The sequence below is a fragment of the Bombina bombina genome, chromosome 5, assembly GCF_027579735.1.
Source record: "Bombina bombina isolate aBomBom1 chromosome 5, aBomBom1.pri, whole genome shotgun sequence".
NCBI classification, from domain to species: domain Eukaryota; kingdom Metazoa; phylum Chordata; class Amphibia; order Anura; family Bombinatoridae; genus Bombina; species Bombina bombina.
The window spans coordinates 631,395,764-631,539,942 of NC_069503.1; positions in this window are offsets into that span (position 1 = coordinate 631,395,764).

Consider the following 144,179-nt stretch of genomic DNA (forward strand, 5'->3'; position numbering starts at 1 on the left):
TCTTGCATTCGCCGGCACCAATACGCTCGACTAACATCGCCTAACATCGCGGCCGCGGCCGCGGACCTGAATACGATCTCCATATTTATAAAAAGACGGCAAAAAGCCGTGCACCAAGTACGGGGGGATGAGCAGCGGACTATTGTTAACTAGCAGTCATCGATCTCGCTGCTATTCAGCTTTTTACCAACTTTATTTATACCCTGTCACTTAACACCGCCACTATACTAAAATGTTTAACCCCCTATCCCGCTGCTCCCGGACCCTGCCGCAACTAAATAAAAGTATTAACCCCTATCCCGCTGCTCCCAGACCCCACCGCAACTAAATAAAAGTATTAACCACTATCCCGCCGCTCCCGGACCCCACCGCAACTAAATAAAAGTATTAACCCCTGGCCTCCCACATCACTACCACTAACTAAACCTATTAACCCCTAAACTGCCAGCCCCCCACATCGCCATAAACTAAATTAAGCTATTAACCCCTTAACCTAACAACCCGCTAACTTTACATTAAAATTACAACATCCCTATCTTAAAAATAAATTTAAACTTACCTTTAGAATTAAAATAAACTATATTAAACTATTAATTACCTACCCTAACAATTATCCTACAATTAAATTAAACTATATTAAACTATTAATTAACCTACCCTAACTATTATACTAAAAGTACATTAAACAACAAATTAAATGAACTATATTACATATTTAAAAACCTAACCCTACTCAAATTATTTAAATCTACAATTAAAAAATTCTAAATTACAAAAAATAAACACTGTTACAAAAAAATAAAAAAATCACAGTATCAAAAATAAAAGCAAATTACACCTAATCTAATAGCCCTATCAAAATAAAAAAGCCCCACCAAAATAAAAAAAAAACCTAGCCTACAATAAACTACTAATGGCCCTTAAAAGGGCCCTTTGCACGGCATTTCCCCAAGAAATCAGCTCTTTTACCTGTAAAAAAAAATACAAATACCCCCCTAACAGTAAAACTACCCACACAACGAAACTCCCCAAATAAAAACCCTATCTAAAAAACCTAAGCTCCCCATTGCCCTGAAAAGGGCATTGCCCTTAAAAGGGCATTTCGCTCTTTTACTGTTGGGGGGATGCTTGTATTTTTTTTTTACAGGTAAAAGAGCTGATTTATTTTGGGCAATGCCCTGCAAAAGGCCCTGAGTTTATTGTACGCTAGGGTTTTTTTGTTTTGGGGGGCTTTTTTATTTTGATAGGGCTATTAAATTAGGTGTAATTCTTTTTATTTTTGATGCTATGGTTTTTTATTTTTTTTGTAATTTAGAAATGTTTAATTGTAGATTTAAATAATTTGAGTAGGGTTAGGTTTTTAAATATGTAATATAGTTAATTTAATTGGTAGTTTAATGTATTTTTAGTATAATAGTTAGGGTAGGTTAATTAATAGTTTAATATAGTTTTTTTTAATTGTAGGATAATAGTTAGGGTAGGTAAATTAATAGTTTAAAATAGTTTATTTTAATTCTACAGGGAAGTTTAAATTTATTATAATATAGGGATGTTGTAATTTTAATGTAAAGTTAGTGGATTGTTAGGTTAAAGGGTTAATAGCTTTATTCAGTTTATGGCGATGTGGGGGGTTGGCGGTTTAGGGTTTAATAGGTTTAGTTAGTGGTAGTGATGTGGGAGGTCAGGGGTTTAGGGGTTAATACTTTTATTTAGTTACGGTGGGGTCCGGGAGCTGCGGGATAGGGTTTAATACTTTTATTTAGTTGCGGTGGGGTCCGGGAGCAGCGGGATAGGGGTTAATACTTTTATTTAATTTTGGTGGCGTCCGGGAGCAGTGGGATAGGGGTTAATACATTTTATTTAGTGGCGGCGATGTCGGGGCGGCAGATTAGGGGTGTTTAGACTTGGGATTTATGTTAGGGTGTTAGGTGTAAACATTACTGGTTTTCTACCATAGAAATCAATGGGATATCTGGCAGCAGCGAACATAAGCTTTCGCTGCTTTCAGACTCCTATTGATTCCTATGGCATCCGATTGAAAACCAGGTACGCTGGGCCGGAATAGCCGCGAGCGTACCTGTTAACTATTTGATAACTTTTAAAAAGTGTCAAATAGTGCCGAATGTGTATTCAGAACATCTGTAATGACGTAAGCATCGATCTGTGTCGGATTGAGACCGGCAGATCGTATGTTACTTCACAGATTTCAACTTTTGCCAGTCTGTAGGGTTTGATAACTAGGTCGAATCAAGCTCGCCACAATTATGCTGTGGAATTCCAGCGTGTTTCAGGTTGACGGCTTGATAAATATCCCACTATTGCTTCAGTGCTCTCTCCCTAAGTCATACAATGCTTACAGCAATCTATGATACTGCACTGAATTATGGCTGTTTTTTGAACTTCCCTGCTATTGCCCAGACCCCCACAAAGACCTAAACATGTATATTCTACTAACTAAGATACTATAGCAAATTAAAAAGAAAACACTTAAAATACTTTTTGTACAAAACATTTTAAAACATTGTCAGGCAACAGAAACATTGAGGATAGCTGCTATGTAGAAAAACTTATGGGAATGTTATTGTGTGTTGTTTTTTATTTATTGATTGATTTTTTTTTTTTAATTTTTTGTTTTGTTTAATCCTACCTCCTTTGTATCCTATCGAACTAATTCTAGATATGACCAGACAATTTCTGTTGGCTCTTAATCACCAGTCTTTGTTATAGCAATTAAATTTTTTTAAACATTTACAGAAATTATATACTTTTCATCATAACAAGCCAAACAAGTCCTGTATTAAAAATAAAAAAAAATTGGGAACTGAATGCATAAAACAAGTATATATTAAAAATTCAATTGATCACAGATATATTCATGTGGAACACATTTGATTCTTTTACAAATGGAGAATATGACAGTTTCCACTGCTAACTGATATTACACCCTGTTGTTTATAGAGCAAAATAACCCACATCATCTAACCAAAGCTATAAAACTCTACATTTCTTTGTTATAGAATTAAGCATAAATACATTCCATACTCGTCAGTAGACAAAATTCTTAAAGCGGTCTCACCAACCTTACAGGCTTAACCTGTCTTATCAGCTTCTATTTTCTAAGTATTCCTGGACCATGTATTCAATAGAACTCTCTTTGGGAATCAGCTTTGCAAGATAACATAAAAATTGATACAAAAGTAGAGGCTGATGAGGCAAAGCTGGAGAGGCCTCTCTTAACTTTTCCTAAAGAGTTTTGGTAAAGATAGGTCAGTGTTCTAAAGGGAACACTTTTATTAAGTATTGTTTGTTTTCAATAAACTACAATTAACTCTACAAACATCTCATAAGTAATAGAGGGAGATTGAAATTTGCCTCACTTTTTTCTGATTTAACCTAAACCATACAATTAAAAAAAAAATGTTCTCACTTTATTAAACAACAATTTCTGTATTTAATTCAGACATGGTGAGAATACATGAAGATTTATAAAATTGAACTGGTTTTCTCTGCAGTCCAAGAGTGAAATATCAGTCTATTAAAAGGTTCCGACCTTACAAAAGTAATTTGATTGCTTTTTGGGGTACAACAATTTATATAAAACGCTATTAAAATTGTAGCTACTTTGTTATAATTAGAGAATGATAGACAATTTACATAAACATACCTTATATGTAATTTATGTATCCAAACATTAATATTATAAAAATAAATTGCCAAATGCATTAAGTAAAAAAGAAAATGGTTCTTTTGATTTTATTATGTGTTTGCAATCTCATATTTCTACTTAAACCAAAACAACTTGCCAGCATCCTTTGACCTTTACCTGCTGTAATGTTTGACAAACTTCACTATGACATGTATTTTAAACTTAAAGGGAAATTGTATTGCATTGTTTTCTCTGTTCCAGAAGAAAATTCTCTGTTCCAGAAGAAAATTAGTTCATAGAGTACAGGTTTAACTAGTGTGTTAAAACACTATTGCCTAGATTTAGAGTTCTGCGGCCAAAGGGGTGCGTTAGCTACGCGTCCTTTTTTTCCCACGCACCTTTTAAATACCGCTGGTATTTAGAGTTCACAGAATGGCTGGGTTTTCAGTGCGTTAGGCTCCAAAAAGGGAGCGTAGAGCATAATTTAACGCCACTGCAACTCTAGATAACAGCGGTGCTTACGGACGCGGCCAGCTTCAAAAAGGTGCTTGTGCACGATTCCCCCATAGAAAACAATAGGGCCATTTGAGCTGAAAAAAACCTAACACCTGCAAAAAAGCCGCGTTCAGCTCCTAACGCAGCCCCATTGTTTTCTATGGGGAAACACTTCCTACGTCTGTACCTAACACTCTAACATGTACCCCGAGTCTAAACACCCCTAACCTTACACTTATTAACCCCTAATCTGCCGCCCCCGCTATCGCTGACACCTGCATATTATTATTAACCCCTAATCTGCCGTTCCGTACACCACCGCCACCTACATTATAGCTATGTACCCCTAATCTGCTGCCCCTAACACCGCCGACCCCTATATTATATTTATTAACCCCTAATCTGCCCCCCTCAACGTCGCCTCCACCTGCCTACACTTATTAACCCCTAATCTGCCGAGCGGACCGCACCGCTACTATAATAAAGTTATTAACCCCTAATCCGCCTCACTCCTGCCTCAATAACCCTATAATAAATAGTATTAACCCCTAATCTGCCCTCCCTAACATCACCGACACCTAACTTCAATTATTAACCCCTAATCTGCCGACCGAATCTCGCCGCTACTGTAATAAATGGATTAACCCCTAAAGCTAAGTCTAACCCTAACACTAACACCTCCCTAAATTAAATATAATTTAAATCTAACGAAATAAATTAACTCTTATTAAATAAATTATTCCTATTTAAAGCTAAATACTTACCTGTAAAATAAACCCTAATATAGCTACAATATAAATTATAATTATATTATAGCTATTTTAGGATTTATATTTATTTTACAGGTAACTTTGTATTTATTTTAACCAGGTACAATAGCTATTAAATAGTTAAGAACTATTTAATAGCTAAAATAGTTAAAATAATTACAAAATTACCTGTAAAATAAATCCTAACCTAAGTTACAATTAAACCTAACACTACACTATCAATAAATAAATTAAATAAAATACCTCCACTTACCTACAATTAAACCTAACACTACACTATCAATACATTAATTAAATACAATACCTACAAATAACTACAATTAAATAAACTAACTAAAGTACAAAAAATAAAAAAGAACTAAGTTACAAAAAATAATAAAATATTTACAAACATTAGAAAAATATTACAACAATTTTAAACTAATTACACCTACTCTAAGCCCCCTAATAAAATAACAAAGACCCCCAAAATAAAAAAATGCCCTACCCTATTCTAAATTAAAAAAGTTCAAAGCTCTTTTACCTTACCAGCCCTTAAAATGACCTTTTGTGGGGCATGCCCCAAAGAATTCAGCTCTTTTGCCTGTAAAAAAAACATACAATACCCCCCCCCCAACATTACAACCCCCCACCCACATACCCCTAATCTAACCAAAACCCCCCTTAAATAAACCTAACACTAAGCCCCTGAAGATCGTCCTACCTTATCTTCACCTCGCCGGGTATCACCGATCGGTCCTGGCTCGGTTCCTTTAACGTCATCCAAGATCAGACAATCAGATTGAGCTTGCATTCTATTGGTTGATCGGAACAGCCAATAGAATGCGAGCTCAATCTGATTGGCTGATCGGATCAGCTTATCGGATTGAACTTGATTCTGATTGGCTGATTCAATCAGCCAATCAGAATTTCCCTACCTTAATTCTGATTGGCTGATAGAATCCTATCAGCCAATCGGAATTCGAGGGACGCCATCTTGGATGATGTCCCTTAAAGGAACCATCATTCTTCAGCTGGACGTCGGAGGAAGAAGATTGATCCGCGCTGGAGGTCTTCACGATGGAGCCGTTCCTCATCGGATGAAGATAGAAGATGCCGCTTGGATCAAGATGGTTGCCGGTCTGGATCGCCTCTTCTTCCCGGATAGGATGAAGACTTTGGAGCCTCTTCTAGACCTCTTCAGCTGCAGGATTATGGATCGCCAGCCCCCACTTGGGTTGGATGAAGATTTTGGAGCCAGGACCGATCGGTGATACCCGGCGAGGTGAATATAGGGGCTTAGTGTTAGGTTTATTTAAGGGGGGTTTGGGTTAGATTAGGGGTATGTGGGTGGTGGGTTGTAATGTTGGGGGGGGTATTGTATGTTTTTTTTTTACAGGCAAAAGAGCTGAATTCTTTCGGGCATGCCCCACAAAAGGTCATTTTAAGGGCTGGTAAGGTAAAAGAGCTTTGAACTTTTTTAATTTAAAATAGGGTAGGGCATTTTTTTATTTTGGGGGTCTTTGTTATTTTATTAGGGGGCTTAGAGTAAGTGTAATTAGTTTAAAAATTGTTGTAATATTTTTCTAATGTTTGTAAATATTTTATTATTTTTTGTAACTTAGTTCTTTTTTATTTTTTAGTTAGTTTATTTAATTGTAGTTATTTGTAGGTATTGTATTTAATTAATGTATTGATAGTGTAGTGTTAGGTTTAATTGTATGTAATTGGAGGTATTTTATTTAATTTATTTATTGATAGTGTAGTGTTAGGTTTAATTGTAACTTAGGTTAGGATTTATTTTACAGGTAATTTTGTAATTATTTTAACTATTTTAGCTATTAAATAGTTCTTAACTATTTAATAGCTATTGTACCTGGTTAAAATAAATACAAAGTTACCTGTAAAATAAATATAAATCCTAAAATAGCTATAATATAATTATAATTTATATTGTAGCTATATTAGGGTTTATTTTACAGGTAAGTATTTAGCTTTAAATATTAATAATTTATTTAATAAGAGTTAATTTATTTTGTTAGCTTTAAATTATATTTAACTTAGGGGGGTGTTAGTGTTAGGGTTAGACTTAGCTTTAGGGGTTAATCCATTTATTACAGTAGCGGCGAGATTCGGTCGGCAGATTAGGGGTTAATAATTGAAATTAGGTGTCGGCGATGTTAGGGAGGGCAGATTAGGGGTTAATACTATTTCTTATAGGGTTATTGAGGCGGGAGTGAGGCGGATTAGGGGTTAATAACTTTATTATAGTAGCAGTGCGGTTCGCTCGGCAGATTAGGGGTTAATAAGTGTAGGCAGGTGGAGGCGATGTTGAGGGGGGCAGATTAGGGGTTAATAAATATAATATAGGGGTCGGCGGTGTTAGGGGCAGCAGATTAGGGGTACATAAGGATAACGTAGGTGGCGGCGCTTTGCGGTCGGCAGATTAGGGGTTAATTATTGTAGGTAGCTGGCGGCGACGTTGTGGGGGGCAGGTTAGGGGTTAATAAATATAATATAGGGGTCGGCGGTGTTAGGGGCAGCAGATTAGGGGTACATAAGTATAACGTAGGTGGCGGTCGGCAGATTAGGGGTTAAAAAAATTTAATCGAGTGGCGGCGATGTGGGGGGGGCCTCAGTTTAGGGGTACATAGGTAGTTTATGGGTGTTAGTGTACTTTAGAGCATAGTAGTTAAGAGCTTTATAAACCGGCGTTAGCCCAGAAAGCTCTTAACTACTGACTTTTTTCTGCGGCTGGAGTTTTGTCGTTAGATTTCTAACGCTCACTTCAGACATGACTCTAAATACCGGCGTTAGAAAGATCCCATTGAAAAGATAGGATACGCAATTGACGTAAGGGGATCTGCGGTATGGAAAAGTCGCGGCTGGAAAGTGAGCGTTAGACCCTTTAATGACTGACTCTAAATACCGGCGGTAGCCCAAAACCAGCGTTAGGAGCCTCTAACGCTGGTTTTGACGGCTACCGCCCAACTCTAAATCTAGGCCTATGTACTTAATCTTTTTTAGGATAAAAATCTCAATATGTCTAAATCATAGTCTTGCATATCAATCAAAAGATTTTTTCTGATTTTTTTGTCTCTTTAAATGTAGTTATATGTTTGGTATTCAAAGCTTTTAAGGGACCATGTCAGCAAGTTTATGTTTAACACACGTGAGAATACCAGGCCTAATTATTATTTTATGCAACCTTTTATACAGTTTTTCTGATACTGGGCCAGATTACAAGTGGAAGTGAAAACTTTGCACGCAAGTGAAAAATCAGGCATGCTAACTTCAGGACTTTGGATATCGTGAATGAGCTAATTCCATTTCCCCATATTCTAAAAAAACCTAACAATTATAGTTTGCGCGCTAACCCTACACCGCACTAGAAAAACAGCACTAAACCTTAAGGTAGTTATGAATACTTTACATTTCAATGTTCTTCACATACATAGAATTTTTTTTTTAATATTTATTTCTATTTATATCTGAATATATATGGGGTTTTTTAAACCAGAATATATATATGAGTATAATAGTTTATTTTAATATGTTTTCAATGTATTTTGTGAACACATTCTTTAACCCTTTCAGGTCTAAAGCCCCGTTTATTCTTTTAGCATATATTCTGTATTTGGGCTTGTGCACTACTGTTTACTTTCAACTTGTAATATGTGCACTAGTTAGGGCAGTCACAATATTGCTTATTGTGTCCTTTGCTCACATTAGCATGCCACTTGTATTCTAGCCCAATAGCTTTTATTTGAGCTTTATTTGAGTTTTGAACTGTTGTATTTGACTTACACGTTCATTATCATAGTACAGAAACAATTGCATGACATCATTGCAGTGTATGGCTTCTAAAATCCCAGCTAAAGAGTAACCTAGTCATACTTTTGAAACTTACAACAATCTTTAAAAACTTGAAAAATAGCTTGACCTTGCTACTAGGCTGTAACCACTTAGGGGCCGATTTAACAATGGCCGAATGGCCCCTAATCACCTTGTTTCTGTGCAAGCCTTCAGGCTCGCCGGAAACAGGAGTTAAGAAGCAGCGGTCTTAAGACTACTGCTCCATAACGCGTCCGCTGCCTCTGAGGCTGCGGACATCAATCCACCCGATCGTATACGATCGGGTTAATTGACACCACCTGCTAGCGACCAATCTGCAGGGGGTGGCATTGCACAAGCAGTTAACCAGAACTGCTTGTGCAATGTTAAATGCCAACAGCGTATGCTGTCGGCATTCAGCGATGTCTGGCGGACTTGATCCGCTACAGTGGATCATGTCCGCCTGACATTGATAAATCGGCCCCATAATCTCTGTAAGAAAGAGAATAAACATTTGCAAATATTAACACTACAAAATATATTATCTGGTTCTCACTCACTGACAGAAAACAGAAAATTTAGTCACAACTATTGGCCAGGAAATGGTAAATTGATAAACCCCCCTTATGACACCTCCATTTTATTGGGGTCTAATCTTTGCCTTTCTTGCTGATCTCTAACACTGCTTGTAAACTGAGAATGCTGAAGCTAGATTTGGCCTTTTAAGAATAGAAATAAAAATCCTGCAAATGATTGACTTGGGAGCCCTAACTGTTCACATAAGCTCATGCAAGCTTACAACCACAAGTTTAAGAGCAGTGGCCATTAGGCAATATCCAAAAAATGCAGATTGAACAGAAAACTGCCAGTAATAAAAACTAAATCTTTCATTAGATTTAAAAAACAAAATTTCGCCTGTCAGTAGAGTCTTTTCTCTAGGTTTTATATATATATATATATATCTATATATATAAAATCACAAAAACCGCACTCTCACCTCAAATGATAGCTGCAAGGGTACTGGCAAATAAATATAGTATCCAAGCAAATGCACTTTTCGAGAATCTCATCCCTTTGTCTGATGAAGGGGTGAGATCCTCGAAACGTCACATAATTTTTTAGTGCAAATTTTTTTTCTAGAGAGTGTGTGCCTTTGCTTGTATACTATATATACTGTACATATATATATATATATATATATATATATATATATATATATATATATATACATATATATATATAAACATAAAGATAGAAATATATAGATTTGCATACCTTACCAAAAGTTCTCTAACAATGTACACAGACTACTTCTATGGGAAGGCAAGCAGAGATACATGCCTAGATGTGCTGATTGAAAATACAATAATTTTATGCTTCTCTTACTTTTAGGTAATGGAGGATTTTAGTACAGTTTTATCTCCTCTATAATTTAAATAAATATATACACACATGCACACATCAATGTATTACATCAGCCCTTTCCATTTTATATCTGGAAAAAATATTTGTGGTTAGGGGTGAGATTTGGCAATACCTAGATCGGGATAGTTTGACAAAGGAAAAACCAGGACATTCGAAGTGTTTCAGTAGAGGAAGTAGGGATTGAGCTCGCACATCAATATTATTTAGCCTATTCATTCCTTATGCAGTGATTACTTTATCTTGATAAACAAATTCACATAGCTCTAAAAGTGATTGCTCAAGGTCAATTTAACAAGAATTTAAGTAAAGGGAAATCATAGGCAAATGTTACCTTCTTATGGGAAAATGGTGTATGTAAAAGCTTTATTGTTAATGTATTTTTTTAAAAATGTTTAAAGCATTCCAGTAAGACAGAATGATTATCAAATTCTGTACACTTGATTGATAAGCAAACTATGGATCAGTTAACACCTATTTAACTGCAAAAATGTGTTGGGAAAAATTACTGTATTTGTCATAGAGTGACTTCAATGTCAGTAAGAGTGGGCTCTGTTACTTGTATTAGCATAGACTGAGCTCAGCTCTATTAATACACAGAGGTTACTGTGTCATTTGGTTTCTGTTGAAAGCTCACTTGCCTTAATGGAAGGCCGACCAGTGGTAGAATGACTTTTAAACAAAAATCAAACTGAAAATCCACAATAAAACTAGCAATGCATATAGAATGCATATAGAAGCTGATTATTTTTTACAACACTTCACATTTGTAAATAAAAATCCCCTTCCACGTTAGTAAAGGTCTTATATGCATGATTGTGTCTATAATGTACATATGTACCATAATTGGAAACAATGCTAATCCCAGGATTAACTGAAATAATAAACAAGTTCAAAGCATGCCCCTATTTTATCTAGGAATTAAGGTTTTGTATTTCTTAAGTAACCTTTTCTCTTTTTCATGTGTATTATGTGTCTAATATTATATGGATAATTATGAGAACTATTATATATATTAATTACTTTTTTAGTTACTTTAAGATTACTAATTGTTCCAAATCATAAAAAATGCACAAAAATCAATTCAGTAGTTAAAGCATTTTACAGGTAAAAAAATTATTTTCCTGTATGATATTTCTGTGATGAGAGCAGGATGTGATGTCACTAGTTGGGGGCGGGGCTTAGGCCCGGGAGTCTGTGTCGCAGTGAGTTAGTGAAATCAACCTGACTAGATGTATGTTTCTGTGCTCTGTAATAAAATAGAGTTGTACCATCATTGCTGTGTCCTGCATATGTCCTGCATCTCATGACATGGTGTCAGAAGTTCTGGCCTGCGCTTCTGTTCCTGATCGATTGCAATGTCAAAGTTCACCCCACCTGAGCCTTTTGACTTCTCTCAGCCTGCAGCTTGGCCCACATGGTGTCAGCGGTTTCAGCGCTTTAGGATTGCTTCCAAATTGAACAAGGAGAGTGGTGAAGTACAAGTTAATTCTCTTTTATACTCTATGGGGAAAGATGTGGAGCCAGTGTTCAATGCTTTTACTTTCCAAGAAGGGGAAGAATTTAACTTTGATATAGTTATGGATAAACTCAGTGCCCACTTTGTGCCCAAAAGAAATGTGATTCATGAGAGAGCTTGTTTTCACAAATGTAATCAGCGTGTGGGAGAATCTGTGGAGTCATTTGTGCGCAGCCTGTATGAACTAGCTGAATTCTGTGAGTTTGGTGTTGCTAAAGAAGAGCAAATCAGAGACATAATAGTTATTGGAATTGCAGATGCTGAAGTCTCACTGAAGCTGCAGTTAGAGCCTGATTTAACATTAGATGGGGCTATTAGGATGGCCCGCCAGAGTGAACTGGTGAAAAAGCAGAGTGCTGATCTGAGGTCTGAGAGTATTGTGGATGAAGTGCAACAGTCCAGGAAAACTGCTAGTGAAAGGCACGGTGTGAGCGGTAGATCTAAAATAATGGAAAGGCCTAGAAGTGGATGGGCGCAACATGCCCGATGCACACGGTGCTACCGTGCCCATGATCAGAGTGTTATATGCCCGGCCAGAGATAAAAGATGCAGAAAATGTAACAGAATGGGCCATTTTGAAGTGGTGTGTAAAACTGAATACATTAAGGAGATGCAGGTGGACAGTGACCAGGAGGGTCAGGAAGTGTCTTTTGTGAGGTCCAATGTGGAAGATTGGAAAGTTACTTTTACTGTAATGGGAGCCAAAGTTGATTTTAAGATTGACACAGGAGCAGATATCACTGTAATGTCTTTTGCTGAATTTATGAAACTGCCTCAACAGCCCCAGCTGGCGAAGGTTACTACAAATGTCCATAGTCCTGGTGGCCGCATTGATTGTGTGGGGACATTTCTTGCCAGCTGTGAGTACAAGCAAAGAAAGTTCACCATGTGGGTGCATGTGATTCGAGGTCAGTGTGTTAACAATTTATTGAGCAGAAAATCAGCCTGCGACTTGGGCCTCATGGCAAGAGTGAATGAGATTTCCGAAGATATGTTTGGCGAGTTGGGCCTACTGAATTGCAAACCAGTCCGTATAGCACTTAAAAGTGACGCAGTCCCATACATTATTTCTACTCCCCGTAGAATTCCGTTCCCGCTCATGCCTCAAGTGGAGAAAGAGCTTATGCTTATGGGGGTTATTGAAGAGGTTGTTGAAGCGACTGATTGGTGTGCCCCCATTGTTCCAGTTGCAAAGAAAAATGGAAAGGTGCGCATCTGTGTGGACCTGAAAAGGTTGAATGAGGCAGTGAAGAGAAAGAGATTTGTGCTGCCGACATTAGAAGATATAGCTCCAAAGTTGGCTGGGGCGAAGCTCTTTTCCACATTAGACGCTTCTAGCGGCTTTTGGCAGATCCCCCTGGATCCAAAGTGCCGCAAACTGACTGCAGACTCCTCTTTGGGATATCCTCCGCTCCTGAAATCTTTCAAAGGGAAATGAGTTCTCTCCTGAGTGACCACGTTGGCACAGCGGTCGTCATGGATGACATTCTAGTGTATGGGTCTACAGTGGAGGAGCATGATCAGCATTTAAGTTGTGTGCTACAGGCTATCAAAGAGTCTGGGCTGAAGCTGAATAAAGAAAAATGTCATTTTAGGAAAACTGAATTATGCTACTTTGGGCATATTATCAACGAGATGGCATCAAGCCAGACCCCGAAAAAATTTGTGCTATTGAACAGATGAAAAGTCCTTCTGATGTACATGAGCTGAGACAGATATTGGGCCTTGTAAATTGCTTGGGCAAGTTTCTTCCAGATTTATAAACAGTTTTACACCCTATCACAGAGTTGCTTAAGAAAGACATTGCCTGGGTCTGGGGACCTTCACAAGAAAAAGCTTTTCTGCAGGCCAAGTCCCTGCTGGGGTCTGCCCCAGTGCTGGGGTTCTATGACCCTTCAAAAAAGACTGTGGTTAGTGCCGATGCAAGCAGTTATGGGTTTGGGGCTGCACTCCTGCAGTTAAATGAGAATAAACTACAGCCCATCGCCTACTGTTCCCACACACTGACGGCTGCGGAGTCAAAATACGCTCAAATTGAGAAAGAGTGCCTGGCTGCAGTTTGGGCCTGTGAGCGATTTCAGCGTTATCTAGTGGGTTTGGAGAAATTTAGTCTGGAAACTGGCCACAAACCACTAGTCCCTCTAATCAACTCTTGTGACATTGACAAAACACCCTTGAGATGCCAGAGAATTTTAATGAGACTGCTCAGGTTCAATGTTCAGGCAGTGCATGTGCCGGGGAAACAACTGGTTGTGGCGGATACACTATCCAGGCTCCCGCTGGCTGCTGCTGAAGAATCCTCCACAGAATCTGATGTGAAAGTGTATGTTGATTCAGTTCTGGCCTCTAAGTCAATTTCTTCAAGGAAACTGGAGGAAATAAAGAAAGAGACATATTTGGACACAGATCTGCAAGAGGTTATAAAGTACATAAAAGAAGGCTGGCCCGAGAGCCGGGCATCCTGGATGTCTTTAAGTGCTTACCAGCCAGAGAGATCGCAGCTCACGGAGCTGGAGGGGTTGGTGCTGTTCCAAGACCGCATTGTAATTCCTGTCAGCATGAGGAAGGAGATGTTAAACAGGATTCACGATGGCCACTTAGGCATTACAAAGTGCAGATAAAGGGCAGCTACAGCTGTGTGGTGGCCTGGGATCAGCTCCGACATTGCAAATCACGTGTCTAAATGTGCCTTTTGCCGGGAACGCCGGCCTACTCAGAGAAGGGAGCCCTTGATTTCTACTCCGCTGGCAGAAAATAGCTGCTGATTTGTGTGAACTGCACAGAAAAAAGTTCCTTGTTGTGATCGACTACTATTCCAGGTATTTGGAAATTGCACCCCTTAATGATATCACAAGTCAAGCCGTTATCTTTTGCCTGAAGAGTTTGTTTGCCCGGTGGGGCATTCCAATGGAGCTGGTGAGTGATAATGGTATGCAGTTCGCTTCTACAGAGTACAGTGCTTTCAGCAGGGAATATGACTTAGTACATTCCATGTCAAGTCCACATTATCCGCAGGCCAACGGAATGGCTGAAAGGGCAGTTCAAACAACAAAATTCATTCTAAAGCAATCTGAGCCGTACCTGGCCCTCTTGTCATACAGGGCGACGCCCATTCAAGCTACCGGGTTTAGCCCTGCACAGCTGATGCTAGGACGCCAGATTTGCACCACTTTACCCTCAGTGGGTGTCTTCAAGCCGCCTGGCCCTGTTCCTCGGGACAAAGTCCTTAGGAGGGATGAAGAGGCCAAAAAGGGTTATCGTTTCTTCTACGACAGGAGACATTCTGTCAGGCCCTTACAGGAACTGAATGTGGGGCAAACTGTCAGAATTAAACTGGATGATGAGAAGAAATGGAAGACGCCTGCTACGGTAGTTGGCCGCTCTCCAGAACCAAGGTCTTATACAGTCCTTACTGAGGGAGGGACGGTTACACGCCGTAACCGAAGACATCTTCAGCCTGTACCTGAGAGTCTGGAACTGGATGCCTCAGTACCACCGCCGGTGGGATCCCCTGTTCTAAGAGAGGTGCCTTCCCCTCAGCAAGATCACAGTGGAGATATATCTTTGCCTCCAGCGGACTCTAATTCACCATCTTCTGTATCAGAGGACAGTTCATGCAAAGTTACATGAAGCAGAAGAGTGGTGAGACTTCCGGCCCGATATAGGGACTGACTTTAGCTAGAACAGTGACCGGAAGTATGGGCAGAATAATCTCATGGTCACTGTGGACTAGGGTAGTCTACCCCGATGTCCAAGTCAGGATGTAATTTATGTGTTTATATTTTCTGAACCTATTTGTTTATATATTGTTTGGGAAAAAAAATGTTGTTGTATACTCTGTTTGTATTCCTTGTTATTTGTTATATTCAAATGTATGCTTTGCCTTTGAAAAAGGGGAAGATGTGATGAGAGCAGGATGTGATGTCACTAGTTGGGGGCGGGGCTTAGGCCCGGGAGTCTGTGTCGCAGTGAGTTAGTTAAATCAACCTGACTAGATGTATGTTTCTGTGCTCTGTAATAAAATAGAGTTGTACCATCATTGCTGTGTCCTGTATATGTCCTGCATCTCATGACAATTTCTAATCAGTGCTGCAACAAAAAATGATCTGCCATATCAAATTTATGACGTTTTGAAGGAAAACAAAGAGAAAATGTATCCTTTATTCAAATAATCCATCACTTAGCCATTTAATCTCCATAAACGAAATTGAGCTCAGTGAGGCCTATTTAACAAAGGTCTTGTAGACCTGATCCGACGGTGCGGATCAGGTCCGCAAGACCTTGCTGAATGCGGAGAGCAATATGCTCTCAGTATTCAGCATTACACCAGCAGCTCACAAGAGCTGCTAGTGCAACGCCGCCCCCTGCAGACTCGCGGCCAATGGGCCACCAGCAGGGAGGTGTCAATCAACCTGATCGTACTCGATCGGGTTGAATTGTGGCGATTCCTGTCCGCCTGCCCAGAGCAGGCGGACAGGGTTATGGAACAGCGGTCTTTAGAAAGCTGCTTCATAACTGGTGTTTCTGGCGAGCCTGTAGGCTCGCCAGAAACACGAGCCCTCACGCTCCATCCGGAGCTTAATAAATGGGCCCAAGTGACTTTAATTATGGCACTGTCAAAGGACACCTTTAACACAAGGTCAGTTCATTCAATTTCTGCCCTTTTAGATCTGGCCATGTCAACTGTAAGTGCTATTATTGTGAAGTTAAAGCGTGTAGGTGAAAAAAAATCACAACTTTTAGGAAGACCTTGTAAACTCACAGAGTGGGGCAGATGAGTCTTGATGTGCATAGAGTGTTAAAATCCTGTATCAACTGTTGCATTACTTGCTACAGAGATGCGAACTGCCACTGAAAGCAACATCAACACAAGTACTGTGCATTGGGCTCTTCAATAAATGGGTTTCCATGGCCAAGCAGCTAAACACAAACCTCAAATCAACATGCACGATGCCAAGCGTCTACTGGAGTGTTGTAAAGCAAGCTGTCACTAGACTCTGGAGCTGTGAAAATGTGTTCTGTGGAATCATGAATCACACTTCACTATTTAGCAGTTTGATAGTAGAATCTGAGTGTGGCTGATGTCTGGAAAATGCTGCCTAACAGAATGCATAGTTTACTGTAAAGTTTGGTAGATAAGGGATAATGGTTTGTTTTTTGGGGTTTGGGCTAGGCCTCTTAGTTCCAATAAAGGTTCAAATACATTTTAGACAATTGGGTGCTTCCAACGTTGTGGCAACAGTTTGGGGAAGGCTTTTCCTGTTCCAGCATGACTGTGACCCTGTGCACAAAGCAAGGTCTATGAAGAAATGGTTTGATGAGTTTCCTGTTGAGTAACTCAAGTTTCATGCATAAAACCCTGACCTCAACCCCACTAAACACTGTTGGGATGTATTGGAATGTCAATTGTAAGCCAGAAATTCTTATCCAAATCAATTCCTGACTTAAAAAATGCCCTTTTGGCTTACCGGACACAAAATGTTTTGGAAAGTCTTCCCAGAAGAGGTATGGGTGTAAAAGCATGGGTGCAAAACTGTTTTATGTCCCTTTACATTGAATGACTTATGAAAAAATGAAAGTTGTAAATAGAAACTTTAATTTAAAAACCAACATATGTCTTTTTTAATTATTACCTATCTGGACTTGATGTTAGAATATTTCTAATTTCCTTGTGTATAGATAGATAGATAGATAGATAGAGAGAGAGAGAGAGAGAGAGAGAGAGATAGTTTACATTGGTAATAACATCTTATTATATTCTTCCTGTTAGATAAGGACAATAACTGGTGAAAATATATTGTACTATTAAATGCAAACAGCTAGATTACGAGTCTTGCGTTATGAGTAAAAAAGCACCGTTAAGCCTCATAACGCTAATGATTGAACTTCAATCCTATTGGCTGATCCAATCAGCCAATAGGATTGAGCTTGCGTTCTATTGGCTGTTCCAATCAGCCAATAGAATGCAAACTCAATCCTATTGGCTGATTGGATCAGCCAATAGGATTGAAGTTCAGTCATATTGGCTGATTGCATCAGAATTTTATCAGACAATTGGAATCTAAGAGACGCCATCTTGGATGACATCACTTAAAGGTCCAAAAAAAAAAAGGTAAAGGTACCTTTATTTGTCGAGTAGTCGTCGCTGGAAGAGGATGCTCTGCGCCGGATGTCTTGAAGATGGACCCGCTCTGAGCCAGAAGGATGAAGATAGAAGATGCCGACTGGATGAAGACTTCTGCCCATCTGGAGGGCCACTTCTGCCCGTCTGGAGGACCACTTCTGCTGACTTCGTTGAGGACATCTTGCTGCTTGGATGAAGACTTCTCCCTGTAAGTGGATCTTCGGGGTTAGTGTTAGAGTTTTTTAAGGGTGTATTGGGTGGGTTTTATTTTTAGGTTAGGGCTTTGGGCTTTGGGCCGCAATAGAGCTAAATGCCCTCTTAAGGGCAATGCCCATCCAAATGCCCTTTTCAAGTTAGGGTTTTATTTGGGGGGTTGGTTGTGTGGGTGGTGGGTTTTACTGTTGGGGGGGTTGTTTGTATTTTTTTTTACAGGTAAAAGAGCTGATTTCTTTCGGGCAATGCCCCGCAAAAGGTCCTTTTAAGGGCTATTGGTAGTTTAGTTTAGGCTAGGGTTTTTTTTATTTTGGGTGGGCTTTTTTTATTTTGATAGGGCTATTCGATTAGGTGTAATTAGTTTAAAGATCTTGTAATTTGTTTTTTATTTTCTGTAATTTAGTGTTTGTTTTTTTGTTATTTAGCTAATTGTTTTGAATTTAGTTAATTGTATTTAATTTAGGTAATTTATTTAATTGTAAGGTTAGGTTAGGTGTCAGACAGGTTAGGTTTTATTTTACAGGTCAATTTGTATTTATTTTAGCTAGGTAGTTATTACATAGTTAATAACTATTTAGTTACTATCTACCTAGTTAAAATAAATACAAACTTGCTTGTAAAATAAAAATAAAACCTAAGATAGAGTTTATTTTACAGGTAAGTATTTAGTTTTAAATAGGAATAATTTAGGTAATAATTGTAGGTTTTATTTATGTTTATTTTAATTATATTTAAGTTAGGGGGTGTTAGGGTTAGGGTTAGGGTTAGACGTAGGTTTAGGGGTTAATAACTTTAGTATAGTGGCGGTGACGTTGGGGGCGGCAGATTAGGGGTTAATAAATGTAGGTAGGTGGCGGCGATGTTAGGGGCGGCAGATTAGGGGTTAATAATATTTAACTAGTGTTTGCGATGTGGGAGTACAGCGGTTTAGGGGTTAATATGTTTATTATAGTGGCGGCAACGTTGGGGTTGACAGATTAGGGGTTAATAACATTATGTAGGTGTTGGCGATGTTGTGGGCAGCAGATTTGGGGTTAATAAATATAATGTAGGTGTCAGCGATGTTGGGGGCAGCAGAATAGGGGTTAATAAGTATAATGTAGGTGGCGGCGATGTCCGGAGTGGCAGATTAGGGGTTAATAAGTATAATGTAGGTTTCGGCGATGTCGGGGTGACAGATTAGGGGTTGATAAGTGTAAGATTAGGGGTGTTTAGACTCGGGGTTCATGTTAGGGTGTTAGGTGTAAACATAAAATGTGTTTCCCCATAGGAATCAATGGGGCTGCGTTACTGAGCTTTACGCTGCTTTTTCTCAGCCGGCTCTCCCCATTGATGTCTATGGGGAAATCGTGCACGACAGGTACCACCAGCTCACCGCTGACTTAAGCAGCGCTGGTATTGGAGTGCGGTATGGAGAACAATTTTGCTCTACGCTCACTTCTTGCCTTTTAACGCCGGGTTTTTGTAAACCTGTAATACCAGTGCTGTAGGTAAGTGAGCGGTGACAATAACGTGCAAGTTAGCACCGCACCCCTCATAACGCAAAACTCGTAATCTCGCCGAAAGTATTGTCCGCATCTAACAGCAAGAGCATAACAAGAAATGTTATTACCAATGTAAACTATATATATATATATATATATATATATATATATAAATGCATAAGGTAAAAGAATTATTCTAAAATTCTAATATTCAGAAAACGTTTTTCGAATATTGGTTGCCGTGGTATTTATTAATTTTAAACTAAAAAAATACTGAATATTCAGGGGAACATTTACATTCATTTTCATTAAACTATTGTAAATGTTCCTTTTCTACAGGTAAAAAGGTCAACTGTTGCATTAAATGCTTATCTTTAGCTCAATAGAGAGCCGCGCTAATCCCTACCCTTCTTCACAGATCCCCAGGGGGCACTTATAGGAATCTTAGCTCGGTGGATCCCAAGGCCTGTGTTAAAAATCATTTGCCTTTATTACAAGCCCAGAGATCTGCCATTCTAAGTCTCCTATTAGCTCTGTGAAGAAAGATCAGGATTAGTATTGCACTCACGCACTATACAGGTAAGTATTTTACCCCCCATGGTAATTTAAAGGAAACTAATGAATACTGCCAAATTGTCTTTAAATTTCAGTGTGCATTTGTTCAGATATTCATTTTGCTTGAGTCTAGATAGCCAATATTTTTGTTGTTAACATACAATGTTGATATAAATGGTTTTGGAGCCCATAGTAAAGGATAGCAAAATACCTTGTCACCTTTCTAGATTTAACATGCAGATTGAATTCAAGTTTGAGTTTATCAGTTGTTTTGGTTGTTATATATCATGTGATCAGTTGAATTTGCTTGGATTGACATATCAGAGTAAGACCATAACCTCAAGCATTTACTGTGATGAAACTATTCAAAGATATGTTGCCTAATGAGATGCTAATTTTAGTAGCGTTCAAGAGAAATTAACTTTACTATGGGGTTGTTTACAATCTATTGGCTCCTGAAAATGAATTTTTCATATCAGACAAATTTGGATTTTAATTTTTTTCACTTATCACAATACAATATTGTATTGGGAATTAAAAACCCATGTTTCAACCAAAAAGTTCTCGAAAATGATTTTTTGAGTGATAACTGCTTGTTTTCTAAATAAAAATTGGCGAAAAAGTACTCAAGGACTTATCTAGTGCCTTAGGGTGCCAAATTCAATAAGAGAAAAAGGTCATGAAAAGTAGCTGAAAAGTAATAAAGTAATGTATTGTGATCGCAGAGCAGTTTTTGGGTCCATGGTATAAATAGGACTTTTTCGAAGACCGGAAAACTTATTTGTGAGTGCCAGAAAGAGCGGGAAATTGCGCTATTGTGATCGAGCTGAATCAAAAAGTAGGCTTGTGATCAAGGCCTCTATTCACTAAACACAATTTGCTTTGAATACAGCAAGGTACCACCCTTTGCCTAATTATATATAAGAGGTTTGTTGGCTATTAACATTTGCTGGTAATTACTAATCTCTCCATATTCATTTGTATTACCATTCTGAGGCAGCGGACAGACATCGCCAGAAATCAACCCGATCAAATACGATCAGGTTGATTGACACCCCCTGCTAGCGGCCGATTGGCCGCAAATCTGTAGGGGGCGGCATTGCACCAGCAGTTCACAAGAACTGCTTGTGCAATGATAAATGCAGAGAGCTTATGCTGTCAGCATTTATCGATGTGCAGTGGTCATGATCCGCAATATCGGATCATGTCCGCTCGCACAATGATAATTCGGCCCCTTAGTCTGAACTTCAAATGAGTAGTAGATTTTTTCTTACACATTTCTAAAATGTCTATTTCCACTCCTGTATCATGTGACAGCTATCAGCCAGTCACAAATGCATATACGTATATGAACATTTTCTGCTTTCATTTGCTTAGAAATGCACAGTGCACTTGATTTGTGTTTTTTGACCATATGTTACTTGATAGAATTGCAAGCCATACTAATTATAAGAATCATATGTCCCACATATCACATGAGATATTTAATGCTTTATAGTCTAAAAAGATATTGTGGATGACTGTAAAGCTCAACTGTATTGACTGAATTAATATACAAAGACAGTTTTGGAGAGAATAATAAACATACTTTGTAACTTATTTATTAAATATAGAAGTATGTTCCTGTGTGATCTGTTGGACAATTCAACAGTTTCTCAGAGAGCAATATTATAGTTTTCAAGTACGCAACACAGGTTCTAAGTACAAATGACCTGCAGTTATTTTTTTTTAAAGAAGAATATACTACAGTGTCCTCTGTTAAAGGGCCATAATACCCAAATGTTTAAACACTTGAAAGTGATGCAGCATAGCTGTAAAAAGCTGATTAGAAAATATCACCTGAACATCTCTATGTAAAAAAGAAAGATATTTTATCTCAAAAGTTCCTCATTAGCCACCTCCCATTGTAAAGGATTTCTAAGCAGCATTTTAGTGTGTTTGTCCTGGGACATCTGAAGGGACTAGCATCGTGCACTCTCATATTATTTCACCAATCAGGTAAAGGAAGCTTACTATGAAATCTCATGAGAGTTAAGTCAAATCTCATGAGATCACAGTAAGAGTTCATGACCTCAGCACTGCTGATGCTGATTGGCTGCTGTTCATTTCTTCATTTTTTTTAATTTTTTTACCTGCAGCTGGGAGCAGCTGAGTATAACTTTTTACACAGAACTTACTCTGCTGAGCTGAGGAGATTGTGAGGTAAAATATCTTCCTTTTTTACATAGAGATGTTCAGGTGATATTTTCCTGTCAGCTTTTTACAGTTATACTGCATCAGTTTCAAGTGATTTAGCATATGAGTATTATGTCCCTTTAAATATATTTCCTAATATACAACACAAACAGGAAACAGGTCCCACAAAAAAAGACTGCAAGCACAGTGCTGTAGATATACTGTGCTATAAATAAAAGAGTTAGACATAATGTCATTTTGCTGATTTAATTTAATCTTATCATTTTACATAACCAGTTGTATCTTTCATATCCCAAGTTAAAGGGACATTCCGGTCAAAATTTAAATGCACACAGATTAATTACATCTTCAAATAGAAATATATTTGCAATATACATGTATTGAAAAAAATGCTACTAGTAAACGTTATCACTGTTTTAGTGTTAACTTTTTTCTCTGCATGTGCTTATGAAGTACAGCTAGATATTCTCAATGCAACAGCATTTAAAATACTGCAGCTGCTCAGATCCCCAGTGGGGCTTGTGTCATGTCAGCAATTAACAAATTGAGTCATTACCAGATGGTACAAGCACCTTAGGTTTTTTAAGCAAGCATTGTGTTTAAAACGCTGGTGCATGTGGCATACTTAAATACACTTTTTAAACAGCTATAGCTTTTATTAGAAGCATTTTTTGCTAATTTATGTTTATTACAAAAATACTTCTATTCAAAACTGAAATGCATCCATGTGGATTTCAATTTTGCTGTAATGTCCCTTAAATTTTGGTGTATTTTATTATCTTTCCTTGAAAGAAAATACTGGAAAAAAACATTGCAACTCATAACACACACATATACAGAAATATGTATATATGAAAGCAAAATGTAATGACATTCTTTTCTAGTATAACATAAATGATATATAAAAAATGGTAATGTTTAACTAAGTATCTTATAAGGTGCTTATAACAGTCCTTTAACATATGCTTAGCCTAGGTTTAGTCAAATTTCACACACATTTTTTTTCTAATTAAGGGACACAGGTCTAATACATGCACTTTTTAGGTGGGCATGCAGAAATATATAAACTGTGGAGCTGGAAGTGATTCATGAAAATAAAAATTAATATTACAATTTTTTTTATATATTTATAGCATATATCAGAAAGTAATAAACTAAAGTATTTAACCCCTTCACTACCGGGACTTTCAAAGAAGAACTTGCCCAAAATACCATGGAATATTTAACATTTTTGCTATCATTCCATTTAAACAAAAATAGATCTATGGTTTTTTTTATTTACGTGTCAAAACTATATATTTTTTTAAGTAGACAACCCAAGGTATTGAACTAGGAACAACTTGGTATTTTTCATGCCACCATTTCACTGCCAAATGTGATCATATATATAAAAAAAAAAAACTTTTTCCCAAACTTCGGGTTTCTCACTAAAATTATTTACATACTGATGGGGAAATCATGGCACAAATGATTATAAAAGCTTCTCTAGAATACCCTTTGTTCAGAAATAGCAGACAAATATGGCTTTGCCTTTGATTTTGGTAATTAGAAAGCTGCTAATTGCAGCTGCGCACCACACTTCTATTCTTCCTGGCAGTGAAGGGGTTAATCAGGTTGCTTATAAGGTTATTTTTTGCTTTAATGTAGAGATTATCCTCCCACCTGACACGTCCCACTCAGATCCCTACCTGATCTCTCCCAAACAGCTCTCCTCCCTCCCTCACCCACACTGATCACCACCATCTTAGATACTGCCAGACAGTCTGCCAGTTTGAAGATTTAAGGCATCATTTTTTTTTATAAAATATTTTTTTATACTTTTTAATATTTAATATTTTAATATTTTCTGCAGTGTAGGATCCCCCCTTACCCTCCAACCTCCCTGATCCCTCCCAAACCGCTCTCTAAACCTCCCCCCTCTAACTAATGTCCGCCATCTTAGGTACTGGCAGCTGTCTGTCAGTACCTATAAAAAAAACTTTTTTTACATTTTTTTATTTAATTCCCCCCACACACACACACACATTTTCTGTAGTGTAGTGATACCCCCTCCCGCGATCATTAGTTAGGGATCCCCCACGCCTTTTTTTTCTTTAGTGTAGCTCCCCATCCCTACCTCTCCCTTTATTTAATTTTTTCTGCAGTGTAGGGCCTTCCCACTTGCTCCTCCATCCCCCCTCCGATGGTGGACCGTGTACCCGCCCTCCGTCTGTAACACTCTGGCTTCTGCCCTCATATGGAACTGGTGCACCGATTGTGCTCTGGTTCCATATGCGGACAGATGCCTGGAGCTCAGAAACACCAGCTCTTGGCTGTAACTGTAACAGCTGAGAATGCTGGAGCTACGTGAAGCTCACGTTGTGTGGTACGATGGCCAAAGTTTCACACAATGTATATATACGTCTTTTTGGCTGAAGGGGTTAATACTGTCAGTTTCAAAGGTCTGGCAAATGAAGAGCAGTCCAGTAATAAGAATGCCTTTTGAAAAGCCTAATGAAATGCATACTCCTGATCTCCTTTGCTGTGGCCAATTAGGGACGTATGAACGCTCTGAGCTAACCCATCACTGTGTAGAAAGTTACAGGCTTAGTTAAATGTCACCATACTTAAGTTTTACGGAGTATCCCTCAGGAGGGAGAAAGAGAACAAGCACTATTTACAGGGGAATTTACAAAAAAATAAATAATTAATGTTTTACTTTTTTTTATTGGTTTAATTGCCCTTTAAAGCAATGCTACCATTTCTCTTGAAAGACCATTTTACTTTTCTAGTTTAGATAACTTATATTCTAACTAAACATTGAGTCTGTCATAATCTTGAGGTAATGGGAAAAAAAATATACCGTAAAATGTAAACTTTTATTTTAAGGGCTAGATTACAAGTGGAGCAGTAGTTTGCTCTCCTACTCGCGTGTTAACTCTGCTTGACTTCGGCTTTTTGCATGCGCCAGGTAGCATGCGTATGTGTCTCACGTGCAAAGAGACACATTAAAACGCTTATCGCTTCCTCGCAACAGCGCGCCGCAAGTAACCAAATCCCTAAATATTATTATTTCTTAGGTGTAAATATAGTTTTACTTTTCTTTTTGAACAGGATGACATTGTAAATGTGTTAAAAAAAGAGCTATAGATTTCATCATGATTTCTCTTTGTGAGTCAGATGGTGCCTGATTTTTTTTCTTCTCATAAGCTGTCAAATTAAATCATGCATGAAGACATAACTCATCTGTGAGGTAAAGTTAACATTTAAAAAGTAATCAAGGGCAGAAAGAAAAATCGTTATATATATTGTAAATAAAATATTTGCGCCATAAATTGGTTTGTATTTGATTGGTTGTTAAAAAAAGAAAAGAAAACTAGAAAAAAAAAAGTTTACAAATTTAAAACAATAAAACAATTGTATGGCATTTTTTAAGAGCACAATTTATGAACTAGATCTAAGTGAAGCTTTGAAATAACCGTTTTGGACCAATAAGAATGAAAATATTCATAAACAATCGATATTCAAATTTTCAGTTATTCTGGACAACAAGATACTCTATACCCAGGTGCCAGGGAGCCAATGATGGGTTAAAATTAGGGCCTGACTCCCATGAATGCCCCTACTCTCCTGCCTGCCACCATCAACCACAACAAAGGCTCCATGTTTTATGCAGCGAATGTTACTATTGAGCACTTGCAGGTGAGGATCACTCGCTCTTTCAGCAAAAGGGTACCAAGAGAATGAAGCAAATTTGATGATAGAAGTACATTGAAAAATTGTTTAACATTGTATGCTCTATCTGAATCATGTAAGAAAAATGTTCCCTTAACCCCTTCACCCAAACCGACTTAGATCTACATCATGTGGTGAAAGGCACAGTGTACCATCTAAACTTGATCTCTGTCAGAACTTTAGGTATACCATGCAGTCTCAGTTGTCAGTCATCTGCCTTTATATAATAACAGAGCACTGGGCTTGTTACGTTACCATATGAAGCCAGATTGCCTGATTGTCTGTGTCACTGTCTGAAATGATCATCCATTAGTGCAGGTGGGAGATGTGAGAAAGAATGCAGGAGGTGGGTGGCAGCCCAGCTCAGGAAGGGGGAGGGAGTTTTAAAGGGAGAGGGAGTGATCGGTCACTACACTACAGAAAAAATATAGGGGGAAGGTGGGCTACCACACTACATAAATATAGTGATCCCTTAGAGGGAGAGGTGGGGAGTGTGAGGAGCGCCTGCACTACCAAACAAAAAGATATATTAAATATAAAAAATAAAAAAAAGAGAATGATTTGTTACTGGCAGCTGCCATTAACAAACATGTTAGGGAGCAGTGGGAGGGGGGTTAAATAGCTATTTGGAGGGTCAGGGAAGTAGGAGGGTGAGGAAGGATCCCATAACTACAGAAATTAAAAAAATAATAATATAAATAAAATCCCTAAACTGCATACTATAAGACTGTTTGCCAGTACCTAAGATGGTGGTGACCAGTGGGGGAGAAGATAGCTATTTGGGAGGTATCAGGGGTGGGGGTAATCCCTACACTACAGCAAATATTAACCTTACAAGCTAACTGATTAAACCCTTCATTGCCTGGAATTTCATAAGTTTGGTGCACAGCAGCAATTAGTGGCCTTCTAATTGCCAAAAGTCATGCATGTCTGCTGTTTCTGAACAAAAGGGTCCCCAGAGAAGCTTTTTACAATTATATGTCTTATGACTGCAATAGTTATGTGTAAATAATTTCAGTGAGAACCCCAAAGTTTGGGAAAAAGTTAATGGCATCAAATAAAACAAAATGTGCCCAGAATAAGACCTTGGGTTGTCTACGTTACAAATATATATAGTTTTCATAAGTAACTGAAATAAAAACTGAAGCCCTATTTCTATTTAAATGGAGTGATAGCAAAAATGCCAACAATTCTCTGGCACTTTGGGCAGACGAATGGGTTTATGCAACCTAGGGGCCTATTTATTATGCCACTAAAATAGTGGGAGTCCCATCTACTAACATCTATAGTTCTCCAATACATGAAATCTCACACATGATAAGAGAACCCATTGCTATGAAATAATTTACAGCTGCAACAACTAGAAACATGGTTAATATTAATGTCTGTTTAGCTAAAATAAAAACACAGTAGTTGTGCTGGATATAGCAAGAGGTGGTTTTGGAAACCTCACAGACAGAATGAGGGCCTTACTGTGGGAATTCCTTGGCATCCTGGGATTGTGATCAGGAATTTTCACCTAGACCTCAGCCAAGCATGCAGAATTCTTAAAGACTCTATTGCCATTATATATAAGGTAGCTGTATGACCAATTCTAGAATGTGCTACCCATCCTTTAGGTGCAAAGTAAACATGTACTAATGCTGTTTCTAGATCTTAAAATTTGAGGATGCTAAACAATCCTGAAAAACTAAACAACATGAGTGGAGAGTTTTATAGAAAAATAGAATCCATCAGTAATACATCTCTATAAAAAAATGCAATCTTTAAAATAATTTAATGTTGCCTTTTGCTAGCTCAGTTTACAAGGGTTTGTAAACCAAGGGCAGTTCAGAGATACACTTCTTATATAGCATGGTGGCATTCATGTTTTTGGCCTCCTCCACAGTGACAAATAAGGAAAAGATGTTAGAATCCTTGTTCTGAGCTACCATTAGTATATAGAATGTTGCAGGGCCAGTTGCATGTCTCCAAGTATTATGGAGACTCTCTGGGGTGGTAGAATGAGCATTTTTTTTTTATCATCAGTTAAAAATATGGGGAAACAATATTAATAATTTGTATATATGATAAATGGAATCTTAAAACAGATATACCCAGCTTAAATTCAATTTCTAGCCCATCTATCTATCTATCTATCTATCTATCTATCTATCTATCATTTATCTATCTATCATCTATCTATCATCTATCTATCATCTATCTATCATCTATCTATCTATCTATCTATCTATCTAACTATCCATCCAAAATGCAGTTATAGATTAATCATTAATGTAAAACTAGAAAAAAATAAGTATATGAGTGAAGAAAGAACAGAGCAACCCACATGCTTAACACAACAGGTAAATATTTCTAAGAAGGTCATCCTTTTCTCATTAATAAATGTAAGATATCTTCTCTAATCGTTTAAAGTTAAAAAAAAGAATAATCCACATTGACTGTTGTTCATGACACATCAATCCTATGCATCATACTGAGATTGTTTAATGCCAGCAATTAAATTCAGAACTCGGGAAAGCTGCATTCTGAGTCATCGATCAAGGTAAAGCAATAACAATGCTATCAAACATCAGATGATAAGAACTGAATGTGCTTATTTTTTATTTTAGGTATTCATGATGAAGCCAAATTGATTTGACATACAAAGAAAATATGTTTCTTCTTTATTATTATTATTTTTTTATATAGTTTTAGTTAGGTAAGAACATATATATATATATATATATATATATATATATATATATATATATATATATACTTAATTATAAGGGTCAAGCACTGACGTAACCAATGCCCCCATCCTCAGTCTGTCATATATACTGTATATATATTTAAATCTATATATAAATCTATATATCTCTACATCTCTCTCTCTCTCTCTCTCTCTCTCTCTCTATATATATATATATATATATATATATATATATATATACGTCTATCTATTAATAAATTAATAATAATAATTAAAAGAAAGATTATTATAGTTCTCTACATTCTTCAAACTTGAAACTTATCATCCTTATCTAAACAAGATCTACTACTTACATTATAGGCTCTTTATGACAAAGAGCCCAGTTATCTTTATATCTCAATAAATCTTCCATATTTATCTCCTGCATCGTGCTGCAAAATCTTTTGGTACAAATAATAATAGTAATAATAAGCAATATTTTCTGTCTTTCCATCTATATCTGTCTATTCATCTAAATTAAAAAATAAAATGCATTTTTTCAGAGCAATATTAAGAGTTATATGTTTGGTTGCACAGATTTATTTTCAGTTATATATTTATATATGTACACAGAAATATAAATTAGTGTGATACATCTGGGTTATATGGTTCAGGCCAAATTATATATGTGTTTTTAAAAATAATAATAAAAATAAATTATCCTGGCTACCACCATCCATGTGGCCCTCTCTCCCAGATATCATAGAATGGCCAAAGGCATAGTTTATCACTAGAAGGTATTATTTGATTTGCTTAACAAAAACAATGGTTCTCACATGCCATCTTGTTTTTTAATGCTCATTGGTTGGTATCTATTTTCTGTTACTGCTCATTGGTTGAAAGGTTCTGCCTGCTAACCGTTACTAAGCATCAGTGGGAAGTCCCTTTAAGCCAATAAACATTTTATATGGATTGATTTATATCTCCATTCCTCTGACATATACTGTATTTCTTGACTGCAAACTTCTAACTGCATGAAAGTTTCAATAACCTGTTTCTGTAATGCTAGCACTAACATATATGATTGAAACTTACCAGGATTCATATATAAAACAGCTATTTGTTAAGTGTTGTGAATCTTTGTTCTACTAATATTGTTGTGTGAGATGATATGGCATATGGTTTTAACTTGCTGAATCACAGGTTTTATATTTGCAGCTATGGATTGCTAAATACTTTTTGGATTTATTTTCTTTCAGCATATGAGGGGAGTGTTAATTAATTAATTACAGAGATAAAGGATTTATAATTGTGTTACCTTTGCAATTCCAGATTAGGTTATAATGTATTAATATTTGTAAATAGAAGAAATATATAACCAACCTATCTCAACAGTATTACATATTTTAGTAAATGCATCTTTTTGGAATTACAATTTGAGTAGTGTATTTTTCTGTACTCTTGTGCACCTTTATTTTTGGGGACACAAATTATTTTATTTGAATAGTACTATGTACATTTCTGGAAGCCAGCACCAAGATATATTATATTGTATGAATGTAACCTTTACAGAACACTTTTTTTTCTGAGTATCATAGCTTTATCTTATGTTTGTTTTTGGTTAGTTTTTTTCATTTTTGTTTTACACAATTTGCCTCTCATGTTGTTTTCTTTATTCCTTTCAAAAATACACAATATGGCTAAAAGTATGTGGACACCACTACAATTGAGTCACGGGGGCCGATTTAACAAATGTCAGCTATAGAGGATCATGCCCAGCCAACATAGATAAATGCGGACAGCTTACGCTGTCAGCATTTATCATTGAACAAGCATTTCTTGTGAAATACCGCCCTGGACATTCGCAGCCGCTAGCAGGGGTGTCAGACCACTGCTTCTTAACTTACATTTCCGGCAGCCAAAAGGCTCGCACAGAATAAGTGGCATTGACTGCTTCACAAATTGGCCCCTAGGTGTTTTAATCACACTCACTGCTAACATATGCATAAAGCACATAGACATTTAATCTCCATAGACAAACACTGGCAGCACAATAGGTTGTACTGAAGAGTCTAGTGACTTTAAATGGGGCACTTTCATAGTCACCTTTGCCACAAGTTAATTCATGAAATTTCTGCTCTACTAGATCTGCCCTAGTCATCTATAAGTGCTATTATTGTGAAGTGAAAGCATCTTAGTACAGAAATACAGAACTAAAATTAAAAGAGTGACAGAAGTGTAACTCAGATATCCATAGGGGGCGCTCTAAATCTCAATAATACCTTGTCAGGGTTAAACAAATATGCCAACAAACACAATGTAAGTGGTAAAGAAGCACAAAAAAAAGTTAGCCAAGTGGGTAACCAAATACAGACCAAATAATAAAGTCCCAAATTAATTTATTATAGTGTTGGCGATGTGGGGAGCTGGCGGTTTAGGGGTTAATAGGTTTATTTAGGTGTCGGCGATGTCGGGAGCCTTAAAAGGGCATTCAGCTCTTTTCCAAGTGCCCATCCCTATTCTAAAAAACAAAAAAAATATAAATGCTAATATTTTTGTGCTCATCTTGTGATCTAGCCCTTTATGGGGAATTAAACATACATGTTGCCCATATGCTATATAATTTGACAGTGATGTAAAAAAGGAAGATATTTTAAATCAAAACTTCCACATCACACTTCAGAAAAACGTCAAACATTCATAGGACTAACAAGGGAATGTGCAGGGTAAAACAAAAACAAGCATACACACAGCCAATCAGCACCATCAGTGGGAGTACACATGGGATTTTGCCATATTCTATCTAGATTTCAATATGATCTTGAGAGAGCTCACAGTAATCTTCCTTGAACAAAAAATGGAATAAAGTAACAGTGTCTGCACATGCCAGATGTATGCTCCCATGCAAGTCTCAGGACAAGCATCCTGATTGGCTGCTTAAAGTCCCTTTACAATGAAATGTGTTTATTGAGGAAAATTTGAGGTAAAATATGTTCCTTTTTACCTAGAGATGTTCAGGTGATATTTTCTAGTCAGTTTTTTATAGCTATGCTGCATCATGTTCAGGTGACTCGGCGATCTGCTAATATGTACCTATACATTTTGACTTTTACATTCATTTGAAGAAAGTGGGCACAACTTTGTTATTTTTATTTGCAAGTATGATTGTTAAATTTATATCAATAACCAATAAACAATGTAGTTCAGATTTTTCACTATCATTATTGGATAATATTTATTTTGTTATTATATTACAGTTTGTCATGAACATACTCATGGGAAATTCCATTCATCGTTTGTATTGTTAGATAAACAAATAAACTTAAAATAAAATATTGGCATCAATATACACATGTGAGTCTTAAAAGGGAACAAAACTGTTCCAGTATTTTAATAATTAAGAAGGAAATAGTTATTTTTGTATTGACCTTTCCAGTACCTTAGACAATAAGGCAAATGCACAATGTAAGAGAACAAAGTCAGAATTTAAACATCTTACTCAAGGCAAGACACAAATATAACAGACAGTTTAAAGAGAATAGCTAATAAATTCTACTTTGTCAATGTGGATTCCACTGAGATTTAGCTTTATATGCATCAGAAAAGGAAAAATTAAAAACATTTAAAGCATTTTCAGAAAACTGAGATTTTTTTATCTGTGATATATATTTTAAATGTATTAAATAGCAAGCACCAACCAATATTGTACACATTTCTTATGCTGTTCAGTAAAATAAATAAGCAGGTTATTCTAGATTGAACAAAAGTAAATCGTTCACGCATTTATTATGGTAAAATGTGGATACAAGAATTGATTGAATAGGAGTTAAATGCATTTTCACATATGGTTTAAATAGGCATGTGCATTCGTAGTATTCAGCAGCTAATGAATGGGGATTCGCACAGATCTTACGGCTAGATTTAGAGTTTTGCGTTAGCTGTCAAAAGCAGCGTTAAGGGGTCCTAACGCTGCTTTTGGCCGCCCGCTGGTATTTAGAGTCAGCCAGGAAAGGGTCTAACGCTCACTTCCCTACCGCTATTCCAGGCTACCGCAGATCCCCTTACGCCAATTGCGTATCCTATCTTTTCAATGGGATCTGCCTAACGCCGGTATCTGGAGTCTTGGAAGAAGTGAGCGGTAGACCCTCTACCGACAAGACTCCAGCCGCAAAAAAAAGTCAGTAGTTAAGAGCTTTATGGGCTAATGCCGGAATATAAAGCTCATAACTACTGTGCTCTAAAGTACACTAACACCCATAAACTACCTATGTATCCCTAAACCGAGGCCCCCCACATTGCCACCACTCTAATAATTTTTTTTAACCCCTAATCTGCCGACCGGACATCGCTGCCACCTACGTTATACTTATGAACCCCTAATCTGCTGCCCCTAACATCGCCGACCCCAATATTATATTTATTAACCCCTAATCTGCCGACCAGACCTCGCCGCCACTATAATAAATGTATTAACCCCTAAACTGCCACACTCCCGCCTCGCAAACACTATAATAAATAGTATTAACCCCTAATCTGCCCTCCCTAACATCGCCGCCACCTACCTACAATTATTAACCCCTAATCTCCAGCCGGCACCGTCGCCGCTACTATAATAAAGTTATTAACCCCTAAACATAACTCTAATCCTAACCCTAACACCCCCTAACATAAATATAATTTATATTAAACGAAATAATATTCCTAAAATTAACTAAATTATTCCTATTTAAAACTAAATACTTACCTATCAAATAAACCCTAATATAGCTACAATATAATTATTGTATTTATTTTAACTAGGTACAAAAGCTATTAAATAGTTAATAACTATTTAATAGCTACCTAGTTAAAATAAATAAAAAATTACATGTAAAATAAATCCTAACCTAAGTTACAATTAAACCTAACACTACACTATCATTATATTTATTAAATAAATTACATACAATTACCTACAATTAAATACAATTAAATAAACTATTCTATAATACAAAAAAACAAACACTAAATTACAAAAAATAAAAAAGAATTACAAGCAGTTTAAACTAATTACACCTAATCTAAGCCCCCTAATAAAATAAAAAATCCTAAAAAATCTCCTACCCTATTCTAAAATACAAAAGTAATCAGCTCTTTTACCAGCCCTTAAAAAGGCTTTTTGCGGGGCCTTGCCCCAAAGTAATCAGCTCTTTTGCCTGAAAATAAAAATACAATACCCCCCCAACATTACAACCCACCACCCACATACCCCTACTCTAATCCACCCAAACCCCCCTTAAAAAACCTATCACTAACCCCCTGAAGATCTCCCTACCTTGAGTCGTCTTCACCCAGCCAAGCCGAATTCTTCATCCAAGCGGAGCAAGAAGATGTCCTCCATCCGGCAGAAGTCTTGATCCAAGCGGCAAAGAAGAGGTCCTCCATCCGGGCGAAGCCTTGATCCAAGCGGCAAAGAAGAGGTCTTCCATCCGGGCGATGTCTTCATCCAAGCGGCATCTTCTATCTTCTTTCTTCTGGATCCATCTTCATTCCACTGACGCGGAACATCATTCTTCCCCGACAGACTAACGACGAATGAAGGTTCCTTTAAGGGACGTCATCCAAGATGGCGTCCCTTCAATTCCGATTGGCTGATAGAATTCTATCAGCCAATCGGAATTAAGGTAGAAAAAATCTGATTGGCTGATGCAATCAGCCAGTCAGATTGAAGTTCAATCCGATTGGCTGATCCAATCAGCCAATCGTATTGAACTCACATTCTATTGGCTGTTCCGATCATCCAATAGAATGCAAGTTCAATACGATTGGCTGATTGGAGATCTTCAGCGGGTTAGTGATAGGTTTTTTTAAGGGGGGTTTGGGTGGGTTAGAGTAGGGGTATGTGGGTGGTGGGTTGTAATGTTGGGGGGGGTATTGTATTTTTATTTTCAGGCAAAAGAGCTGATTACTTTGGGGAAAAGCCCCGCAAAAAGCCCTTTTAAGGGCTGGTAAAAGAGCTGATTACTTTTGTATTTTAGAATAGGGTAGGGGATTTTTTATTTTGGGGGTCTTTTTTATTTTATTAGGGGGCTTAGATTAGGTGTAATTAGTTTAAACTGCTTGTAATTCTTTTTTATTTTTTGTAATTTAGTGTTTGGTTTTTGTTTTTGTTTTATAGAATAGTTTATTTAATTGTAGGTAATTGTAGGTAATTTATTTAATTAATGTAATGATAGTGTAGTGTTAGGTTTAATTGTAACTTAGGTTAGGATTTATTTTACAGGTAATTTTGTAATTATTTTAACTAGGTAGCTATTAAATAGTTATTAACTATTTAATAGCTTTTGTAACTAGTTAAAATAAATACAAAGTTGCCTGTAAAATAAAAATAAATCCTAAAATAGCTACAATGTAATTATTAATTATATTGTAGCTATATTAGGGTTTATTTGATAGGTAAGTATTTAGTTTTAAATAGGAATAATTTAGTTCATTTTAGGAATATTATTTCATTTAATATAAATTATATTTATGTTGGGGGGTGTTAGGGTTAGGGTTAGAGTTAGAGTTATGTTTAGGGATTAATAACTTTATTATAGTAGCGGCGACGGTGCGGGCGGGAGATTAGGGGTTAATAATTGTAGGTAGGTGGCGGCGATGTTAGGGAGGGCAGATTAGGGGTTAATACTATTTATTATAGTGTTTGCGAGGCGGGAGTGTGGGGGTTTAGGGGTTAATACATTTATTATAGTGGCGGCGAGGTCCGGTTGGCAGATTAGGGGTTAATAAATGTAGGTAAGGTGGCGGCGACATTGGGGGGGGGGGCAGATTAGGGGGTAATAAATATAATATAGGTGTCGGCGATGTTAGGGGCAGCAGATTAGGGGTTCATAGCTATAATGTAGATTGCGGCGGTGTCCGGAGCTGAAGATTAGGGGTTAATAATAATATGCAGGGGTCAGCAAAAGCGGGGGCGGCAGATTAGAGGTTAATAAGTGTAAGGTGGGGTGTTTAGACTCGGGGTTCATGTTAGGGTGTTAGGTGCAGACTTAGAGAGTGTTTCCCCATAGGAAACAATGGGGCTGCGTTAGGAGCTGAATGCTGCTTTTTTGCAGGTGTTAGGTTTTTTTTCAGCCAGCTCAGCCCCATTGTTTCCTTTGGGGATATCGTGCACGAGCACGTTTTCCCAGCTAACCGCTACCGTAGGCAACACTGGTATTGAGAGTTGAAGTGGAGCGAAGTTAGGCTCAACGCAGCCTTTTTTGAGCCTAACGCAGCCCCTCAGAAAACTCTAAATACCAGTGTTGTTGGAAGGGTGCATTGGGAAAAAAGTAGCGTTAGCTACGCGGGTCTTTACCGACAAAACTCTAAATCTAGCCGTTAGTGTGTTGCACTTTCAGAAGAAGAATTCCGGCTCCAAAAATAGCCGAATGCCGCTGTTGGCCACCATCTTCCCTATTCATTGGCTGCTGAATACTCTGAATGCACATGCCTAGTTTTAAATGAAAGAGTAAAGTGTGCTTAACTGTGCAATTGGAACATATCCTTTAAAGGGATAAATGAGTACAAAAGATAATGTGTTAGAGCATTTTATTATTGTACAATTACTGTTTTTATAACTATCGGGTTAATTATAATATATCATTTCATACTTAATAATCGGTATGTTAGAAACATTTGAAGATACTTTTTCATTTTCTACGCAAGCAGCCATTTTCATTGTTTATCGCCAGAACTTTTTTCATTATTATTTCAGTGAACAAATACAGTATAATTAAAGAGACATGAAACCCACAATGTTTCCTTCATGATTCATATAGAGCATACAATTATAAAACAACTTTCCAATGTACTTCTTTTATCTAATTTGCTTCATTCTCTTGGTATCTTTTGTTGAAGGAGCAGCAATGCACTACTGGGAGCTAGAAGAAAACATCTGGGGGTGAACCAATAGCAAGAGACATATGTGTAGCCACTGGATGATAGGAGAAGGAGACACCGGCATGCTTCCCCAACATGGGGCAGGTTGGAAAGGTCCCAGAGGAGAGGCAGTAGCCTGGAAAGAGGGAGGTCTAGGCCCAGAGTGCGCTCGGCTGAACGGATGGGAGCGGATAGGATGGATAGGAGGTCGGTTGAAAGGAGGAGGACAGACACAGACAGACGAGGGAGCGGAATGGCCGGCAGCTCTGGACCAGCAACGGCGCCTACCAGCACAGGTGAGGTGTCTGGAATAACTCCAGTTGCATCTGTAGGCACAAGTAATGTGAGGAATGCTTCTGAAGGGGTGGCAACATTATTGAAGGGTTTGAAGGATTTGGTAGCGCAGGTAGAGAATGAATGTGGTGAAGGAGGTACGGTCTCGGGGGTTTGGGGGCAGCAGGTGGGGGCTCAGGGTGCACTAGGGGGGGGCGAGTGTCGCTGGGGGTTCCATTAAAGTGGCTGAAGTGGCCATGACCAGGCCTTGTTTGTGCACTATTGGGCCGCTGGGGATTTATCTGTCCCAAGAGGTGAAGGAAAAGATTTGGAAACGGGAATTCTTGGAGATATTTTCGATGCTCCCGCTTGAGCAATTTGTGGAGATCAAAGAGAACCCGAAGGTGGAGCAAGGGAAGAAGGAGGAGGAGGAGTGCAAGAAGAGATACAGAAAGCTGCCAAAGACATTTGGGAATTGGTCACAGGCTTTTTGCATCTTAGCCAGTGTGACGGCGGAGAAGTTCCCGGAACAGGGTTCAGCGTTATTTTGATATTTTGATAAAATATCAGCGGCATATCGGACGTACAGAGGGATGGCGTGGTGGAGGTACGATGAGCAATTCTGGCAGAGGATAGCTGTGCGACCAGACATGAAGTAGGACAATCGGGACATGGGGATCTGGTTGGAGATGATGACGCCGCTTGGGGGGGGCTGTCCTTTCGAGGGTCAGGGGGGACGGGGTCAGAGGAGCCGGAACCACGGCGGCAGTGGCACTCAGAAAGGGCCTGTGTTTCCAGTTCAACGATGGCCAGTGCAGATTTGGGGGGTCCTGTAAGTATAAGCACGAATGCTCGGGTTGTGGGGGGACCCACGGTTTCTCAAAGTGTTTCAAGAAGGGGAGGTTATCGGTTAAGCCTTGGGATGTGGGTTCACAGGGCCAGGACGCAGTTGAAGTGTGTAGAGATGGTCCCTTGTTGTTGTTGACGAGATTTAGCTCTGGGTTCTGGATACCATTTAAAGAAAAGGGGGGATTTAGGGCTCATGGGAATTTGAAATCGGCTAGGATGTTTCCTGAAGTGGTGAGAGGGAAATTGGGGAAGGAAATAGCTTTGGGGAGGATGGCGGGCCCATTCAAGGAGATCCCGTTGGATAACTTGAGGGTTTCCCCCCTGGGGGTGGTGCCTAAGAAGGCCGCTGGCCAGTTTCAGATGATCCACCACTTATCGTATCCCAAAGGGGAGTCGGTGAATGATGGGATTGATCCGGAGGTGGCAGCGGTTCGCTATGCATCATTTGATAGAGCGGTGGAGCTTGTGCGGTTGGCGGAGGTAGGGGCACGGATGGCCAAGGTGGATGTGGAGGCTGCTGGGTTGCTTTTTCGAAGGGGCATATTTTGTAGACCTCTGCCTTCCAATGGGCTGCTCAATATCATGCGCATATTTTGAAAAATTCAGCTGTTTTGTGGAGTGGGTGGTCAGACAAAAATCGGGATTGGACTCTATGGTCCACTACCTAGATGATTTTTTTATTTGTTAGCCCGGAGGGAATGAGGGATTGCGAACAGTTGATGGCAGTGTTTATGGAGGTAGCGGAGCAGTTTGGAATTCCGGTGGCGGCCGATAAGACGGAGGGGCCTTCCACGTGCCTGAGCTTCTTGGGGATCCAAATTGACTCAGTGCGGATGGAATATAGCCTACCAGCAGACAAAGTAAGGGACTTGGTGGAGGCGATTGATGTGGCATTGGGGAAGCGGAAGCTTCGATTGAAGGAGTTGCAATTGCTGATCGGCAAGTTTAATTTTGCATGTAGGATCATCCCGGTGGGGAGGATATTTACAAGGAAGCTGTCCCTGGCAACAGCGGGGGTGCGGGAGCCATCACACAGGATCCGATTGGGGGCCGAACTCAAGGAGGATTTGGTGATTTGGAAACAGTTTTTCAATGGGAAGGCACTGGTTCAGGAGGCCATGGCGGCAGAGGAGGAGCTGCACCTGTATACGGATGCAGCGGGGGCGTTCGGTTTTGGGGCTTACTTGCAAGGGAAATGGTGTGTGGGGCAATGGCCAGAGGAGTGGGTGAGGGTAGGGTTGACTAAGAATTTGGTGTATCTGGAATTGTTTCCTCTGGTGGTAGCTCTGGAAGTGTGGCCGCAACTGCTGGCGGATAAGAGTGTTACGTTCCATTCAGATAATATGGGCGTTGTGTTAGCCGTTAATCGTTTGTCTGCTTCCTCCCTGCCTGTGGTCCATTTGTTACGCTTGTTTGTTTTGAAATGCTTGAAATGCAATGTCTTCTTTCGTGCTGTGTATGTGCCAGGAAAACAGAATAATGTGGATGGCGCTCTTTCCCATTTGCAGTAGCGATTTCGGTGGTTGGAGACGGGGATGCAGTTTCCGGTGTCATTATGGGAGAGAGCATTCGTAACAGGTTGACTATAGTGAGGGGAGCAGTAGCTCCAGGCACATGGAAGGTATTTATGCAGGTATGGGCTATGTGTTTCAAATTTTTGCAGAACTGGGAGAGAGTTCAATCATATGAGGATAGGGTGACGGCCTAAATGGACTGGATGTTGGTGTGGCAACAAAAGGGGATTTCAAAATCAATGATGAGGAGAAGGCTGGCAGCAATGTCATTCCTGTGGCAACTAATGGGGATGGAGGATGGGACAAAAAAGTTTATGGTGAGGATGGCGGCGAGAGGGTTGTGTAAGGGTAGGAAAGCACAGGATGGCAGGAGGCCCATGGTATTAACGGTGCTGACTAGGATAGTGGGCAATTTACGGGAAACGTGTTCTTCGGATTTTGAGGTGAGACTGTTCAAGTTAGCGTTTGTGTTAGCGTTTTTCGGGGCCTTTAGAGTATCGGAGTTGGTGGGGAGGAATAAGAAGGATACAGGGGGGGATTCAGTTGGCAGATGCGGCTGTAGGGGATGGGGCCTTGACAATTTGGTTGAGAAAATCTAAAACAAACCAAGCAGGAAAAGGGTGCCAGATAATGCTGAAGGCTATGGGAGGGGCATGTTGTCTGGTTGGGGGGTTTCAGGAGTATATGGGGGGGTGAGGCCTCAAAAAGGGGGTCCGTTGCTGATCCATAAAGACAGGTCGTCTCTATCACAGTTTCAATTTCAGGGGTTTTTAAAAGATGTGTCAGCTTAGGGGGTTGGGAGCCAGGGGAGTTTGGTACACATTCTTTCAGAATAGGGGCGGCTACGGAGGCTTACGCCTTGGGAATAGAGGTGGCAGGGATAAAGAGAATTGGGGGGTGGGTTTCTAATAGTTATATGTCATATGTTAAATCATCGTTGATCCGCTGTTAATGCTGCTGTGTTGTGTGTTGTTGTTGTTTATACAGGTCCAGTTCAGTGTTGGTTGATGGGCCATTCGTATATATACTGGGCAAGAAAAGCAGCAGTGGTTAAGGACAATAGGGGACAGCTTGGGTGGTCACCAGAAGAAGTCAACATTTACTGGCTAGGTTTCAGAGGCATGAGGTGGGATCAGTTGTTGGTGAAGGTAGTGGAGTACGCTCGCTTGTTCCAGCCTCCTGAGGTATTGTTGATCCATGCTGGGGGAAATGATTTAGGGTTCACGTCCCAAAAGGACTTGGTGGATGGGATGAAGAGGGATGTGAGGAGGTTGTTGGAGCTTTTCCTGGGGTTGGTGTTATTGTGGTCTGAGATCGAGCCGAGATGGGAATGGAGAGCGGCATGGGATGTGGCTAGGCTGGAGGCATCTCGAAGGAAAATCAATAGGATGATGAGTAGTTTCGTTAAGAGGGTGGGCGGGCTGTCTTTACGGCATGTTGAATTCGAAGGGGACTCGGGTAAGTGTTTTTTCCTTCGAGATGGGGTGCACCTAAATGAAGTAGGTTTACATTTGTTTAATTTCAATTTAAAGGAAGGGGTTACAATGGCCTTGGAGTTGGTTGGCGGGGCACGGTGGTAGCCTTTGCCTGTGGTGGAGTGCTTGCCTTGGAATAGCAGTTAGGGGTACCTCCTGGAGAGGCAGGAGAGAGCTTGGTGGGTAAGGTGTTTAAAAGTGGAATATGGGACTGCTATGGGCAAGCCTTGTGTGGTTTAATTTATAATATGTTTATAAATAAAAGCTGCAGCCTTTGTAACCCATGATTGTGTTGTGTATTTATTTAAGTAGGTACCGAGTGGAAGGGTCATGGAGCCCTGGAGAAGAGCCTACTACGTAGGGGCAGGTGACCCTAACGTAGGTCTCGCACAGAGGATTGGGCAGTAGCAGGAGAGGAGGGGCAGGGGGATCCCTTACAAAAAGAAGAGGCGGGATAAAAAAGAGCGCCAAATCATTTAGCAAGGTCCGTGGGGGAAGAAGTTCCCTCCCTCCCTGTAGTTGAGGAACTTTGTTGCAGCAGTGGGCAGAGTGCTTGCCTTGGAATAGCAGTTAGGGGTACCTCCAGGAGAGGCAGACGAGAGCTTGGTGGGTAAGGTGTTTAAAAGTGGAATATGGGACTGCTATGGGCAAGCCTTGTGTGGTTTAATTTAAAATATGTTTATAAATAAAAGCTGCGGCCTTTGTACCAGATGATTGTGTTGTGTATTTATTTAAGCAGGCACCGAGTGGAAGGGTCACCAATAAACAATGTAGTTCAGATTTTTCACTATCATTATTGGATAATATTATTTTGTTATTATATTACAGTTTGTCATGAACATACTCATGGGAAATTCCATTCATCGTTTGTATTGTTAGATAAACAAATAAACTTAAAATAAAATATTGGCATCAATATACACATGTGAGTCTTAATAGGGAACAAAACTGTTCCAGTATTTTAATAATTAAGAAGGAAATAGTTATTTTGTATTGACCTTTCCAGTACCTTAGACAATAAGGCAAATGCACAATGCAAGAGAACAAAGTCAGAATTTAAACATCTTACTCAAGGCAAGACACAAATATAACAGACACTATAAAGAGAATAGCTAATAAATTCTACTTTGTCAATGTGGATTCCAGTGAGATTCAGCTTTATATGCATCAGAAAAGGAAAAATAAAAAACATTTAAAGCATTTTCAGAAATCTGAGATTTTTTTTATCTGTGATATATATTTTAAATGTATTAAATAGCAAGCACCAACCAATATTGTACACATTTCTTATGCTGTGCAGTAAAATAAATAAGCAGGTTATTCTAGATTGAACAAAAGTAAATCGTTCACGCATTTATTATGGTAAAATGTGGATACAAGAATTGATTGAATATGAGTTAAATGCATTTTCACATATGGTTTAAATAGGCATGTGCATTCGTAGTATTCAGCAGCTAACGAATGGGAATTCGCACAGATCTTAGTGTGTTGCACTTTCACAAGAAGAATTCCGGCTCCAAAAATAGCCGAATGCCGCTGATGGCCACCATCTTCCCTATTCATTGGCTGCTGAATACTCTGAATGCACATGCCTAGTTTTAAATGAAAGAGTAAAGTGAGCTTAACTGTGCAATTGGAACATATCCTTTAAGGGGATAAATGAGTACAAAAGAAAATGTGTTAGAGCATTTTATTATTGTACAATTACTGTTTTTATAAATATCGGGTTAATTATAATCTATCATTTCATACTTAATAATCGGTATGTTAGAAACATTTGAAGAGACTTTTTCATTTTCTACGCAAGCAGCCATTTTCATTGTTTATCGCCAGCACTTTTTTCATTATTATTTTAGTGAACAAATACAGTATAATTAAAGAGACATGAAACCCACAATGTTTCCTTCATGATTCATATAGAGCATACAATTATAAAACAACTTTCCAATGTACTTCTTTTATCTAATTTGCTTCATTCTCTTGGTATCTTTTGTTGAAGGAGCTGCAATGCACTACTGGGAGCTAGAAGAAAACATCTGGGGGTGAACCAATAGCAAGAGACGTATGTGTAGCCACCAATCACCAGCTACTCTCAGAAGTATATTGCTGCTCTTGGGCCTACCTAGGTATACTTTTAAACATAAAATATCTAGAGGAGAAAGAAAATTTGATAATAACAGTGAATTGTAAAGTTGTTCCCAATTGCAGGCTTTATCTAAACCAAGAAAGTTTACATTTGACTTTTCTGTCCCTTTAACATTTTCCTTTCCTGTTTGGCTGATAACAATCCAAATTATTGCTACTTGGGTGTCAATCAACCAAATCGTATTTGAGTGGATTGATTTCTGTCCGTGGCCTCAGAGCAGGCGGACAAGTTATGGAGCAGCGGTCATTAGAACGCTGCTTCATAACTTCTGTTTAAAGTTCCATATGGAGCTTGATAAATCGGCCCAATAGTGTTGGTTTGATGAAAACCATGTCCCATACTCTGCCCTGGTTACCAGTAAAATGATTATTACATTTCAAGATTACCTTGCTGTTCTATGACTCACTGCATGATCAGGGACTGGTCTAATAGAAGGACCAGTTCTTGCTTCTCTTGGTTCTTTATACTTCTACATATAATATCTCAGAAGTGCTATCTCTTCTTCTCTGAAACCAAATATGTCACAAGTCTACTAAACATATAGAGCCTGTTGGTTCCATTTATCATTTGCCGGGAGCAAGTGGTTCACTATCAGGAACCTTGTCCGTCCGGCTTTGCAGCAAGCGGGCAGCATCCGTTGCTTGTACAATGCCACCACTGGGCAATCACATGCAAGCAGGGGCTGTCAATCATCCCAATCAGATGGGGATGATTTAAGTCTGTGACATGATTTTAAAATTGCAGTTACTTAAATGGATAGTAAACCCCAAAAAAATATTTTATGATTCAGGTAGAACATACAATTTTTTTTTTTTTTTTTTCAAAAGCTTTATTGAGTGAACATTTATAGATTGACATCATTTACAATGAGTGCAACAAATAATATGTTTATCAGCAAGATATTAACAGCATATCAAAGAAGGTGAGTTGAGATAAACAAATGAAATATAACCACAATATTACATTTGCCATGTTCAACGTTTATACATTTAGTTTAGTGAGTTGCCACTCATAGGCAAAGATATTTTGAGGCTAACACCATCAGGCCCAAAAAACACCACATGTATAGCCCATTAAGGCTGTTACTGCAAAGCTAAATACAGATGGGCCCGACCACGTCGATCCTGCATGATCTTTGAGTATTTTGAATAAGACATGTAAAGGGGTGGGGAAAAAGGGAGGGGAAGGACGAGAGGGGGGGGGCAGAGAGGGATCAGATTTATAAAAGGGGGAGAGGGGGGGGCACATGATTGGAGGGGGGAAAAGGGGAGGGGAAGACAAACAAACAAAAAAAAAAAAAAAAAAAAAAAAAAAAAAGGGAAGGGGGGGATGTTTATCAGTTATTGAGAGTTTAACCATAGTTTGTTCAAGGAGATCCAAGCATCCCACATGTTCTGTCGTCGTGATTCATACCAAACACCCTGTTATGTCGTGTTCTATAGAGTCTTACCCTCCCAGATAAGAACCATGTACTCATGAATTTCTAGTTTCCCTGTTCTCATATAGTGAAATCTCTCCAGTTTTAATAAGTCCCAGACCCCGGCCTTCCATTCATCAAGGCTGGGCGTGTGTAGTGACTTCCAATATTTTGGTATAAGTCCCTTTGCGCAATTTAACATCAGGAGAAGTAGGTGCCGTTTTGCTTCCATAGCAATTTTAGGTAGCTCATAGTATATCAGATATTTGGGATCTGGAGGTATAATAATTTCAAGCAGTTTGCTACATACCCGAAATATCTCGCTCCAGAAGGGCTGTATGCAGGGACAGTGCCACCAAATGTGCAACATAGAACCCTCTTCTCCGCAATCTCTCCAACACCCTCCGCCCGTGTGCGGGTAAATTTTTTTCAGCCTCTGTGGTGTGAGGTACCATCTACTCAGGAACTTAAAATGTAGTTCCTGAAGTCTCATCGAGACCGATGCTCGTTTCGCTTTCCGAAAGATAGCCCTCCACGCCCCCGAGTCAGGTTCGAGACCTAGTTCCTGTTGCCAGGCGGCCACGTAGGAAGGGAGTATGTCATCTCCACCCTCCAATAGCAGTTTATATAGAGTCGAGATAAGATGTTTCGGCAAGCTCGGAGAGGTACAGAGGGCTTCAAAAGGTGTTTTCTGTCTAATTAGCGGTTCTCTATCCCGCAGGGCACGAAAGTAGTGATTAAATTGCGCTGTTCTGAACCACGAAGAAAACAGGTCGCCATCCCAATCAGCCAATTCCGCCTGTGGCTTAATTTTATTCCCTGTTATGGTGTTCGAAATCGCGGTTTCAGCTAGTGCGTAGGGACATCCCAGAGAGTAATTTTTGTTCGCCAATCCATTATCTGGATTTTCCCGAACAGGTGTCACCGGCGATAGGGGGGTGGAGATATATGGTCTTGACTTAATCAATTTGTCCCAATTACGCAGTACATCGTCTATCAGAGGATACTGTGAAATCCAATTGGGGGTTGCGTTGGGTTGATCCAAGCGAGGGAGCCCACGTTTCCCCTCTGAAGGATCTCTCTGTCTAAGCCTATCCAAGCCTTGTTGGATGAGCCATGACACCATTCCACTAAATGTTGCAGTTGGATGGCTTTAAGGTATTCACTCAGTTTAGGGACGCCCGCTCCTCCTCGGTCTCTAGGGAGGTACATTGTTCTTTTATTGATCCTTGGTCTCAGACCATTCCACACATAAGTCTCCAGTGCTGATTGAATTTGGTGAATTATGTGCTCTGCTGACGAGAGGGGGATCGCCTGCATAATATATAGAACCCTGGGTAAGATGTTCATTTTTGCTACTTGGATTCTCCCCATCCACGAGATGGTTTTGTTTTTCCAAGATGCCAAATCTCGGGTTACTTCCTCTCTTATATGTTTGTAGTTTGTGTTCACTATGTCTCTGATCATGGGAGCCAGAATGACACCCAAGTATTTTAAATGTTTTGTAGCAATTTTTAGAGGGTAACGGTCGTTGCGAGATGCAAAAGTATCTCCAGGTATTGAAATGTTCAACATCTCAGACTTGGAGAGATTGAGCGAAAAGTCTGACACCTTTCCGAATTTCTCGAACTCGGCTAGTGATTCCCGTAGAGATGTGTCATTGTCGGCTAAGGTCAGGAGCACATCGTCGGCATACATAGCCAGTTTGTGTTCCACGCCCCCTGTTCGGTATCCACATATCTCAGAGTTCTTGCGTATTCTGCAGGCCAGGACCTCCATAACCAGGGCAAATAATAGAGGCGAGAGGGGACATCCCTGTCGCGTTCCATTTGAAATCTGAAACGCTTCTGAGAACAATCCATTCACCCGTACTTTGGCGTTCGGGTTGGAATATAGGGAGAATATATAATTTACAAAACGCTTTCCAAAACCCATTTTAACTAGAGTATGCTGCATGAAGGTCCAATTGACCCGATCAAAGGCCTTTTCCGCGTCCGTCGAAACCAACAACAACGGAGCGGAATTGGCCTGTGCATGTGCGATCAGTTGGATCACTCTGAGAGTGTTATCCCGCGCTTCTCTAGCAGGGACAAACCCTGCTTGGTCCGTGGAGACCAGTTGGGGCAGAAATTTTTGGAGGCGGCTAGCTATAACTTTAGCCAAAATCTTAACGTCAGAGTTAAGCAGTGATATTGGTCTGTAACTGCTGGGCAGATTTTCTGGTTTGCCCGGTTTAGGGATAACTGAGATGTAAGCCTCAAGCATCGTACTCGGTAGAGTGGGTGCTTCGGAAAGTTGGTTGAACACCCGCAGCAGGTGAGGCATCAGTATACCGGAAATTTTTTGTAATAGCGCATGCCAAACCCATCGGGGCCGGGGCTTTTGCCCGCTGGGAGGCATTTGATAGCTGCCAGGACCTCTTCCATTGCTATAGGCGCTTCTAATTGGCTTGCCTGTTCAGCCGACAGAGATGGTAAATCTGCATTTTCAATATAGGCAAGGGTCTCCCGTTCCATAAGTTGTCCATCTCGAGGTTCTCCCTGTGGATCCCCTGCTGTATGTATGTTGTATAAAGTTTTATAGAAGTTGCCAAAGATATTTGCTATGGCTTGACCTTCTCTATGCGTTATCCCCTGTTTGTCTGTAGATTCATAGACAAACGAGCGCAATCTTTTCCGTGTCAATGCTCGGGCCAAGAACCTCCCTGCTTTGTTGCTATGTTCAAAGAACATTTGACGCAGTATGAGCGCTTTTTTATGCTGCTCTTCCTGCAGATGGTGTAGCAGTGCTGATCTGGCTGCTGTTAGCTCTGTTTGCAGTGCTCGGTCATCGGGCTTTTCTTTATGTGCTAGTTCTTTTTGTGATACTTGTGCTAACAATGCACTATAGGCTTCTCTTTTGGATTTGCGTTTAGCTGCACTGTATCCGATCAGCCGACCCCTGATCACACTTTTGTGAGCTTCCCAGATAAGAGAGCTGTCCATAGTGTCGTCTGCATTCAGGAGGAAGTATTCCTCTATGTTTTTATGCAGATCCAGAGCTAAAATTTTGTCGTCTAGGAGGTACTCATCAAGTCTCCAGACGTAAGGAGTAATTGGAGTGTCTGGCCAGTTAATAGTGCATTTGACCGGAGCATGGTCCGACCACGTGATTGTATTGATACTACTACTCGTTGTCACTCCTAGACCCGCAGAGTCGGTAAAGAGGTAATCGATCCTGGTGTACTTCCTGTGGGGATGTGAATAAAAAGTATAGTTTTTATCCAATGGGTGGAAAGTACGCCAGACGTCGTGGACTCCCAAGTCTCTCAAAGACCGGATCAGATGTTTTGCTACTTTTTGGGGAGCGCTGGAGAGGCCGTCAGATGCGTCTAGGCTGGGATTCAGCGAGACATTAAAGTTGCCTCCCATATAAAGGACACCTTTTTATATTTCCAAAATACGCTGCATTACTTTCTTAAAAAAAACGTCTTGAGCCTTATTTGGAAAGTATAGATTGGCCAGGGTCATGGGTCTACCATACAGTCTACCTGTCGTAATTATATATCTTCCATTAGGGTCTTTCAGCGTTTGCTCCGCCTGGAAGGGGACACCGCTGTGAAACAAAATGCCGACTCCATTCTTTTTGGAGGGTCCAGAGGCAAAGTCAGCTACTGGGTAATGTCTGCTAAACCACTTTGGTTCCCTATATTTAGAGTAGTGGGTTTCTTGGATAAAAATGATGTCACCACCCATTCTATGTAAATCTCTTGTGATAATTGAACGTTTCCCTGGGTTGTTTAGGCCCTTAACATTTACTGTGAGTAGGTCCAGGTTGCGGGCTCTATTATGTGGTTGTGGGAGCGCCATTGTGGTGAGTGTGGGGGGAGGGAGAGAGAGGAAAACAAAACAAAACAAAAAAAAAAAAAAAAAAAAAAAAAAAAAAAGGGGAGGAGGGTAAGGTGGAGAACAAGGGAGATGAGGGAGAGGGGTAGGGGAAGGGACAGGGAGATAGGGTTTGAAATGTAGAAAAGGGAGAGTTAGTAAGGCGAGGGAAGGAGGTGAGGGCAAGTTCAGGAAGATATGAGAGGTCTAAAGAGGAGAGGTATATTAGTCAAAGAGATAGGGGAAAAGAGAGCAGATATGGAGGATTCCAACAGGGACCAGGCAGTCAAAAGTTGGATTCTCACACGAAACACAAGAGAGTCTGAGGCTATAGGGTTAGAGGGGAGGGAATAGGTATCTATATATCAAACAGGTAAAACAATAAGAGGTATTAGCCTCTATACTCTTGTAACTATAGATTAACAGAAATATGGACCTTGTAGGTAAAGTAACTCAAAAACATAACACGTAACATTGTCGGAACCTAGATATGGATGAAGGACTAGTTTTTGACCGTCCCTCCCAAGAACAAGTTTTCTGACCGTCCATCAACACAGCCCCCACATGATATTACACATATTATATACAGTACCCGAACAGCAAAACCCACCCAATATGTATTAACGTATAATTTGCTAAATTCTTCCCCAGTTCATCCCCGGTTATCGCCTCAGCTGGGCAAATAAGTTTCTAACTAGAGTATTTTTTTTTTTATTTTTTTTGTTTAGTATATTATATATTGTTGCACCATAGGTCTCCAGTGCGGCTCATGGGAGGCTTTGGTGTCTCTAATCAAATGCTACGTATTCCAAATGATTATTCCCCCGCCCCGTAGCTCATGCATTCTATTTGCTTACATTCTATCTTATTTTATTATGTGAGCTATCTGCTAGATCTAGGGGGAGAGAGAAAGATCCAGTCGGAAGACCCATGGATCACACCTATGGACAAAAATTATTTCAATGTGTGATAAATTGTGAACATATGCATCAATATAGCAGTAACTATCAAACACAAATAAACAGTTAGAACAGAACTATCGAGGGACACGCTCATATGCAATACATCAAGTCCAAGTATCTGTCCGTGTCTCTCAGTGCTTAAACAGACCAACTGAGGTACCAGATGTATCAAATGTTAGGCTCTAAGGTGAAAAACTAAAAGGGAAAAGTTATAACTAAGCATATTTCACAGATTGGTATAAGCAGTCTTTTAACTTATCTGTTCCTGAAGAGTGTGGGACTGTTCAATCCGGGTAGGGCGTTCTGTGTTGAGTAGCGGCCTACCAGTGCACCAGATATAGGTCACTGATATAGGATATCAAGCTTCATATAGTTTAATCTCGACCCCGAACCACACCTTCCCTGTTAACATCAGGATCTGGCCGGGCAGGGGCAACCGGCACATTAGGTGTTCTGATCTGTAATCCAAAAGTTTGGTTTAGAGTGTGCAGGTCTTCTGGAGATTTGTAGATTGCTGTTGAGCCGTTCTTCGATGCGATGATACAAGTGGGGAATCCCCATCTGTATTGGACTTGCTGTTCTTTGAGGCAGGAGGTAATGTAGCGCAGTTCTCTTCGTTTCTGGAGAGTTGCAGGACATAAATCCGAGTAGACTTGTATTTCTGCACCTTCGTACGTAAGAGGGTGCTTGTTTCTGGAAAGCCGAAGGATATCTTCTTTATCCTTATAGGAGAGTAATTTGATGATTATGTCCCTTGGTGGGGCTCTGGCCGGTGGTCTGGGCCTGAGAGCCCTGTGTGCTCTTTCCACTTGTAAGTCTGCAGTAGCAGGGGCACCCTTAAGAAATTTGAAAAAGTCTTGTACATATTGGCCTATTTCAGGTGGATTTACCGTTTCAGGCACTCCACGTAATCTCAGATTATTGCGCCTGCTCCTGTTTTCCAGGTCTTCAATCCTTTCGGTTAAAGTCTGGACAGTTGCGTCTTGGGATTGTATGCAGCTGGCTTGGTGTTGGAGGTCTGAGCGCATTGTTTCCTGTACCTCTTCCATCTGTGAAACTCTATGATCAACTGCTGTAATGTCTTTCTTCAATTCCCCAAACATAAGCTTGACATCCATCATGGCTTCATGGATGTCATGTTTGGATGACAGGTGTTTAATGTCATCTCTGGTGAGGTATGAGGGTTGTTGGAGTTCCAGAGTAGATGTCTGTACTGCTGCAGAGTGTTTACCACTTTCCTGTGCCTCTTTGTGAGTACTAGGGATAGTGTCCGCTGCAATTAAATAATTCTCCATATTAGATGCCTGTGAGCCCTTGGGCGGTTTAACTATGCGCCTATTGGCCATTTTCCAGGGTGCAGGACTACCCAGCGGTGCGGGGAGGGTTACCCCAGTGTATTAAATGATTGACTGTATGCCTAAAGGTGCTGTAGAGGCAGGTAAGGTAGGATTATACAGTCTGGTAGTTATGCCTCTTATGAGATCTGCTTACAATTCTCCTTATGCTTCTGCCAGTTATAGTGACTAAAATGGCTCAGTGTATTCAATTAGGCTGCTATAAACAATGTCTGCTTATTACTGCTAATTGGGGAGATTTTAGGCTCTTTTCATATAAGCAATTCCACAGGGTCTCACTATGCTGTTGCAACTTGTCAGCAGGTCTTTTATTGCTTACATGTTACCCCTACCCTGTTAGGGCTTATCAGACATGTCACCCCGATCCTCTATGTGGTGTACCTGTATGTTGCTTCGTTGGTTGAGAGAGGTATCCCAGATAGGTCAGCTCATTCAGCCTCAGACAGACCGGTACTGAGTTATAGTGTGGCGCGGGAACTCCTCATCAGATACGGCTCTTGATTTTACCGCCACTGCTGGTTCCCTTCCAGCTCCGGACCTACCAGTCTGTGTCTTTTGCCGGGCGTCTCCCTCTCGCCTCTATGCGGTTATCTCTGGCTCCCGTCCTGCTCCTGTGTGCAGGAGGAAGCTGTAGGCCAAACACACCTCGATGTCCCCAATGCAGCGTGTTATCTCGCTCCTCTGCTCAAGTCTGTCACGCCGTGGGGAAACTGGGTCAAAGTCAGCCTGGTTTAGCTTTCGGCAAATAGCTGCGCTGGTTCAAGTGTTAAGTAAGCAGTTTCTTGTCAAGCGTGACCTCCGCTGTTGCTGCTTCCTTTTCAGCCTAGGCCCCAATGTGCTCCGCTTGTTGAAAGGTTTCTGTCACTGTTATATCCTCCAGGGTCACTGCAGAAAATGTCCGGTTCGGCCTTGGGTGTTAATTATTATTTTTGGGCAGGTTCCAACTTGCTGTGAGCTACTTATACCTATAACAAGAGTTTTAAGGCTTCAGAGCTAAATCAGTGTGCGGCCATTTACAAGCGTGGCCAAGCTCCGCCCCCCCAGGTAGAACATACAATTTTAAACAACTTTCCAATTTACTTATATTATCATATTTGCTTCATTCTCTTGTTATCCATTCCTGAAGGAACACCATTGCACTACTGGCAGCAAGCTGAACACATCTAGTCAGCAAATCACAAGAGACAAAGGTGAGCATGCACCAATTAGCAGCAGCTCCCACTGGTGTATGATATGTGCGTATTCTTTTTCAACAAGAGATACTAAGAGATTGAAGTGCATTTGAAAATAGAAGTGAATTTAAAAATGCCTTAAAATTACATGCTTTATCTGAATCATGCAAGTTTAATTTTGACTTTCCTATCCCTTTAACTAGCATTTCAGGCTCGCTTATGACAAGCCTGAATGGCCAGCGCATTCTAATCCCTGGGGAACTAAAAAAGACTGGAATTATTTAAAATAATGAAGACCACTTTTCATATTAGTAATACGGGCAGACACTAAAATGCATTTTATTAAAATATAGTCTCTAATCTTTTCATGAGTTTTGTTGCCAATCACTATGAGTCCATTAAGAGAAAAAAATAATATATGTTGCTATTACTCTGATTTCTATCATTATGTTATTAAATCAATTCACCATAATCAAATCCTAATCCTCATTCCTCGAAACCCAAAGTTACATTAAATATCCCTATTCACCTTATTTAATTCCTTACTGCTTTTGACAAGCTATAAAAATGTTGTTTTTTTCTACAGCATTAATTCAATGCTAACAGTTCCATTATTTAAAGGGACAAAAAAGTGCAAAAAGAAAATTCTCTTATCAGGTAGAGCATTTCATTATTGTACTGCTGCCTGCATGTAACTGTGTGTTCCTACTGCAAAAAACAACTCCAGAGCAGCAATGCCCTACATGGCATCTAGCTGAAAATATCTGGTGAGTCAATGACAAGAGGCATATTTGTGTAACCACCAATCACCAGCTAAGTTCCAGTAATGCATTGCAGCTCCTTACACTACCTAGGCATGCTTTTCAACAAAGGATAACAAGCAAACAAAGTCAATTTTAAAATAGAAGTCTCTTAAAATTGAGTGCTCTAGCTAAATCATGAAAGTTTAATTTTCTTTTTATGCCCCTTTAACTGATGTAGCCATGATTTAGCACATTATACTACACTAGTCCTAAAGCCTGTGTACATGGGCCAATTTTTGCAGTACAGCGGTTCCACCCCTTGCTCTCTCTTTATCCCCCATCTCTTCTGCTCTCTCTCTCCCCCCTCTCTGTTGCTCTCTTTCCCCCCTATCTTTTCCTCCCTCTTTTGCGCTCTCTCTCACCCTCTCTTTGCGCTCTCCCCCCTCTCTTTTGCTCTCTCTCTTTCTCCCCCTCTCTTTTGCTCTCTCTCTTCCTCTTTTGCTCTCTCTATCCCCCCTCTTTTGCTCTCTCTCCCTCTCCCTCTCTTTTGTTCTCACTATCCCCCCTCTTTTGCTCTCACTATCCCTCCTCTTTTGCTCTCTCTCCCCCTCTCTTTTGCTGTCTCTCTCCCCCTTTCTTTTGCTCTCTCTCTCCCTCTCTCTTTTCCCCCTCTTTTGCTTTCTCTATCCCCCCTCTTTTGCTCTCTCTCTCTCTCCCCCTCTCTTTTCCTCTCTCTCTCCCCCTCCCTTTTGCTCTCTCTTTCCCCCCCTCTCTTTTGCTCTCTCTATCCCCCCTCTCTTTTGCTCTCTCTCTCTCCCCTTTCTTTAACTCTCTTTCCCTCCTCTCTTTTGCGGTCTCTCTCTCCCCTTTATTTTGTTCTCTTTCCCCCCTCTCTTTTGCTGTTTCTCTCCTCCTCTCTTTTGCTCTTTCTCTCCCCCTCTCTTGTGCGCTCTCTCCCACCTCTCTTATGCTCTCTCCCCTCTCTTATGCTCTCTCTCTCTTCCCTCTTTTGCGCTCTCCCCCCTCTCTTTTGCTCTCTCTCTCCACTTTCTCCCCCCCTCTATTTTGCTGTCTCTCTCCCTCTCTTTTGCTCTCTCTATCTCCCCTCTTTTGATCTCTCTCTTTCCCTTTCTTTTGCTCTCCCTCCCCCTCTCTTTTGCTGTCTCTCCCTCTCTTTTACTGTCTCTATCGCCCCTCTTTTAATCTCTCTCCCCTTTCTTTTGCTCTACCTCTCCCTCTCTTTTGTTGTCTCTCCCTCTCTTTTGCTCTCTCTATCTTCCCTCTTTTGATCTCTCTCTTTCCCTTTCTTTTGCTCTCCCTCCCCCTCTCTTTTGCCGTCTCTCCCTCTCTTTTACTGTCTCTATCGCCCCTCTTTTAATCTCTCTCCCCTTTCTTTTGCTCTACCTCTCCCTCTCTTTTGTTGTCTCTCCCTCTCTTTTGCTCTCTCTATCTTCCCTCTTTTGATCTCTCTCTTTCCCTTTCTTTTGCTCTCCCTCCCCCTCTCTTTTGCCGTCTCTCCCTCTCTTTTACTGTCTCTATTGCCCCTCTTTTGATCTCTCTCTCCCCTTTCTTTTGCTCTACCTCCCCCTCTCTTTTGCTCTCTCTATCTCCCCTCTTTTGATCTCTCTCTCCCTTTTCTTTTGCTCTCCCTCCCCCTCTCTTTTGCTGTCTCTCTCCCTCTCTTTTGCTCTCTCTATCTCCCCTATTGATCTCTCTCTCCCCTTTCTTTTGCTCTCCCTACCCCCTCTCTTTTGCTGTCTCTCTCCCTCTCGTTTGCTCTTTCTATCCCTCCTCTTTTGAGCTCTTTCGAGCTCTCCGCGCAGCCTCGCACGGCCCGCCCACACAACACATGGCCCTGCCATGCCCCGCCCACGCCCCACCCGGCCCCGTCCATGTCACGCACAGTCCCATTCGTGCCCCGCCCAGCGATGCCCACATCACGCCCGGCAGCCCATCAAGCTACTCACTGTGAGTTTGCAGTGTAGAAGGCCAGGCGTGTTTGTCCTCATGTGCAGTCTCTACTGCGCATGACAGCTTCGGACAAACACACTTGGCCTTTTATAGTATAGGATTATGTTGTACAATTGTGCTCATCTCTTTAGTTCTCTTGTATCATATAATGATGAAGAATAAATTCCTTACTTCTAATACACTTTGTGTAACTCAGCAACCAGGAGAGGCCCTGACAGGTGGTATCTCTGTATTTGCCCTGCAACGTTTAGCTTTTGACATGGCAGCATCATGGCTTACTCATAGCATGTTTAAGCATTGACTTAAAGGAACAATAAAGTCAAAATTAAATCTTGGTTCAGATAGAGCATGCAATGTTAACTTTCAGTTTACTTCTATTATCTAATTTTTTGCTTAGTAACCTTTGTTTAAAAGCATACCTAAGTAGGCTCAGGAGCAAAAATGCACTTCAGGGAGCTAGCTGCTAATTGGTTGCCCCACCAAATGTGTTTTATTTGGCTAACCCAATGTGTTCAGCTAGCTCCCAACAGTGCATTGCTGCGTCTTCAACAAAGGATACCAAGATAATTCATTCATTTGAATAATGAAGTAAGTTGGGATGTTGTTTAACATGATATGCTCTTTCTGAATTATGAAAGAACAGTTTTGGGTTGTATGTCCCTTTAAGTTCAATCAAACATGTCATAAAACTAATATATTGTGTGTGGGGGGGGGGGGGACATCAAAACTTGAAAACTATGGAGGTCAGAAGGATTTGAACCTGTCCCTTTTCACAACAGTAGATAAATAAATAAAATCAATGAAACTGCACCTATATTGTAACTGCTCACTACAAAGAATTAGTTCCACTTTAAATGGCACCAGAATTACAAAAATGCCTTCAAAACCTTACAGAACAAACAAAAGAAAGAAAAAAAAACAAAGAAAAAAATTTCCTCTAACCACATTAACCTAATATATGCACAACAAAACTTAAACTATTAAAATATCAATAAATAAATAAAATACTCATCTGCTTTGAAATACTGAGAAATGACCACAAGATGAGATGTTTCACAGGGGCAGTAGAGTCTTTATGAATTCTATGCTTGCTGAGGTGTAGGTGACAAATTCTAGCCACACCTCTAGAATGTTCATTGCCAGCCTGTCATCAAGGCTGGAATGGACTACTAGAATACCAGGAGATTTCCCAGAGGGGAAGCACTAGCTAGGGCTGGCCAGCTACAATTTAAAGGGACATGAAAACCAATTTTTTTCTTTCATGATTTAGAAAGAGCATACAATTATAAACAACTTTCTAATTTACTTCTATTATCTAATTTGCTTCATTCTCTTGATATTCGTTGCTGAAAAGCATATCTAGATATGCTTAGTAGCTGCTTATTGGTAGCTGCACATAGCTGCCTCCTGTGATTGGTTCACAGTGTGCATTGCTATTTCTTCATTAAAGTATATCTAAAGAATGAAGCAAATTAGGTAATAGAAGTAAATTGGAATGTTGTTTAAAATTGTGTTCTCTACCTTAATCATAAAAAAAAATGTTTGGGTATAGTGTCCCTTTAAGGAGGTGGTGCTGCTGGTGAGAAAATGCAGCTCTCTTTTTTCCTCTGAGCTATACGTATTAAGGACTAGGGATGGGCAAATGTTTCGCAACATTCGAAAAATGAAACAAATTTTAACACATTCGTTTGTTCGCATCGAATTTTGAATGTTTACATAACATTCTAACATTCGATTTTCGAATGTTCGGTTTCAAATTTTACGATTACATTCGAAAATATTTGTTTCGAAAAATTTGAATTTATATTTCTAATAGTATTTCTAAAGCTTTCTTTAAATGTAATATTCGAATTATGCAATATTCTATATAGAAACATTCAAAATGATATATTTGTATCTATTATGTATCAATTTACTAGATTCCCTCCCTACCACATGAACTATTGAACTTCTGAATAGTATTTGTTAAATTAGAATGTAAAATTCGAAATTTCAAATGTGGACATTCGATATAATTATGAACATTCGAATTCGAAAGTGACATTCGTAAACTGTAAATAGCATTTGATTATAGAATTTTTAAGAATATTCGTTCTTATCAACATTTGGAATTATAATTTGAATTTCGGTAATAACATTCGTTCTAACATTTGAATTTGGAAATTTACACATTCGCCCATCCCTATTAAGGACACAAAGTATTTCTTTGTAAGTTTTGTTTCCTAGACCATGTGCCATTTAGTAGCCCTCCTTTGAATGGTCTCTAGTGTCTAGTCAAGTCACACTGTGAGACAGATCACACTATGTATAATCATTTTCCCATGTGAAAAGCAGATGATGAAATTGGGTTGTAGGGTGCCTATATAACAGCAACCTGGCAGTATTTTTATTACAAACTAATATAATTTAATTCTGAAAAAAATATTGGAGGAAGGAATATCCCAGTCATATGGGCATATGCATTCTACAGCTAGTCTTCAGTTTTTCCAGGGATGCATTTAATCCCATCGGTTTTAGTTCTATTCATAATAAAACAGATTTGAATATTTTATAATTACAAAAATTTACATAAACCATTTTGCAATTGTGTTTAAAGGGACATAAACCCCCAAACATTTCTGTGATAATTCAGATAGAGTTTACATTTTTAACAACTTTCCAGTCTATTTCTATTATCAATTTAGCTTTGTTCGTTTGGTATCCTTTGTTGAACAGCAAATAGAGAAGTTGTGCATGTTATTAGAACAATGTATGTCAGTAGTCATAACTATGTTATACATTTGCAAGACAGTAGGTGGCAGCAGTATTTCCTGTTATGTACAGCTCCAAAAATGTGCACTCTACCTATCTAGATTTCTCTTCAACAAAGAATACCATGAAATCAAAGTAATTTTGATAATACAAGTATTTTTATTTTATTTTTTTAATATTGTAGGCTCTGTCTAAATTGCAAAAGAAAAAATGTTGGTTTCATATCCATTTAAGAAGTGTTGTCATTGTTTTATACGTGGAATATCATGTATCGAGCACCTAACGCAACTATAGATGTTAAAGGGACAGATACACTCATTTTCATATAACTGCATGTAATAGACACTACTATAAAGAATAAGATGCACAGATACTGATATAAAAATCCAGTATAAAACTGTTTAAAAAGTTACTTAGAAGCTCTCAGTTTAGCTCTGTTGAAAAGGTAGCTGGAAAGCCCACTGCAAGTGGGAAATAAGACACTCCCCCTTTTTTGCTTATGAAAAGACTCTTTACACAGCTGGAGAAGGTAGCTGACGGTATTCTCATAAAACTTTGGGGCTTGGTTAGGAGTCTGAAAATCAGAGCAATGTTATTTAAAAATAAACAAAACTATACATTAAAAAAAACAACTTTATGGGCTATATAAATAGATCATCTACAAAACATTTATGCAAAGAAAAAAATGAGTGTATAATGTCCCTTTAATGGCAGAAAACACTGGACAATAAAGGTAAAGTCAAGCTCAACAAATTTCAAACGACCCCTCATTCCCTCAGCAACCTCACAAGCATCTATGAACCTAGGCCAGTCAGTAAGTCAATCTGTAGTGGGTTCATTGGTGGGGTAAGAAAAGCTTATTTTATTATTTTAAAGTTTATTCAGGAAAAATGTTTACACTGATGAAAAGAACATGAAACCCTACGTTTCTGTCATTATTCAGAAGCAGTGAATAATTTTAATAAAGTTTTTAATTTACTTCTTCATCAAATTTACCATGTTTGCATGGTATTGTTTTTAAAGAATGCCTAATAAGGTATCGTGCACACGTCTGGAGAACTATAAGGAAGCAGTTTGGCAAGAGTGCTTTTAAGATCTAGGTAAAAGCAGTGCAAAACTGCTGCCATATAGTTTCCAAGACACATTTATAATCCTCTGCATTCGTACCTGCTTTTCAACAATGGATTCCATGAGAACAAAGTAAATTTAATAACAGAAGTAAATTCTGAATCATGAAAGAACAATTTGGGGTTTCATGGCCTTTAAGCAATTGCTATAATTTTGCAGAAGGATTCATTCCAATCTGTTTAAGGACATGGGGGGAAAAAATCTGTGTTAAATTATAGTGTGTAAAGTAAATTAAAAAATAAAAGTATAGTGCAAAGTATATTTCTTATGCATACAAATGGAACATTTTGAGTTATTATTTTCTTTAAAACCTTAAATAATAACATGTTCAGCTGTTGTGGAAATGAATGTCATTTATTTATTTAATGCTTCTATAAATCCACATCATTTCAGTTTTTCAAAAAAGATTAACAAATACAATTATTATGAAGTGATACAATCATATTCTATTTACTTTTACAACAGCATACATTGTACAATCTCATTAATCAAATTTTAATAAGCTAGTGTGTGTGCTGTTTATATAGCGCAAAGCTATGGAAGATAATGTAGCGAAATACCAGAATTATTGCTTTAAATCACAATAAAATAAATAGCAGGCAAATTGTACATTTACTAAATTTACTGGTTTACCATTTATTATAAAGGGGACAAGTCTTGATAAATTAGTCTTAAAGGAACATTAAACACTAAATACATGCTAGATAGAATGATGCATTCAAAGAAAAGATTAGTCCATGACTAACATGTAGATGTATTTTTTAAAGTTTCATTAGTTGTTTAAAAAGTGACAAAATAAGTGTAAAGTTTTAATGTCTATAAAACACTGGGAGCTGCCATGTTGTAACTTGTGTTACCTTCTCTGCTGTGGCCAATTAGGGTCAGTTATAAATAGGTCTCTAGAGTGTGCAGCCAATGGTTGGGCTGGATTTAACAGTGTTCTGCACTTCCATTTCTAACAGGAAATGAAAAGCTCACAATTTCAGAATGGAATTACAGGCAACAAGGACAAAATAAATAATTAAAGTATATTGCAGAGTTGTTTTATTATATACAGTTTATCCTTTTATATTACCATCTTAAAGTGTTTAATGTCCCTTTAAGAAAGTCAGAAAGGATTAACAAAAGGCTTTTTTTTATTTTCACAAAAGCTAAATTGGAACATGTGGTAGTGTGATATGACAAAAAGCAACAAGGTGCTAGGTCTGTAAAGTAAAACGTGTTTCAGCACAGTTTTAATTATAGCATATGCACTTCACTCATTAATGTTGCTACGTATAATGAATAACATAGGCAGCTGAGTGTTAATTTGCATTGTATCACACATTTTCTTCTATCTCACATTTGCGTATTTTCTTATTTGCACTCACTTCTGTTTTAAGGCTTTGCAGTAGAAATACATATCAGTGACAGTAAAAATAGATATTTAGATAGATAGATATAGATAGATAGATTATAGATAGATAGAAGTATATGTGTAAATTATATTTATATATATATGTGTATATATACATATATATATATATATATATATATATATATATATATATATATATATATATATATATATATTTGTATATATACTGTATGTATGTATGTCTATGTTAAAGCCCTTTGTATGTCTTTTTTTTCTAATACCTAATACCTCATATCTTTGAGCCCTTATAACTTTTGATAGCAGTTTTTTTAAATAATGTTTATTCAATATTGTTATTACGAGTGTAGCTGTACTTTTAAATTTATTTTTGATGTGTTTTCAGCAACTTTTTAGTTGAGCGTAACAGGTAACCAGAGCTCTGAAATCGCGCTATCCTGACCTGCATTAAATTAAATTGTGCTTAAGCGAACGAGTTTACTTTCAACCTGTAATACGTGAGATACTTTCGGCGTGTGCAAAGAGCTGCATTCAACTGCTTTCTGCTTGCTCTCAACACTTAGGGCGCCATGTACTAAGGCGTCAATTTTTTCGCACAGACCGTATCGAAATAACCCGCCGGCATTCGCACCATGCGGATGGCACTTCGTTACATGAATGTACTAAAAACCAAGCCGTAATATTTTGCGTCTATTGTGTGTCGAAGACAATCGGATCATTGATAACTTTGAAGCTTCGTTCGGCGCGAAAGAGCAAAGTTAAGAAGCAGTCTGCGACCTGATTGGTTTAGTTCTTTACCCACGTGACGATCTAGGTGTCATAATCGTCAGACAAGCGGCAACGTCTGGCTGCTGACATGTATAAGAATGTGCATTTTCCCAGAAATCTTAGAATATTGTTTATTTACTTTTCGGTATTCACTTTGACAAGATGGCTTGCTCCGGAGATTCTGCTACTTCTAAGAAGACTTGCAACCCTAACTTCTTGCATCAACAGAATGTTGTACTTGTTGATCTAGTACTCAAATATAATGACAATATTTATGGTAGTCGAGTCAAGCAAACCCCAGGCGCTCGTAAGATTATTTGGGAGAAAATTAGTGAAGCAGTGAGTGCTCAAGGACCCACTAAAAAAGATATCGAGTCCTGCAAAAAAAGGTTCAACGATATCAAGCGTCAAACAAAATCCAAAATTGCCAAAGAAAAGCAATATGCTCGAGGTACTGGAGGCGGACAACCTTATGTCGCAGATTTGACAGACTTTGAAAGAAAAGTTTTACAGAGGCTTGGCACGGAGGTCATTGAGGGCATAACCGATGACTGTGATAGCGATATTCGTGGTAATTATAATTTATAAATTAATATTTATATTGTTTACTTGTCTGCTCCAAAATTGTTTCTCCTACGTTCATGTTTTACAAAATTGGATTCTGTTAACGGAATCTTGATTGTACAATTTCTGGTTTACCGTTCCTTTAAAATAGATTTATGAATTACATTACTTCTCTCTGTATCTATTTTTTTAAAGTTCCAGTGAACGAAAAATAAAGCATTCATGATGGAGCATGAAAAACATTTTCAATTATCTAATATACTCCAATTTTTTTTCCTATTGCTTAATGTATTTTAAAAAATAAGGCCTACATGGCACAGTAAAATGAAACCCAAATGTTTGATTTTGAAAGGGCATGCAATTTTAACACACCTTTTTTTGTTGCTTTTTTTTCATTATCTAAATTGCTTTATTTTGTATATATTCTTTGTTGAATAACATATATTGATATTGAAATACTCGGTAGCTGCTATTTCTTCAACAAAGGAGAACTAACGAATGAAGCAAATTAGATAATAGTAGTAAATAGTAATTTCTTTTTTAATGTATTCTCTATTGGAATCATTTGAGAAAGATGTTTTTAGAGACCTTTTAATTTGTGTATATTAAAGCAAGATACAAATCATAGGAAGAAAATGTTATAATGGGAGTACATTTAACTTTTAATTAGCATTTCATAAATTGAACATAAACTTTTAATTTTATTGATTGTATTAATTTCAATTTGTATTTACTAACTCCTAGGTGGTTCAGTTAGAGCGTCAACCTCTGCATCTGTCCATACCCCATCTACCTCTTCATCAGAGAGACCACGTCCTTCAACTTCTCAGCCTCTGAACGTAAGACAACAACAACATGGGCAATATTTACGGTCAACTACAAATACCAGCCACAGCCTATCGTCTGCAGATACTATTCTAGATGTAAGGAGCAGTACACCAGATACAGCTGTTGGAAGAAGCTCTGGTATGTATCTTTAAACCACTTATATATACACCTTCTAAATGTTTGTTTATAAATGAGATATTAATGTTTATTTTTAATTTTTACAGCAGATGTTGGACGTCTCTTCAGAGCCATGGTGACCGAATCAGCACCACTTTTCGATGGTAAGTTACTTTTTTAAAGTAAATATAGGATGACAAGACAAATAATTTTGTTAGAAACAAAATTTAACTTTTTAAACTTTGATAGTTATTCAAACTGTAATACTGTGAGATGGATGTATTTTATATGCAAACAGTTGTAGTAAGGAAGGCATTTAATCTTATTGTAAGATTCCAACATGACAGTATAACATGACACTATACATTTCTCTTGTATAGTCACCTCTCTAACCATTAATGTTGGAATAAATTTCGATCTGCATCTTTTTTTTTTTAAATTAATGCTAAATTGTTTGGTTTTTTTTAGATATCGCTGAGGAGGATGATTCATCAAGAGAGGTGATTCTGAATCTTGTTCCAGTTCCAGCACCAGAGGGTAGATCGCCAGAAAGTGGAAGCCTGACTCCTGACCTAACACAGATGGCACAAGATCAGGATTTGGACATACATGAGCCTGTTATAAACCCCCGTAGTGATGAGGAAAATACAAATTCACCACCTGATCATGGAGTTCAAGCACAGGGAATTGAACCATTGGAACAACCACAAGCTATTGTCCAAGAGCAGGCACCTTTGGAAGATGCAGGTCTTAACGAAATGTTAAATCTTGCCAGAGGATATAGAGCAGACAGTAGACAGGTCCAGGAAATTTTGTCTGGACATTTAGAAAGATTTGACACTTATAACCAGCAACGGTTGGAACTGGACCGTGAAATCTTTAACTGGCAAAGAGAAATGGACATGGAAAGGAACCTACATATAAACAGGGCCTTGACAATAGCTGAAAACAACATGCGAATAGCTCAAAATACTATGCAAACTTTGTTAGAATTAATTAGAGATAGACATCAGAGCCAAGAGTCGCCAGATCCAAAAAGACCACGGTTTAATAAGTGCATTGTTATGGACAATTTTAAAGTTATTATTATTGTTTTTTGTTGATGAAGAATATATTGTTATTTGTACATAGTTTTATTAAAGTTTATCCTGTTTTTATTTAATTTTATTTTTTATTTTTTAAATTTAGTTAAAATCATTTAAAGGTTTAAAATGTATTGTACACACAGACAAATCTAAGTGAAACAATTATAATTTTTATTACATCCAAAATATTAACAAAATTGAATCACAATGGCATTATAAAAAAAAGTGCTCACAGCCAATACAGTATTTTTTTGGGTTTTGAATAAACTTTTTAACATACCAAAATATGACAATTTTAGTGGCCTCAAATAAAAAAATAAAAAAAATAAAAATTTTTTTTTTATTTAAAATGCAATCATTGATTATCTGTTTTCCACTACATAAGTATTGTAGAGATTCTGAACCTGTGTATTTAAATTCTTTATAGTATCCATTATTTGCTTAATATCTTCACAGACAGAGGATTGAACTTGTGATACAACTGGTACACTGGAATCTAGAGAAGGGACAAAAATTAGAAAATAAATTAAGGATTATGAGAACATGTTTAAAATAAAAACAGATTATTAATAAGCAGGTAACAAAATTGTATGTTCCAGTCGTTATCAATATCAGAAATATTGGTTGAGTTTTTCTCACTACTTGCATCTGAAATATATATTTAAAAATCGAGGTATATATTTTGGTATTGATTTGACTATAAGCTATAATATAGTAAATAAAAAAATTAATAAACAATTACCTAGTTGAATTGAGGGTGAAATGAATGACATCCTTTCAGGAGCATTATTTGCTTCATTGTCACTATCTATAAAAGATTAATAAGGAATTCTATATAAAAAATTGTAAGTAGAAAAATGGTAATGGTACAAAATATAAGAAAAATACCTTCTGTAGAAGATATTTGTATTATTCTTGTGAACCTTGTTTTCTTCTTCTTTTTCATCACTCTTTTATTGGTTTCTGTAAATTACACAACAAGCTAATCATGATTAAATTTAACAGTTGTATAACTATAGATATGTAAACCATGGTTCTATTGTACCTTGAGGTGTATGAACGACAGTTAGGCGCCTGACACCTCCTTTCTGTGGGGACAATTGTCTGTCAAGCAAAGACAGTGGCAAGGGTGGGGATCTAGCATCACTTCTAGGTGTCAAATTTAGAATAGGCCTTACATAACATGGAGGAGGAGCACCACAAATATTTTCTTTCTTCTTATCTGAAATAGAAAATTTGTACATATGTTTGTTTAAAGTTTCTTAGTTTTAAAATGTGTTATATAATAAAGTTTTCAATTTTCGTGTGTTATAATGTTTATAGTGTTTCAATTTGTTTTAAATTAGAATGGACATGAAAGTGATATGGTACACCTATTTATTCTTTCAGTTCTCATATTGATGATAAACTTTGCATAGAATTTATAATGTAAAAGAATAACTAAATTATATACCAGTAAGAAACAGTATGGACATGAAAGTGATCACTATGGTACACTGAAACCTAATTATAATTTCAGTTCTCATATTGATGATGAACTTTGCATAGATTTTATAATGTAAAAGAATAACTAAATTATATACCAGTAAGAAACAGTATGGACATGAAAGTGATCACTATGGTACACTGAAACCTAATTATAATTTCAGTTCTCATATTGATGATGAACTTTGCATAGAATTTATAATTTAAAAGAATAACAATTTTATAAACTTACATTTCCTTAAAAGGCTCCTAATAGATTGGTAATATAGTGGTTCTCGACGTTTAACATCACTGTATCGTCTCAAACATTGACGCCTAGTCCTTTTAATTTTTGATACGCGATACATTCTGCATATCATTTCATAAATAGTTTTGTCCCTTTCATCTTGATTGACCCCCCGGACACCCCCTAAGCGTTTGGGAAAATATCTATCCATTACATACACTAGAATTATCATTTCCCCAGATGTGAAAGGTGCAATTCTCTTCATCCTCCCTAGTCCCATAGCAACTTTCTAGATGGGTGTGTCAAATCCCAAAATGTTCTCAATATCGCTTTATTTACTGTCTCTATGCAACATTATTGTATATTTGCTAAATTGTTAGAATTCTTTGCATACAATTATAAAAAAGTTGTATTATTTATTGATATTCTCAAATAATGATAAATGTAAATGAAGTTTGATGTATATATTTTATTGTGTAATATAGTTATCAATAGTGTAGTGTAGGTTTTTTTGTTATGTAGGACAGTCATATAATTATATATCTTTATGATTATTTGGTTTATATAGTTATTGTGCAATATGTTGGTTTTAAGTAAAAATTAAAGTTTTATTAAAAAACAATATCCAATGTCAACGTTTATTATAATTTGTTAACTTATAAAAATAAAAACAAATAAAAAAATCACACAAGTATATGATGAAAAAAAAGATTTTATTCAGAAAGTGAAAATTTAGTTTTTTATTCAAAAGACCAAAATATAGAAGTCCTGTGATTACAATCTTTTGATGAAATCAATCCTTAAAATAGTTCTCTGCGACATAATTTTTGGCATTAATGGCCTGTCTTGTTGGTGCATCATTACAGATGACCTCAGGGAAGTTCTCAAATGATATTTCTTCTTCATCATCAATTTCAATTCCTCTTCTTATTGCAATGTTATGGAGAATGCAGCATACAAGAATCATTTTTGCAACCTTCTCGGAAGCATACTGCATGACACCACCTGAGTGGTCAAGACAACGAAAGAGCATTTTTAACAATCCAAATGCTCTCTCGATGATTCCTCGGGTAGATCTGTGTGCCTCGTTGAATTTCACCTCACATCTTCTTCGAGGATTGTTATAGGGTGTGAATAACCATTCTCTACTGAAATAACCAGAGTCCCCTATGAAAAAAATTAAAAGGTATTAACATTTCAAAGATGATAAAGACGATAATTTCAATGAGAATTAACTATGTTTTTTAGTTAAATCTATCATCACAATGCATGACATAAACTACGTTTGACAATTATAATAATACTGTAACATAACATCACATAATATAATTACCTAACAGCCATCCTTCAGGCATCTCTCCCTCCTCAAACTTCCGATATAACCCAGACTGACGCAAGATATACGAATCATGGCAGGATCCAGGGAAGTTGGAACAGACACTGATTATTTTCATGTTATGGTCACACACCATCTGAACATTGAGAGAATGGACTGTTTTCTGTTCCGGAAAACTTCCTCACGTTCTCGGGATGGTTTGACTGCAACATGGGTGCAATCGATGGCTCCAAGTACATTGGGCATTCCGGCCATTCTATAAAAATTAGACTTCACAGATTGCCACTCTTCTGGAGTCGCTGGAAGGCACACGTACCTTGGAAAGACGACCATCAAAGCATCAATAACTTTGGTTAGGTGCCTCGAAAAAGCAGACTGGCTGATGCCAATTATAACGCTAGACACAGCTTGGAATGAACCGGTGGCAAAAAAGTGTAAGGCTGCCAACAGTTTTAATAGTCCGGGTATGGCTTGTGAACGCGCTGTCATAGGTTCCAGGTATTCTGCTATTTCATAGTAAAGTTCCATAATAGCTTCTCTGTCCAAACGGAATCTCTGGATAATCTCTTGATCAGAAATGCTTTCCAAACCCATACGTGGAAGGAAAACTCTAGCGACTCTGATTCTTCTACCTCTCCTTCTTTGCAAGTTGTCAACCGGTGCCTGTATAGCCCTTCTACCTCGCAATTGAATTAATCGGAAAAGAAACATGTGTAAAAGTGTCTCCATCTTCATTCAGTGATCCAAAAACCAATAATGCTACAATAGTAGTCTAGTCCTTTCACTTAAGTACTTCTACCTGGCGTCAGGTTGAGACGCCCTATAGTTTTCTATTGTATTCGCTACCTAAATGGTCGTGAAGCAAATCACGCAAAGTTACAGTGAAAGTTGGAGCGGACGGATTAGTTGTAACATTCATAATTTCCGATTACAGCGAATTTACGTGCGATCGAACATGTAGTAAGTGAAAAAGGCTTCGGAACGATCAGTTGCATAAAATTACGATCGCTGATGAAAATAGTGTTTTTTCGACCAGATCGCAGATTGGTACATACGAGAAGCAGCTCGTGAGCGAAGCTTAGTACATGGCGCCCTTAGTGTGCCACTCATAATTTAGCCCATAATTGACCAATAGACTTATGGGTGCACAGTAAATTTGTGTTGGCTATTGCTTGAGAGCTAAGCTGCAGGTCAGACTCTGGTGCACAAGTAGTGAAGTTTTTCAATAAGTTTTGTGCTATGCTATTAATAATAATAATAATAATAATAATATTAGTACTGCATTTTACAGCAGTATTTTAGATTGTGCTTGAGTAAACACTTAACTCACTACTTGTAATACAAGTGTAATACGCAAGCTAATATCTCTATCCATTAAAAAAATAGGGTGTGCAAAAAAAGTTTTCAGCCAAGTTAAGATGCTTTGGTTAAAATATTTAACCATACATGCATTAATAATGCCCGATTGTGCATTATCCTTTCCACAAGGTCACTCAAAAGATAACTACACTCCACTTGTAATCTAGTCCTTTGCTTTTATGTCTCAACCTTTGGGATTTAAAATGGGATTGCGCCTTTGTGAATGCAAAGAAAAAATCCATTCATCACAATGCAGTCTACAGATTTAGTGGCTACATTATTAAAATCCTGGTAACCAAGGTGTGATCCCTTTTGAAACCACAGTCACGAAGATGCATTTCCTTTTGAAAGCCCTAGCACTATGACTCATGATTCAAATTCCAACATTTTTGCAGCTACATTATTGCAATGGAGAAGTTTCACTATTTACAGTGTGAGAACTGTTAAAATCCTGTTTTATAAGATGAGATAAGTAGTGGCCACTTCCTTCTAATAGAAACTCACAGTGTACTTCTTGATTTCAAATATATATCTCGCTAAACCAGAAAACAGTGCTTTCTCAATCAACAATCTGAAATATTGTCAAAAAAAATAATACTTTTAAAATATTAAAAGTTTCAATATAGTCATTGAGGAAACATGCCCAGTATACCCATCATGCCTATATACAAAAATGCCATTCATCATATTATTTTTATCTTGTTATCAGGATGTATTTGGATTACAATATACTTCCCTTACACACTATACAATGGGATTAATTCAAAATAACTATAACATAACCTTAAGAATTGTGAAGGATCATTGTATTTGTCAGTTTTGGTTGGAGTCCCAATTTCAATCCATATTACAAGTACTTTTAACAACAAAAACATGTTTTCAGGAACTTTTCTATTGAAAACTTATCTGTGGCTGTGGACTTTTACCAGCCAAAATCATTTTGGATTGTGATCACTTGAAAAACACATTGGAAGCTGCTATTGGGCAAACTGGTATCAACCCCAAAATATATAAATCTACAGTATCTGATAGAGAGTAAAAATGTGAGTGAAGAGGGAGTGTATGCAATTTAGAGGATATGGATTTTCTAGAAGTAAAAATGGGGTGGAGGTAAAGGAAGCATTTGTCAGGGGAGCATAAGACAGTAATGACCAAAAAGATGGATGGAGAGTAGGATCTCCATCTAAGACAGGGAGAACACAAAAACCATAGTCTAAAAAAGAAAAATGTGAACAAAAGCAAAAAAGTTTATAAAAGTTTGTAAAGAACAATGAAAGACATATTGAAGGAGATTTGAAGGAGATGCTGTCATGCTGCTTTAGTTTTTGGTCATTTGGTATTTAAAAATCCCACCCTATTAATCTTTTTCAGTTGGTACTAACATCAAAAATTTACAGGAAAGTCTTTTTTAATTTAATACGTGAATGGTAATTATTTTTGGGAAATTTGATGGAAAGCAAATCTAGTTTGTGATGATGACGACTGTGTCTCTAGCTAATAATTATTCAATAAATCTGTTTAAGTATTTGTAATTATCTAAAAATCTATATATAGTGCCCACTCTCTATTAATTGTAAAATTCAAAGGACTCCAATGTAAGCAGCTGCCTTTTCCTGTCCAATAAGGTCCTAACATTTACAGCTCAATTACGTCAAGAATATTTCTATATACTTCAAACAAATATATTTCACATTACTGGGAACAGTATCTGTATATGACACATAGGGACATATTTATCAATGTGCGAGCAGACATGATACGAAGTAGCGTATCATGTCCGCTGCACATTGATAAATACCAACAGCATACACTGTCAGCATTTATCATTGCACCAGCAGTTCTAGCAGGGGGTGTCAATCAACCCGATCGTATTACATTCATAAGCAAATCATTAGAGCAATAATTTCTTATCTTTTTTTTTTTTACCAGTTCCCTTTCTCCAAAGGGTCTCACCAGCAGCTGCCAATCACATGGTGGGCTGCCCACAAGTCAAGTCAGCAGCCAGTATAATTGTGTGTCAGTGTATGCACATGTAGCAAAAATTACTTTCTTACATCAAGAGGCTAGCACTTTTTGGGAAAAAAAAAACAATAAGATATGCAACATTAAGGGCTCCATATACTAACAGGCGGGCGGACAGCTTCTCAACTTGCGAAGCTGTCTGACCACCTTTGCTACATACGGGCAGCGGGTCTGTTGATCTGTTGGCCCGTATGTATCATTACACACTCATCGCAGTGTGTAATGCCATTGCCCGCCCCTTCATTTGCATTACCAAACACCTCAGAGGTGGCATAAGGTGTAAGAAGCATTGGTCTAATGCATATGCAAACCTGCCCTTCAAGGGCTACGGAGCAGCTCTCGCTGCTTCGTACATGGAGCCCAAAGGTTCATTAAAGGATCATCAGGCAGTCAGGGAACTCATTTCACGAGCATGTCTCTTTAACTATGAAAACCCAGAGGAATTTCAGTATAAAAATCTGCTTTAAGTTTTGTTACTGTTTTTTTAACCAATTGATCAAAACAAAAACAATATATATAGATATTTATTAGCTGTTTGAGAGAACAACTTTGAGTTCAGAATTAACAAATCCGAATTGCATCTCACAAAAACAATGACATTCAAAAGTGAAACATTTTTTATCACAATTGTTGCTGTATGCGTCCTGATTTAGTAAATGTATTAAAAAATAAAAAATGAGCATGTCTTCTTTTGATACAAGTGGCACACATTTTACAAATTACATCAGTTGTGCTTTTGCATCCGTAGTTTTTACTTGACAAATGATCAATTCTGTATCCACTAAGTACTAGTCCATCAATTATAATTAGCTCCAGCAAGAAAGGCACCATGCGTTTATTGTAAAATAAATTGTAAAAGCACAAAACTACATATAAAACCAATGTACATATTGTCTAGACGGAAGAGCAAGTCAATTAAATCAAGTTGTATTCAATAACATACTGTTATTTTTGTAGTGTAGCAAAAACCTCAATTAAATCTACCAACATTTTTCTAAAATATTTAATAATGATGTATTTAGGGTAAAATGTTAACCAAAGCTCGTTTAGATCAATTATACATAAGCAAGCTAATTAACAAAGCGCAAGTGAATTAAATGGAATAAGGGTAGAAAAAATCCCACTATAATACATATATGATCAGATTAATGATAAGTGTAGAATGAACCTATTACTAAACTAGTCATCAATGGATATTAAAAATAAATAAATAAATAGAACTCCATCCATGTTTACCTACAGCAGACAAAGATAAATAATAATGACATAATTAATTAAGAGCATAGAAATATGGCTACCTATTGTATATAAAAAAGATTAATCTAGTTGAAAAGTTAAGACTGTAATGATTAACAATTTGTTTTGAATTAGCATTTTATTAAGCACTTGTGTAATCCATTTTTGTTTAACACCTACAAGCACAGTAGATACTCTATAATATAAAGAAAAATATCTTATGAACTACCTCCACATTCAGCCGCTGAAATAAATGAGATAACTGTGAAATTTAATTTTTAACTACAATGATTTAAAATCGTAAAAGGGACAGTCTACACCAAACAATGTATTGTTCAAAAAGATAGATAACGCCTTTACTACCCATTCCCCAGCTTTGCACAACCAACATTGTTATATTAAAGGACCACTAAACCCAAAATATTTATTTCATGATTCAGATAGAGAATAGAAATTTAAACAACATTACAATTTACTTCCATTATTTATTTTTCTTCATTTTCAAAATATCCTTAGTTGAAGAAAAAGCAATGCACATGGTGAGCCAATCACACAAGGCTTCTATGTGCAGCAACCAATCAGCAGCTAGTGAGCATATCTAGATATGCTTTTCATCAAAGAATATCAAGAGAATAAAACAAATTAGATAATATAAGTAAATTAGAAAGATGTTTAAAATTGTATTCTCTTTCTAAATCATAAAATAAAAAATGTGGGTGGCATGTCCCTTTAATATACTTTATAACATTTAAACCTCTACATTTCTGCCTGTTTCTAAGCCACTACAGACAGCCTCTTATCACATGCTTTTTTATTAGCTTTTCACAACAAGACCGTGCATGTGTGCAATATAGATAACATTGTGCTCACTCCTGTGGAGTTGTGTAGGGCACAACACTAATTGGCTAAAATGCAAGTCAATAGATAATACATAAATAGAGGTTAGATAAGGGGTCTGTCTGCAAAGGCTTAGATACAAGGTAATCACAGAGGTAAAAAGTATATTAATATAACCATGTTGGTTTTGCAAAACTGGGGATTGGGTAATATTTATTATTATTATTATTATTATTATTATAACAAATAGCACAGAATCTGCCATTCCAAAAAGTTATTGAAAGGTAATATAATATCTAAAAAAATATTCAAATGTATAACTTCATATTTCTAAATTTTATTGAATCTTGTTTATAAAGAGTGATTTCTTTGTAGGCCAAATGAAAGGTAATGTCCGCTATATCCAACTTGCATTTCTTCAGAAGAACTGCTAAAGAGGTTTGGTACATTAAAAAAATATTATACATACTGATTTTGTTTTTCATTAATTGGTATTCATTTTTAATCATTGATTCCAAATTAAGGAACATCTGTTATGATTTGCCTACCCACACTGAAATCTAAATATTATATATTTAAATATCAAAAAGTGAAAATACATAAAGAGGTCTATTCAGAAACAGTCTACTGTCCAGTCCACTAAAAAAAAAAGTAAACAGAGGTTGGTCAAACTCTGCAACTTATCCTAATGAAGTAAACTTGTGAAAAATTAAACCATCTTTAACCAATTTTTAAAGCTGTCTTACTTGACTAACTTGTAAATCAAAGTAACTAAACTGGAGTAATTTCCTTGTTCTTAATTAACCTTGAACCAACTCCAATAAAGTCCAGTTTTGGTTAAAAACTACTACAAACAGTACAGGGTTGATTTAAAACATTTTTTTGTGCAAAGCCAATCGTCATAAGCCACCCTACTTTAATAGTATTATTATTATCATTTATTTGTAGAGCACCAACAGATTCTGCAGCGCTATAAACATAGACGGTATACAAGGTAGCATTTATAGGAATCAAATTTGTAGAGGGCCCTGTTGAGAGTCGCACTGTTGTAGTCAGCTCTTATGAAGGTGACCTGCAAACAGTTGGGCTCTTAGGGTTACATGATAAGGGGATTCATGGTGGATAGCAATGGAGGAGAGGAACTGGTATTAGGAAAGGTTACTGTAGGTTGTATGCATCCCTGAACAGTAGAGCCTTTAGGGAGCCCTTGAAGCTTTCAAAACTAGAGGAAAGTCTTATGGAGCGAGGCAGAGAGTTCCACAAGATGAGAGCCAGTCTGGAGAAGTCCTGTAAATGGGAATATGAGGAGATAATAGGAGAAGAGGAGAGTAGGAGGTCCTGAGCAGAGCAAAGGGGATGGGAGGGAGAGTATCTGGAGACAAGGTCTGAGATATAGGGGGGCAGTGCAGTTGAGAACTTTTTATGTCAGAGTCAGAATGTTGTGTTTAATCCTGGAGGCAAGAGGAAGCCAGTGAAGGGATTGGCAGAGAGGTGCAGCAGATGAAAAGTAACGTGTAAGGAAGATGAGCCTGGCAGAGGCATTGATTATGGATTGTAAAGGAGCTAGGTGGCAGCTAGGGAGACCAGAGAGGACGGAGTTGCAGTAGTCAAGGTGTGAAAGGATGAGAGAGTGGATTAAAATCTTAGTTGTGTCTTGTATAAAGAAATGTCTAAATTTAGAGATGTTTTTAAGGTGGAAGCGGCAGGATTTAGCCAAGGCCTGAATGTGAGGAGTGAAAGAAAGATCTGAGTCAAGTGTGACCCCAAGACATTGGACATATGGGGAAGGGGTAATGATGGAGTTGTTGACAGTTATAGAGAGATGGGGGTGGAGATTTTAGAAGAAGGAGCTGATTTTTGGAGAGATTTAGCTTAAAGGGACACTGAACCCAATTTTTTTTTCGGGATTCAGATAGAGCATGCATTTTTAAGCAATGTTTTAATGTACTCCTATTATCAATTTTCGTTGTTCTCTTGCTATCTTTATTTGAAAAAGAAGGAATCTAAGCTTTTTTTTTATTCAGAATACCGGACAGCACTTGTTTATTGGTGGGTGAATTTATCCACCAATCAGCAAGAACAACCCAGGTTGTTCACAAAAAATAGTCCTGCATCTAAACTTACATTCTTGCTTTTCAAATAAAGATACCAAGAGAATGAAGAAAATGTGATAATAGGAGTAAATTAGAAAGTTGCTTAAAATTGCATGCTCTATCTGAATCACGAAAGAAAAAAATTGGATTCAGTGTCCCTTTAAGGTAGTGAGAGGACATCCAGGAAGAGATGTGAGCAAGACAGTTAGTGATACGGGTTAGCAAGGAAGGGGATAGGTCTGGAGCAGAGATGTAGATTTGGGTGTCGTCGGCATGATATTAAAACCTGTGGAACCTTTTTAGGGAACCTAATGATGAAGTGTAGATTGAGAAGAAAAGGGGACAGAGGACAGAGCCTTGCTATACCCCAACAGAAAGAGGTAACGGGGCAGAGGAAGCCCCAGAGAAGGCTACACTAAAGGTACAGTTAGAAAGGTAGGAAGAGAACCACAAGAGGACTGTGTCACAAATGCCAAAGGATTGGAGGATTTGGAGCAAAAGAGGGTGTTTAACAGTATCAAAGGCTGCAGACAGATCAAGGAGGATAAGTAGAGAGAAGTGGCCTTTGGATTTTGCTGTAATTAGGTCATTGGTAACCTTAATGATTGCTGACTCTGTGGAGTGGTGGGGGCAAAATCCAGATTGCAGTGGGTCAAGGAGGGAGTGCAATGTAAGTAACTGGGATTGGCATGCATGTACTAGCTGTTCATGAAGCTTTGAGGCAAGAGGGAGAAGGGAAATAGGGCGGTAGTTGGATGGGGAGGTTGGATAGAGAGAAGGTTTTTTGAGGATAAGTGTGACCAGTGCATATTTTATATGAATATTGCAATCAGCAAGTGCAACCCAGGTGCTGAACCAAAAATGGGCCGGTTCCTAAGCTTACATTCTTCCTTTTCAAATAAAGATGGCAAGAGAAAGAAGAAAAATTGATAATAAGAGTAAATTAGAAACTTGCTTAATATTGCATGCTCTATCTGAATAATGGATTAAAAAAAATTGGGTTTAGTATCCATTTAAGACATGCAAAACAGTGAATATTTGGCAAACATAATTACTGAATAGCCTTTTCTAAACTAGCAGCACTTCCTTCCTGAATGGCTCCTATAAATATGGGTGGCAACCGAAAACAGTGGCAGCAAACAAGGCGATAAGGCATTCAAAACACTTTCAAACTCACTATGTTAATTTATTTAAAAACTGCAGATAAAAATGTATAATTGCAAGATGTTAACTGACCCTTTAATTACTAATGCTATGAGTTTGATTTCTCTTTTTAATAAGTTATATAAAAATATAAATTTACTGGTTATTTTTACAAACTTTAGAAGAAATATACACAAAAGATATGTCCTTTGACTATATTAGCAACCTGGAATTAATAAAAAAAAATCCTATTGCTATATTTCTGTGCCATTCTTTTTAAACAGGATGTTTTCTTCCAGCTAAATTGAAAGTTTAATGCTGTTTCTATTCTGATAATATGCACAGGGAAGCATTTCTTCAATCTATTTGTTATAGAGTACTTATTTCAGATAGCATGTAATGCACAAAATTCCAAACAGCAATGAAAGTCTTTTTTAATCAAATGCTGTGTTATAAAATGACAAAACAGTTTATATCTGCTTTCACCATCTGTTTACCTACATACAAAATGGTTACATTGCTTCTGACATTGGGTTGCACTGTGTAACTTATTTCTATGTCCTGCCTATTATTATCATTTCTAATCCTTGAAATTATATTTACTTGAAGTAACTTTTGCTGAAATTAAACACAGTTTGTGGAATAGCTTTGACATATAGTCAGTGTGTTGTGTGTGACAGTAACTTATTAGTTGCATAAAAATGTTCAGTTTACAGACAATAAAGTTGTTTAAAAAAAAACAAAACACCAAACACCTCAAGTTTAATAATCCTTTATGGCAAAAACACCTTCTGGTAACACAACAAATCACAATAATGCAAAGGAAATCTAGCTCAAACATAAAATATGTTTTGGAAATATATTTACTTGTTGATATTGCCTTCTTTTCTTGTCACTGTTGCAGAAATTACCCTCACATTCGCTAGGGATGGGCGAATGTGTTAAAAGAACAATTTATAAAGTCTAACAAATAAAACTGTGAACATTTGTTTTGGACAAACAAATGGCGATAAGGACAAAAATACCTTAAAATTTGTTAAACTGTAATGTCCGATATTTTAATGTTACTTTTGTTTTTTAATGTTCATAGTTCGCTCTCCACATTCGTTCGATGTCCTGTGGTAGGACATTTAGGAAAATTATACATTAAGATATAAATATATTGATTACATTTTTTATTTTTCAAATATTGCATTTTTAAATATTACATTTAAAGAGAGCATTCGAAAAATACCATTACAAATATTTTGATTTGAATGTTTCTAATTCGAATATTGCATAATTTGAATATTATATTTAAAGATAGCATTAGAAACACCATTACATTAAACAAATGTGAGAGTGTTGTACAAACATTTGAAATTCAAAACAAACAAATGTTTGCAGCCCATTCAGAGATGATACTGGAATATATGGGAGAGCCCATTTAGGAGGGAAAGTGCCAGAGGCAGCCAGGCCTTCAGCTCTTTCTATTACAATCCATTGTGAAACTTTTTCAAGCAGATGTTTGCAATGGTTTCTTGAATTTTTTTTAAAAAGTTGACTTCCTAAAAACTTATTGTGGCCTCTTTCACACACAATATTGGCTTTTTATTCATTTATTTATTTATTTAAGTTTCTGTTCGTTGTTCAGTTCATATGTTAATAACAATATTTTTTAATAAGAAGTTAAAAATATTGCTCACATATAATATAGACATCAAATTTATAATTGCCACTAAATATTAGGACATATAAATAAAAATGTTAATTATAAAAATGCTCACACATATTTAATGAATGTAATTAGTTAAATAATAAAAAAAATTCAAACACATTCAACAGACATCAACAATAATAAATTAAAATATATAATTTTACAGTCAGGTGCAGTTTGTTTCTGCAATGCTTGTAAAAACCCTAGCAGAAATCAACTTGGAAAACCCACAAACGTGTCTGTTTAGATACATTTTCCTATTTAATGTAATGGATTGGTATGGCTTAAAATTATCCCCTAACCTCCTATATGTAGTTTTTGGATGACAAATCAAATAGACTAGAATGGAAAACACACTTTTTTTGTTTTTTCAAATGATCAGTTATTGACAGATAAAGTTGTTCTCTCTGTGGTTATGTAATAGCTCCATATCTCAAGACAGCAGCAGTCTGTGTCATTGCTGCTCATAGTTTTATCCACCTAAGGAAGTCTGCATTTCTTCATAAGCAATTTATCAATGTTATTCTTTTTTTAGTGTAGTGTATTTTGATTACATTCAGCCACTGCAGCCGCTTGCTCCAGGCTGCTTCCGAGGTCTGTAAACCGGAAGTGCAACCAAAGTTAACTTTAATTAACCTCCTTAAGTCTTGAGGAATTTCCTATGGCAGACCAGGCCACAAACATCATCAGACATCATGGAAAGCTTACCCAGGGTGCAGATTAAGTTAAAAAACACACTTTAATTGAAAATATATTTTAAAAAATCTACAGACATCTAGAGAATTCTATTAGAATTCTCACGCATTTTGTGACCCCTAGTGGCGCTTAGTCATAGACGTGATATTTTGAATAACGTCTCTAAGATAAAACCATGTAGTAATAATTGCTGAAGGAAACTTAACCCCATGATAAGAATGTGATCCAAATCTCCTTGGCTCAAGCTAGATGATCTAGAATGCCATGATTCCTATAAGGAAAGAATAACGTGGCACCATGTGTGCTTGCAATAAAAACTTTTAGAACAAATACAATCTTATTACTACTCATATGTTTGCAGTCAATATAAAATCACAATAGGGTAGTTGTACATTATGTTTCATGCATAGGGTTGCTACCTTTACTAGAAAAAAATATTGGGTATGCTCATTAGCATTACTTTGCATAAATAATTATACAGCATATATTAGGAACTAAAACTGCTAGAACTGATTTTAAATGATCATTGGTTAATAATTCAATTCAAATACACTTAGAAGAAGTTTGACCACAAAAGCATCTTTAATTCTTTCAACTTTGACCTGAACTTTAAAAATACCAGCCATGTTGATAAAAAAAATAGTGGCTGGATGACAACACTATTCATGCAGATTTTTTGTGGGATTTCCAGATTAAAAATCATTTTAGTCAATTAGAATACTTCAATAATACTTTGCAATTAAACAATGTAAAAATGCGTAGTAAAAAAATCTAAAATTACTTCTCGAGAAGCATCTTGCAGTTGTTTTATTCAACCATTTTAGGCAATTTTACTAGCTTAAAAAATAATGAATTATATAATTAAAGTCACATCATTTTTAAATTATGAAACATGTACACAACTAAATATACAAGGATTAGAATGTTTATGATTGCAATGACATATATTATATTGTAGATTATAAAATTATGCAAAACAAGATAAATAGTTAATTACATAATTAATTAATCATTCTTATTACTGATATTATTACAGATATTTTAATCGTTGTAGGCATGGAAACCCAGCAAAAACAAAATAAACCCTTACAAATCATGAAAAAAGCATTATTTTTATAGTCCTTGTGTGTTTACTTTGTTATATGAAAAAAAAAGAGTGACAGAAAATTTTAAAGGGCCTCATATGAAATGAATGTCGTATAAGAAGGAAGCCAAAAACCATCCATGTTAAACATAAAATTTAAACAGCAAACTCTTATTGTGCTAGGGGTCAAGAGCCAGATTTAGGTAAGGGTGCAGGCTCTGTCTTCTGTTCTGCACTCCAGAGTGCACTATTTTTTTGCTTGGACCACCCCAAAGCACACATTATTTGTTCTGTTTTTTTTTTTTCTGGGGCCACAAAATTATAGCACGCAAAAACTAGTGCAGAGCGACGCACATGAGCCTTTTTGCTGACAGTTTTCCATCCCATAGTAAGATGACGCTCTATTATATAGTGCAAAAGAAGATGCAATAAGAGTTATCAGATAAGAAGCAAGTGTAGTCAGAGAATCATTGGAAATTGATCCACTATGTAAAAAATTGCAATGGGAGATTATGTAATTAGAGAGGTCGGGAGTATGAAATTGAAAGGTGTACTTTAAGTGTAAATACTGGGAAAGATAGAAGAGTGAGTATGAAAAAAATCTGTCTGTCTATATATTTGTCTGTCTGTCTATCAATCCAACTCTATCCAAATACTAGGTTATTCTATAGAACTCCTTCTTTAAAGTGTTGGTAAACTATGATAAAGTGAAACATGTGATCGGATAGAAAATAGACTTTCATTCATGAAACCACTGAAATCTGTAATTATTGTGAAATATTTAATCATTATATAGTTCAATATCACCTCCGTTCCTCCGCCCGTACAATCGGCACCATTAATTTTCAGTCATGTGTTTTTATCTTATAATCAAAATCCCAGTCAGCCGGAAACTGTGAAATACCCTAACATGCCCCTCGTTAGCTAAGCGCATGCGCTACATATACAAGGAATACAATACATTGTATACTATGTATTGTATAAAGAATGTAATAGACATGTGCGATTCATTTCGGATCGATTCGGAAATTCGTCCGAATTCGTAAAATTCGGGATTCGGATCGATTCGGATTTCCGAATTAAAATAGTGCAGAATTTACCGAATAAATCTGAATTAGTTCGGATTTATTCGGATTTATTCGATAGATTCGGATGGCCATGGATTACACTGGTATTGTACAGTATATTAGGTTATATCACTCTGCTATGGGTTACACCTAATATACAGTACATAATACTAGTCTAATACACAGCACATCCCACCGGATTCCGAATTTCCGAACCGAACCAAATCGAACTGAATCGAACCGAATTTATTAAAATCCGAATGAATCCGAAACAAATCCGAAACGAATTGATTCGAACCGAAATTCGAAAAAATCGGAATCGATCAGAACCGAATTTTTTTCGCCATGCACATATCAAGAATGTAATGCATGTGCAAAGCTAAGGTTGAAGACCAAGATGCCCATAGAATGATGTAGAGAGCGTGTGAGACCGCTCTCTATGTCTGATGATCATAAACAGATGCAGAAGTAATGCGGGGGACGGAGCAAAGAGCGATAACAGTAAGTAAGTTCTATTTAAAATTCTACTCAAACTTTTAAGCTTAAAAAAAGAACTAGCGATTTAGGTGGTAATGACTAAAGCTATAAGAATGTAATATTATATTGCACTAAATTTACCATCACTTTAAATTTACAATTATATTTGTAGAGTTCATATAGATATAAAAATTCATGTTTGAACATTTGGAATTTTATTTATCTGCCTTGCGTCTTATTGACTTTGGAAGTTTCATCCATAGACACAGAGGGTTTTCTGCCACAATAAAAATATGTAAACAGCATGTGACATGCACTGCTGCTGACTTTATGTATAACAAATATCTAATGTGATAATGTCCCCTTTATGATAAACAACAATTAATCCTAATGAAAATATCAATTTTCTCCACTTTTCAACCTAAACACCATACATGCCAGGGTTATTGATTAAAGTTATACGGGGGGGGGGGGGTCAGTTGAAAGAAATGATTGTGCATTGCATTTACAAATAGGAAATAAATTGCAAGATTTTCATGTCTGCATTAGCTAAAAGCTTCATGTTCCTTGTTTTAATATTTAATCAAACCATCTGCCAGCAATCTTATCTCCACTTTGTGTGTTCTATTAATGGAACCAACAGTTTCACAAAGTCTTGTAGGTACGATCAGCTTTCTCTTTCAACATATTTAAGAAAAACAGTCTTAGGCATAATTTGCAATTTAAGATTTTATTAGCTTTAATGCTTAATCTTGCTAGTTTTTTTCACAAATACAATGTTAAGATAAATCTGTTATTTTCCAAGTATTACCTATTCTGTATTTATTTTTAACATGCATGTTATAGATGTATTATTACGCATAATGCTGATATGAAAAGAAATATTCTGTGTAACATAAAGTTGTATTTTCCTTTGTTTTTTAACCTAATTGGTGTGTGTGGGGGTGTCATCCACTGAAGACTTATGAGAGCTGTAGTAAAAGATAAAAAACAATTGTGCAGTTCAAATTAATTGATCTTTCTAGGTGGACTTAAATATAGCTTACATCCTATCTAGGGTGGCCATATTGCCGCTTTAAAACGGGACACATATGAAAGAAACATATGTCAGGGTTGTTTAATACATATGTATTTTTCATATGTGCCCCTTTTTAAAGCGGCAATATGGTCACTCTAATTTCCTATCCTTAAAGGCACAGCAACTCAAAATGTACTTTATTTACTTCATCCTCTTGGTATCCTTTATTGAAAATCATTCAGAGGTAGACCCAGGAGCAGCAATGTACTACTGGGAGCTAGTTGCTGATTGGTGGTCGCACATATATGCCTCATGTCATCGACTTACCCAATGTCCTCAGCTAACTCCCAGTAGTGCATTTCTGCTCCTTGAACAAAGGATATAATGAGAATAACGCAAATTTTATAATAAAAGTAAATTTAAACTTATTTATTTTTTAAATTGAATGCTCTATCTGAATCGTAAAAGGAAAATGTAGGTTTCATGTCCTTTTAAAGAGACCTAGCAAATAAAACGTATACTTATGTTGGAGGTCAAAGATCTTATTCAAATATGACAAACAGGGAAATTCAGTTCTGAAACCATTAATAGTGTGTTTGAATGAAAACTATTTTTTTCTATTTTATTCATAGGCCCCAATTTATCAAGCCGTCAACTGCAAATACGCTGGAATTCCGCAGCGCATTTGTGGTGAGCCTGACTCCCCTTAGTTATCAAACCCTACAGACCGGCAAAAGTAGAATTTTTTGACATAACATACGATCCGCTGGTCTCAGTCCGACACAGATTGATGCTTGCGTCACTACAGATGTTCCGAATGCAAATTTGGCACTATCTGACTCCATTAGATAGTTATCAAATTTCTACCAGGTACACTCGCCGCTATTCTGGCCCAGCGTACCTGGTTTTCAATCCGCCACCCTTGAGGCGGCAGATGCCATAGGAATCAATGGGAGTCTGAAAGCAGCAAAAGCTCATGTTTGCTGTTGCCCGATATCCCATTGATTCCTATGGGAGAATAAAAGTTATGTTTACACCTAACACCCTAACATGTACCCCGAGTCTAAACACCCCTAATCTGCCACCCCCTATACCGCCACCACCTACATTATACTTATTAACCCCTAATCTGCCGCCCCGCCACCACTGCCACCTACATTATACTTATTAACCCCTATTCTGAAATCCCCAACGTCGCCGCCACTATATTAAATGTATTAACCCCTAAACCTAAGTCTAACCCTAACCCTAACACCCCCTAACTTAAATAAAATTAAAATAAATCTAAATAAAATTCCTATCATTACCTAAATTATTCCTATTTACAACTAAATACTTACCTATAAAATAAACCCTAAGATAGCTACAATATAACTAATAGTTACATTGTATCCAGCTTAGGGTTTATTTTTATTTTACAGGCAGGTTTGTATTTATTTTAACTAGGTAGAATAGTTACTAAATAGTTATTAACTATTTACTAACTACCTAGCTAAAATAAATACAAATTGACCTGTAAAATAAAACCTAACCTAAGTTACACTAACACCTAAACTAACCCTACAATGAAATAAATTAAATACAATTAGCTAAAGTACAAAAAAACCCCCCACTAAATTACAGAAAATAATAAACAAATTACAAGATATTTAAACTAATTACACCTAATCTAATAGCCCTATTAAAATAAAAAAGCCCCCCCAAAATAAAAAAAACCCTAGCCTAAACTAAACTACCAATAGCCCTTAAAAGGGCCTTTTGCTGGGCATTAACCCAAAGAAATCAGCTCTTTTACCTGTAAAAAAAACAAAAAAAAACCCAACAGTAAAACCCACCACCCACACAACCAACTCCCCAACCAACCCCCCAAATAAAATCCTAACTAAAAAAAACCTAAGCTCCCCATTGCCTTGAAAAGGGCATTTGGATGGGCATTGCCCTTAAAAGGGCAGTTAGCTCTTTTTGCGGCCCAAAACCCTAACCTAAAAATAAAACCCACCCAATACACCCTTAAAAAAAACCTAACACTACCCCCCTTAAGATCAACTTACTGTTCTGAAGACCTGACATCCATCCTTAAGGAAGCAGCAGAAGTCTTCATCCAACCTCTGCTCTCATAAAACTACTCTGCAAGACCAGGGCCTGGCATCAAAGGATTTAGAGATCTTAAAGGGACACTGAACCCAATTTTTTTCTTTTGTGATTTAGATAGAGCATGAAATTTTAAGCAACTTTCAAATTTACTCTTATCAAATTTTCTTCGTTCTCTTGCTATCTTTATTTGAAATGCAAGAATGTAAGTTTAGATGCCGGCCCATTTTTGGTGACCAACCTGGGTTGTCCTTGCTGATTGGTGGATAAATTCATCCACCAATAAAATAAGTGATGTCCAGACTCCTGAACCAAAAAAAGCATAGATGCCTTCTTTTTCAAATAACGATAGCAAGAGAACGAAGAAAATTTGATAATAGGAGTAAATTAGAAAGTTGCTTAAAATTGCATGCTTTATCTGAATCACGGAAGAAAAAAAAATGGGTTCAGTGTCCCTTTAAGATCACTGCTTACTAACTGGCAGTTGCATGTCTCTATGAGCAAGTCTGTTGCATAAGGCTCTGAAGTAGCATCCATAGCTTTTTATATGAAGCCTGAAATCTCTTTGTAATTTAGTACTAAACCAATTCCTTATTTGCTAAGATATTCCACAGTTATAAGCTTTGAAGAAAAAAAAAAAACATTTAACATGGGATACTCATTTGAATTTAGGCTATCTGTGCATGGTTAGCATATTAGCAAGGGAGTCTCATTTCATTATAAAAACAGTAAAAAAGCAGGATTTAGTCTACAAGGCAGATTTATCATTTAAGCTTATGTAAAATATTGATGATAATTATAATAATTTAAGAAGTGTTTTTTTATTATAGACTGTTTTTTCCATCTTCTTTTGTTATTTTTTTAATCCTATTATACATATATTTGCCTTTCAATCGTTTTTTTTGTTATTTTCAGAGGCGTTAAAGTCAATATTCACAACAGATTTAGTGAAAAAATGTAGCCGTTTAACACAGTTTTCTTCTGACATATCAGAGCTGGAAATTCCCAAAAGGGATTGTGGAATGTATCACGATATTTTAAGTACATTTATTTACAGTGTTATATATATATATATATATAGACACACACATATATATATATATATATATATATATATATACAGGTAGTCCTCAGTTTACGCTGGGGTTAGGTTCCAGAAGGAATGGTTGTAAATTGAAACCGTTGTAAATTAAAAACCCAGTTTATAATGTAAGTCGATGGGAAGTGAGGGAGATAGGTTCCAGGCCTCTCTCAAAATTGTCATAAGTAACACCTAATACATTATTTTTAAAGCTTTGAAATGAAGACTTTAAACAGCATTAGACACAGAATATTTAATTAAACTAAGTTAAATGAATAAAAACATTTGCTAAAACTACATTATAAACCTAATAAAAAAACACAGAAGAAAGACTTTACTTGCATTTTTTTGCAAACAGTTCTTACTATGCATTTCAATCTGGGCAGATTTATAGACAGGAAGATCTTGTTCCTTTGAAAGCTGCTCGATAGCTCAGGTCTAGCTCAGGTCTAGCTAGCTACAATGATTAATTTCAGCCTGCTTGTGTGCTTGGCTTGCATATCGTTGCTGCAACACAAGAAGACAGCTCCACCTACTGGCTATTTTAATTAATGCACTGCTTATCAATGCTTTTCAATAACAGTCACATGACTGAAAAAAAGGTTGTTATTCTGAAACGGTGCAAATTGAACCGTTGTAAACCGAGGGCCACATGTATAATACTCAGAGAGTATCCCACACTCACTATTACCATGCAGCCTCCGGGGTGCACTTTAAATATATAATATAGAAAATAAAGCAAGAAAGGCACTCTCCGGCCTCGATGATTGAAAGCTCTCTGGGCTGGCGAGATTATTAAAGAATGCTCGCCAGTCCTTCTATTTCCCTTGTGGAATGATCTAAAGCCATTTTTTACCCTGAAAACAGGGTGTCTCGCTAAGGGGCGTATACTGCATTTTCATATGAAATGTGCACAACAAAATTCGTATTTTAAACATTATACAAAACAAATATTTGAATCATTCACACAAAAATAAGCAGGGAAAAATTGTATTGTTAAGGTGCATCAAAAATCGTAACCAAATTCTTCACCAAAAATCGTATGTTAACAAAAACGTAAAATTAGTATCTAATTTACACAGGAATAAATCAAATTAAATATTCACAGCGTAAATCGTAATTGTAGTACACTGAATGTGCAAAAATCACACAGAAATTTGAATTTATAAATACAAAATGCAAAGTGTAATTGTTGTTTTTTCCTAAAATGGGCTGAACATGGGCGTTCCATGGGCGTATATGACAATGTCTCACTAATCCCAGCGTAATTCTATAAAGATTTTCGCACTGCAGATATCACAGTTTTTTCTCGCCAACTAAAAGGTGGCGAGCTTTTGTCAAAACAATACGAACACTTATAACCCCAATAGAAAAACAAATGCATACTAAAATATAGTCGAATGTAAGATGCTATAAGCAGAAAGCAGCGTAATGTGAGTTATATTGGCTGCAGGATTTTAATTTTAAAGTGCTCCCCCTGCTCTCTGCTAACTTCGCACTAAGGAGCGAAGTTTCCCTATCCAGCGAGCTCCATTACTTTTAATAGGAGCCATCTCGCAACTCGCAGGGACTGCCCTTTTTTTACGATCATTGCATTGGGGCAGCCCTGCGAGTGTCAGCGAGAAAAAGAAGGTTTGAGCTGGCGAACAATATATCATCGAGGCCTCCGTGTTCATCACCAAAACTTTTTGGTGATGAACACGGAGAGTGCCTTTCTTGCTTTATTTTATATATATATATATATATATATATATATATATATATATATATATATATCATATGTACTTTATATATATATTTTGATATTGGTTTTATATGTTTTAAGATGATTTAGAACTTTTATCTAGTGAAGTGTTCGGAGCTTTTACATGTAATAGGAATATTTTATCTATTCTTTCACATATCTATTTATTCATGTTTTTATAAATATATCTATTTTCCATGGGCTAGGATTGGATGTTCCAAACCATGATGTATATACTAGAAATAGTGGAGAGCTTAACTATGATTTGAAATTGGTGTCTATAAAATTACCCGATCAGAATGTTATCCTGTAAGGGTTTGGAAAATATATATGTGTCCTGGATTAGTAATCTCATAATACTGACATTTAATTTACTTCCACTAGAGAATTCCCAATAGACGATATGAATATATGGCCAATAAACAGAATAAAACCCAGAAGTGACGTTATGCGTGTCACTACACCGGAAGTGTCTGTGCGCTCCACCATATTCTGACTATGATAGAAAGGGGTAGTTCTCCTGGCATAACATTTAACGTAGTAACCGGATGTGATGCTATACAAGCCACAATTCCGGATATAGGAAGAACCCGGAAGTGACGTCATAAGTGCTACTTACCGGAAGTGCCCATGCTTACAATTATGGAAAGGAGTTAGATAACAGACATAGCTAGGAGCAAAAAAAACGGAAGTGATGTTTAGCGTTCCGGATATGGGAGATGCGCTCCAATACACAGGAAAGGAAGTTTATGATGAATTAGGATGATTTGTAACACCATACGGAGTTCCATATATAAGGTAGGAATTCAGTGCATTTGTTAACCTCTGATGAAGAAGGGAACTAAGCAGAATTAACCCTTTGAAACGTGTAAGGTACTATATAGGGTTAGGATCACCCTCTGTGTACACCGGTACTTTGAGAATGAACTTTTGCTGAGACCAGTAAACTTGCCTGCAGATTTTGCCAAATAATATTGTCAGACCTATTAGATACTGTATATATGCTTCTGTCATACCTCATCTGTTGAGGTTTTTAAATGTGAGTTTTTACTTGTCTACTTGTATATATATGTGTTATTATTAAACAGTATTACACTATATATCTCTCTTTGGCTTTCTTGCATGGTATGGTGATTGAGATCGAAAGTTTCCATCTACCAGAACACCAAGAGGGGCAAACCATTCTAAGAGCAAAGGAAGTTCTACCTGCCGGTGGCTACATACACAAGAGGGCATCATCCTCTCCAGCGTTATTGAATCATCCTTACCTCATAAGATGGGGGGAATTTAAAGTGAAGGTCAATTTATTTATTTACAAACATATAATCTTTAAACAAATAAGACAATTATTCTAGTCGCTTATTTTATATATTGTAAAAACTATTCTTTCAGATATAAATATTAATTATAATATACCGCCGTTTGCGCTACACGCTCCGCCCCATCCAAACTTCCTTGTTCTTATCGGGTGACGTAGCTTTCTCTGTAAGTATAGGACTATGCACCCGTAATAGACTCCAACTGCGCATGCGTATCCGCAGCTCAATGGCGCATGCGTTCAATAACTTGCCGTGACTCTGTATCCAAACACTAGCAGTCACTGATAGGCAAGTAGCGATGCTGTCAATTCAATATTACTATCAACTTGGAGGACAGAGAACGCATGCGCGTTACATGCACAAGCATGCCCAAGGTGATCCGCTGTATGTGTAAACGCATGGGCATAAGTTGTCGATGACGATAGAGAAAAGGGGCTGGACGCCATGGGGGTAAAATAAAGAGTGAAGAGAAAAAATGTCAATCATTGAAGGCACTATGGCGGGCGGATTGAAGAGCTGAAACGGAGCGGGTCAAAGAAGTGAAATATCTCACTTATTATTGATTTTGCATATATTTTGATGAATGAACATCATAATTATTTTTTGCGAAGTATTGAAATTGGGTATAGAGAGCGCATGACTTGACCTTCACTTTAATGTAAGTGCATACCCTAAGGGGGACATATACAAATTTGAAGAAGATTGGGAAAAAAAGACTTTCATTTGCACTTGTCCTGGTCTATTGGGGACTATTCTGGTAGTGAGAAAGATGAGGCGCTGGAGAATTGACCCTGCTAGACTAATGTATTCCCCTCTAAGAAAACAGTGGTTGATATGTAGTGAATGTAGTCCAGCACTAGATTAGCACGGGTAGAGTATTTAGTTAAATTCTATAATTTGAATATATTGTATTTTGTGATTGGATAAATGTTTAGTGTATGTACTGCAATGTTGTTATTATATATTTATTGTAGGTAATCCTAAGTATTTATCAACATTCAGTTAATAAAAAGATGTAAACAGGTATATACAACTGATATATATAAACTTGTTGTCTAATGTGAGCTTCTTATCTATATATAAAAACTAATAAAACATTTGTATAATTAGACAGAAATTTAATAACTTGTTAAAAGCATACATAAAATAAAAAGGGACGTCTCCCTTATAACATCGATTTCATCAGAGAAAACAATTGAATAACTGTAGTATATATTTCCGCTATTTGATAATCAGGTACCTGTTATATAGTGTAACAAATGATAATGTCCAGAAATTGGATTAAAAAAACTTTAAGATCCAAACAAGATGACCTCCCCGCTATTGTGGCGGGTGTGTGTTACCGGTCCGTTAGTGAGAGACTGGTATTTAAAAATATGTCATGTGACTTTTCCTACATCACACTTGTGATCGTAACTGTTTCAATATAGTTGTAATGTAACCAGTGATCCTTGATATTCTGTCAAGTGCTTATTATGTTGCAATTTTTTTAAACTTTAACCTGTATGTGCATCCCCCTATTCCGTGTGTAATTAGGGAGTCTTAGGGGAGATTGCAATTTACGCTGGTCTCTTAGCACACCTGATTTCTCTTTTAGTGTGGTCTTTGCGGTCACATTCAGTGACTTGGATGTTAAACTTTGCGGTCACGTGCAGTGACTATAATGCAATCCTCGCAGTGGACTTGGCGGTCACTTGTAGTGGTGGGAATTGAACTTGTGACCTTTAGGGTAAGAGAGGGAGATCTTAACCATTAGGCTATGTGTATCTCACTTTCTGTGTTAGCCTAGTGGACTTGGCGGTCACTTGTAGTGACTGTAATGAGGTCTTTGCGGTCACAGAGGTGACTAGTGGTGGGGTCTTTGGTCTATTGGGGACTATTGCCTGATCTTTGTGATAATCTTGTAATCTTATTGTGAACACCCTATGGTATTTTATTTTGTGGCAACCTGTGCTGTTGTTTACTAACCATTTTTTATCATATATGTGCATGGATATCAGCCTAATTAAGTTAGTATAATTATCTCTGTTTCACATAGCACCATCTCTTTTTTTTCTTGTGTTTATATATATATATATATATATATATATATATATATATATATTTGAAAAGTTACTCAATTCTGATATTTGATGAGCCATTAATTTACTTTCATAATGTAGAGCCATTTAATCTTATTGTATTGTTACAGTAGGTTTTGAGCTATTTAAACATGAAAATTAGGCTGGCTAAGCAGCAATATGAAGTTTTTTAGGCAATGCCACAGTCTAAACTACAGAGAGAGGGTAGGTGAGAAAGATACTTCCCTACTAAATACAAGCACAGTTTTCTTAAAAGACCAATTAAATGGAGTAATTAATTAACAAAAGCGTAGGGCAAATAAAAATGTTGTACTTTTAAATTGGAAAATACATACATGTTATAATTAGAGAAACTAAAACGATCACTAGTGTAGATCATTGTTTGCAATGTATGGAAGCTCTCTCTTGCAATGTATGGAAGACAAAGAGTTAATAAATATGCAAATGTTTTCAGCACCTGCAAATTTGTTTTAACATTTGCATTTTATTTTCTCTCTCAATATCTTAAATGAAAAGTCAGCCCTTTTCATTTCTGACGCATGTTTGGTAAAATACCCGAAGCGCACATTGGCTATAAAATAAAGAATTGTAATATCAGTTCTTTTGTTAGTAAAACATAATAGAATATTATTGCACTCTTTTCAGAATATGAAAGAGATTATAATATACAGTCGTCTCCTTTCCACTTCTGGCATCTGAATTGTGCATATTCTCTTATCTTCTGTACTCAGTGTTCATAAGCTGTTTGGTTAACGTTAAAAACAGATGTGATAGAAAATTCACAGCCAACCAAAATAAAGCAGAATCAAGTGAGTGCTAACAGAATGTCTTCATGTGAGGACAATATGTGACGAGCCATGAGAGAAGTGCCAGACGATTCTTACATAAGGATCCCTGTAGTAGAATGATTAGTGCCTTATCCTGATGCTAAATACTAACTATCATTCCTCCCCCACAACTCTGCTGCCCTCTCTTACAGACCTGTGTCTACAGAATACAAAATAAGGGATTTATCAACCACGTCCTTTAAACAGAGAATCATAACAAGGAGTATGACTGTCGCTTTCCTTATCTGTGGTACCCTCAATTTGCACATTTTTTAACTCCATTCTTTATGTATTTTTAATTAAAAAATATATATAACTTTTTATCTGCAATTTTACAGACAGTGATTAAGGGAAGCTTACTTATAATATGTAAGACATTTCATTGCTTACGAACACCAGTATAGTAGTTTGTTCTTGCCCAAGCTTCAAGAAGTGGATGAAAAAAAGTCAATATGTTAGGGTAAATGGAACTTTAATTTTACAGGAAGACCTCACAAATTATAATAGCTATGTATACCCCCCCCCCCCAAAAAAAAATGATTGTGTTCTACAGGTAGATTTCTAAAAGCTAGCCAGGTTTTGTACTTGAAGGGACATTCTAATGTAAAAATTAAAATCTCTAATTTGCTAGAGCATTTAACTTTTGCATTACTAACCCTAGTTAACCCCTCAAAAAGAATTAAACACATAGGTAAACTCATGCTCAGAGGCTGCCATCATTTCAGCTCCTGAAATGAGGTGTGATTGGTTGTCTACATGCATCTGTCACTCTTGATTGGCTGGTTTGCTTTTTGTTATTTTCAAATGAAAACATTTCAATTTGCAATCTCTAAGTCCAAAATCTAACCTGAGTGGGGGGGGGGGGGGGGCACTGATACTGGATCTGTTTTTAAACTGAATCTCTCACCATGTAAAAATTTTAGCATCGGAATCAGACAGGGTAAAAAAAATTATGCAATCTGGATACAGCATTTATTATTTTTACCCCATTTATGGATGACAAACTCTTGTCCTCTGCTTTGTTTTTTGTGTGCAGAGGGCAGCAAAATAAAAAGTCATGGGGGGGGGTGTCCGACCAGCGACTAAGATGGCTGCCTTTTGAATACAGTGGAACATTGGAGCTGATAAATCTGCTATTTATCCCTGTTTGTTTTCATTCAAGAGATAGGAGAAAAGAAATACATGTAGAACGGATTTATGTGTCTTACACATATCAACGAGGACAGGCAGCAGAGGCCTTGCAACGGCCTGGACCTTTTTCTACCCCTCACTTTATTCTGATTTGTCAGTATATCCAGCCATCTGCGCTGTAGAATTTCTAAAAATCTAAAGCACCTTATGAGAAAATAAGTATCCTCTTTGTTGGGGTATGTGGACTGAGACTTACTTTGCCCTATATCAAATATCATCGCAAGTGCAACAATGTCTTTCGTAAATAGCTCACGCTGCTCATATGCTGTGAAACCTGGGGAGCTTCTAGATGAATGGGAGCGGCAGTCCTTGCAGATCGTAGAAGACCACTTCAGTTCCTTAGGACATCAGCTGAAGGAACTTCTTTTGAATATACCCCCACAAGGCTGCAATATCAGCCCCTCCATATCTATGGTGGACGCACAAATCTCACGGGGATCCGTGATGACCATGGAGAGCTGTGATGCTATGGAGCACCGGATCACACAAGTGTGTCCAGCGGTTGGAGATTGTGTGGAGACATATTTTTTAGCTCGCATAGAGCCTGAGGTCTGGCATGGTGGCTCAGTAGAAGATGTAGTACCTGCAGAGGTTCCGACAGCTAACCCGGACAGTAAGAAAAGCAAACAGGAGTCTGAGCATTTCAAAGAGCAGTCTCCTTCACGCAGCTTGGAAGCAGCTATACAGAAGCTGCCAACCCCTAACATAAAGAAACCAGAAGCCATGGAACTTACTACTGCGACCCCTGCTTCTGTGAAGCCAACACTGACCACCTCAGGGAACACTGCAGAGAGAACTTCAGGGATTACTCCTACCGACACAAAAAACTATGCTCCGCAACAAGAACCTCTATTACGGAATAACCCCCTAGATCCGTTGAGCGTTTCAAAGAGAAAGCTCCTCCACGCAGCTTGGAAGCTTGACCCATATTCTTAATACAAAACCCAGGCCTCTTATGGCCCACAGACCTTGAACTTGTTAAAAAATATGCTGCAGACAACTTCACGGTTTCAGAGAAATCCGGAGTGGGTTAATCTATACCTATCCTTCTGCAGCCAACCTGGGCAAGACAGTAGTTATCTTTATTTACTGCTGATTGAAGGACTTATATAATTGCATACTGGAGATAGGATAGTTTATCCCTATATTCAGAGACTGGTTCACATTATTGGGAGTATTATAGCTAGGTGTAAGGCAATTGTCAGCTAACTACCAGACACGGAGCATATACATATTTGAAAGAGGAACAGGCTTTTCGATATTCGGAGATCACATTTTCATGAGTGCCATAACTAAGTGAACTCACTCTTCTCCCCTAAAGGTGCTTTTGGTCCAAGCCCTAGGTACAGTCTGGGGATTTCAGCTATAAAAAGACTTCCCTGATCAGCTACAGCCAAAAGCTTTGTTTTAAAATACTCAGGTTATTACTGTCTTATCTCATTTGTGGTTTAAATGTAAACATGCACTTTCTAACATATGCATGCATGTAAGGACTACCATGAAATTACATATTACTAGTAGATTTATAGTTATGCCAGCTGCCTGCAGCCTGGGCAGCTTTGATTATATTTTCTTATATGTGACACACCACACGAGAAGTAGTTGCAGAGAGAAATCCAACACTGTAGTTGGTGTTTAACCATTAAAATAGACTATATTCTAGCTGGAGATTCATTAGTTACCCCTAATTGTTTTTTATAGTACTGACATATTGGGGTTAATTGTAGTAGACGCCTGTAATAATTTACATACTAGAATTGTTTACTATTGAGTTATTCCCCTATACCCTTAGCATAAGACTTATCTAGTTGGCTGTTTATCTGAAGTGTCTCTTTAACATAGTCTGTTCAAGAAATGATATCCTCATATTTACCTCTATGAATGATAGCTTTAGGCTTGAGATCTTTAGAGTTAACTTGTTTTATTCGTTACTCCCTTCATACTACTAAGGGTTGCCTTCCTGTCCTTAACCACTAATGCCGCTTTACAAAAGCTTAACCCAGGTCTTCTGCTTCTCAACAACTTGTTTTTGTTCTGTAATATGTTTGAGCTTCCAATAGTATACTGATATCAGGTTTGGGCCTCTACAAGTGAGTACGTTAATTTTTTTGTTGTGCAATCCACTTATTCCTTTATAGCATATATTGAGAGCCCCACAGTTTGCCAAGTTCAGTTTACTGTTTCTTTCCTGTTTGGATTTCTAGTGCTCCTGTATAAACTTATATGTGCATTTATAGTTACAAGGGCCCAAAAGGGATCCTATATGTTGTTAATTTGAAAATAGGAGGTTTGCTTTTTTCTCCATATGATCCACATAGCTAGCATTACACTATTAGAATAATCTCTGGCTTATAGAATCCTGTTACTTGTAGTTATTGAATTGTATTTTACCATTTATGCCTTATAATATTGCTATCTGTAATGCTTTGTATAAGAATGTTATTGTATACTACTATAATTTGCCCTTACGGGTTGAGGGCCTTTGTAAGTGGTTACTTTGTACTGTATTCTTTTCCTCAATAAAAAAAAAACTTAAAAAAAAAAAAGTCATAGTGGTATAGTGAAGAACCAAAATGAATAAAAATATATTGTTTCACGGTATTTGATTGGGAAGGGCTCAAAAGTGTTTATATGTATGTATGTGAGCACATAGATAATTTACACATATAAACACATAAATACACATATAAACACATACACTATATAGACATGTAAACATTCACACATAAACATTTTAGACATGTATATATAGTATATACAGTATATATATATATATATATATATATATATATATACATACACACACATTGGAGCTCTTCCCAGTCAAACAATTATACCACAGACCAAATTACTGTTAAACCTTTTTAATATGATATATTTTTTATTAAAATGTCAGAGACTCACCAGAGTCGAATTCCTTAGTCTCAGTCTTCTACGTGGAAGAAGGCTAAGATTTAGCTTCTAACAGCTCTCTAGGCCTGCACAGCAGCACGCTGCCTAGATTTAAAGGGGCCAAGCCCCACTTGGAGCCGATAGGAGTGTGAGTTCCTATAAAAAGGTCACTCAGCCCATCACCCTGGGCTGAGTTATTGTAAGTTTACCTTGTTCCTGAAGCGTGCTTACCTACCTTGTACTTGCATATGTTCTCCTGGTTCCTGAAAGTCAAGTATACTTACCTTATACCTGTTTGTGCTTACCTTGTTCCAGAGATTAAGCATACTTATCTTGTACTTTCATATGCTCTCCTGGTTCCTGAAAGCCAAGCATATTCACCTGATACTTGTGTATACTCACCTTGGTATATAGACCAAGCAAACTTACCTTGTTCCTTAAACTGTACCTACCTGGTATCCTATGACAGTCTCACTAACAGTACCCGCTAGGTATCCTGTGCCTGCTTTGTATCCTTTGTCTGCTATTCCATTGACAGCTTTCCTTAAACTAGCTGTGCCAGCTGCACCTACCTGGTATCCCGTGACAGTCTCATCAACAGCACCCGCTGGGTATCCTGTGCCTGTTGAGTATCCTGTGCCTTCTATATATCAATTATATATTTCCTCCAACCAGCTGTATCTACTGCACATACCTGGTATTCAGTGTCAGTGTCACCCTCGACTACTCAATTTAAGCATCAGCGTCCATTGGACATTTTGTTATTGCAACCTGCTTAAGTATTCTGAAGTTTGTATTGGATTTTAGTGTTCTGCATTGAGCCTATGTTCAAACTTGCTGTTTCTGTAATCTTCAATTTAAACCACCAACTGTTCTTTTGCTTATCATTTAGTAAAGCTTTAAAAATACTTTTATTGTTCAGTGTATCTGTTCCTGCATTCTGGGTTCCACACAACCTTAACCTCCTCACATAAAAACTGTATGTATGTGTATAATACTTTATTTTAATGGATTTGTAAAGTGTTTTCTGAAAAATGTTTTTAACCTTTACTGTTTACATCAAGGGGCCGATTTAACAAATGTCTGTCCGACATGATCCGCTCATCGGATCATGTCCGACAGACTTTGCTGAATGCCAACAGCATACGCTGTCGGCATTTATCATTGCACAACCAGTTCTGGTGAACTGCTTTTGCAATGTTGTCCCCTGCAGATTTGCAGTCAATCGGCCGCTAGCAGGGGGTGTCAATCAACCGATCGCATCTGATCGGGTTGATTGCTGTCCGCCGCTCAGAGCAGGTGGACGAGTTAAGGAGCATCGGTCTCAAGACCTGAAGGCTCATATGGAAACAAGGAGAACAGGGGCCATTCGGGTCTTGTTAACTCAGCCCCCTAGTCTGAAGTCACTAAATATTCTAGTGCAGTTTCAGTTTGCACTTAAGCGCAAACTTTAACTTTTCAACGTGTTCTACCAGTGTATTTGCAATATACATTGAAAGTATAGGCTGCACTCAAACAAAGTTGGCCTTGCTAGCCATTCTCTGATTAACATGCTTTACCATGGACTTGTAATATCAACTTTTTGCGATAATGGTAGCATGGTCAAGCAATATTGGTCATCGAGTGCTCGCTATCATTAGCGCGACACTTGTAATATGACCCTAAGTGTGTGCATGCTTTTAAAAATGGAATTCACAATTACACATTGTACAAAAGTGAATAAGAAATATTCACCTTTAGAATGTCTGTTTAGGTTCTCAAACTAACAGTAATGCCATGTGAAGAAAATGTTATCAGCATATCTTTGTAAGGCATGCCCAAAATGAAGTATAAACTAATAAGAAAACATCTCTTCATAATGACCTTAGAAAACATTCACAAACCCAGGTAATCAGCTTAGGTTAATGAATTCAAGTAGTTGGATTATATGTATCATCCCCTTCCAGTAAGTGCTCTTTGAAGATACTGAAACATAATCATGATTTCACCAATTGTCTGCATATTTTGGTAAATCGAGGGCACATTTTGCTAAATTGTGTGCATGATTAAAAAAAATATTTACAAAGCGGCCACTCCATGTTTCTCTTATTGACTACTTTACACTGTCAATAATATTTACCCACCTTGGGTGCCAACAATAACATGTTACAATCCTCTCCAAAGCACTGCTGACCATGTTTAATACATTTTCACAGAACCAATAGTGGGCAGTGGACCTAAATACCAAACAAAACCTGCTTGGAGACCCTAAAAAAAAATTAGATGCTCTAAGACCCTGTCAAGCAATGCAGAGTGAGAATGAAACATAAGCATATTCAAACTGGCATGTCTATAGTTAATATCATAAAGAGAATATTGTTTAGAATTCACTAGCGGCTAAAAACCTTGTTATCCATTAGCTTAGGGAATCTTGTTAAAAGAATCAACCTATGAATTTTTAAAATGTTTATCAGTAAATTATTATTTATGCTGGCATCTTGCATTTTGTAAATAATCGTATGTCTTTCTGCTTGTCTTTATATGTAGCTGACTAATACCACAGTGAATAATAATAGACCGTTTTGTCCCTCTATCTATTTTTGCTAGAGCTCTGTATATATCTTTCTCTGAGTCACGCACACAGTCTTGTTATTTCTAACATATATTTTTAGAACATGATTGCAGATTATTGAAAAATTTAATGAAATGCCTTTTGATATCAGTTCTTTTGTTCGAAAGACTGATGTAGAGAAATTATCTAATCTTTGGGACAAAACCGAATGAGGTGAGGAAATTGGAAAGGGAGTATTTGTCCCTCTTTTGGCATTCCGTAGCAGCTCTGTTGGATATAATTGTTTGAATCTCTAGTGAATATTTGTAGAGAATTCAGGAAATTAAAAGGTGACAATATCTGCAAAGAGATGCATGTGACAAATATATTGTTGATTTGTTCTGTGTATAATCCATAACCCTGTTAGATATAAAGATGTTTTTTTTCCACATAAGCACATGTAAAGAGCAGCAAATTTTGTATTAAAACATTAAAGAAAAATAGAAGAGGTGTATTTACTTGGACATAACTTATAGAAAAGCCAACAGTCTGTTAATCACTAATATGTACATCTGCAGAGAATTTGGGGCAGCTCAGCATGACATTCGAGCACAGATGAATGATAATCACATGCTTTCCACAAACTTCACATTTATTTAATTTAGCATAGCATTTAAAGTCATTAAAGGGACACTGAACCCAAATATTTTTCTTTTGTGATTCAGATAGAGCATGAAATTTTAAGCAACTTTCTAATTTACTCCTATTATCAAAATTTCTTCATTCTCTTGGTATCTTTATTTGAAATGCAAGAATGTAAATTTAGATGCTGGCCCATTTTTGGTGAACAACCTGGGTTGTTCTTGCTGATTGGTGGATAAATTCATCCACCAATAAAAAAGTGCTGTCCAGAGTTCTGAACTAGGGATGGCCGAATGTTTCTAAAAATTCGAAATTTAAAATGAATTTTGATACATTCGTTCATTCGAATCGAATTTTGAATGTTTATATAACATTCTAACATTCTATTTTTGAATTTTTGTTTTCGAATTTTTCAATAAAATTCAAAAATATTTGTTCGAATAATAGAATGTTTAGCTATGTATTCATTAAATTTCGTAATATTCGAATTTGAAATAGTATTTCTAGTCTAATACTGTGTTTTATAAATGTAATATTCGAATTCAAATGTGACATTCGATTCAAATGTGATATTCGATTCGAATGTGACATTCGAAATACTGTTTCTAGTCTACAATTGTGTTTTATAAATGTAATATTCGAATTTGAATGTGACATTCGAATGAAACATTTGAATTCGAATGTGACATTTGAAAACTGTAAATAACATTCGAAAATCGAATTTTTAAGAATATTCGTTCTTATCAACATTCTATTATGTAAATCGAATTTCTACAATAACATTCATTCCAATATTCGAATTCGGATATAAACAAATTCCCTATTCTGAACCAAAAAAAACCACTTAGATGCCTCCTTTATCAAATAAAGATAGCAAGAGAACAATTGATAATAGAAGCAAATTAGAAAATTGCATGCTCTATCTGAATCACAAAAGAAAAAAATGAGGTTCAGTGTCCCTTTAATCCATTATTTTATTTAAATTATAGTGCATATATTTCAATAGCACAATTCTTAATTAAATGAATATTAATCCCAAAAACTAAATCCCCATAAAATGTTTATCTCTGGGATAATTTATTTATTGTGCATGATTTTCCAGTAATTTATTTGTGAAAATTTCTCAGCCTTATTTGTTGTCTTTTTCATAAGGTTAAAAAAATAATAATCAAAAGTTAAAGAAACAACGCCAGTGGAAGGATTGAGAACTCCACATCCCCCATATAGATTAGTAATATCAAATTGAAAAGCACGCACCTAAAGATGCATAAAAACACTGTAACAAAAAAAAAAAAACTTGCATTAATGGTCTATTAGTACCCAAAATGTATAGCATTTACTAAAATTACATCCATTACACAAAGGTGAGTACTTGACTCACATCACAATCAACACTATTTGGTGGACATGTGCATTCTAATTTTTCGGAACAAATATTTGGGAAAATTTGTTTCCCCGAATATTCGTTGGCTGCACTATTTAGTATTTATTTTGTTTTAAACAAAACAAATACTGAATATTCATAAAATATTAACATTTGTTTTCTTTCAAAAAAAGCTACAAGTGAAAAAGTTGTAACTGGCTCACCCAATGTGTTAATTTAGCTTCCAGTAGTACATTGCTGCTCCTTAAACAAAGGATACCAAGAGAATGAAGCAATTTTAGAATAGAAATACATTGCATAGTTGTTTCAAATTGAATGCTGTGTCTGAACCAAGAAAAAAACAAAACGCCAACATAAATTATGGAAAGTAACCATTCACACATTTAATTAACACACACATACATTCCTGTTACGGAAGACAGATCTTAAAGGGATAGAAACACCCAAAATGTTATTTCATGATTTGAATAGAACATACATTTTTAAACAACTTTTCAATTTGCTTCTATTATCAAATTTGATTAATTCTCTCGTTATCCTTTGCTGAAGGAACAGCAGTGCACTACAGGCAGCTAGCTGAACACATCCAGTTAGCCAATCACAAGAGACAAATGTGTGCAGGTACCAATCAGCAGATAGCTCCCACTAGTGTAGGATATGAGCATATCCTTTTTTCAACAAGGGATACCAAGAGGATGAAGTATATTTGGAAATGGAAGGGAAATTTAAAGTGTATTCAAATTACATGCTCTATCTGAATAATGCAAGTTGAATTTTGACTTTCCTATCCCTTTAACAACAGGCATATAACTTTAATATGTCTTTTATTTCTTAGTTCATTGAAGATATCTATCATTATTTTACTTTTTATAGGTATTTTAATTATTCATTCATTCTATAAAATTCAATGAATTTATACACAGTTGTATGTTTATTGTCATCTGTTTCGTTGTTGGTGAATGACTTGCAAAACATTTGAATTGGTATAAAAGATGTGTGCTCATTAGCATGCTGACATCTGCCAGCCCTGCATGACAGTGACTAAGGAAGGAATACTTAAGAGAAATATATATTCTGCCTTAGGTGATATTCAGAACAGCTTCTGTCACCAGCGTATTAAATCTATGCTATCAAAGATAGTAATAATGTTTGCCAAGCATTTTGTTTAGATGTCCAAAGAAATCATCTTTATAGGCATTGATATCAAAGATACATATGTATGAAGTTCTCAAAGTAGATTTTCTTTAGTTAAGTATTCCTATTGTTGTTTTTTCTCATAGACAAAACAAAGATTAATCTTTGATGAAAAACTCTAAATGAGTACAGAGATATATGCTGTGAAATTTGTATTCAAAATAAGACCCCTTATCTATTATTGATTCTTCCTACTGTGTCCAAAAATAATTGCAAACCCAAGTTAGATATATGTTTCTAATTTGAAAACACGTATGCCATATTTGGTTTAACACCACTCTTAATTACACAGATCTATGGTACACAGCGAGACTCCTCCACTTCTTTTAATTTAGACATCTACTTGTAACATCTAGTAGTAAATCTCCACTGATGAAGATCTGGGAGCAGAATCTGTTCAAGATATTGTGCTGCCTGAGTCAAAAGAATAAAAGTATGTTCTCCAGCTCTCCATCCATACACAAACACGACCAGTGAGCAGTCTTAAAGATTAAAGTTCACTAGATAACATTTGCACATGTTAGCATGCTTATACCTAATTAATACACCTCACATAAGACTAATTTCTCTAAAAAAACATTATTAGCTCTCCCTCTCTGCTACCCCTGTGAAATATCATCTGGGTCCTGTGGTTCCTCCGGGTCCAATTATAGAAATAGTACTGCATGGGAGACAGAATTTTTGCAGAGAACCTATATGTGCATTTGCCTAGGTTTGTACAACATTATAAACACAATAAAGCATAGTATCAAAGGGGCAATAACGTCATAATTAAACTTTGATGATTCTGATAGAATATGCAATTTGTAACAAATTTCCAATTTGCTTCCATTAGCTCATTTGCTCCATTTTCTTGGTATCCTTTTGTTAAAACTCATAGTAGGAAAAGGAGCAGTAAAGCACTACAGGGAGCTTGCTGCTGATTGGTGGTTTCACATATAGTATGCCTCTTATCACTGACTTACAAGATGTGCTCAGGTTGATAATAGAAGTAGATTTAAAAAAAATATGAAATTGTATGCTCTATGAATCATGAAAGAAAAAAAATGGGTTTCATGTCCCTTTAACAGGCTGATATTGGCACTTGTGTTGGCCAAATCATCTACCTAGATAAAGCATTGCCTAGTTGAGAATGTTTATACGTAAGTATGATACATCATTTTTTCCCACTAAGTAGTTTTTCTAAAAATTGTTCATTGGCCCTTTGAGTAAAAAATAATGGTAGTGTGGTCCCTTATGCATGTGCACAATTGAACACTTATGTGCCCTGTGTACCTAGCCACCAACAGTAACTAACAATTACCATAAATAAAAAGAGAAAAGCATTCAACCTGGGAACAACAATAGCTCTTCAATGTTAAAGGCACATGTTGAGCAAAAAGAGGCTGCTTCTTGGGTAGTAACTAGCCGTAGAACAAGCTATTATGCTATTGTTCGTTCCCAGGTTGAGCGCTTCTTTCTTTATTTATGCAAATTATGACACTTGGGGAAATCTCCCTAAGCGTGATGCGGGAATCCAAACGTGGACCCGTTGCTCAGTGTGGCTAGAGGGATATGGCTGCACCTCACTGACGAGGCCCACAATAGGCCGAAACGTACGTGTGGGGTTTTGCCATTTCTCTCGTTCAGAGAGGGATTGCCTGGTATTTTGGGGCTGGACTGCACTGTTAAGTCAGTATCAGACTAATATGCTACAGGAAAGTTTTTCTCTGTGAAAGGCACATGTTGAGCAAAAAGAGGCTGCTTCTTGGGTGGTAATTACCCATAGAACAAGCTATTATACTGTTGTTCCCAGGTTGAGCGCTTCTTTCTATTTATTTGAGTAATTAACACTCAGCTAGATTACAAGTCTGTGCGTTCGTCTTTTAACGCTGAAAATATGGTAATTTCAGCATTAAAACAGCACTGCAGCCATTACAAGTCTTGTCGGTATAGCTGTACCGCAAGCCTTTTAGCCTGTAACGCAACGTCAGTCCCGCACTCGTAAAAATTATGTTTTTCATGGGATTCCCATAGTGCTGCCATTTCGAGTTTTGCGGTGAGGCTAAAAAAAACTGTGTTACAGCCTAAAACGTCAAGATCCGTAACACCATCTAAAAGCAGTAGATATGAGTTTTACCCTACAAATCTGTAACATAAAACTCATAACTAAATTGCTACAAAGTACACTAACACCCATAAACTACCTATTAACCCCTAAACCGAGGCCCTCCCCTAATCTGCTGCTCCCGACATTGCCGCCACTAAAAATAAATATTAACCCCTATTCTGCCGCTCCCCCACATCGCCCCCACTATACTAAAGTTATTAAGCCCTACACCGCCGCCACTATAATAAACCTATTAACCCCTAAACCGAATCAGCCAATAGAATGAGAGCTGCTTAAATCCTATTGGCTGATTCAAATTTTTCAGCCAATAGGAATGCAAGGGACGCCAGCTTGAATCGCGTAACTTGCATTGAAGATTCAGTGTACCGCGGTGACAGTATGAAGAAGATGCTCCGCCCCGGATATCTTGAGGATGGACCCGCTCCACGCTGCCGGGGTCAAGATAGAAGATGCTGACTGAATGAATATTTAAGAAGCCATCTGGATGAAGACTTCTTGCCGCCTGGATGAAGATCATTCAAGCGGGACTTCAAAAACTGTAAGTGGATCGTCAGCTTTTTTTAAGGGTTTTTTGGGTGGGTTTTATTTTAGAATAGGGTTTGGGCTTGTAAAAGGGCTAAATGCCCTTTTCAGGGCAATGGGTATCTTAGTTTTTTTTAGATAGTTTTTTTTATTTTGTGGGTTTGGGGGGTGGGGGTTTGTAATGTTAGTGGGGGTTTGTAAATTATTTTCAGAAAAAGAGCTGTTTAACTTAGGGCAATGCCCTACAAAAGGCCCTTTTAAGGGCCATTGGTAGTTTATTCTAGATTAGGTTTTTTATTTTGGAGTGTTTTTTTTTTTTTTAAATGGGTATTAAAATAGGAATATTTTTATTATTTTTGATCATTTGTTTGTTATTTTGTGTAATGTATTTTTTTTTTTCATTTTGGGGTGGGTTTTTATTTTTAGATTAGGGCTTGGGCATCAAAAGAGCTAAATGCCCTTTTAAGGGCAATGCCCATACAAATGCCCTTTTCAGGGCAATGGGTAGATTAGGTTTAACTTTCTTTTTATTTTGTAGGTTTGGGTTTTTTTGTAGCAAAAGAGCTGTTAACTTTAGGGCAATGCCCTACAAAAGGACCTTTTAAGGGCCCTTGGTAGTTTTTTCTAGATTAGGCTTTTTTATTTTGGGGTGTTTGGTTTTTTTTTTTAAAAAAAAAAGGGCATTAAAATAGGAATCATTTTATTTATTTTTTGATAATTTTTTTTAATTTTTTAATGGTAGGTTGTTTTTTTGTGATTTTACAGTTTTTTTTATTTTTTGTAATTTTAAGTTTTAGTGTAAAGTAGCTTAGGATTTATTTCACAGGTAAGTTTGTATTTATTTTAACTAGGTAGACTATATAGTAAATAGTTATTAACTATTTACTAACTACCTAGTTAAAATAAATACAAACTTACCTGTGAAATAAAAATAAAACCTAAGCCAGCTACAATATAACTATTAGTTATATTGTAGCTAACTTAGGTTTTATTTCACAGGTAAGTATGTATTTAGTTTTAAATAGGTATTATTTAGTTAATATTTGTAAGTTTAATTTAGCTCTATTGTAATTATGTTAAAGTTAGGGGGTGTTAGGGTTAGGTTTAGGGGTAGGTGTAGGGGTTAATAGTTTAACTTAGATTTTTGTGATGTGGGGGGCTGGCGGTTTAGGGGTTAATAGATTTATTTAGTGGTAGTGATATGGAAGGCCAGAGGTTTAGGGGTTAATAGCTTTATTTAGGTGGCAGCGATATCGGGGGCAGCAGATTAGGGGTTAATAACATGATGTAGGTGGCGGCGATGTCGGTGGGGGGCAGATTAGGGGTGTTTAGACATGGGGTTTATGTCAGGGTTTTAGGTTTAAACGTTAATTTTTTTCCCCCCCATAGACATCAATGGGGCTGCGTTACGGAGCTTTTCTTTCCGCTCTCCCCATTGATGTCTATGGCGGAAGCGTGCGCGAGCAAGTCAAAACAGTGCTTGTTTTTTGTGCGGTATGGAGCTTAAAAGCACCATATCGCACGCACAAGCTGGGTTTTGAAAAATTTGTAATGGCTACACTATAGGGGGTCAAATAACGCAACTTTTCTTGCGTTTGTTAATTTCCCTATAGCGTGCATAACTTGTAATCTAGCTGAATTGTAGTTGCAAAAAAGGACTGATTCATGATTTTTTTTTGTATACTGTTTAATATTGCATTTATAAACCATTTGATTTTGTGTTTTAATGATTAGAACCTCAGTTACCTCACTAATGTATGTCTACCTTTCATTGTTACTATATTCAGGGATTTCATTATGGTACAACAAATTATGGCTTTATATATTTTATATATAGAACTCTTCAGCCAATATATCTTTCATATGTGGTTTGTACTATTATGCTTAGGCAATATATTGAGTTTGAAAATGTGAAATTATGACATTCTATAAAATTACAGAAGTCACAGATATTGCACAAAAAAATTTGAATGGTTAATTATTGATTGTCTAAGTTGTTCTTTTGTTTTTGTTCAATATGTTCATGAGTAACACACAAAAAAGATACATTTTTGTAAAAATGAGTATCTACAATTTTTAATAACAAGTCAAATATAACCTGACTATGGTTGATCTGCTGATGTTCTGCTTCCTATGAATAAATAATAATAATAATAATAATAATAATAATAGATACATGGAAAGAATGGTCTGGTATAACCTTGTTCCAAACTTTCCATAAATTGTTGGTTACAGTGGCAACACAAACCCTGCCAATAAATTTCACATTCACAAGTTTAAGACCATTATAAAATATGTCAGTAGAACTTCTTTTTCTGCTTAAAAAAATGTAACTAACATAATTGTATTTATTTAATTAAATAATGTACTTGCTTAAAGTCTCATTAACCTGCTGGGTACAACTACAATACCATGGTTACCACTTACCATGCTATTGCTTTTTCTTCTTTGCCTGCAGCTCTGAATACAGCAGTTCTATTTTAACACCTTACAAGAACTGCACATTATCAAATTAGGTATACCATCTTGAAGCTTAGATATCTCACCCTATGACAGACGCATTCATAGACCAGTGACAGTGTTTTCTTTTTAATAAACTCTATCAAGCAGTTCAGTCAGGGCTGGTGCTAGGATATTTTGCTACACAGACAAAGACACATGTTGTGCCCCCCCTCCTCCAATAAAGTTATATACCCTGCCATTACTGCTTCTGAACAAAATGTTTGAGTGATGTGTTAAGCAGATATAGGTATCTCTTTTGTCTATAATTACTGAGAAAATAGATTTCTGCTATAACATAACATTATTGAATGCTATTCTGATTTACTATAATTATAATAGCTATAATGGCTAATTTCTATATGACATATCGTACCAATGTGGTGGCTCAGAACAACATAGCAAATCAGTGGTGGTGGTTCTGCATAATGAATCAAACAGTGGTAACAATATATAAAACACAAGAACCTGGAGGCAGGATGATCTCTTTTCTTTTTTACCATTATACGCAGATTGATACTAGCATATCTAACAAAAAATGTATCAAGCTTTGGGTGGACATGTTTTCAAGCAGATAACCTATACACCTGCAATCGCCACATTGCAAAATCCAAGACTACAGAGTAGCTATGTTGTTCAATCATGTCCTCTGCTTTTGGGAAACCAGTTGCCTAAGAGCAGGGCTGTCAATCACCCTGAACAGCCAGTTTGAATGATTTATCTCTGTTACCTAAGATAAGAATCTGAGACTGCTCATTAAATTTGTGGTTGCAGATTCACTCTTGCTGCAAGTTCTCAGAAGCTATAAATGCATCTTCATCAAGTTTCCTATAAGCATACAATAGATCACATTAACTTACAGTGGAGTAATGACAAGTTTTGACCAGGGTACCAGCCCAATTGTTTTGGAAAAGTTTCACTGTATAGTTATGATAATGAAGATTTATACACTGTATTATTAATGCAGAGTACCTATACACTAAAACATATATGCTTCACTGTATAATGATGTATTAATTGTAATGATGTAATAAAAAACAGAACAGAATGCCCTGTATAAGGATGATGGGTGCCTTTACACTTAAAGTGAATGTAAATTTTGATGCTAAAGTGCCAGTTTTTATAAATTCGAATAAAAACAGGGGCACTTTAATTCATCAAAATTTACATTTCACTCGTTTTGAAAAAAAACTTACCTTTTAAAGTTGACAGCAGCTCCAGCTTCCTCCGGTCATCGCAAGCCATTTCTAATGTCAGAAATGATGGATAGGTCATCCTCCAATCACGGCTTCTCCCCCGGGGGAATCAGTGTCTGATTCAATGCCGTGATTGGAGGAAGTCGGATTCATCATTTTAGACCCAGGAAAAGGCTTTGCGACTGGTGGAGGAAGCTGGAGCTGCTGTCAAGATTAAAAGGTAAGTTTTTTTTTCACAGCATCAGTGAAATTTAAATTTTGATGAATTAAAGTGTTTTTAATCGAATTTTTAAAAACCGGGCACTTTAGCATCAAAATGTACATTCACTTTAAAGGGACATGCAACCCACATTTTTTCTTTCATGAATTAGAAATTGCATGCAATTTTAAACAACTTTCTAATTTACTTCTATGATCTATTTTTCTCCATTCTCTTGAGCTCCTTTGCTGAATAGCATATCTAAATATGCTTAGTAGTTGCTGATTGGTGACTGCACATAGATGCCTCATGTGATTGGCTCACCCATGTGCATTGTTATTTCTTCAGCAAAGGATATCTAAAGAATGAAGCAAATTAGATAATAGAAGTAAATTGGAATGTTGTTTAAAATTGTATTTTCTACCTGAATCATGAAAGAAACATTTTTGGTTTAGTGTCCCTTTAAGGCACTTTGTACTGCATAATGATGCCAAACATTTATACGCTAAACAATAAACACACTGCACGGTATAATTATGCCAAATATCTATAAACTGAAACAGGACATTTGTACTGAATGACTTATGGCCTTCTATATATGTTAATTTATAGGTATGCATAAAGAGTAGACAGACATGTGGAAGTGCGCAATTATGATTTTAGAAAGATGAGTATGTGAAAATAGTGCCCTGCGATTTTGGAGTATGTCAATTGTTGGAGAAATGTCCAAGCTCCAATGAGTGCCTAGTAATTCCCATTAAGCTATAGGTGGCGAGTCCCACTATTGTCACCAGCTCCACTAACTTTAATGAAGGCTGATAATGTTTTGAAGCGAGCCCAGGGGCATTGCAGTGAGATATTTCAGCCAGATGCTGTTCTGGCTGACCTGCACTCTCTGCCTCCTTATGTTTCAGGGTAGTCCCTTCCCATCCTAGCCATTATGATACCACATTTGGCCCATGTTAGGCAACAGAAGAATAAATACATATTAAAAAGAAAATTATTTCACGCACCAAATTTGAGCTCCCATTATAGAGGCACCATTCGGTGGTCTGCCTCTTTTGTAGCACTGGCCCTGAGTACAGTTGGTGTGCATAATACAGAGGGAGAGCTGTATATTTTTGTAACAGCTGAATTACATTATATAAATTATATGATTCCTGAGGTTTCTTTTAATGTTTGTTATGTAACTCTTAAATTTTGAAGAAAAAATAGCAACAATGTAAACCTTCTTTTTATTTTATGAGCTAAAGCAAACAGCAAGGTACAGCTGTCAAAAAGACAGAATTTAATATCCATGATCCATGAATGCACTGTTTTTGTCACAAGGTGAACAAGTACGTGCCTTCCAAGATGGAAGCATTCAGTCCAGAATAAAGATGCAGAAATTCTATCAAATAGTAACTGAAGAAAATGCCAGGCATACAGTAGGTGGAAAAAACAATAGCCTGGTGAGTATAAGTAGTTTAAGGTCACTTTTATAACTAATCTAACCAAAAATGTATATTAAAAAAAATTATATGTATTTTATTACATAATTTGTCAAGTATTTTATATTTATTGAAAACTAATTTTATAGAAATTTAAAATTGGATTGGGATATATCTGAAATTTGTCATTAAAGATCAAAGATTTCATTTTTTATTTTTACTTGACTTGCATATATTGTTAAAAAATGGGTTAGCATTGGCATACTAAAGACACAATTTGAACTCCACCAAAATTGTAATACCACCATAAAGCTAATATGCATCACAAAACTATAGGTAGTCAGAAATTCTTGTAGGTTGAAGGCTTTGGCAATTTTCTAAGTATCAGGATTGTATTGCATCAATGCCATCATCTATACTGTTAGGTGGTTTGGCAATTATTGATGTTAATGGTTGAATATCAGTTGAAATCTTTCTGCATTTATTTTATATAGAAATGTTGAAGTCTTTGCATAGGTTGTCCTTGCATGTCATTCACTGTACATTTTGAAATCTGGAATTACAATCTGAGATATGCAAATATATGTGCTCTTATTATCTTGTTTATTGTTATTAATAAGCACACATGGTTTAATCCATACATGTTTATTATCAGTGAACTATATAGGTTGTAAAATTTGACATAAAGTGCTCCATTTATAAAACTAAAAATCTTACATCTTTTTGAAAATCAAATAGGTCATATAAAGTACACACCTTTTTGAAAAATAAACCAATTGAATTTAACATTTCTGATCAAGCTACCTCCACCAACTTGAGGTTAATAATTCAAAATGTCAGCCCAGATGTCTTGGTATGAAAACAGCATTAAAATGTTTGAATATTTCTACTAGACATGTGGTTAGAAAAAAATAATAATTTAGGATGTAATTTTTTTTTTAATTTAATTTCATCCAATATACATTCAGGGGGCCATTCAGAATTCATTTGTTAAAAAAAAAACAAAAAAAAAAACAACTGTGCACTATTACCTATAGGGGACACCTTCAGGGCAGAAGAGGAGCTGCTGGACATCATCAGCTCAAAGGTAAAGTTAAAGTACTATCTAGTACTACTGCTACAAGCCACTGATACAGGAATTGGTCAGGTGACAAGGATATTCCTAAATCCTTATTGAATTATATACTGTACATTTGAATTTTGGAATTTTTTTCCACCTGCAGAAAAGCCTTTATCTGGTTCAGTAAACAAATGAATCAACTATATTTTTATTTATTTTTTTGTTGCATGTATTCATTTGATTATTCATAAAAGGGCCACTCATTTAACCATTTTAGATCAATGCAACAAATAAGGAAAATAATCAGTTTTTTGTGCATTCTTATGAATATGAACACGTCTCTGTTACATGCATGCTCTATTTATTTATGATTGAAAAACAATAAAAAAGTTACATATTGCAGTATAACTTTGTGCTTGCTGACTACTTCATTATACTGGATGACTCCTACAGTGTACTGATTGACGTCTTCGATAAATCTAAATATATAAATTTCCAAAACACATAGAGAAATTATTTCCTTAAACCATCATGTACTTCAGAAAGAGTAGTGAATATTGGATAAACAAAATGGGATATTTAAAACTAATCCTTATGTGTCAAATTATCGGAATTTCAGTTTATTTTAAAAATGTTTAGACAGTAACAAATCAAATGATTATCAAATCTAATTGTAAAGAGCAACTTAGATATTTTGTTTTATTATAGGTAAGAAGTATTTGTATGCAATGCACCAAATAAAATGATATAAATTGTTTTAATTAGTATGTCTGACAGATGTTCATTTGTGTACACAATATGCCAGATGAAGAAATTTAGTAATTATTTTTATTTGGTATTAATGTTCAATGAACTTCACATAAATTAAAATTAGAAAGACATGATAAACTATTTACAAATATAATGAGATATCTTATGTTAATTGCTTCTCTAACATTGCTTCTATCATACTATGACCTAGATTTGGAGTTTGGCGTTAGCCGTGAAAACCAGCGTTAGAGGCTCCTAACGCTGGTTTTAGGCTACCGCCGGTATTTGGAGTCACTCAAAATAGGGTCTAACGCTCACTTTTCATCCGCGACTTTTCCATACCGCAGATCCCCTTACGTCAATTGCGTATCCTATCTTTTCAATGGGATCTTTCTAACTCCGGTATTTAAAGTCGTTTCTGAAGTGAGCGTTAGATATCTAACGACAAAACTCCAGCCGCAGGAAAAAAGTCAGTAGTTAAGAGCTTTCTGGGCTAACGCCGGTTCATAAAGCTCTTAACTACTGTGCTCTAAAGTACACTAACACCCATAAACTACCTATGTACCCCTAAATCGAGGTCCCCCCACATCGCCGACACTCAAATAATTTTTTTAACCCCTAATCTGCCGACCGCCACCTACGTTATACTTATGTACCCCTAATCTGCTGCCCCTAACACCGCCGACCCCTGCATTATATTTATTAACCCCTAATATGCCCCCCACAACGTCGCCGCCAGCTACCTACAATAATTAACCCCTAATCTGCCGACCGCAAAGCGCCGCCACCTACATTATAGCTATGTACCCCTAATCTGCTGCCCCTAACACCGCCGACCCCTATATTATATTTATTAACCCCTAATCTGCCCCCCTCAACGTCGCCTCCACCTGCCTACACTTATTAACCCCTAATCTGCCGAGCGGACCGCACCGCTACTATAATAAAGTTATTAACCCCTAATCCGCCTTACTAACCCTATAATAAATAGTATTAACCCCTAATCTGCCCTTCCTAACATCGCCGACACCTAGCTTCAATTATTAACCCCTAATCTGCCGACCGGAGCTCACCGCTATTTTAATAAATGTATTAACCCCTAAAGCTAAGTCTAACCCTAACACTAACACCCCCCTAAATTAAATATAATTTAAATCTAACGAAATTAATTAATTCTTATTAAATAAATTATTCCTATTTAAAGCTAAATACTTACCTGTAAAATAAAACCTAATATAGCTACAATATAAATTATAATTATATTGTAGCTATTTTAGGATTAATATTTATTTTACAGGCAACTTTGTAATTATTTTAACCAGGTACAATAGCTATTAAATAGTTAAGAACTATTTAATAGTTACCTAGTTAAAATAATAACAAAATTACCTGTAAAATAAATCCTAACCTAAGTTACAATTAAACCTAACACTACACTATCATTAAATTAATTAAATAAAATACCTACAATTAACCTAACACTACACTATCAATAAATTAATTAAATACAATTCCTACAAATAAATACAATTAAATAAACTAGCTAAAGTACAAAAAATAAAAAAGAACTAAGTTACAAAAAATAAAAAAATATTTACAAACATAAGAAAAATATTACAACAATTTTAAACTAATTACACCTACTCTAAGCCCCCTAATAAAATAACAAAGACCCCCAAAATAACAAAATGCCCTACCCTATTCTAAATTACTACATTTCAAAGCTCTTTTACCTTACCAGCCCTGAACAGGGCCCTTTGCGGGGCATGCCCCAAGAAATTCAGCTCTTTTGCCTGTAAAAAAAAACCATACAATACCCCCCCCAACATTACAACCCACCACCCACATACCCCTAATCTAACCCAAACCCCCCTTAAATAAACCTAACACTAAGCCCCTGAAGATCTTCCTACCTTGTCTTCACCCTACCAGGTTCACCGATCCGTCCTGAAGAGCTCCTCCGATGTCCTAATCCAAGCCCAAGCGGGGGGCTGAAGAGGTCCATGATCCGGCTGAAGTCTTCATCCAAGCGGGAGCTGAAGAGGTCCATGATCCGGCTGAAGTCTTCATCCAAGCGGGAGCTGAAGAGGTCCATGATCCGGATGAAGTCTTCTATCAACGGCATCTTCAATCTTCTTTCTTCCGGATCCATCTTGCAGACCCCCGACGCGGAACATCCTCTTCTCCCGATGCCTACTAGCCGAATGACGGTTCCTTTAAGGGACGTCATCCAAGATGGCGTCCCTCGAATTCCGATTGGCTGATAGGATTCTATCAGCCAATCGGAATTAAGGTAGGAATATTCTGATTGGCTGATGGAATCAGCCAATCAGAATCAAGATCAATCCGATTGGCTGATCCAATCAGCCAATCAGATTGAGCTTGCATTCTATTGGCTGATCGGAACAGGTAGGTAGTTTATTTAATTAATTTATTGATAGTGTAGTGTTAGGTTTAATTGTAACTTAGGTTAGTATTTATTTTACAGGTAAATTTGTAATTATTTTAACTATTTTAGCTATTAAATAGTTCTTAACTATTTAATAGCTATTGTACCTGGTTAAAATAAATACAAAGTTACCTGTAAAATAAATATTAATCCTAAAATAGCTATAATATAATTATAATTTATATTGTAGCTATATTAGGATTTATTTTACAGGTAAGTATTTATCTTTAAATAGGAATAATTTATTTAATAAGAGTTAATTAATTTCGTTAGATGTAAATTATATTTAACTTAGGGGGGTGTTAGTGTTAGGGTTAGACTTAGCTTTAGGGGTTAATACATTTATTAGAATAGCGGTGAGCTCCGGTCGGCAGATTAGGGGTTAATAATTGAAGTTAGGTGTCGGCGATGTTAGGGAGGGCAGATTAGGGGTTAATACTATTTATTATAGGGTTAGTGAGGCGGATTAGGGGTTAATAACTTTATTATAGTAGTGCTCAGGTCCGGTCGGCAGATTAGGGGTTAATAAGTGTAGGCAGGTGGAGGCGACGTTGTGGGGGGCAGATTAGGGGTTAATAAATATAATATAGGGGTCGGCGATGTTAGGGCAGCAGATTAGGGGTACATAGGGATAATGTAAGTAGCAGCGGTTTACGGAGCGGCAGATTAGGGGTTGAAAATAATATACAGGGGTCAGCGATAGCGGGGGGCGGCAGATTAGGGGTTAATAAGTGTAAGGTTAGGGGTGTTTAGACTCGGGGTACATGTTAGAGTGTTAGGTGCAGACGTAGGAAGTGTTTCCCCATAGCAAACAATGGGACTGCGTTAGGAGCTGAACGCGGCTTTTTTGCAGGTGTTAGGTTTTTTTTCAGCTCAAACAGCCCCATTGTTTCCTATGGGAGAATGTAAGTAGCGGCGGTTTACGGAGCGGCAGATTAGGGGTTAATAATAATATGCAGGTGTCAGCGATAGCGGGGGCGGCAGATTAGGGGTTAATAAGTGTAAGGTTAGGGGTGTTTAGACTCGGGGTACATGTTAGAGTGTTAGGTGCAGACGTAGGAAGTGTTTCCGCATAGCAAACAATGGGGCTGCGTTAAGAGCTGAACCCGGCTTTTTTGCAGGTGTTAGGTTTTTTTTCAGCTCAAACAGCCCCATTGTTGGGGGAATCGTGCACAAGCACATTTTTGAGGCTGGCCGCTTGCGTAAGCAACTCTGGTATTGAGAGTTGAAGCTGCGTTAAAAATGCTCTACGCTCCTTTTTTGGAGCCTAACGCAGCCTTTATGTGGACTCTCAATACCAGAGTTATTTTTATGGTGCGGCCAGAAAAAAGCCGGCGTTAGTTTTTCGGGTCGTTACCGACAAAACTCCAAATCTAGCCGTATGTTTCTTCAGGTAAAGCACATTAAAAGCTAAAACAATAATAATAGTGTTATTAAGTCTGTACATTGGACAGAACATAGGTAATATGGATTAAGTTGCAAGCATTTAGAGACTCAACATGATCTTTATCAAGTGCTGCCAAATAACCATTAAGGCATTGAAATGTGATGCAAAGTGTGGATCATTATTTATATTTATGGAAGAATATTTCCTCTGATGACAGAGATGGACCCTACTAAAGTGAGTGAATCATTTACTCTACATTTAAAGGGGCATTCTAATGGCAAAAAAATCATTAGACTATTACTAGCTCTAAGTCCCCAATTCTAAAAAGATCCCTGGGCTGGTGAAATTCTATAAGAATGCTCGCCAGCCCTTCTATTGTTCCCTGTTGTATGCAGAGCAAGTGAAGATGCCAACCCACCAGTAACTATAAACATTGCAAAGCACATGGAAAGTATCTATGGGAGCGGTTGTCTTGCCGAGTGATGTGTTTGCATAAGGAAAACAAAGGTGAGGATTGGCTTTTATAGACTTGCCGGTCGGTAGAGAGTAAGCAATCAAAGCAAACAGACAGTTGATACATTCTGTGTTCGTTTGATACATTGTACATTTTAAATGCTAAGTGGATATAAAGAGGATATCACCCCAAGTTGTTACAGATGAAAAATGAAACTTAACATGTACACAGTTAAATGAAGCACCCATAAACTGTATTAAAAGCTTTACATGTCAGAAGCCAGAGCGTGTTGTTTAACACTTGAGTGCCTGGCTGGATGAACCAACGCTTCAGTTTTTCTGAAATTACAAATGGGAGTCATTATATATTGAATACCAGTGCGTGTTTTACACACTTAAGTGCCTGGGAACTGTTCTGAATTTCAACTCATTGTTCATGTGTTGGGGCCCCACATAGGTTCACTTACTTTCTTTTGGCAGCAATGTGTACCATTTGATACATGTATAGAGTATGTGTTTAATCTGATGGAATCAGTAGTTTTTAGTAGCATACTGCAGTATCCTTCTAAAATGTTAGGTATTTTTCAGCAACAGTAGCTAGTGTTCGCCACTCAGGCTTTTTATATTGTGTGTGTATGTTGTGGTTGGAATTTGGGTGTAGTATAGACGGCCCAGATTCACAATAGATCTTTATGTATAACTTTTCAGTAATAAAGCATTTAATCCCTGTGCAGCCTTGGTCCTTCTTTGGTTAAATATAAATGTATTCAATTCTTTACTTTATAATACTGTTCATATTATTCGTTTGGGACTGCTAGCACTTTGGATTTCTAGCAACTGATCAATTGTGCAGCACTGCATTTTTATTATTGTGTATATATATATATATATATATATATATATATATATATATATATATATATATATATATATATAATATATATATACACACATACACACACCTTTAAGTAAGCACTTCCCAGTGACCATACCGCTTTTTAACCCTTTTTAAAAATCAATATTAAACTGATTTTTTTTTTTTAAATATTTATATATGAGTGTAATACATTATTTTAATATGCTTTAAATGTGTTTCATGTAACTTATTTTAACCCTAATACTTTACTTTAGGTCTCAATTTGCGAAAATTCTTCTAGCACTATTTATTCTTGCGCAAGCTATAAATTTTAACTTTTTTAATATCATCAATATTTAGTGTGGATGTGAGCTCCATTGAATGTAAAGGGTAAGCTAAAGGGATGTTATGTGCGCTAAGCCTTCTCTGGTAAATCTGTTTGCGCACTAATTTTATCGTAGTCCAACGATATTAATATTGCACCCCGCACTAGCATTTCGTGCTCCACTTGTAGGGCCTGATTATCTAAAGTTCTTTAGGTGGTTGAGATTCCATTACAATATTTGCCAGTCCTATTTTCCTGGTGGAATTCTGTAAAGCCACTTTTTACTCTGAAAACAGGGTGTCTCGCTAAGGGGCATATACTGCATTTTCATATGGGAATGCAAACATTATAAAAGTGCAGAATGAAAATCCTAATTTAAAAATATTACAAAACAAATAATTCACCTTTCACACAAAAATACTCAGGAAAAAATGGTATTGTTAAGGTGCATGAAAAATCATAACAAAATTGTTCACCAAAAATCGTATTTTATTATAACCGTAAAAATTGTATTTAAATTACACAGGAATAAATCATATTAAATATGCACAGCATAAATCTTAATTTAAAGGGATACTAAAATTCTTTCATGATTCAGATAGAGCATGCAATTTTAAGCAGCTTTCTAATTTACTTCTATTTTAATTTTTTCTTCGTTCTCTTGCTATCTTTATTTGAAAAAGCAGGAATAAAAGCTTTGGAGCTGGCCCTTTTTAGGTTGAGAACCTGGGTTGCGCTTGCTGATTGGATGGCTAAATGCAGGCACCAATCAGCAAGCACAAATTAAAAGGTGTCAAGCTTTTATCAAGCTACTCAAAAAATGAATTACAGTACACTGAAAATAACAAAATTTGAGTTGTAATAGGTGTAACATAAAAGTTCTCCCTGTGTACTTTGTCTTCCATTGCAAACTTTTACATAGCAGAGAGGTCTCATTATTTCTATGGGAGACAGCTCGCCACTTGCAGGGATGGCCCCTTTTTGTATAGAATTCCTCAAGGGCTGTTCCTGTTAGTGTCAGTGTTGCAAACCCCATCTAGACCTTCACATTTTTTAGAATTGGCCCCATATTCTGGCCCTAAATGTGCATATGGCACTTCTACATATCTGCTTCTAAATTTAAGTTTGTCGTTTTATCCTTTCTGCAGAAGTGAAACAGTGAAGATTATTTTTTGACACATTGACATTGTCTTCTTCAGATGTAAATCCAAATTGGCTCCTTCAAATAAGTAAAGTAGTGGGTGGAGCTTAACGATTGAAAAATATAAATGATATTAAACAAGGTGTTTCCTGTACTAATAATGTTCAGACACTGCTGGTATGTTAATCTATTGAAAAACTGTACACAATGTTGTAATTATGATGGGAGTGGAAGTGATGCATCTGTCCAGTCTCAGAAAGCTACAGGTGCATATTTTGAAAATATTATTGTACCCGTTTTGTAGATTTTTAATTTACGTTTAGCTGTTTTTCAATACATCAGTGCAAGAGTGATACAGCCATTGAGAGGTTGCATAACTTAGGCTGCAACTGAGCATTGCAGCATTTGCCTAGTTTCTCATTACTATGGGAGTGGCAGACTGGAACATTAATAATAATAAACACATGTATTGTTTTTTACATAATAGCTTTTAAATACTGGTCTGAATGGTATGCATTCAATTGTTGGCTCAGAACTCAATAAAGCAAGAGACAAAAAAAATATGTGACATTAGTAATAAAAATCTGACCAATCAGCCCACACACACACATTACAAACCAAAACTATATAAAAATATAACATTTAGACCCCTTCGGATTTAATAGTATAAATGCAAAACTATGAAGAATAGCCTCCTTTACCAGTCACTTGTTTAGGTAATATAACTAGCTTTGGGCTAGATTGCAAGTGGAACGCTAAATATCGCTTTAATAAAAGCGATATTTGCGTTCCACTTTGTAATACTGTCTAATACCAGCGTACGCTAATGTGCGCTGGTATTACAAGTTGTCAGAAATGTAAACGCAACCTTACGTTCGCATTGCTGGGAAGCATTGCGCTCACGAGAGCGCGCTTCCATTGGCTCCTATGGGAGCCTTGTTCTGATGCTGTCAGAGACGACATCAGAACTTCAGAGCAGTGAAGGTGGTAATGCAGCAATGGCAGCATGTTTTACTATATATGTATATGATTATATAGATATATATTTGTGTTAATATGTCTACACATGTAATTGTTGATTAATAATTGTGTGCCCACAAACGGGCAATTTTGTTCTCCACTTGTAATCTAGCCCTATATGGCTAATAATCATAGTTCCTTGTCCTGGGTAGCAATGCAATTTGTGTACCCCAAGTCATACCCACTTTAATACAACACATGATTAAGATTTCATATGTAATTTATATGCAATTAAAAGCATTTAGTGTTGTATTTTTATATACATCATGGACCTTAAAACTACATTTATCTCATACAGCAGGCAGTTTAAAGTTCCATCTTTGAAATGTTTCATTTTGGCCAGCCCATGAGGACCTTAGCCTCAGATTCCACACTTTTCATATGACTTTGTACTGTATTAAATGTGATAGATATTTTACATTGTACTGTGATACAGTTCCTTTTTTTCTTTAGCCATCTAAAACACTTTTGAGGTTCCTAAAAGCCACATTTGTTTATCAGTGCTTTTAAACTTTGATAATTGTTTTTCCAGATAATGTGATTTCCACACATATTCCATTCTTACTTGTTCAACCTATATATTTTTTTAAGTTTAAATACAACAAGCAAAACATTTATCATTTTTATGTATAATTTACTCAAGATTATGTCCATTTACTTTGCCACAAAAGAGTTAAAAAATCTTGCAAATATAATACTCCCTTTTCACAAATTTTCAGAAATAGGAAATTAATGAATTGCAAAGTGCATGGCCTTGAAACTTGGTTATAGTTATCAATATTTGATGAGCAGTAAAGGAGAAGTTAAAGTTATCTTTATCTTTGTTGTCTCTAAAAGAAGGTACTTTTATGTATTTATATTCTTTTGTTTTTTTAATGTGAAAAATGGATTTTCTAGTACTTTTTTTTAAGACAAGTAAGATGTGCCATTGACCACTTTGGTAGTTGTCCTTATTCCCCAGATAATCCTTCCCTTCGGAGTTCTACACAATTATGTATTTCCATCTCATTTAAAATATGCTAAGAGGTTTAACATATCTTTGAGCGAAAACATATTAAAACTATTTAAATGGTGGCTATTCATGTGTGTGCATTAAATATCACTATATAGACAATATTAGAATTTTAACTATTGTGAGAATATCAAATTGTGAGATATTAGTGTCACCAACATGGTAAAATATCCTTGTTCTACAACATAAACATGGTTTTGTTTCTTTGTTTTACAAAATGTGATACCCCTACACTGAGTAAACAGTTTTTCTTATCAGGCATGTGGAGGTGTGCCTTAGTCAACCAATACCCCTGCAAGAGTTTTCCATTGTAGCCAGTGAGCAGTTTCATAAAAATTTAAAGCATTTCCTTCAGATTTTAATTTAAAACTAGGAACTTTAAATTTTAATGTCATCACATCTAACAGGAAGCTGTTAAAAAGAATTTACAACAGTTTTTATATTTCTCAAAAATAATATTTTTTTAATGTGTTTAAATATGTTCCTATTATATGCACGTTTGGTTGATGTTTACCTTGCTTATGCAAAAAAAAGTTATCATTCAATTATTTTTTTTCATAATAATAAAAATTGTTACAAGGTCTCTTTAAGCCATGGTTAAACAAATGCATAATAAACTATTGTACTGTTGCATAGTCCTTTGATATTTGTTTAATTATTTTGAATGTATGTAGATATTGAAAACACGTTGTCAGATTTAATGAGTTTAATTTAAATTTATTTCCATTGTTCACAGATAAATTGTCATATACTCCCAAACTATTTAGATTTTTTTTAAATTCATATTGCAGTAGTAGTCACCTAATTACTACAAAATTTTCTTTGACTGTAATAAAAATGTTCCCAGTTAATTGACCCTCCTGGTTTAAGTAATTATGTGGTAATGTTTCATAATTTTAGTTAGCAAAACTGTTTAACAGAAAAGAAAAAGTAAAATTTAAAACAAATGGCAATTATAACTATTTTTCAATGTAATAGGTATATTTTCTTTGCTGGTTTGTTTCAGTTCAGCTATAAGACGCTGAAATATTGTAACTAAGAGTAAATTGTAATTGTAAATATTTGTAAAATACACAAAATGTTATGTTTTTAATTAATTAACCATTATTATACCCAACGATCCATTGTATTGGTACATTTCTAAGTATTCTTACCTTTCCAATGCAATGCTCAATAATTACAAGGTTTTATTTTGTTAATCTAGTATTGTATAAGTCTTTGACAGCTTTTTTCCCTATGAGTTTGAAGATTATATGTAGTTCTACTATTTTTCTGAAACTAGAAAATACTGTGTGTTCTATTTTTGATAACCTGTTTTATTTATGTTAAAAAAAATATTACAATTATCTCTGGTTAATTTTATAAGATCTCTGGTTAATTTTATAAATGTGCCCCAAATGCCCCCAAAACGCAGTCTAGCGTATTTTATTAAAAAATAAAGATAGCAGCATTTTTATTTTTTTAATAAAATTACTACACTAGGCAGTATTTTGGGGGTAAACTTGGTGGGAGTGGGGTGGAAAAAAACGGCACTGAAAAGTGCCTCTACATTGTGGTCTATGGGAACTGTGTGTTCCCTGTATACATACAGTATATGTATATGCTGAAATACATATATATTTATGTGTTAAGATGTGTATATACACATATTAACACATAAATATATATGTAGATAATCATGGAAAAATGTTACACGAAGATTTACAGATGGTAAAAAAAAAACTCAAAAGACTTTGGGGAAGACTCGCCGGAAACAGGAGTTAAGAAGCAGCGGTCTTAAGACCGCTGCCCCTTAACACGTCCGCTACCTCTGAGACGGCGGACAGCAATCTGCCAGATCGCATACTCTCTGGTTGATTGACACCCCCTGCTAGCGGCCAATCACGAATCTGCAGGGAGGGACATTGCAAGGACTGCTTGTGCAATGATAAATGCCGACAGTGTATGATAAATCAGCCCCCTAGTATATACCAATGTTTGATATTTGTGATCTTTTATAAAAAGTACATGTTTTTGGTGTAGTGAGGCTTTAGTCCATGAGGCAAATGTATCAAAGGTCTTGCAAACCTGATCCGACAGTGCGGATCAGGTCCACAAGACCTCGCTGTGTGCGGAGAGCAATACGCTCTCCGTATTCAGCATTGCACCAACAGTTCACAAGAGCTGCTGGTGCAACACCGCCCCTTGCAGAGTCGCAGCCAATCAGCCTCCAGCAGGGGGTGAATTGTGGCGATTCCTGTCCGACTGCTCAGAGCACGCGGGAAGGGTATTGGAGCAGCGGTCTTTAGATCGCTGCTTCATAACTGCTGTTTCTGGCAAGTCTGAAGACGGAGCTTGATAAATGGGCCTCCACGTCTGATATTGTCAAACTGGTTGCTGGAATGCTATTGTATTGACTATATGTTAAGCTAGGAGGTGAAGTAAGGTCATAGCTGAAAAAAGAGAACATTTAAAATAGATAAAAATGCTTGTGGTAAACTCCAAAAACATTTATGCTTTGATAAAATGTGGGCCGTGGTACTGTAGTGAAGAAAATCAGATGTGGTCAATGAGCAATGTAGGGACACTAAAGTTGGTAATATGTGTAAGCAGTGAGCCAGAGATGTGGCCGAGTGCACAGGGTCAACCAACAGATACATCATTGAAGGGACATTAAACACTTAATACATGCTAGGTAGAATGATGCATTCAAAGAAAAGATTAGTCTGAGAATAACATGTAGATTTATTTTTTAAAGTTTCATAAGCGGTTTAAATATTGACAAAATAAGTGTAAAGTTTTAGTGCCTATAAAACAATGGGAGCTGCCATGTTGTAACTTAGGTTACCTTCTATGCTGTGGCCAATTAGGGACAGTTATAAATAGGTCACTAGACTGTGCAGCCAATGGCTGTGTGGAATATAACAGTGTTCTGCACTTCCATTTCTAACAGAAGCTGAAAAGCTTACAATTTCAGAATGGAATTACAGGAAAGGGGACAAAATAAATAATGAAAGTATATTGCAGACATTTATTTTTTTATACATATATGGTTTATCATTTTATATTACCATCTCAAAGTGTTTAATGTTGCTTTAAAAGTCCATAATAGTCAAAAAACTACATGCTCTAATTAATTTGTTAAAAGGACATGAAACCCAATTTTTTTCTTTTGTGATTTAGAAAGAGCATGTCATTTTAAACAACTTTCTAATTTACTTCTATTATCTAATTTGTTTCATTTTCTTGATATCACTTGCTGAAAAGCATATCTAGATATGCTCAGTAGCTGCTAATTGGTTGCTGCACATAGAGGCCTTGTGTGATTGGCTCACACATGTGCATTGCTATTTCTTCAACAATGGATATCTAAAGAATTGAGCAAATTAGATAATAGAAGTAAATTGGAAAGTTGTTTAAAATTGCATGCCCTATCTGAATCATGAAAGTTTAATTTTGACTAGACTGTCCCTTTAAGTCTATTAAAACAGGACCATAGAACTTACCCCAAAGTTGTTACAATTATCAAGTACAAAAATACCCGTTTTGTAAAGATATAAAAATTGAATGATAAAAGTTATTAGTTGCAAGTTTGCAACTATAATCTTCTTAATAATGAGGAACATTAACAATTGTGCCGTGCATACGTTTTAATTATTAATGTAGTCGTTAGCTACAATAAATTTGTCTTTTCTTATTCAATGCAGATGTGATTCAGCAGCAAGTTTCTATCAAATTTAGAAATCTTTTCACTTAGTGATGAGCAGCAACATGAGATTTAAATTAAAGATTATGTTTTAACCTTCTTAAAGTATTCTCTATGGAAAAGCTTTGTATGAATCTATTCCCAACCATATTACTTATTTTTGTCTATCCATCCATTAGCTGCTGTCGCTCTGCAGTGCTTTTATAAGCAGGCATTAACCTTTAATGTTTTAGGCGCCATCATTACTTTGTAGATTTCATTCTACGCTTTGGGAGCTTGATCCAACCATATTATATTTTGCAAGGCTTTCAAACACGGAAAAATCATGTATTATTTGTGAAGTCTTACAGGAAAAAAAAGTATAAATTATGAATGGCTAGAACAACATTGTATTGCTCCCTGACACTTTTTGTATTTCAATAGTTATTTTTTAAGAAGAAAATGCCAAGAATATACATATATCACTTAATCTTTATACACTAAAAACATTATGAATTGACAATAGGAAGTCATTTATAATACACAGCAGGAACGGGCAATATATTTCACTATTCAGCTCCAGGTTTTTTTTTGTTTTTTTTAATAAACGCATGCACATTTATGTTGGATACACAAGATATATAATGTAGTGCTGTGTAGGGAAAATGATTGAAATGAAACCTTCTCATTCTCTAATGGTTGATATCAACTAATGGATATATATGTCAAAATTTCTTACTACAATTTTTTGTATTATTTTACATACTGTGTTAGCGGCCCCTATTTTACAAGGTCTGGCGGACCTGATCCGCACAGACCTCACTGAATACGGAGAGCAATACGCTCCCAGTATTCAGCATTGCACCAGCAGCTCACAAGAGCTGCTGGTGCAATGCCGCCCCCTGCAGACTCGGGGCCAATGGGCCGCCAGCAGGGGGGTGTCAATCAACCCGATCGTACTCGATCGGGTTGATTTCCTGCGATGTCTCTCCGCCTGCTCAGAGCAGACGGACAGGTTATGGAGCAGCGGTCTTTGCGACCGCTGCTTCATAATTGCTGTTTCTGGCGAGTCTGAAGACTCACCAGAATCACGGGCCGTCAAGCTCCTTTCGGAGCTTGATAGATAGGCCCCAATGACTAAACTTAAACAGATACTAAACCCAATTTTTTTTTATTTTATGATTCAGAAAGAGCAGTAGTTTTAAGCAACTTTCTAATTTACTCCTGTTATAAATTTATCTTCATTCTCTTGCTATCTTTATTTACAAAGCAGCAATGTAAAGCTTAAGAGCCAGCCAATTTTTGGTTCAGAACCTGGTTCACCCTTTCTTATTGGTAGCTAAATGTAGTCACCAATAAGCAAGCACTATCCAGGGTGCTGAACCTAAAATGGGCCTGCTCCTAAGCTTTACATTCCTGCTGTTTACATAAAAATAGCAAAAGAACAAAGAAAAATTGATAATAGGAGTAAATTAGAAAGTTGTTTAAAATTGCCTGCTCTATCTGAATTTGGGTTTAGTATCCCTTTAAGGCTTGTTGCTTATTAAGAGTGTGGTTATAATGTTTCTTAATTATATGATGGAAATATAACACAATAACAAAAACAAAAAAACAAAAAAAATAAAGCAAGATATTATTTTCACTAGATTATTATTATTGTTGTTTATAACATACTACCATATTATGAAGTCCTGTATACATGAACATTGGAGTATACTTTACACTACAATTATACTTGTCAATCTAATTGATACAATCTGGAGGCTAGGAGTGAGTGAGCCAAAATGTTTATTGGTTGCAGCAACATTAAAAAATATAGATAACATTGCGCTCACTCCCGTAGAGAATGATAATAGTTATCCTGGAACCAGAACTATTTGGCTAAAATGCAAATTTTGTACAAACCACTGAGATAATGGGCAGTCTGAAGAGGGATTAGATACAGGTAATCATAGAAGTAAAACGTATATTAATATAACAGTGTTGGTTATGCAAAAAAGGGGAATGTGTGATATAAGGATTATCTTTTTAAACAATAACAATTTTCGAGTAGACTGTCCCTTTAACCACATAGCTGAAACTATATTACTAGCATTGCACAAAATATTTTCTAAATTATATATTGGAGGTTTTTTCACCTTTCTAAAAATAATATGGATTTCTGTCTATTGTGTTTGTCCAGCACATACATAAATTCATATCTTTATTCCTGCCTTTTACATTTTTTACTGTTCATGTAATTGTTTTATTGAAATTATAAAAAGGTAGCTATTGATATTTGGAGCTACTAAGGATATTGTTTTTTTTTGACAGAGCTGGCAAATCATGTGTTAAGTCCTCCCCCCCCCCCATATATGTCAACCGTACAAAGGAAACAGCTTGGGTTAAATGGCTTCTGCAGCAAACTGAGTGGCACCAAAATATATTTCCTACAGGTTCTTATATGATATAACTGCACATCTCAGCTTCAGTCGGCAGATCTAGTTAAAGGCTTCGTCCCCCAGGTTTTTTTCTAATTAAACTACCAATGGTAATGCAAATAACTAACCCCTTGTTTGCCTGTAATGTCACCTAAAGTTAATTAATATTTATTTAACAAGTTTACCTTCTGTAGATTCTACTTCAAACATTAACCTAATCCTGTCAAAATTTGAAAAGGATTTATATGTATTTGTTTGTTACTTGTTGGTGTGTATTGATTAGCTTATGTAAGGTAGGTTAAAGGATGATCTTAAACCTATTTTGTGAAACTCTTCCATAGCCAAAAATGTCTCCAAGTGTTAGAACAGAGAGCTAAGCTAAACATGTTTAGGACTCCATCAACCCCTATCACTTGTTTGAAAAATAGAAGTCATTAGAGATGTCAAGACAAAATCTCTTGCTATGCCTGAAATAAGATAAAATAATATTATTCAGATTGTATTAACGGGGAGAGAGAGTGGAAAGAATGGAAAGAATACTTTGAACTATAGAATGTTGAACAGTATGACTCATGAAACAAGATGTTTAAGTATGGCTTTGGAACTAAGGTAATTCATATATTTTTCATGAAAACTACAACAAAGAGAAAAATCTTCATTTGGTCAGTACTATTCATACAAGTCAAGATTGCTCATGGATTTTCTTTGGCTTGTAGATTTAGAAGTCAGGCTTAATATTAGATAATGGTGCTAACATACAATACAAATTGGTGCTATAATCTATTATGTCTATGGACTAAAGAAACCATTGCAAGTGAAGCAGAAGGTATTTGCTTAAAGGGACACTCAATCAAAATTAAACTTTCTTTATTCAGATAGAGCATGCCATTTTAAACAACTTTCCAATTTACTTCCATTAACAAAATGTGCACAGTCTTTTTATATTTAAACTTTTTGAGTCACCAGCTTCACTGAGCATGTGCAAGAATAAGTGTGTATGCATTTGTGAATGGCTGATGGCTGTCACATGGTACGTGTATGCATTTGTGATTGGCTGATGGCTGTCACATGGTACAGGGGGAGTGGAAAAAGAAAAAAAATCTACTACTCATTTGAAGTTCAGACTAAGTGCTATTGCATTGTCTTGTTATCTTGCATTTGTTGATTATGCAAATCTACTGTGTTGACTTGTCCTTTAAAATGAGATCTCTAGTTACAGTACAAATATGTGTTTCAAAATCAAAAACTGATATTAGGACAGATGGCATTTTATCTTTAGAGTTTTTAAGAATAGTTAGATTTTTTTACTCTTCTTGTTATATTTATGTGATTTATAGTACAGGCACAAACATTTTTATCTTTATTTTTTTTTCAGTGGGCTTTTGGCAGAAAGAGGGCACTTTTAATTTTGAGGTGAACATAATAGCGGGTTTTATACTGTTTCTTGGATCCGCAAACACTTGTTTGGCTCACCAAAAACAATTTAAAAAATGTTTTAAACATGGAGCCAAAAATTTCTTTGTGATTACAATCTGTTTTATCGATACTTTAAAAGAGTATACCTAAAGTCCTGAATTGGCCTTTCTGACATCTTTGCAAGTATTCTAAGTCCATTTGGAATAACAGAATCACTGAAATGGTTGGACAATATTTATAGGTCTATTTTTACATATGGTCTAGTTTCACTAAAGCTCTATTCATCATTATTGTATAGTCCATCTGCAGTGGGCAAGACACACATTTATATATATACACGTACTGTATGTATAGCTATGTAATTTCCTTTACAGCTAATGGGCTCTGCAGTAAAAGTAAGAAATGTAAATCAGGACTCTAGAAAGGGAAAGGGTGTGTAACAATCGTGTTCTGTAAAAAAAAATTCTAATTCACATTTGCATTGTCGTGATTGTCAGTTTTATTACAGGCCTGTTCATAAACGGGTTTTGAAATGGGATCACAGGTTAGGGGCTGAGATTTCAAATGGGATTGTGCATTTGTAACTAAAACGTTTATGACAATGCAGTTTTCCAGTTTTTGCTCTTACAGTATTGAAATCCTGGTCACTTAGGAATGATCCCATTAGTTATTCTAACATTTTTCTGGCTACATTATTACAATGGAGCAGTTTCACGATTTACAGTTTAAAAACTGTAAAAATCCTGTTTTAGAAGATGAGGTAAGTTGCCGCCACTTCCTTCTAATAGAAATCCACAGTCTTCTTCTTGAATTCAGATGTATATAATCGCCAAACCGAAAATGGTGCTTTCTCAATCAATAATGGAAAATCGTGAATAATCAATCAATTTAAAATATTAAAAGTGTCAATATAATAATCGAGCAAACATGTCCAGTATACCCCATCCTGCCAGTGGAGGCTCCTCCATTTGTGCACTCCCGCACGTGAACACCCAAAGAAAAAGGAAAAAAAAGAAAGAAAATAATTTTTTTGGCTGAATAACTATAATTTCTCCTATTGGAAAAATTATATTGATTCAGCCAAAAAATTTCTAGTCTAGACTGTCAAGTTTTATTTAAAAAAAAACCTTTTATATACCTCTATACTTCTCTACCGCACGTGTGGTAGAGAAGTATATCCTGCCATATCCATTTGCATATTTTTCCTATGTGCCTGCAGCTCCACCCATAACTGAGCCTATACCTTTCTTAATCGCACAATTTTTTGCGTGCGGGTGGGGCTATTTGTATGGGCGGCCAGCAGGGGGAGCACGTTTTTTCAAGTTTTCTTCTTTTTTTTTCCTGGCTGTGATGATCGATTGCACAAGCCAGGCAGGAACAGGAAGTACTCTGTCGGTACATGCAGGGTCCGGGAGGAGTCAGCACAATGAAATGGAACTTAAGTTAGGAAGGAGGTAAGGAGGCAATTTTAAAGTACCAAGCAACAGATCTGCCTAATAATTATTATTTAATTGTGCTATATGCCATGCATATATTCACAGATATGCTGTTTTACTCTGACTGGAGCCTTTCCACAGAAGGCTGTGTGATAACAGAAGTTGAACTGTTTTGTAAATTGTAAGGTCGGGTCAACTGAGATAACCCCACACATCTGGCTTTTCTAGTAACCAAGGGTGAGACACAGAGTGGCCCCAGGGGCAGCATACTAATTTCCAATACTGCTGTTTTACTTTAACTGGGCTGTCCGTCTCCTTTGAGCAGACTTTTATTTATTGCAAGCAGAAGGCAGCCCTGGATGTCAGTGAGCTGACCTCCCCACCTTATTCCTGCAGCAGCAGCAGTCTGAAACATTGAAGGTACTGTAAAAAAACAGCTCTACTGCAATCCAGGAGTGTGAGATAATCCTGGGGTTAGAGTGGGGTACTTTAACCCCTACACAACTGAACTAAAACATTGTTTACCTGAACCAGCAAAGGGCCAGGCTAGTTACTATATATACTGTATATATATATATATATATATATATATATACTGTGTGTGTATGTATATATATATATATATATATATATATATGTATATATATATATATATATATATATATATATATATAGAGAGAGAGAGAGAGAGAGAGAGAGAAGTGCACTCACAGGAACGAACAACTGGCTCAATAACATTGTTAGCCTGTTCTATGGCGATTTACCACCTGGGTGCAACTTTTTAGCCCAGTAATGCTTTTCACAGAGTAGAACTTTCCTGTAGTATATCAGTCTGATCCCGCCTATTATGGTCAGTCCAGTGCCGAAATACCAGGCAATTCCTCTTTGAACAAGGACCACAGCAACCCCAGACGATCATTTCGGCCTTCATTGGGCCTCATCAGTGAGGTGTAGCTATATTCCTCTAAGCACACTGAGCAAGGAGTCCACGCCTGGTTGCCCCTTTTTCCCATAGGGAGACTAAATACATACAGAGAGAAGTGCACTCACAGGAAATGAACAACTGGCTCAATAACATTGTTAGCCTGTTCTATGGCGATTTACCACCTGGGTGCAACTGCAAGAACTGGCACCCTGAGGAATTCAATAAAAATGAACATGCATGGAAGTTATTCCAGCTTCTGTTCTATCTCATGGAGTGCTGTTCTCTCTCTTTCGATATATATATATATATATTTATATATATATATATGTATTTTTATATATATATATATATATATATATATATATATATATATATATATATATATTGGAAAGCAATCTGAGGGGTGGGGCTTTATTTCAAGGGGTGTGGTCAGGGGCGGGGTCAAGTGCACCTCCATCTTCATAATTCACCAGCCGCCACTGCATCCTGCATAGATGCAAATGGCATTCAGATTGTTTACCAATGATCAGGATGGATTCTGATTACAATAGATTAATGTATTACATGTAAATGACATACTGTACAAGGGGGTTAATTTAAAAGAACTGTATTGTACCCTTAAGAGGTGTCAAATAAACATTTGATACAGTGATATGATAGATTACTGTACAGAATTTAGGGACTGGCAATAAGTAAAAATGTTACCGCATGGATAAAAAAAATGGATAAAAAACAGGGAGCAACACGTAGTAGTAAATGGATCATACTCAGATTGGACAAAGTGGAATCCCCCAGGGTTCAGCACTTGATCCTGTTCTTTTTATATTTTATTAATGACTTTGAGCAAGGATTTAATAGCATTGTCTCAATTTTGATTATTTAAAGTTTTGTAAGGTAATTAGGTCAGTACAAGATGAAATTGCTTTGCAAGGGGATTTACAAAAATTGTAAGAATGGGCTGGTAAATGGAAAATGAGATTTAATACTGGAAAATGTAAGATTCAGCCTAATATTTAAATGGGACTAGCCTTAACAAAACAGAGGAGGAAAGGGATTTGAGTGTACTTATATGGGTTCACAATATAGGGCAGTGGCTTCAAAGGCTAATAAGATACTAGTATGTATTAACCCCTTAACGACTGACTTTCCCTGTACATTGCGTGGTTGTTAAGGGGTTTCGTAGTGCAGATTTGCCAGAAGAGGTGAAACTGTGCTAGTATTGCATGCTTAATTTCTGGATGCATGCATATATATTGCAGTCTTGCCAACATAGGCAAGACCTGCAATATAAACTAGATAGATAAAGAGGGCTTGTTAATGACTATCAATGTGCCCTGCACATTGGTAATCATTAAGTTGTTAAAAGAGGCATTGATGCAATGTCACTATATAGATCCCTGGTAAGACCTCATCTTGAGTATGGAGAGCAGTCTTGGGACCAATATTAAAAAAAGACATTACAGTGTTCAGAGAAGGGCCACCAAACAAATAAGGGGAATGGAGAAATTAAACTATGAGGAGAGGTTAGCCAAACTGGATCTGTGTTGTCTAGAAAAAAGGGGCTTGAAAGGTGATATAATTACTTTGTATAAATATATTCAAGGCCCATTTACAGAGTTGGTGGAAGCTCTGTTCATTCTGAGGAAATTGTTTGTGACAAGAGGTCACAATTTAAGGCTGAAGGAAGGGAAATCTAATATCCACCATCATAAACGTTTTTTCACTGTAAGCGCAATCAAATTGTAGAACTCATTGCCTAAGGAGGCAGTAAATGCCAAAGACTTAGATACATTTCTGACTAGAAACATAATTCATATATACAGGATGATTGCTTGTGTTACCTTTTTAATGGGATTAAATTAAGCTCAATTTGAGCTTTTATTGTAAATGAAGTAGAATCTGTATAGGTTGAACTTGAATGACTTCTGTCTTCTTTCAACATCAACTACTATGTTACTATGTTACATGTCAGTTCTGGTTGGATTTCCAGTTTCAATCCTAATTACTAGTACTTACAACTGACAACACATTTTTCAGAAACTTTTTCATTGAAAACTTTGTTATGGCTGTGAGCTTTTAGCAGCTGAATAATTTTGTATTGTGATCATTAATAAAACATAAACATTTTGAACAATTAATAAACTATGCATGAAAGTATTGAACAAAAATCTATCTTGTTGACTAACCTTTGATCTGTATAGTATACAAGTTAGTAATGTTGACATTAAGCCCACCAAATGCTACTGCAAATATTGCACATTTAAAAAAAGTTTTCTTTAGTTCATTATCATGAACTGTATAGATAAAGTTTTCATTAAAGGGACATTAAACACTAAATACATTTTAGCAATAATTATGTATTAAAAGCTAAGATTAGGCTGAAAATTGCTTGAGAGTTGCGTGCATATGCATTTTTAAATTATATTTTATTTTAAATATTGAAGCATAATGTTTTAGATTTCATTAAGTAATGGATTGACCAGGTATCTCCACAGAGTCAGTTATGTTTTCTTATCTTCTGAAACAAATTAGGGATAGTTATAAATAAGTTCCTAGAGTAACAATCTCAAAGTGTTTAATGTCCAATTAACAATGTGGCTCATAAATCATAAAGCTATCTCCAGTTTTCTATTACTAACAAGGGTTACTGCTCTGAAATTAATGTGTGTAAACAAATGAGACATATTCTTCTTTACATCCAAGAGCAGCTTCAAGAAGCATATTTTTTAAATCTAATGATATATCTTAATCTCACAATTTTAATTCCAATATTTTTTTTAGGATACAGATGTTCAGGAGAAGAATGCATGATCAGGAGAGGATAGAACACATACCAAAAATACCTGTAGATTGTAAATTCCTTAAAGCAGGGACCCTCTCCTTTTGCATTTGCTTTGTTTAGCTTGATTTAGGTATTTGTATTCTTTTTTGCAATAAATGAGAGTGCTTAAAGGGATACTGAACCCAATTTTTTTTCTTTCGTGATTCAGATAGAGTGTGCAATTTTAAGCAACTTTCTAATTTACTCCTATTATCACGTTTTCTTCATTCTCTTGGTATCTTTATTTAAAAAAGCAAAAATGGAACTTTAGATGCCGGCCCATTTTTGGTGAACAACCTGGGTTGTTCTTGCTGATTGGTGGATAAATTCACCCACCAATAAACAAGTGCTGTCCAGTGGTCTGAACCAAATATTGGCTGGCTCCTTAGCTTAGATGCCTTCTTTTTCAAATAAATCTGAATCACAAAATAAAAAATTTGGGTTCAGTTAAGAGGTACTTTACAATTAAATAATAAACTTCAACAAATATGTATTCATATATAGAATAGATCTCCATGTTTTTAAAATATGATAGAACTAAAAAATAAGTTTTAACTAAGTTGGCCCTACAGCAGTTGTTAAGTGTGTTTTTAAATGCTTTCATGGGAAACAGCCACTATCTATTTTATATTGATGCTACTGACCATCAATTATTTATTGACACCTACCATTCCTCAATCTGTTACAGGAATATTTATGGGAATGACCAGCCTTTATTATCACACAATATTGCTATAACTTGAAAGTTTTGATTTCTAGTAACCAACGGCTAGATTTAGAGTTTTGTCGGTAAAGACCCGCGTAGCTAACGCTGCTTTTTTTCCCAACGCACCCTTCCAACAACGTTGGTATTTAGAGTTGTCTGAGGGGCTGCGTTAGGCTCAAAAAAGGGTGCGTTCAGCCTAATGTAGCTCCACATCAACCCTCAATACCAGCGTTGCTTACGGTAGCGGTAAGCTTGAAAAACGTGCTCGTGCACGATATCCCCATAGGAAACAATGGTGCTGAGCTGTCTGAAAAAAAAACTAACACCTGCAAAAAAGCAGTGTTCAGCTCCTAATGCAGCCCCATTGTTTCCTATGGGGAAACACTTTCTAAGTCTGCACCTAACACGCTAACATGAACCCCGAGTCTAAACACCCCTAACCTTACACTTATTAACCCCTAATCTGCCGCCCCCGCTATCGCTGACCCCTGCATATTATTATTAACCCCTAATCTTCCGCTCCTGACACCGCCGCAACCTACATTATCACTATGAACCCCTAATCTGCTGCCCCTAACACCGCTGAACCCTATATTATATTTATTAACCCCTAATCTGCCCCCCCCCCAATGTCGCCGCTACCTTACCTACACTTATTAACCCCTAATGTGCCGACTGGACCTCGCCGCCACTATAAAAATGTATTAACCCCTAAACCGCCGCACTCTCGCCACGCAAACACTAGAATAAATAGTATTAACCCCTAATCTGCCCTCCCTAACATCGCCGCCACCTACCTACAATTATTAACCCCTAATCTCCCACCCGCACCGTCGCCGCTACTATAATAAAGTTATTAACCCCTAAACATAACTCTAACACTAACCCTAACACCCCCCTAACATAAATATAATTTATATAAAACTAAATAATATTCCTAAAATTAACTAAATTATTCCTATTTAAAACTAAATACTTACCTATAAAATAAACCCTAATATAGCTAAATATAATTAATAATTACATTGTAGCTATTTTAGGATTTATTTTTATATTACAGGCAACTTTGTATTTATTTTAACTAGGTACAAAAGCTATTAAACAGTTAATAACTATTTAATAGCTACCTAGTTAAAATAAATACAAAATTACATGTAAAATAAATCCTAACCTAAGTTACAATTAAAGCTAACACTACACTATCATTAAATTAATTCAATAAATTACCTACAATTAAATACAATTAATAAACTATTCTATAATACAAAAAAAAAACACTAAATTACAAAAAATAAAAAAGAATTACAAGCAGTTTAAACTAATTACACCTGGGGGGCGGAGCCAACTGCCGAGGAGACCAGACGTGCTTGAACAGAGCTCCTGAAATCTGGACTAAAATATGGAATATATCTTAATATTATAAGCTCAAATTTTTATAGTATACTACCTTAGTGATAAGAAGCACTCTATTAAGGTCACAAGGCAGTTGAGAGCTCTATGCAGAGGCTGCACACAACATTTTAGCTCTTCAACTTCGCTGTGCGGTGTACACTGTCACTGCTGAGTCCGCTTGTATTGGGGACAAATATCGCTCGAGGAACCAGCGGAACATAATATTCATCCTCCCCAACGCTGCTATGGAAGCCTGGGAACAACATGCGCAGCAGCTCATTGATGAGCATTTTCAGAACCTTGAGATGCACCTTACCTCGTGGGTTTCTGCTATAATATCGCGGCCGCTGCAGACTATACCTACCTTACTCTCTCAGCAGGATGAGAATGATGGCGTCGCATCTGCAGGTTTACTTCAGAGAGAGCGAGAGACAACCCCAAACGAATCATTTTTGGATTCCCTGTGCTTCGATCAGGAGAAGATGATAGCTGCAGAGGGCCCTCCTTTACGAGTTCTACAGAGAGCCAAGCGTGTGGATAGATTGAGGGACTCTGAGGGGCCCCTGTTACAAGGCGCTTCGACATTTGGTGAGTTTGTTAACATTCAACATACCTCCTCACATGGAGCTGGCTGGGTGAAGCCTCCTATAAGAGCTATATTTGTGACTTCCCACGAGAAAGTAGACATTATTACTTCCAAAGAGAAACCATTTCCTCTTATCCTGAGACTGCTACGAATAGCTTCAGGCATCAAAGCTTGGTCTCAAGCCATCTATAGACTCGGAGTGGGGTGATGCATATATATCTTGTGAACTTTTTATAATACCAGGTCAAGATAGTTAAATACAAAGTTGCTTAAAGTTATTTGTTTTAGAGAGCATATATAGAATTAGAGTTTTCAAATCATTTCTTAGTTTAGCGTGCTTAATATGCCTGTGTTTTCTTTCATTATGTTATTGTACAGTGTAAGCAACTGCAATGGTATGCTAATAATACCCAATTTCACCATATTTATTTTGCCTATGAAACTTGACTATCTTGTGTAAAGTGCTGGTCTATCCACGGAAAAGTGTTTCTTAATTCACTGTGCAGCTTACTTTTTATTAAGCATTGACTGGTATAATGATGATCTATGTCAGGTTCACTTTATATATGTCCTACAGTTTTATACTCTTATGTTTAATTGTGTTGAATAGGTATATGGTGTGCTTTACCACAGTCCTACTTTCTCATATATATAATTTACTTGAGAGGTTTAAGGGTAGTTGATGCGCTCTACATGTGTCTCACGTATAAGACTTTACCCTACAATGTTCTAGCAGATAGAGGTATAGTAATTTCATATAGTGCTCACATCAATTATGTATGTTTCTCTGCTATCATAAGCCAAATATGTCTAGCTATGCTTCTAGATAATAGACGATATACCAGTCACAGACAGTTACCTTACCTCATCTCTACCTATTACACATGTAAGCTGGTTTGCTGCTGTTGTTTGACCTATGCATGATTAACTAGTTTTATTTATTAGAGTACCTAAAGGTTTTATGGATATACAATAGTTATGTGTCCTTCATCTCACCCTGTTACAGTTATGTGATTGTTTCATACTGTTTCGTTGTTGATGGGTGGTATGTTCCCACCATCACATGTATTGCCTTTCATAACACTACTCTGAGTATGTATACTTTTCTTTTCTATGCTCATATAAGTTTAAATTGCTCTGACATGTGGAGAACCTGGTAGCTGCGTATATACTGCATTTGTGGGAAGGGGGTAATTAATTTTGACACAATAGCCTATTGTTGGATATAGGGCCCATATCCAACTAACATGGGTGCTAAGATATATTATTGCCATAAAGGCTGATTTATGCCCCTATCCCGTACTCCCATAGAAGCAATGTTGCTACAATCATACTTTTATATTAAACTGGCGAAAATACTATATGTTTGTAACTATATATCCCCAATACCAAGCGCTATCTTGGTATATCAGAATGATTTACACACCCTTCCCCTTCCCCACTAAGTTTAACTCCACCATGTTTTAATCATGCTTCACAATGGCAATTACTCTGATCCCGCCAAAGTTTAATGATGTCTATATTTAGTTTACATAGGCCAACCACTTGTTAATTGTACAACATCCCTAGTAAAACCTTTTTCACCCTAGATGCAAAAGAATCACCACAACTTTTTTACTCTCTTAGTACCAAAGTACTGACTTTACCTACTTCATTTAGATCAGCAGGTCTGATCAATAATACTAGCTAGCTGAGTCTATAATCTCTATACACACCCTGTCTTCCGTACAGTTTTACTTGTTCTCCTCCTCAACATAGTAACATCATATAATTGGCGCCCTACACCCTGAAAGTCTCCTCTGGCATATATTCCATTCATTGTATTTATTTTACCACCTCCCTCCCCCTACTATTTCATAATATGTCTCCTAGTTTTAGGAGAATTAAAAAAGCGGTTTCTCTTGCTTATACCGCACCTTACATCACCCCCTTGGTATCCCTTTCTATTCCATATTGCACCGTAATACGGAACCCACCCATTTTGATCAGACCAATAGGTCTGCTTGACTTATACCTGCTGAGTTTTTCTTCCTTCAACATATATCAGGGGCCTTTTTGAGACCAGATATATAGCAGTTAATACCTTGATGTGTGGGTCGGAAGGCTCTAGTATGGTTCCTGCTTATTATTATTAAGGGGGTTTTGATTTTGATTTTGTTACAGCATGTTTAATGTATTACATCCTACATTTTAAAGGTTATAAAACCGAGGTATAATGATGAGATCCAAAGATGGTCTTTTTGGCCAATATTTACCTTCCTCTACCTTAACGCTTTTAGAAGGTCTCTTAGCATTGGGCATCCTCTATATACAATGTCTACATGGTATGTAAACTGTTGTTTTTTTTCTCATTTCTTATGTGTTTATTTTGCTACTCCAGGAACATTGAAACCTTTACCGTATGTAACATGTAGTGCAAAAATTTATTTCTATAACTGATGTATGCCTTTCATTATATCTCAATAAAAACATATTAAAAAAAAAAAAAACTAATTACACCTAATCTAAGCCCCCTAATAAAATAAAAAAGCCCCCCAAAATAAAAAAATCCCTACCCTATTCTAAAATACAAAAGTAATCAGCTATTTTACCAGCCCTTAAAATGGCTTTTTGCGGGGCCTTACCCCAAAGTAATCAGCTCTTTTGCCTGAAAATAAAAATACAATACCCCCCCAACATTACAACCCACCACCCACATACCCCAACTCTAACCCACCCAAACCCCCCTTAAAAAAACTATCACTAACCCCCTGAAGATCTCCCTACCTTGAGTCGTCTTCACCCAGCCAAGCTGAATTCTTCATCCAAGCGGAGCAAGAAGATGTCCTCCATCCAGTAGAAGTCTTGATCCAAGCGGCAAAGAAGTCCTCCATCCAGGCGAAGTCTTGAACCAAGCGGCAAAGAAGAGGTCTTCCATCCGGGCGATGTCTTCTTCCAAGCGGCATCTTCTATCTTCTTTCTTCCAGATCCATCTTCATCCCGCCGACGTGGAACATCCTTCTTCCCCAACGGACTAACAACGAATGAAGGTTCCTTTAAGGGACGTCATCCAAGATGGCGTCCCTTCAATTCCGATAGGCTGATAGAATTCTATCAGCCAATCGGAATTAAGGTAGAAAAAATCTGATTGGATGATGCAATCAGCCAATCAGATTGAAGTTCAATCCGATTGGCTGATCCAATCAGCCAATCATATTGAACTCGCATTCTATTGGCTGTTCCGATCAGCCAATAGAATGCGAGTTCAATACGATTGGCTGATTGGATCATTTTTATCAATTCGGATTATTTTTATCAATTAACAAACTGCAAAATGAGTGAGCAGATGAAAAATCTAAATCAAATCAAAACGTCATCAATTCTTAAAGGTTCACTTGCACAGTTTTTTAAGGAACAAAACAGTGAAATTGTTTCAAACATCTTAAATAATTAAACAAAGTCTTCTGTGCATTTAGGCAGCCTCAGTTGCTCCTGTCTCTTCATATTATCCTAGACAGACTCAATGATGTTGAGATCAGGGCTCTGTGGGGGGCATTCTATAGCTTCCAAGATTCTTAATTAATTTGGCTGCATGTTTTGGTTGTTGGCATGCTGCAGAATAAATTTGGGGCCAATCAGATGCCTCCCTGATGGTATTGCATGATGGATAACTATCTGCCTGTACTTCTCAGCATTAAAGAGACCATTCATTCTGATTAAATCCCCATCTCCATTTGCAGAAATGCAGCCACAACATTGAAAGGAACCTCCACCATGGTTAATTGTTGCTTTTTTCAGCCCTTCAGTGCACAGACTGCCTTCTGCTACAGCAAATGTTTCAAATGATGACTCATCAGACGAGAGCACTTGTTGTCATTTTTATGCACCCCAGTTCCTGTGTTTTCATGTATAGTTGAGTTTACTTGGCCTTGTTTCCACGTCAGAGGTTTGGCTTTATGGCTGCAAGTCTTTCATCAAGACCACCTCTGACTAGACTTCTCCAGATGAGTGTACCAGTTTCTGCTTATTCTGACCTAATTGCACTGCTGGACAGCCTCAGATTGAGAAGGGAAGTAAGTTTGATGTGTCTTTCATCTGCTGCGCTGTTTCCTTAGTCAACCACTGCATTTACAACCCTCAACATTCTCAGATTCTTTTGTGGTTCTTCAGAAGAGCTTGGACAGCACATTTGAAAACCCTTTCTGCCTTGAAATTTGTGCCTGAGAAAGACCTTGCTGATGCAGTATAGCAACCATGTTTTTTGCTGCTGTGCTTAGTCTTGCCATTGTGTATCACTTTTGACAATAAACTGCCTTCAGCATCCTCCTACTGCTAGCAGAGTTTGGCTGTTCCTAGACCAGTTTTATTCCTCCTCCACAGCTGATTCTGTTTTAGTTATTGATTGTGTTTGAACCTACATAGTAAATTGATGATAATTAGCACCTGTATGGTGTAATTGTTTAATCATGCACCTGACTATATGCTTACAAATTCCTTGAATTTGCACAAGTGTGCCTAGAAGAATTGATGTTGTTCTGAAGGTAAAGGCTGGTTAAACCAAATATTGAGTTAACTGATTTATCTTCTGTTCACTCACTTTGCATTTTGTTAATTGCTAAAAATAAACTATTATCATTTCCATTTTTTAAACATTCTTTATTTACTGTTTTTTTTTTCAAATGGATACTTTTTCCATGATTTGCCACTCAAAATGTAATGTGAAAGAATAGAGAAAATAGAGGAAATATGTATCAAAAATCACAATTTTCTAATGTGATACAAAATTATATTGTATTTATTTATGCTTTCAGTGGAATTTTATAGAATTATTGCAAATCTCTCCTTGAGTGAATGTTATCAAAAGTGATTAGCAAATACATGATATCACCGTATACAAGAACATCTCGTGCTAAGATTGATCCTTTATTAATGATTTTTGCTAATCTGAGGCTTTATGCATACTGATGTCATCACATCAAAACAAAATTATCTAACCCACTCTAATCATGTTACAGTAATTTTCCGGAGGATATATGACAATGAATTGTTATCTAAATGTGTCTGAGGTTAATTTGCACTTTCAGCTTAGTTATTTTAATTATGCAGTGTATAGTTAAGTGAGCTTGCATATGGGAGGAAAAAATACCTAAAATATCATGTTGCCTTGTGCCGTCTATACACCTGAGTCTATAATAATGTAACATATGAGAAAAATCATATTTATTGCAAATAATTTGAAAATTATTAAAGGGACACTAAACCCAATTTTTTTTCTTTCGTGATTTAGATAGAGCATGCAATTATAAGCAACTTTCTATTTTATTCCTATTATCAATTTGTATTTGTTCCTTTACTATCTTTATTTGAAAAACAAGAATTTAAGCTTAGGAGCCGGCCCATTTTTGGTTCAGCAGTTGGGTTGTGCTTGCCGATTGGTGGCAAAATGTAGCCACCAATCAACAAGGGTTATCCAGGGTGCTAAATCAGATTAGATTCCTGCTTTTTCAAATAAAAATAGCAAGAGAATTAAGAAAAATTGATAATAGGAGTAAATTAGAAAGTTGCTTAAAATTGCATGCTCTATCTGAATCATGAAAGAAAGAAAAATTGTGTTTAGTATCCCAATTTTGGTATAATTTCTTGCTGTATTCATTATGTTTAAGAAACAAGTTAAATTTTATAATAGTGTTTCCCTGTTTTTAATGACTTGCCACACATCTTTACTTGCTTCTTAATAATTGAATCTACTAAAATGCCCCTTTAATAATATTACAGAAATTAATGCGCTTTAGACTTGTGCATGATTGAAAAATTTGTTTCGGTTCGGATCGATTCGGATTTTTTCGAATTTCGGTTCGGATCGTTTTGAATTTGGAAAAAATTGAATGAATTCATTTCGGATTCATTCGGATTCAAATAAATTTTGGCTGGATTCGGTTCGGTTCGGAAATTCGGAATTTCGATATGTGTTAGGTGGGATATGCTGTGTATTAGACTAGTATTATGTACTGTATATTAGGTGTAACCCATAGCAGAGTGATATAACCTAATATACTGTACAATACTAGTGTTATCCATTGCCATCCGAATCTACCGAATAAATCTGAACTAATTCGGATTTATTCGTAGATTCAGCACTATTTTAATTCAGAAATTCGAATTGATCCGAATCTCTGAATTTACCGAATTCGGACGAATTTCCAAATCGATCCGAAATGAATCGCACATTTCTAATGTGCTTGCAAGGGTGCCGAATGACCTTGAAGTAAAGTTTAGATCTTCAAAATGAATTGAGTCTCGCTTTACCTATTGTTTCCAGCATTTGGTTTGTTAGCGCAACTGCCAGTAATATTCTTGTGTTAATTGTCCCCATACATAAAATCTTGCAAATTAAACTAGATCCACTAGCAACATGATAAAACAATAATTATTACAGCAACATTTAGGAAACCCATCTGTTTAACTGGTTATATAAATGTTTCTAAGGCCAAAATTGCAACCATTCAAAGTTGAACTTTAGAGAAGATTTCATTTTAGTGGGAAAGCTTATCACAGGCTTTACTCTGTTTGTTTATTCATACCTTTATACATACCTTGTTCTAGCAGGACAAAAAGAATGTAAATAGTGGGAAATGGGTTGTTAATAATAAAAAAGTAAAATCCAGTAAAGTAACAACTAACTGCCTAGAATGCCCTACAAAATTGTAATTTCCAAAGCATGTTATTTTTTATTGATACCAATGTTGGTATTGGGGTACAAATAATATGGCAATGTTCATTTTAAAAGGATATGAAACTAACATTTTTTCTTTCTTGATTCAGATGGAGCATGCAATTTAAAGCAACTTTCTAATTTACACCTATTATCAAATTTTCTTCGTTCTCTTGGTATCTTTATTTGAAAAAGCAGTAATGTATGCTTAGAAGCCAGCCCATTTTTTGGTTCAGCGCCCTGGGTAGTACTTGCTGATTGATCACTATACAGTCACTCACTAGATAAATATAAAGACAAGCATACATTGCTCATTTTAGACTCCCACAATGCACTGGTTGGATAAATGTCACTTTTTACAGTTATACAGTTCCAGAATAATCACTTAATTTGTCACTCACAAGATAAATATACATAACTGTGTTTTTTTATTGTGGGCTACAACTCCCAGCATGCACTACTAAATGTCACTTCCAGTTCCTAGAGTATCCAGTTCCAGAACACTCACTCTGTTCAATTGGCCCCTATCAGAGAAGCACTCTTGACCATTGGCACCCAGATAAAATTAGCTTGATACCCCTGCTCTAAAGAGTTAGAGCTGCAGTAAGTAATGCAGAAATTAGAGCATGTTGTTATATTTAAATCGGTAGTTTAATTGTATGCTGAATCAACCTGCTAAAAATAAAACGCTGTCTTTGATTTAAAAATGTAGGAGTCATCTTTTCAGTATTTCAAGAGAATATGTTTTTTTATACAATAGATATAAGTAGATAATAAATGAGACCTTTACTTGACTTTAATTAAATAATTTGTATTACAAACATGAGCTATTCTACAAGAAATAAGTATTTCTATGACTTGCTCTAAAGATATTCAAGAATGAACTTGAATAACTCCTAATTTTGTTGACTCTAGATAGAGAAGAGTTAGTAATCCCATCTTCATTACGTATAAAGCATCTCCTGGACTTCCTGCCTTGAGTCCCTAATAATAAAATCTATCCCTTCATTGCTCATGAGATAAGGTTTGATTAAATGTATATTTACTCAGCAGCAAAACTATGCACAAAGGAGATAATATACTCAACAATTTAAATACCCTGAAGACATCGTATTAGTATAAATGCAATGAGCCAGAGATTTAACTGTCGGCATGACCTCATTTTGCATGCATTGTATGGAATAATTTAAAACATTATAATCTCTGAATTTAATTACAGCTTCTGCAATAATATATCTTACCAAGTTCAGGACATAGATGATTTGCACTGTGCTGCTAACAAATACATTTCTTTATTGTTCATAGCTATGTATTATTATCCATCTGAATAACAAAAATAACACTGGGATAAAACAAAATTAGATATGACCTACTTGATTATTAAAGAAATATTATACGACATTGTCATTTACATGTTCAGGGATTGTGTTTGTAATGGAATGCAAGACAACTAAACATGAAAGAATAATCAATGTCTTGTAAATTCAGTTAGAGTGTATAGCAGACAGATTTTGTTTATTTTTGTCTACTCACAGGGTTATGTGTTGTTAACTGGGTCACACTGTACTGTAAATGCATGAGGGGGTTATTTTTGTCTAGTGAATGATGATTTACAATAAAGTTGATGAAGAAACGCTGTGAATATGTCCCCCTTGTCTATTTTGGGTCACACATACTGTGCACACTGTCTTGCATAGGTCTGGATATTGCTCTTGAATTTCTATTATATTGTACTTATAAACAAGGCCACTTGTTAACAGACAATTTCTCATGCACTATTTGTATAATTATTTCTTAAAGAATAAAAGGAAAATCTGTATACTGTAGATCGGACACTACTCGTCCACCTACATTCCCAGCATATTAATTTCCCTGCTTCTCTGTACCTTTCCTTCCATCCCCATTGCCCTTCTGTCCATTTGTGACACCACTTGCTCAAATTCTACCCTGACTAGACTAGCAAGGTAGCTGTTAGCAAAATGAGTGCATGTGTTTGTGGCATGTTCAGAATCAATCCTGAATTTTCATGGTATTCAGCTGTTGATAGCCCATCCTTTTTTCACTAACACATTGAGGCAAACTTGTAGCCCACTCAATCTACCAATCATAAGCAGTTTCAAATATCTATAGTATGAGCTGGTCTCACAATATAAGCTCTATATTCTTTGGGCAATTTGTGGAATACATTATCCTTCTTGCGTTTTTATTGGATAGTTTGTGTTGCCATTCAGTGCTCAGCTCCTCACTGATAGTTCTCCATCAGCATTTTTTATAGCTCTGATAGGGCCTGCAATCTTAATTTGCCTCATAGAGGGTTTTTTTTACAAACACAAACTTATCATGACAGGAAATTTACTAGACCAGAGATACATTTTATTAATAACAGTCAGTCATAGAAAGATTAGGTTTTTTTAAAAAAAATCTGAGCAGTACTAAAAATAAAATAAAATAGTAAAAACTAGTAAATTATCAATATTTTAAAGTAAATTTAGCACTCAATATCTGTCACTAGAGTTTAAATTTAATGCACATATTAATACATGGGGAATTTCTTAAAGTAATTAGCGTGTCATCAATCACTACAGATAGTATTTTTTTACTGGGGTTCATCTATATTTGAGTTCTAAGTTATTAATTTAGAATCAATTTTAAATATCTTTTGTACTTTAATACAGTGCTTAATTGCATATTTTTTTTAGATATTCTTGGTAATGCTGCTCAGTTGTAAAGTATTATTATCTTACAATATTTTCATTTATATCTGTATACCATGTATTTTGTCAGGGTACCTGAGAAGTAAGCTTAAATAAACTACAGATGTATTATGGAATGAATTGTGTGGGATGTAGCCATGGCAGACCTACCCGCACTTCTTCTTGGTTACACAGGAAAAAACCAAAAGGTTAAGACCTTTGTATAAGATAAGACCAGTGGACCACTTCAAAGTAACTATTAGCATTTTGAAACTCAGGAAGGTAATAATTAACACTTATTTGGTGATCAAATGTTAGACCACCAGCCTCTGTTGTAGACGAAATTCTGCACTATTTTCAGATAAGCTAACAGAATTTCAAGATATTAGGAGCTAACAGACACATGTGATAATTTAACACAATGACTCACTGAACTCTTTGAGGCTTAATTGTATGCAAAAATTGATTGTCTCCTGCTAATTGGGATACACAAAATCTCCCACTTTCCAAGCTTGTTAAAAACTTAGATTTTAAATATCAGAATGTATACTTAAAAAGTCATATAACTGATTTGTCTATAATTTTCAAATCTATTTCAAATACTCAAATAACCCATATACTGTATATATATATATATATATATATATATATATATATATATATATATATATGTGTGTGTGTGTGTGTGTGTGTGTGTGTGTCTATTGATCTGGGACATACTATATTGGATAAATGCCTGCTGTATTCAATAATATCTACATGTATAGATGTATAAATGTTTGACATTTTTAACAACATTATTTCTTTCATTTCAGACCTACATCTGGTTTTTCATGCATTCAAAATTATTAGAAATGTGAAATATACTGTATTCATTTAAGATACAATACAATACCAGGATGTTGAATGCTATGATTCTATGAAGAAGGATGGTTGACAGTGAGCATTATATATTACCATATATGTTGGCCAGATAAGTTTATTAATACTGAAAATTATAGTAAATAAAAATAAACATTTTATATTTTAGATAATTAAACTGTAGCAGCATTGATGGTAAAACTGCATTTGTGGTGGACTGCTGCCCCCTATAGATCAGAAATGGTATTACAACCAAAAGGCATTTCACTACTAGAACACATGCAAATCAACATGAACCAATGAGAGGGACAAGCTCCGAGGGCCAATGGAAAGACAGCTCTGTTAAGGGCCTATCGAATTCAGATCACCAATGATTAGAATAAGAAAAGTGTGGGGTATATCACATGATATAACCTCATGCAAGGGGAGAAAAAAAAAGTATTTTTGTCTGCTAACTTTGACTGAAAACTTTGCTTCCATTTTTGGGACACAGTCATTATAAGCAAACCCTGGGACTAATTTCTTGAT